The sequence below is a fragment of the Poeciliopsis prolifica genome, unplaced genomic scaffold (genome assembly GCF_027474105.1).
Source record: "Poeciliopsis prolifica strain line A6 unplaced genomic scaffold, Auburn_PproV2 SCAFFOLD048, whole genome shotgun sequence".
Classification (NCBI taxonomy): Eukaryota; Metazoa; Chordata; class Actinopteri; order Cyprinodontiformes; family Poeciliidae; genus Poeciliopsis; species Poeciliopsis prolifica.
In genome coordinates this window covers 3006-146171 of record NW_026562423.1, presented here as the reverse complement: position 1 = coordinate 146171, position 143166 = coordinate 3006, and the positions used below count along the sequence as shown (strand labels likewise).

At 41.0% G+C, this 143166-nt stretch overlaps 7 protein-coding genes across 11 annotated transcripts in view; 6 read left to right on the top strand and 1 right to left on the bottom strand.

Moving 5' to 3' along the window:
* raraa (retinoic acid receptor, alpha a) overlaps nt 1-47831 on the top strand; it is a 176827-nt gene extending 128996 nt beyond the window's left edge. For all 4 annotated transcript variants that reach the window (XM_055057572.1, XM_055057570.1, XM_055057571.1 and 1 more), the window contains 7 exons: nt 30161-30309; nt 34798-34939; nt 42523-42683; nt 42789-42965; nt 43083-43287; nt 43791-43949; nt 44823-47831. In XM_055057572.1, coding sequence (XP_054913547.1) covers nt 30161-30309; nt 34798-34939; nt 42523-42683; nt 42789-42965; nt 43083-43287; nt 43791-43949; nt 44823-45019 — 1190 coding nt within the window. In that variant the 3' untranslated portion in view covers nt 45020-47831. The remainder of the gene's footprint in view (nt 1-30160; nt 30310-34797; nt 34940-42522; nt 42684-42788; nt 42966-43082; nt 43288-43790; nt 43950-44822) is intronic.
* A 3850-nt stretch (nt 47832-51681) lies between these two features.
* Nucleotides 51682-60906, top strand: mki67 (marker of proliferation Ki-67). The gene is made up of 15 exons (XM_055057562.1): nt 51682-51850; nt 52279-52382; nt 53029-53110; nt 53203-53318; nt 53657-53723; nt 53833-53911; nt 54814-55416; nt 55523-55752; nt 55828-56713; nt 56832-56947; nt 57045-57222; nt 57303-57437; nt 57548-58407; nt 58531-59065; nt 59176-60906. Exons 2-15 carry the CDS (start codon nt 52294-52296, stop codon nt 60693-60695), a joined length of 5496 nt encoding a protein of 1831 aa, XP_054913537.1. The 5' UTR covers nt 51682-51850; nt 52279-52293; the 3' UTR covers nt 60696-60906.
* Nucleotides 60907-61505: 599 nt separating this feature from the next.
* On the top strand, nt 61506-70132 carry tut1 (terminal uridylyl transferase 1, U6 snRNA-specific). The gene is made up of 10 exons (XM_055057563.1): nt 61506-61698; nt 62605-62795; nt 62884-63090; nt 63958-64072; nt 64161-64288; nt 64378-64604; nt 64687-64796; nt 66926-67048; nt 67956-68048; nt 68822-70132. The coding sequence occupies exons 1-10, from the start codon at nt 61623-61625 to the stop codon at nt 69883-69885; spliced, it is 2334 nt and encodes a 777-aa protein (XP_054913538.1). The 5' UTR covers nt 61506-61622; the 3' UTR covers nt 69886-70132.
* An 8115-nt stretch (nt 70133-78247) lies between these two features.
* LOC129377549 (peptide Y-like) lies at nt 78248-80836 on the top strand. The gene is made up of 4 exons (XM_055057573.1): nt 78248-78334; nt 78529-78716; nt 80212-80292; nt 80543-80836. Exons 2-4 carry the CDS (start codon nt 78529-78531, stop codon nt 80565-80567), a joined length of 294 nt encoding a protein of 97 aa, XP_054913548.1. The 5' UTR covers nt 78248-78334; the 3' UTR covers nt 80568-80836.
* A 124-nt stretch (nt 80837-80960) lies between these two features.
* Nucleotides 80961-132417, top strand: mpp2b (MAGUK p55 scaffold protein 2b). 2 transcript variants are annotated; one of them, XM_055057676.1, is made up of 13 exons: nt 80961-81349; nt 95936-96026; nt 113274-113374; nt 120423-120575; nt 120683-120838; nt 122042-122269; nt 126163-126294; nt 126382-126484; nt 128666-128734; nt 128847-129008; nt 129437-129639; nt 130140-130268; nt 130922-132416. In XM_055057676.1, the coding sequence occupies exons 2-13, from the start codon at nt 95996-95998 to the stop codon at nt 131096-131098; spliced, it is 1644 nt and encodes a 547-aa protein (XP_054913651.1). In that variant the 5' UTR covers nt 80961-81349; nt 95936-95995; the 3' UTR covers nt 131099-132416. The 2 variants fall into 2 exon arrangements, with proteins under 2 accessions (XP_054913651.1, XP_054913650.1); XM_055057675.1 differs by lacking the exons at nt 80961-81349; nt 95936-96026 and adding an exon at nt 100392-100674 and having other exon boundaries at nt 130922-132417.
* Nucleotides 84089-85442, top strand: LOC129377493 (uncharacterized). The gene is made up of 3 exons (XM_055057482.1): nt 84089-84319; nt 84580-85116; nt 85300-85442. The coding sequence occupies exons 1-3, from the start codon at nt 84112-84114 to the stop codon at nt 85440-85442; spliced, it is 888 nt and encodes a 295-aa protein (XP_054913457.1). The 5' UTR covers nt 84089-84111.
* Nucleotides 132418-135753: 3336 nt separating the features above from the next.
* On the bottom strand, nt 135754-140371 carry LOC129377556 (abl interactor 1-like). Its single transcript, XM_055057591.1, has 5 exons — nt 140112-140371; nt 139868-140035; nt 138671-138850; nt 138515-138585; nt 135754-137681 (listed from the first exon to the last, which is right to left on the bottom strand). Exons 1-5 carry the CDS (start codon nt 140253-140255, stop codon nt 137309-137311), a joined length of 936 nt encoding a protein of 311 aa, XP_054913566.1. The 5' UTR covers nt 140256-140371; the 3' UTR covers nt 135754-137308.
* Nucleotides 140372-143166: the final 2795 nt, after the last annotated feature.

Sequence of the window (143166 nt, the reverse complement as noted above, 5' to 3'; positions counted from 1 at the left end):
GACCTGGATAATCTTAATCTGTGTGATTGTTGGCCCCGTTCTGTTTCCTTTTGGCCCTCGTTCATTTTATCATGTTAAATCTTACTCAGAATATTCCAGTTAGGTGGGGAAAAACACATTTTTACATTTTAATAATACTAGTGGTAATAATAGTTATCCAGATGCATTTATGTGTTATAGTCTCCCAAATATGAGGATTCCAGGCCTTCTGTCCAGCCTATAAATAGCATTTTAATATTTAATTGACTCAGATCAATTAAATATCTGATTTTTCTTTTGGCATTTTTACATGTCATTGCATGTTATTTTTTTTTTCTTGTCAGTCATGCAATATCCAGCAAGAAGCATGCATCTGCCCGGCTGATAGTCTCTCCCTTGCAATAAAACGAGCAGCAGCCCGTCCCATTATTTACTTCAAAGCAGCTGCACCACACAGAGCTTAATGGAGGAGAGTTCTGTTGTCTTTCACTGCTGTAGGAGAGTTAAAAAAAGAAAAAGAAAAAGAAAGAAGACAGGAATCTCCACAGGCTCTTAAGGGCCAATTTCCTCCCCATCTCCAGACTATAGGAACATGTGACAAAGAGGAAATGTAGACAGGAATTTCTGATGTTTGGCGGCAAGAACTAAAAGCACCCAAAATACATTTTTTGTTGTTGTTTGCGTTGAAGTCCATCTCCATCGTTTTCTGTCGCTTCTTGTTTTTCAAAGTCAGATGAGATTAGAGCACCCCCTCCCCCCCAGCCCCCTCCTGACCGGAGGAGACAAATCACTATCAAAGCACATATCCGACGCGAGCCCAGATAGTATTTATTGAGCCGATCCACTAAACGGCTCTAGCGGCGGCATTGATTCAAACCATGTGAGCTCGTCTGAGGGGAGACGATGGGGGATTTTGGCCCTGGAAGAGACCTCTGATCCCTCAATTCCTCATTGTTTTGCTCAAGTGAGGGATAGCAAGCGGGGCAGGAGGGGAGGGAGGGGGGGCGAGGCAGCATAGCGGCTCTTTGCCTTTACTGCGACGGTGCAATAAAGGATTTAATGCACATCTAGAGGACAGAGGTGGGGGGGCGGGGACACTAACATCATCTGTTAGTGTCATCACGGCTCGGACACCTATAGCTGGGCTGGAAACCACACAGACACAAGGGCGGATTGTTTTTCACTTTACTGTACCAGAGATAAAAACAAATCATAATTTGAAAAAAGAGAACATCCGAGGCTCAGTGGAGATGAATGTTTGGAGGTTGTAGTTTTTGTTTTTTTCTTTAATTCAGGCTTGAGCTTTGACCTCTTGTCCACATGCAGAGATTTTTGGTCATTTGTCAATGGTGTAAAGCCAATCTGTTTAAATGGAGTTTTATAAAAGTTTCCACAGATCAGTAGAGGCAAGAATGCATCTTTTTTATTGCATCCTGACTTTATGTCCATCAATCTTCAGGGAGTAGCTGAATGACCATGGAGCATGTCAAAGATGGCTCCAATTATCCGCGGCAGGATCTGTTTCCCAGCACTGCTTTCGCCACATTAACCTTCGTCTTCTGCTGTTTGCTGCTGATGTTGCCACTGCCTCCTCCTGCTGCTGCTACAGGCGTCTTTCACTCAAATCCCAGCATCACTGGGATTTAGGGGATTGCTTGTCTTCCAAAAGCAGAACATCAATATTCATTTTCTAATAATTGATTTCCTTATAGATTTGAGCTTTCATTTCTTAGCTCATTATTTTTATCCTTTCTTTTTTTTTAACTGTTTGCGAGTAAATACAAGTGCTGTGGTTAGAACATGTCAGCTGTTTTGTTTTCTTTCGACCTAGAATGACTTTAATAAATGCACCAGTTTTTTTTTTTGTTTTGTTTTCTTGCCAATTTTCTATTCATTAGCAAATTCCTTCATTTTGTAAAGGAAACTTGCAGTATTATCTCCATGTATGTATTTGTAATGTTTGCCAGATTTTTGTTCTTTAATTACATACGTAACTAAAGAAGCTATTTGGCCTTTGCGCCTGTACACTAAATTTATTGATGAATTTAGCAACAACAACAAAAAAAGAGACATTCTTAAGGATTTATTCCTTGATGCATCACTTAAAAAAAACATGATTTGCTTTCATTTTATTTCTCCTAGCAGATTGTACTCTCCTAATATTTTCCCACCGGTTGCCATTTGGTCCCCCTAATCCCATTGGTTCCTATTGTTTATGATCCTCTTGTCTTTTCAACCTTTCAGTGTTGGATCTATCTATTCATTAGGACTTTTACAGCAGCGCTCTGTGGCTCTAAGAATGCACATCCTCAGTGAGGTTATCCAGGCCTATCGTGGCCTTCAGGACCCACTGGGTATCTGGCCGTAAATCTGGAAGGTGCGGACGCTTCATTCTCAGTGCCATTAGTTCCTTAAACATGCTTTCTTTCCAGCTGTCACTTTTTTTTTAATCTGTCAGCACACATTTTAGCTAATTTCTATAATCTGGTTATTGTGGGAGCGCCAAATTTTTTATTTTTATTTTTTTGCATAACTTTTCTTAAAAGTGTCAGACCTTGCAGATTAAATGTGCTTGATTTTTCACCCTCTGCTTGTCAGAAGCCTAACATCAGTTGGAGGCTCATGCATGAAAGAATGTGCATGACCTTGTTCACATGACTGTCACACTCTAAAAAAAAATGAGAGGAGGGATGAAGCAAAAAGGGGGTATTGCATCAGGGGCTCAGCAGTCCATTGGGTTTTTGTTCGCTTTTTTTTTTTCTTCTCCTCCTCTCAGTCTGTCCGCTGGATGAAGAAAAACGATCACCAGGGATTTCCATAGAGAGAAGATGAAGCGGAGTGAGACGAGCTCTCTGCTAGTTTGTCTTGTGGAGAGTGGATGCAGGAGGGCTGGGTGGGGCGGGGAGGGGAGCGGGGGGCAGGAGGGATGTGAACGCTGTGCGTCTGAGAGGCAAAAGGGGACTGGCAGCTTAATCTGACTCATGTGGTATTTTAAGTGCGGAAGTCCTATTGCCTAGCAGGAGATGAGGCCCATGAAGAAACAGATGGCGCTTTATTGTTTCTCGGTGCGCTGATCTGGAGGGCACCATCCATTTGAAGTCTGTCCGTGAGCCAGGCTGTTTGGAGTAATTTGCACAGAAGAAAGTCCATGCAGCTTCTCTTCTCTCCTGGTTTCTCAGACGGTACGGCGTTACGGGATGCAGCTGAAGTGTCCCGAACAGTTTGTGCTGTCAGGCTGCATGAAAACATACTAAAAACACTTGTTGATGGGTTTGGACTATTTTTTTTTTGCATGTTGGTGATTTTGGAAAGAACTACAAAGATGACTTCTTTGCTCTGTTTCGGTATGCACTTGTATTTATTTGGCAGGAATGGGTCGAGAAGTGGGAAAACACACTGCACAGCATAAACACTTCTAATAATACAGTCAGTTCTGACTCCAGCTCAGACTGTGCCCACATGTTTCCAAAGGGCATTTAAATTATTCCAAATGGTGTATTTTTTCTTGAATTATGACAATAAATGTTCTTAAAATGCCAAAAATATGCATATTGTGATACTATACTGCTTTCGCCACATTCACCTTCGTCTTCTGCTGTTTGCACAGCATAAACACTTCTAATGTTTATTCAGAATTATTTTCTGAAATATTAAAAATAAACGCCCACAGAGTAATGCTAGTTGTGCTACTTGTGTGAACCAGATATTTCCTCTAAATTATGTCTTCGGATCAAATAACCTCCATGACCTTTTGCAGTGAATTATTAACATAAGAATTTTTCCTTACAGTGATGTTTTCTATCAGTGCAGAAAATAACTGAAATTTCAGGGTGCACCGATGAGAATCTTTTGGGCCAATATTGAAATCTGAAATTAATGTCACTGTTACGACTGATAAGCTATATTCAAATCAAATCATAGTTTCTTTGTATGACACATTTCAGGAACAAGGCAGCTCAAAGTGCTTCATATCATAAAAACATTGCATGAAAATAGTTTGGAGACTATTCATTTATTTCCCCCAAGTTCTTCCCTCCTTCTGACTCCAAATAGAAAGCTCCATTAAACTTTAGGTTGATAGTCTGACATTGTCTCAGTGTGTTCTCCTTCAGCCCAGCAATACGCTGAGATGACGTTCCTGTTGGGGGAGGGAAAATCAGACATTCCTCTTTGTTGGTGAAACCTTTCAGCCATCGGCGACATTGATTTAAAAGCCTCAGGCACAGGAAATGGTGGAAGGGATCAGTTTGTCCAAAGGAACGCATCGGCTTCAACCGTCAGGTCGACATCCATAACGCGTTCTGCCATCCAGGCACGTTGTCCATGGCAGAACAAAAAAAATGGTGGAAGGACTTCAAGTCCGCTCCTGCTGCCTGCCCTGGGAAAGGCTGGGGGGCATTTCACAACCTGCCATCACTCGCTCCAAAATCAGCACCTCGCCACCAACATACAAAGCTGCCACTGCCCTTTTTAATGCGATTTATCCTTTACCGAATTGAGATGCCCTCAGAGCAGGAGACTTGGCATGTTGCAAGGTTACCCAGGGCGACTGAGGTGCACGGATCTCTTCTGACTCCTTAAGCTCTCAGAAATTTTCAGGTGCGCTGAAAGGGGTGTGGCCCGAGCAGAACTTGCACAAGTGACGCCACAACGGACTCCTAATCACTGAGTGATGGCGTGTCCCATGTTGTGTTTGTTAGACAGTTGCTGCATTTGATTTTCCTTGGTCACTTTTTTTCCAACCCAACAGGCTCTCAGGTTTAGCAACAGGCCTTGTCTTGTTTGGAGAGAGAATTAGCTGGAGGCATCAGTCGGCGCTCTACTGTACACGGGCTTGATTTGTCACTAAATCCCCAAACAAGGCCTGGTGTTCTCTGCAAAGCTCGCTTTGATGAACAAAGGAGGGGCAGACGGAACGGATTCAGGCAGTGTCATTGATTCATGGAGGCTTAAAGAAGCCCAACTGATTGCAGACATTGTGACAATAGGGCCATAATCTCGCTATCAATAATTACATTCTCCCTGATGTCACAGGGATACACACATACACACACAGGCGTAATCACAGACACACGGATGAGAAGAAGATCAAAAAATGTTCAGGTGAACGAGGGGAGAGAGAGAGAGAGGGATCGCTATAAAATATTCATAGCTTCTTCATTTGAATCAATTCAGCTCTACAGGGGCAGTCAAGCATCAACTGTCAGAAATTGAGCTGGGCCTGTTGTAATCACTTCTTTACTTATTTCTACAGATGGCTTGTTCGCAATGGGCTCTGCATGGACAGTTCACACACACACACACACACACACACACGTGCACTCCCCAGCCCCGGTCTCCATGTTTTATCCCCCAGCCCACCCTGTAATTCATGTGCGGTATTGAACTATGGACATTCATCACCCCAGAACTCATCTGCAGGGCATTTTCATTCTCAAAGTGTCTCTCTTCTGTCTCGGACTTTATCTCCCCCTCCTCTCTCTCTCTCTGTTTCCACCTCTGCGGTGGCATCGTCTGCATGGCAGGCTAGAGACGGGCGCTCGGTGTCATGATTAATCTTTAAAGCTCGCCTGCCCTAATTTTCCCTCATATTTTACAAGAATCCCCCCCAACCCTTTACCTGCCATCACATCTGCTATATATAGAGTGATTACCTTGTGTGTTGTCTCATTGGTTGCAGGGAACCACCCTTTGCAGCTCTCAGGCCAGAGCTCACTTCATGAAATCTCACACTTCCCCTCTCCCTCTAGGGATCTGTGTTAACATCACATGGATGACAACTGTCCACATCTCAAGTAGTACACATACACACACACACACACACACACACACACACACACACACACACACACACACACACACACACACACACACACACACACACACACACAGCATTGTGGTGGAATGCTCTCCTATTTTGAGAGTGGGACAGCCATGAAAATAGGGTAGAGGTTAGGATGCTAAAAATACGAGAGCCTGGCAGTTTGGCGGCTGCAAAAATAGCGCCGTGTTGCTGCCGCGTCCGTCGATTCTGTTAATGGAGGCGCGACGGGAGCATACTCTGCTCGGGTTTGTGTTCAACGCATGAAACAGGCGCCAAGGAGACGTCTGAATCACTCAGACTTAGCCCTGTGTGTTCTTTGCACTAAGAGACGATGTGCCCCCCCACCCCCTGGCTATAGCCATGCTTTTAATAAGCTAGCGGTCCGACTCCGAAGATAGAAGGGAGTCTCAGAGCGTCAGATGATCTCATTGTGGTTTCAGAGCTCAGACATTTTTGTTGCTTCCCATAATACCTTTTGTGGAGATTTTCATGATTACACATACACCCTTAGTGTGTGTGGTAAGGAAAATGACTATTTTGTACAATGTCTCATGTAGACTTTTTTTAGATTTTCATGGTGAATATAACAGTTTTAGAGCAGGAGTCTATCAACACTATTAAAATGTCAAACAAAAGTGTATAATATTAACAATTTGTGTTTATTTCAAACATGGAAGCTACAATCATTCCTAAAATTGTTTAAATAAAATCTAGCATAATATTGTTGTTATATTACACTATGACTGAAAAAATTTATAAAATCATGTTTAATCAGTTAACCAAACTAAATTAGTAATCAAATTATTAACTTGAGTATACAGACTCTAAAACATTCTATTTGCTGAGAGAACAACCCAATCAGAGCAGTGATTAAAAACGGTAAAAAAAAAGGACATTATGCATTTAAGATGGGAAACTTTTGTCTGTAAATATGCTGTACCCAGAGCTCAATTGGCCCAGTTTTAGCTTCACCTGTATTGAAATGCCCAAGCGAATTCAGCAAAGCTATATTGTGCACTAATATTGACACCCCTCCTTAATATTTGGTTGCACAGCTTTTGGCAGCAATGGCAGCCTCCAAACGTTTCTTATATTCATCTATAAGCTTCTTGCACTTCTCTGGTGGGATTTCCTCCCACACTTCTTTTGCAATATGCTCAAGCTCTTGTACATTTGGAGGGCTCCTTTCTCCAATGGCAGATTTCAGCTCCACCCAAAGATTTTCAATTGGATTGAGATCAGGACTCATTGTTGGCCATTTTAAAACAGTCCATTATATCCCTTTCAGCCATGCCTGCTTGCTTTTGGAGCTGTGCTTTGGGTCGTTGTCTTGCTGGAGGACCCAGGATCTTCACCTCAAACCAAGTTTTCTTACTTGGCAAGACATTTCGCTCCAGAATTGCTTGATAATCTTCTGATTTCATGATGCCTGTGATACAGTCAAGGCCTCCAGTACCAAATGCCGCAAAACAGCCCCACAGCATTATGGATCCTCCACCATGCTTGACTGTTGGTATGGTGTACTTTTCTTTAAAGGCTTCATTGCGCCGTCTGTAAACATATTGTTTGTGCAAATTACCGAAAAGCTCCACTTTTGTTTCATCTGTCCATAAAATGTTGTCCCAGAAGGCTTGAGGTTTGTCCAGGTTCTTTTTTGTGAAGATCAAGTATACTTTTTTATGTCTTTTCTTTAGCAATGGGGTCTTCCTTGGCCTCTGTCCATAAAGCCCCACTTTGTTTAATGTGCAGCGTATGGTACTTGTTGAAAGTCTGGTGTGATTGACACCAGACTGCTCCAGATTGGTCTTTAGGTCTTTAGATGTTTGACGTGGTGTTTTTTTCCACCATTCGCACAAACCGTCGAAGATTTCTGTCATCAATTTTTTTTCTTCCCCCCACGTCCAGGGAGGTTCTTGACCGTTCCATGCCTGGAAAACTTCCTAATAACATTCTGCACTGTTGAAACAGGGACACCAAGGTCTTTGAATATGGCTTTATATCCTTCGGAGGTCTTGTGATTACAAATAATAGGATTTCTGGTGTCCTCAGACAGCTCCTTTGTCTTTACCATTGTCACATCTGAAGATGGACTAACAGGTGGCTTTTAAAGCACCAACATGATCATTCATTGGTTAATTCATGTCACATGTGTGGAGGTACTTCATCACAAGTGAGCTCTATTTGTGATTTGCAACAGGTGAGCCAAATTGAGTTTTCATACTGATTTGCAGCAAAGGGTGCCAATACCATTGACCTGGTAATCATTATGTTTTTATTTATTTCCCTTATAATGTTTATCTTTTGAAATGTTCTTATCATTTGCTGTTTTGCATCAAGCAAAAGCTATCAGCAGTTAAATGTTGTTTCACTTGATGAATTTCCTTCAGGAAATATTCTATTATAGATACTTAAACTTCATGGGTGCCAATAATGCTGAACAGGACTGTACTTGTCTTCATGTGGTCAAGTATTTGGATGTTTTTTATTTTTATTTTAGTACTGGTCCCCATTTGGGCCATGAAAATAGTCTGCTCAATATTCGATAAACTGGAAACGGAAAACTGGTTGAAGCAGGTACCAAACGTCCTGTGGTAGAAGGCAACAGAACCACAACCCCTTAGGCTCTCAGCCAGCAGAAAAATCTCATATCACTTCATCTCTTTTTCTGGCATGTCACTTTAAGATGATATACCATGATATAAGTAAACAGCCCTTGCCTGGTCTTGAGTAACATTGGATATCCATGGTGTGTGTCATTTCTTCCTCTTGTTTGGGCCCATCCCTCAGTGACTCAGTCTTCTCCCACCCGGTGACGGAGGAGCCATGACTGTCTGCACACACCGCTCTCCTCTGTTTCCCACAGTCCCCCTAACTCATTTCATATTCATTAAGTGTCTTGCTGCAGCCCAGTCTTTGACATTTGACTCTTAAAGACCCACCTGGGACCGGCATGAAATAAACTACTAACAGTTTCTGCGGAAGTGAGAAGGAAGAGCGTAGTGTTGGGTAGAGATGGATAAGACGGGATTATCCGTATAGTTTTTTGGAAGGAGTCTGACGGACTCCGGTTACAGAGCACTTGTTTCCTGTAACAGCGTTTGTGAGATGTTTGCGCGTCGTGGCAAATGAGAGATGCCTTGTAGTCGAGCTGCTCTGATCACAGCGAGAGAGAGGTGAGAAAATACCGAAACAACTGGATCCTGTTTCCTCATGAATGGAGCCACTGTATTTTAAGATGGATGCACTCTGATATCAAGCAGCCGGTAGTTTTAAATAGACGGTGTCTTTCACGGATCCTGGTAAATGAAGCTTGTATCACACCAGCTAGCAGTTCCAGTAAGGATTTTAGAAGCTCCTATTGTCAAAAAAAACCCACTTAGCTGCATGTTTGTTTGCCAGGAGCCATGGTGTTGAGTTCAACTGATGACCTAGTAGTCTCTGACATTCATACCCTGAGACAGTGCTCTGGAAAAGAAACCGAGATAAAGTCGTCAACATGACATGTCATGCTCTTTGAGTAAAACAAGACACAGAAACGTCTCTGTCTATTCCTTATTCCGACTCTTTTTCAAAAGGCCTGTCATCCCGGAGATTGAGAAATATGCAGGCATGCAACGCTGAGAGCTAAGATGTGGGAGTTCATGACACAGAATCCAGCAATGTTAGAATACCATGTTTCTTGTTAAAGTGATGTACTAGTCAGTATTATCGAGCCGCGAATGTGAAGAATGTGCTATAAACGTGACATTGCAGGCCCCTCAGTATGGGGTGTGTCCAAATTCAGGGGCTACATCCTTCGAAGGGCGATTACATCACACCTATGTGACAAAGCCTGTCCGAATTTGAAAGCTCCTCTAAATGTGTCCTCCTTTTGAGAGACAGGTCTGGTGTATCCTTCTATCTAGTACCCAGATTCACTGTGGGCAGAATGGAAGATTTTTGTTTTTGGAACAAAGCAGGAGAATAGAGTTGTAAATACAAGTATTTTAGTATGTGGTGGTACAAAAATTAAAAGCTTACAACATTTGTGTTGTATAGCTTTTGTAAAAAAAAAAGGTTTGATATTTATTTAGTCTTTCGGCTGCACTATTGAGTGGCAATCCTCATACAACATTTGATCATCTTCTCTTCCAGCTTGTCCCTTCAGGGATCGTCATAGTGAATCATGTGTCTCCATTCTGTCGTGTCCTCTGTGTCCTCTACCTTCACACCAGCTCATTGGGGGATAAAATATAATGCGTTGACTTTCTTTGTCGAACATTCTTCCCTCCCGTCCGTCTCTGCTTCAGTCGTAAAGCTGACTAATGGAAAATATGACAACTTTTTGAAGCAGAGCTGTCGAGTGGCGCAGCACGCCTCAGCCATCTCCTTGGCTTGTAGCTGTGATGTTCAGCAACTCTGCCGCAGCGGGACACCCGGCTTTGCCCTCGCGCCATACGTGGGAAAAACCTTTGCGGTGCAGCGCTGTGCCACTGTGGCGCTTCCACAGCGGAGCTGGATTATTGTGTCTGGGCTGTCAGCACCTCTCAGCTGAAAGAAAATGAGAGTGAAGTTAGGGGAGAGAAGCGGAGAGAAGCGGAGAGGGGGAAAGAAAGAGAGGGAGAGAAAAATCTTCTGGAGGGCTGGCATTTTCAAACAGTAATTTCTGTGGAGCCTTTCAGGGGATTTAATGTCATTTTTGGCCTCTGGATTTTTGCCCTTTTCCTCTTTTTGAACAAAAAAGCAGCTGAGAGAAAATATGAGGGGTAAAGAAGGAGCTAGAAGAAGGAATCTAACAGAGACATAGAGAACCTCTCAGCTGATATGATTAGTGCGGCTGATGGGAAGTTGGCCTTCATCCACCGGCTGCCAGCAGGCCGATGACAGTAAATGGACTCTGGTATATGATGGCCCATACAATCCTCATATTTTACACATTGTTGTTACGCCAGATTCTTTGTTCTCGCAACATTTTTAGAGGTTAAGTTACAAAGTTATCAATTAATGAGTTAATCTAAAGTCAATTGCTCTCATCGATCTAACAATTAATTGATAGGCGGCCATCTTCTTAGAAACATGCGATTCCTCTTATTTCAAGAGAGCTGATCGTCTTTCCATAAGAATAAGGGCTACATTTTTTTAATATGCCGATTTTAAAAACATTGTTATATTTAACAAAAAAAACGTTTTCTTTCAGCTGTGTTAAATTACTGATAGACTAAACAATGTGTGAATTTTCTTCTTAGCACATCAGTGATGTTTGGTTGAGAAGTTGACGCTGCTCTGCCATGTAACACGGCTGGCTGAGCGTTACTAATTTGATCATTTAAGCTCAGCTAGTGTTTGTTTCATTACAGTACCATATAAAATGCACCTTGTATCCATATTCTGGCTCCTTTTGGACTGTTCCACTTTCCTGTCCTGGGATGCCTCCGCCATGATTCTTTCTCTGTCAACTGGCTCCACTTAAGGATGACCAGCACTGAAAAGGTTTAAATGGATGTTATTAGTCAAATGAAACTAATTTTAATCTAATAAACCATTAATTGACAATTAATTGTAAGTTAATTAATTGTTTGTGAACTTAGTTGAAGTAGCAGAAGACAAAAGACTGAGAATGGCCCTTAAGCTTTGCTAAATTCAGCTTCCTTTGTGTCGAGCTTTCATGCCGATACAAAGAGTATTAAAGCGTTCCAAATATCTTTGTTCTGGCTACTGGCTCCAGCGGTAACCTTTCCTTTCCTGTGTGAGTTATGGTTTGGCCGGGACGCGGTAATAACAGGCATGCACCTGCAAACCCGTCGCCTGCAGCAGCAACCAGCTAGAACTTCCCTAGAGAGGGCTTTCCTGGCCAAAAACAAAACAAAAAGTCTGCAATGAGCACTCTGCCTTGCCCTTTACCACCTTGGTTTGTCCTCCCCACACTGCTCACCTCTAACGAGCCTCTGTAACCATATGCATCCTGAAGCTGAGGGAAGGAAGGAGAGAAGGAGAGAGAGAGAGAAAAGGAATCCAGGCTCTCATACGCGCATGCTAAAGCCTTTCATGTCTGTAATCCCCACCAGCGAGAGGAGCTGCATGGGAATCTTGGTCAGCTGACTTTAAAGAGAGAGGAAGGGAAGGAGGAGCTACTGCAGGGTTGAAACCTAAAGCCTCCCCTTCCGTTAAAGCCTGCTGGGATTCTCCGCGGGCTCGGCTCACCCGGCCTCACCTGGCTCCATCAGCGGTTTCCCCTGAGCTGGCCTACTTGGGACTGTTTGATCTCATTGTGGAAGATGCGAGCTCACCCTCCGCCTGGCAGGCAGAGAGAATTCCTTGATGCTGAGGGTTGAAGAGGTGGAGCGGACTTCAGTAGAGAGGCTTAATAACTGTATTAACATCGCCGGCTCCTCCGGGACGCACTCCTACTCCGAGATAGGTGGTGGGAGGGTAGTCTAGGCTCTTTTCTCTGTCTTTCTGCACATGCCCTGTTCAGCTAAGCTTGTTAATTTGGCGTGATTTACAAATCATGTTGGACTCGAATCTTATTTTTCCTTTCTCTTTTCATTATGTTTAAATATGCTACATCCATTTCAACTTGCACACTAAGTCATTCCTGAAGTAATCCACTTACTTTAACTTCATTTCCTCATTATATCCTGTTGTATTTGATCTAATTGCCAGTCTATGTTCCTGGCCTCTGTTAGGGAACAGTCTTAATATTCATGCTGTTAGACATGGTGCTTCGTTGATCTTTAATATGACGGATTCCTGTTTGTTTGGATTCTTGGACCACGCAGCCTCCACTCATTATTGACTTGGTGTGCATTCACACCAGCCTCTTTAGTCCACTTTGATCCAACTCTAGTTTGTTTGCCTAGAAAGTCTGGTTCGTTTGCGTAATCAAACTCTTATGCAGATCGAAAATGAGCAAACTCTGGTCCCCCTGCAAACCATAGGCCTCAGTTTAGTTGAAGAGAACAATAGTGCGGTTCGAATGCACATGTGAACGCCAAGCGGATTGGAGACCACTACAAAAGCAGAAAACGAACCATGTTACAAGACATTGTGGATAAATATAACCAAAAGAAAGGCGGGAGTCCAGAACTGATGGGAAAAATGACTTGTGATTTTTTTTAACCAAAGACAAGAGAAAACCTACAACCACAAAAATTTGATGCTACTCCATTTTTACTTAGATTTTGTGAAGAAGGCAGTAGCGCTCAGCATTGTCTTGTTCAGTGGTTCTTGGTGCATTGTGAAAGCGAACTGCGACCAGCTGAAAGTGGACAAGTGAAAACACCTTTAGTTTATCGTCGTGTCTTTTCTAAATGTCCTCCTGGCTACACTTTGCACAGAGTTTGTAATATTTAATTCAACTTTGAACTCAAGGTAATGAACTCTCTGCACACTTGTGTGGCACCTTGACACTTGAATTATACATGGGAAAGGGTTTAATAATTGACGACTCTCACTTAGCTTAATGGACAGAGCTAACTGTGAGCGCTGTGCCTTCCTATCGCTGTGGAACTAGGCTGCAAAAGAAAAACCCATACCCACAGGGCCGTAATTAGGCCCAGGACTCATGCCGAACAGTCAGCAGCCAGCCAGCTGGCCTGGGACTGAATGGACCCCAGAGGGACGGGAAGGCCGAAGAGAGGTGGAAGCTCACCTGGACGCATGGCTCTGGTGACTTCTACTCTCCGAGTTGTGCCCAGTGAAAAAACTGCTGAGGTTTTGTCACACTTAAAATGGTGTGAAAATCTTTTAATGTGTCCATGTTTTAGTTTTTACCTTGGTTCCACGAAGGAAAACTGTCACTGTGAGACCTAATGTAGAGTGAAGATCCAGTAAACTGCAGAAATCTTCATACCCGGTGGGAGGAAGAGAGCTTTTATTGAAAATCATAAGTCAATGTCCACCCTGAACATTGTGAAACATGATAGTGGCAGCATCATGCTATGGGGGGTTATCAGCTACAGGGTGGACTATTGACAGGAACATGGATGGAGCTAACGGGTCAGACACAGATAAAAAGCTGTTGGAGGCTGCAGAAGACTTGAGACTTAGCTGGACAACGTAGAGCATTTCCATGCGTTACAATGACCTAGTCCAAGTGCAGGCCGAAAATGAATTGAGATTTGATTTGAAGACATAAAAAATGTCTTTCAATATTTGTGAATAAACCCAATCTCTGGATGCACATAGGTGGTAGAGGCGTACCCCAAGAATCTTGCAGTTCTGCACTACTTTCTGTCTCTTTGTCCAAATGAGAGAAATACTTCTGCAGAACTCTGTATATTTGCTTAAATAACAACCCTGCCATTGTTTTCTCCTCACATGATAAGCACTACAGGACCATTTAAGTAATTCAACATTGCCTCTGAAGCACTTCAGTGAAAAATAACAAGGAACCAATTTAAAACAAAAACTCCTCCATTGAGCTAAATGAAACCTTCATTAATAGCAGATAGGGGAACACCTTGCAGCGCTGCAGTCCTAAAAATGAAACACACCACAGCATGCATGCTGCTTCCTCTCACCGGGTGACCTCACATGCATGTTCTTGGGCTGTGGGAATGGATGGTTTGGGCGTTCATGCTGCTGTAGAGATGACAGTGACGCCGCTCCATCACATCGCTCCACTGTGCAACAATCACAGCATGTTCAAACTCCTAATTCCTTCATTTTTCTGGGCTTTCAATGGACTCTGCCTCAGTCAGACCTGTTCAGAGACTGCTAGGCAGCCATATCACAGGAAGTAGTGTGTGTCTTTAGTGTGTGTGTGTGTGTGTGTGTGTGTGCGTGTGTGTGTGTGTGTGTGTGTGTGTGTGTGTGTGTGTGTGTGTGTGTGTGTGTGTGTGTGTGTGTGTGTGTGTGTGTGTGTGTGTGTCATGATCAAATGGCTCTCCCCAGGCTACAGTGAAAGGTCAGGGATCTATGCAGGAAATTAGTGTCTGCAGAGGCACAGACAGCACACACACACACACACACACACACACACACACACACACACACACACACACACACACACACACACTCACACGCACACACACAGAGAGAGAGGGTTAAAGCAGAGCTCATACCCGAGGAAGCCAAACATGTCCTTCATTAAATCCTGGTACCATCCCACTCCCCCTCCCTAACCCCAGATGGCCCCGCCTGCTCTCATCTGCCATTTGTCCTGATCACCAAACAAAATGAAAGTCCCCATCGACCAACACCTCCAGTTTTGTTCCTGTTTATTTAGTGTAAGCGCCGACACCAAAGACAAATGATTGTGCTCCTCTCCGCCCACCTTCTCGCCCCTCGCTCTGCCCACATCCCCCTGCTAAGGACCCCCACGACTCCTCACATCAGATATCTGAATAAAAAGCGTGCCATGGCTCATCATTAGGCAGCGTAAGGACAGCAAGGCTGGCCCAGCGGCTCTCGGGTGCTTCTAGCTGGCATTGGCTTTATAATGGCTTTGCTCAGTCGGGTGAGTCAGACTGCAGCTTTCAGCTCTCAACCTGATGTGGATCCTCACTGAGACTGGACAGCAGGGCAATCCACCTGCCTTGAGGCTCAGCACCGCGTTTAGTTTATGGAACTGGAGTAAAAACATATCCGATCAGAAATATCAGATCAGTATCAGGCAGTTGCCATTAGCGTAGCTCCTTGGTAACCATGGCCTTGTACAAAAACCTTCTGCAGAGCGAGATGTGCACTTACTCAAGACAGCACCGAGCTTTGTGTCAGTTTGTTTTATAGAAAATAAAGAACGAAGCTCTGGATTGTTTGGTAAAAGATCAGCCCTGATGTGTCCTCCTTAACCGACTGTAGTTCATTTATCTAGAAAGTCCAGTTTGTTTTGGGAGGTGTGAATGTGTAATCAAATTCTGATGTGAACTCCACCTGAAAACCTCGGTCTCAATCTGGTTGAAGTTAACTTTGTTGTGGTTTGTATACATATGAACGTCAAGGGCATTCTGGGTAACTGCTGACCGAAACAAACACGCGTGTGTATCGCTAAAAAGAGAACTTTTTTTGTTTGTTTGTTGTTTTTTTTTACCAAAGACAAGAGAAATCCTACACCGCTGGGATGGCATTTATGTTCACATTTTGTGAAGGAGGAAGTGGTGCTGGTGCAGTGTTTGGTGCAGTGCCGCCACAGGAGAGTGGGTGAGCAGGTTACTGACACAGAGCAGTGTGGAAGCCAACCACAGCGGCTGAAAATGTAATAAATGAAACAATTTTGGTCTCCAGTCTATGGGAGACTTCCATGTCAGAAGATGGGACATTATAGCAGCTTCTTCAAACCCAATAACCTGGCCTTGAAGCAGATGAAGCTGTCCACAAACAATAGTAATTGTAATACCGATGGAAATATAGTATAAATGTTGAGTTCATATATGAAGAATTTGCTTTTGTGTGTGTTTTGAACACATTTTTATGTTGTTGGACGTTGGAGTCTCTGTTCTTCCCTGGATCATGGAGATCTAAAACAGGATAATGTCAGGATACAGTTTTTCTACTGCGTTCTCAATCAAACCCCAAACATTTATGAAGGGTGTTATGTTTTTCTGTAATGCACCTCAACCAGCCGAGGCGTTAGAGCAGAAAAAGAACAACTAATACATCTCTGGCCTACGCTGACAAGCAACTAAAGGGCCAAACCCAAGCTTTTTTGGGTGACTGAGAGAAACGGTCCGATGACGAGGTCATTCGCTGAGCACACTTTCTCAGCCAGCCCGAGTCACGCACAGGCGTCTCCAGCGAGCTCAACCCTTCCCCCCACCCACCCACTTCCACTGTCACGCTCCCACTCTGAAGCCAAGGAGATCAAAACCCTCGTAATCTATCCCCCCCAAGATTGACTATTGTTATCCGCAGAGGAGGAGAGGGGAGATCGGAGGAGGAGAAAAAGGAGAACATGCGTTAAGAGGAGCGGTTTAACATGACAAAGCCGTTCTCGCTCAACCCTTTTTTTTTTTTTGCTTTTCTTTCTTCTCTCCGGGTCTTCATGAACCTTTCCCCCCCACCCCCTTGTTTTCTGCTCTTTTTTTTGTCCTCTTAATATCCGCCTCCTGCTGCCCCTTTGCAAATCCACTTCAGCCCTCTGATGCAAATAGCCCTTTGCCCTTCCATATTTATGATCCTGCTTCCTCAACTGTTGAATATGCGCTCAAGTACAGAGAGCCTTGAATACTGCCAGTCAGATTGGATTAGCGGGTGTCAATGGGTAGATAACCTCTCTGTTAGAGTGAGTGAAGAGCAAACACTCGAGCATAAGCATTCATGATGGTCCTCTGGCCTTCAAACGCTGAGAGGCACTGTGTGTGGCACTCAGCCCAATAAAGATGAATAGGCTCTTGTTAATGTGTATAGGTGTAATTTCAGGGCTGGCAGACTAGCTTGCGTATGAGTAGCATTTTCCAGGATTTTCTTCCCCAGCGATTGTTTTTGAATGCAGAGGCCAGAAATGTGTTCACAATCACTCCGCTAATTGAAATCATCTGTCTCAAATCTCGCAACAATAATGTTTTTGAATGACTTACTGTGCTCCGAGCAGGCTTTTCTGCTCCACCACCCACCTCTTTCTGATGACTTTGTCAGATGAATATTTTGGAGGCCTGTTGCTCTCTAAGACTGAATTATATGTTTCTGGTTATGTTGACATTTACTTCCATGAGAAGAAAATGAGCCCAGGCTGACTATAGTTAGACAAAAAAAAAAAAAGTTCCCTTAAGACTGCTAAGAAGCTTTTACATTACAAAGAAAGACTGGAAATATCCACAGATTGGTCTGTAACCTTCATCTCAGTTGCTTGCTGTGATCATTTTTTTCACTGTTTTGTATGGTATTGTATTTCCAAACAACCAAATTAGCATTTTTCTGTAAGCAAGAAAAAAGTGCAGAAGCTATTTTTGAGCCAGCTGTCTAGTGGTGGATATCAACTTTAGTGTCTTTAGCGTATTGTTTTTCTGCTTCTACCTTGTCCCCAGAATGTTTCCTTATACATAATTTAAAATGCACAAGTAACCAAGTGTTTTCAGCTGGGCAATTCTAGAGTGACTTTCTGTGGTACTTATAAATAAAAGTATCAAAATTAGATTTAGGATGTGGAGCTTAAAGTTCCCTCTTACATAGCCAGGGTTCATGCTAATAGCTTGTACTTTGCTCAGACTTCCCTTTGACTAGAAAAACTCACTCATTTTAATATGATAGCATCTTGTACCAGAGATATACCACACTTTGAAAATATCAGATGAGGATGTTTCTGTCTGACTGATGATGTAAACAATTGAAAATCATGATTCATTTAAGCAGAAAATCACACTTGGCTCTCGTGGCTCCTAATCATTCTCATCCCTGATCAGTTGCTGGAAACGCTCTGGAAGATCTGCTTCCATCTCGTCTGATGTTGTTAGTTTTTTTTTGTGTGTGTGTGTGGTGGAATGTGGAAACTGGAAGCAGGCAGAGCAGAGTGAATGATGCAGACATTTAGTTTTTTCCCTATGCTTCTCTTTCAAAACATTTCGGCATCGTTTCAGGCCTGCAGCGACTTGAGTGAAAAGGACCCGGTTTTTGGCGTCCCGGATCTAACAACTGCTTTTTGTCCTCTACGGACTTCCGATATGCATGAGCGCAAGTTTGTTTATCGTCTGAGAGGACAGAACCAAACAGTCAGCCACCTTAGCACAATCGAACAGCCGACGAGGAGAAACTCAGCAAAACATTGCAGCTTAATGTTTCACGATGATGTTTTCTTTCTCTCTTTTCATTTGTTTTTGTTGAAACTAAAACATTTTGAGATTGTTTCATATGTCTGTGTGCTGTTGTCACACTCTAAAGACGACCTTCAGAGACATCCCAGCTGTTGGGTTTCTCCAGGAAGGGCGTATTATTTAAGAAAGTTGGCAAAGGCAGATTGCACTCTGGTTGCACCGTCTCGGTTTCTTTCTCTCTCTTTTTTTTCATTAAGCAGTGAGGCAAACATTGTCCACTCTTTTTCTTTTTCCTTACTTAATCTGTGATTTTGAAACATTTTTCTCACATCTGAAGCTTGCCGGTGAACCCTGACCCTCCTGCCTCCACATTTCCCAACCTCTGATTGCTCATCCTGACGGTAAACAAGCGATTACTGCCGATAAATGTTGCGCCCGCTTGTGAATCCTCCATAATCATTAGAGGAATTCATCAACTCCAGCCTCAGGTTTGGATTCACACACGCTCGCCCTACTTGTTGTGGGTTGACAGCGTTACAGGCCCTTTTAAACACCCTTCCCTTCCTCCTCCCTCTGCTCTGTCTACACTCATCCTGGCACCCTTTGACCGATGAGGGCTGACTTTTGGCCTCTTTTGCCCACCGTCATGTCCCTCACCATCAACTCATGCCAGATATCTCCGGTCACCCCGGGGCATGTGCCAGCTTGCATAGCTCCACTGTCACTCAGCAGGCATTGACAGCTGCTGGGTTAGAGTTGCTCCCTGGTACTTTGCAGGGGGAGAGTTGATGCTGGAGGTCACCCGGTTCTCCCTCTCCCCCCACCAAGATATTTTCTTGATCCTCTTGATGCTGTTTTCTTTTCTTTTTCTTTCAGAAACAATAGATGTTGAAATGATTAAACTTTTCACATTTTGTAACCTTAAACATACCTTTTTTTATGGACAGATAACATAAACCTAATCTTTTCTTTCTTCACTAAATCTGTTGCAATAAGCAACCAATTAATCACATACAAAATTTAAATTAGCTGAATTTCCTTTATATGGTCAAGCTGTGTTTGAATTAGACTTTATAATCCATTTTATTTATGATTTCACATGGTTGTTTTTTGTTTCTTTACTTGTTGTGTTTAGTTGTTGTATTTTGTTTAGACATTTAATTAAAATATCTTCCAGTTGTGGTGTTAAGTGTATTTTTTACAAAATCAAAGTTCTAGTCTTTAAGAGGGTGAACTTGTAATGCGACCATTACTTGAAAGTGGTCACAAAACAGCAACATTATTGTTCATCACAATTATTCTTAGGACAATTTATCGTCCAGTACAATTTTAATGATCTATTATCACTCTAAATACAACTATCTATATGGTGAAACACGGCGGTGGCAGGATCATGCTGTGCTTTCCTTCAGTAGGGATGTGGAAGTTCAGTCGTGGAGGAGGATAAATACTTTTCTGTCATCTTACAAACATTTTAAATTCAGACACATCCGTCCAGTCTGATCTGAAGATATTTTGAAAAGTAGAAACAATAATAATACAAATGTGATGAGGTCATACTTCATAAAGGCCGGTAGCTCTGCTTGCAGTGAAAGGTGATCCTGGAAAGTTTTGATTTAATGAGCCGGATGCATATCTCTGCTGGAACTGTTTAGGTTTTTTTTTGTGAAATAAATACCCAAACGATGTCGGTAAATCTTGCGACGATATCAGTTGCAGTATATTCCTGTTTCATGCTTTCCTCTCTTTCTCATCGTCGCTTGCATCACTTTGCGACCTTTGGTCCTTTGGGCGAAGGTCCATTTTTGTCTGCTGCCTTGACACTCTGTCCAACTATTGTAATAAAATATCACAAAAGTTAATGACTCTCAGAATACATTCACCAAACAATTATTGCCCTCTAAGCTGTCTTTTGTGATATAAATAATGCGCGCATGGATATATTCATAATAGAATAGGGTTAGGGGTCAAATCCAAAAGGAACCTTTGCATTAGCGCGTTTCGCACAAACAACATCTGTAAACAGTGGCAGGGGGAAGGATTCTTGAATTCAAAATGTGGATTATTTTGTCTGTTATTCAATTAAAATGCGATCACTTCTAACTGTTATAATTAATCTTGTAGACGTCTTCCTTCGTTCCTCTGTGTAATGGCACGTTTTGTGGAGCAGGTGAAAGAGTTGAATAGTGTTTTTAGCTGTGGTCTGTTCTGTGGCTGTCCTCTGGTTTGTCAGGAGGCTCCTAATCACCTACAACAGTGGCGACATGTGGCAGCAGTCGCTATGGTTAACATGAAGTCTTTGCTCAAAGTCTGGTCACCTTTGCCATCTGCTCAATCACTCCCCGCCCCCCGGCCCCCTCACACCCCCCTCACACTCTAGTTTGTCCACACATGTTCTCTCCTCCGTCTCCATTTGCCGTCGAGCTGCTGATAGTGAAACCTGGTGTGCTGATGTGCTGGAGGCCTGGCGGAGCGGGGATTGTCCCGGGGAACACGGCGGCGCTGATGGAAACCAGACCTCCCCCTCTCCCGCTCACAGGACCACGCTGACGCACACGGAGCGCCCGGCACTGAGCATGCTCCAAACCCAGACGCCTCCGTTCGCCTCGCTGGCAGCTAACAAAAATAATCAATAAATCCACACGACATCCATGTACGCCGTTTTGCAAAAAGAAACAGAAAATGCATCGCTCTGATGCTGAAATGTCATAAATTTCTTATGTTAAGTACAATCTGGTTTTTCCCTGCGTCTGCTCCAACACAAACACCAGCGTTCCCTGGTGTGGGAGACAGAGATCATTAGAACAGGCAGGACTCCGCCTTTCCCTTCGGCCTCTGCTCAGGCCCTCGTTTATCACTCACATATGTGTTTTTCTAGCTGTAGCACTCTAGATGGGCTAGTTATCTGGCACCAATTTGGAGCACCATCCATCAAGATTTAGATACGGCGGCGAGCGGAGCCTTCAAACGCGGGCCGCAACGGCCGTAGCCGCAGCTGTCACTTCACATTTCTGTGCTGCTCACGAAATTTGAATATCAACAACGTTTGCAAAAGAAAACAAAAACAAAAAAAGCAAAACAACAGGCTGTCATTTCACCGAGACGTCAGCCGCGGCGTGCTCCTTGTCATTTCTGCCTCTCGGTGAAACAACACCGTATAAATATGGAAAATGCTCACCATAACTTGATTTTAGATGTTCTATATAGACGTGCCAGGTTTAAATTATTTCCACAACCGTCTGAGATTCTTCATTGATCTCTCTCTCGCCCCTCCTGTGACTCTGACATGTTGGGCTGCAGGATCGACGTGAAGCAGCTCAGATGGAGCGCTGTCAGGCACAGCGACACGAGCTGAGCCTCTGGCTGGAGGAGATGATGATGACGATGATGGTGATGATGATGGTGGTGATGACGAGCAGCATGCTGAAGGAGCGTGACACATCGACAGCGGTGGAAATATTCTTTAGATTTTTGTTGTTGTCTTGCAAAAGCATGACAGCTCCAGTCTCATGTTAAGTCGACTAACTTCAGCTGCAGCTGGCGACTATTTCAGTTATCCATCAATCCATCCATTATTGACACATTTTGCCGACTTTACATTCGAGCCTTTTTTCTGCAATATTAAATATACATTAAAAGATGTGTTCAAATGAATTTAATTCTGCTTTTAAATAAGAAAATGAACTTTTTATGACTCAAAATGCAACCACAGCATTCCTGTAGGGAAAGCTCGATGATTTGTAGCAAAGGAAGCATCTGCAGCGAAAAACTTCTTCTGCTTGGCTTCACATTTCATATCAATACAGTGCAGGGTTGATATGTTGATTATTTTTGGATCAACTGATTAATAATTGAATCAAATAAAGGTTCACATGAGATTATTTTACAGTATTTGAATGAGGTGAAGCTGTAATTGGGCAACTTGATGAGTTTTCAGTGGAGCATATTTACAAAAAATTCATATATTTTTGCAGAGTTTTGGCTTCATTATTCCTCTGAGTTTGTTGTTCTTTCAGCACCTGGTCTTTGTTTTGAGCCTGTGTACTCCGGTTAATGATTGATCTATTACTACATCAGCTGATGCAGGTTTTCTCTCTGAGCACCGTGTCGGTGGATGCATTAAGAATCAGCAGGAGAATGAAGTTGACCTTTTTTGCTGCTTTTGGTTGAGTTATCAGTAATTATCAGTTACTCTCAGATACTTCACTGCACACACATAATAAAACCAACGTTGTTCAAGGCGTTCACCGATACGGTGCATTTATTCTCTAGTTCTTGGGCACCTCGCTCCTTACTAACATCACCCTGGGCAACCGCCCAGACCAAGCAGAGAAGTCATCTCTCCACAGGTTGCGGTGGCGACTTGTGTGTCAAAGTTTGCTTCTTTCAGTGCCAGTAAGGTTTTCAGTCTGATTTCAAAGGAAGCACAGCGGTGTACGCAGTGATTTAAAAGGAAACTGTGTTTTCTGCAACATTTCAAGACGTGTGTGTGCAGTTCCTACAGGCCGCGACAGAGATAACAGGAAGGCTGAGCAGAATACAACAAAGTGGGTTTGTTTTATGCTTTGGCACTTGTTGGCTGCAACTTCTTCCCTCCCACACGCAGCTTCATGGCATTGCTGCTCCTAATGTGAAGACTTGATGCCCTCTCTCTGCAGGAAGGTTGGGACTGTAACAATATCAAATCTGTTCCTAAATGTTTCATTGTTGCAGATCTAAAAGAGGAGTGAGAACCGTCGGCATCTGTACGATGGAACTTTCTTGACTGCGATCAACTCATTGTGAAAACTTTTAATTCAACAATTAAATAGAACATAGAGGCTGTAAAAGAAACATGGTAGAAAAATAATGATTTTACACAAAAATAAAAGTTGTTTTGACACATTTAATGAACAGGAAGAACATGTAGAATATTCAGTATTTGACCTGCTGATCAACATTCGCATACAAGCGAGGAAAAGTTTCCACATTTAGCTCAGTGGCCGACTGGCTGATTCGTTCATCTCTGTTTCATCCCATGCTGGCATTGGAAGCATGCTTTGAGAATATGAAAGAATTGCTTTTGGCAAAGGAATCAGCGAGGATCCAGATAATAGAAGGATTTTGTGTCCTTAAGATGCTCAGTGGGAGGAGGCAGAAGATGTCACTGGAAGGCTTAGAGTGGAGCTGCAGGCCGGCCTGGATGAGAGCTGGTAGACTGGATTTGGTTTCAGTGAGGAGGCGTGAGGCTCAGTGTCTGCTCCCCTGGCCTGTGGTAACCTCCACTCCTTTCTCTGGTGTGTGTGTGTGTGTGTGTGTGTGTGTGTGTGTGTGTGTGTGTGTGTGTGTGTGTGTGTGTGTGTGTGTTTTCACTTGCGTTGCCGTCAGATTTCTCTTTCTATCCTGCCTAATAAGTGTTCACACTCTGTGTTTGAACACAAACACACACCCCAGTGGTGCTGCCCCTCTCACAGCCTGTCAGTGTGAGTGAGATCGCCTCACACCCGCCCTCGCCTCGTGTCGGGACGCCGTGTCGGTAATCAGTGCGAGGGCAGGGAACGAACTCCAGCCGGTTTTTCACCGTGACTTTCTGTTAGAGAATGGCAGGATTTCCCTAGAAGCGAGGAAATGGTCCCATTTCCCTTTTTAGGTTATTCAACATTGCTGACAAAGCATGCCACATCCACGTGCGTTTCACATATTCTGGCACACTTCCTATTTTCCTGCATGAAAACATTTGTACAAAGTCTGGACTGTTGCATTCACAGCCCTTTTTTTTGTCATGGTACATCCCCAAAGGTCAATGTTTTATTGGAATTTTATGTGATTTATGAACTTAGCTCTATCTATTTTCCATTTTCTCCATCACTACTTATCAAAAGCACCCTTGCAGGATGATGCTGCCACTACTATGTTTCTATCTAGACATGGATTGTGCTTTACATAAAGTCCAAAGTCATCTTTAGAGACATCATTTTCAGATTGGTATTTCTAAAAGAATATAAAATGTTTAATTGCATGTTTTATAATTAGGGCCGAGACTTTAACACATTACTGTTGATTTTGTATTTGCTTGTTTCTTGTAATGCTGACATGCAGGCGATACCCTCTAACTGTGGTTAGCTAACACTTCATTCAACATTCTCTTGTCATTTTTGTTTCAACAAAACGATGTGAGACACTGGAGAAGACTACTGTTGTGTTTAAGTTGTGATAAAGAGTTAGCCTAAGCTATTCGAGCCTAAAATAGCATCTCAATGCTAAACATGACATCCCCACAGCTAATGCCAGAGTCCAGAGTCCACATTTGTAAAGACAAATTTTTCCAAAAAAGGTCCATAAATAAATTTTTTAAAGTTATGCTTATTTTCTCGACATATGGTTTTCTATTAATTGCGATTAACTCAGTGAACATTTTAATGGAGTCCCACCACTATTATTATTATTATTATTATTTTCTTTCAAGTTGCAGTAGTTTCTCATGAGAAACACTGAGTGGTCTGGAATCATTTCTTCTGTCTGATATTCTGACCTGTATGGTTTTGCATGGTGCTCTCTCTCCCCAGACCTCTATGTTACCCATCCAGTTGCATCATTTCTGGAACTCTCTGCAGACGTTGGCTCTATTGTCTGATTTCTTGGCGTATGGATGAAAGCTCCTATGAGCTTAACACATGGTGTGTGTGTGTGTGCGCGTGTGTGTCCAGTTAACCTAATGGAACCCCGAGAACACAATGGACCACAACTGAGTAGGGATCAGCAAAGTGGAAGACCCTCACCCCCTCGTCCCTGCCGTCTTTATTTTCTCCTGCTCTTTTTGCCACAGTCCAGCCTGCCAGCCTGCTAATGTCGTTAGCTTCCCTCTAATGATGGTGAAATCTCATTAATATGCTTCACAGCCAGGCCCCAGTAACCAGTGGGGATGAAGGTAATCAAATCTCAAAGAACTAACCTAGAGCTGAACCCCGAGAACTGCTCGGCTGCGCCGGCCTGAGACAGTCCAGTGTCTGGAGGCTTGATAATAGCCAGTGGGCTCCAGCGTCTGTGTGGTTCTCTGCTTTTGAAGTGGTGATGTTAGCCAGGCCATCTCCTGTCAGGATTATGGCTCTGAGTAGTTCATCATCGGAACAGATTTCATTTCAGCCTGGTGGTGCTTATTTGTCCGTTTAAGTCTAGCCCGGCGCTAATTCCCGACGTGGCTTCAACCTGAGCGCGCTCACTGCTCTTTATGTACGCAGAGCGGCCTTAAACAGCAGCACTGGACAATGCTCTAACTTGAACCTAATTAAATCACTGACACTTCGGCTCTGGAGTGCGAGAGCTGCTCAGAACACGAGCTGTTAAGACATGTGGGTGCAGATGAATTCCACGCCATGGCGTCCAGCTCAGGGTACGGGTAAAATCACAAAAACCAAGCCCTGATGCTGAAAACAATTGGTGGTGGCATAAACTTATGCTGCTCTTCAACAGTTCTGCCATGTTTGTGATAGTTCTCATTATTTGTTATGTTTAAGTTCTTTTGTTTAAAGAGCTGAACTTGCATTTTTATGCCATTATCGATATTGGCACCTTCCTAAAATAATGGCTTGAGTCACTTTTTGCTAGGTGATTTCGGCAAAAAAAAAAAAAAAAAATCACTACCTCTTTTTTTGCAAAAAGATGATTGAGGTGGAAAAAACATTTTTGACAAAAAAATGAAAATTTTTTTAGGAAAGTGACAATATGTTACTTGAAAATGGCATCAAAACAACAATATAATCATTAATCGTAATAGTCACTGGGGGAATGTATCATCCACCAAAATGAGCTTTTATGACAGGCCAAATATTTTGAAGACTGTCTGAGACAAACTAGCCTCTGAATCATATTATATTTGATTGGCAGAGAAGCGGGAATAGATTGATTACTAACAATGTTCCTGGAAACCATCATGAAAGGAAGGCATACATTTAAAAAAAACTTCAGTTTGATTTTGTTTGTAGAAATTACTTGAGGAACCTTTAGTGCATTTCAATGTACTTAAATATAAAAGTTGGAGTCTTTAAAAAAAAAAGAAAACAAAAGTTAAGTTCAGTGAATGAATGAATTTGAAGGATTTTTGTGGGTTAGAGATAGCAGCTGCACCAGATGCAGTTCGATTCCCAGCACTGACCTTTACTGCATGTCTTCCTGCCTTCTCTCTGTCCCACAAATAAATACCACTGCAGGGTTTACTCTGTAGTGGGCACTAGTGCAGTCATCCAACAGCCCACTGTGTTTTTGTGTTGAAAAGTGTTAAAAGCCACAAACATTTTGATGTCCACAAACACATCATAATTCTGAAACAATAGCATGTGAGTCCAAAGGTCGAGTGAGTGGACAGCTCCCCCACTTTAATGAGTCAACACTAAGCCTAGCTTATCTGTCTTTACTCTCACTCTTACTGGTGCTTTGTAAAAACTATTTAAAATGAACAAACAATCCTCGGCCTGGTGGGGAGGAAAGGAAAGCCTGTCAGCCCGCCAGGCTTATAGTCCTGTGACTGGCACATTTTATTTCTAAAAAGAAATAAGTAATTTTTAGGCTTTTTTCATGCTTAATAAATATTGTACTGTCAGACGCACGCAGTCGGACGAGAGACGTGACATCATCTGATCAGTCTGGTTTCCAGTCTGTTCTTACTGGTTTCACCTGATTGTTGTTGTGCTGTTTATTCCCATCGCTGGGACCGGTTTGACAGCATGCCAGCCGGCCGGCACGCTTTAATCCCGCCTCTGCTTTGATTAATGGTTTATGGTTCACCTTCTACCAAGAGTCCTCAGCTCCATCATACGGCCATAAGAACCGTCACTCACAACCCACAGTGAGGCATTCTTACGGACACAGGAGAGATATTTTCCACCGTGTTTTTACTGAAGGGAATCTGCATTTCCAGAGGTGGACGAAAACTCCTCTGGTAAATCTGAGTGACTTATTTCAGTTTCTCTGCATCCGATTTCTTTTTTCACCCTGCAAACGGCACAATAGTCGGGCTTGTGCGCCGCTTGGTGCTGATGGGAGTTTGGGCCAGCGAGGGCAGCCGATGGCCTAAGTAGCCCTGTCCTCGCCGCTCAGCCTCTGTGTTTCTGTCCACAGGCCCGCCATTGTTTTTGCTCCATGCCTCGGCTTGACAGGCCTCCAGAAGCCAGCCATTGTATTTAATTACAGGTCGTCGGCCCCCTCACAGACTCTTGTCCTTGTGTCCTAGATTTCCATGGGTGCTCTCATTAAGAGAGTGTACATTCAGTATGGGTGAGTGTGTGTGAGAGAGAGAGAAAACTAATCACTTCCTTAATTGTCCTGTGAAAACTATACATCTGAGATTTTAGTGTACATTTCTCTGGCTCCTCAGGATATGTTCTGTTCTTCTTCTTCAGTATTCATGCCCATGAAGCACCTAAAAGCACCACGCCGTAATGAGCCCCCGTCAAGCATGGCGGGACAGCGAACAGAACTGAATGGATTTCTGATGATGAGAAAATATGCCACGTTATGTAAGCGCTGCCCTGTTTAAGCTTAATTTGCTTGACGTGAGCGTAGTGACTGCGTCGCCCAGCGGCATGGGCCACAGTGGCTCCCAATGACCCCTGCGTCAACGGCGAAGCTTCCCTCACTGCCCCTCCATCTCATGTCTGCTTCACTTAATACTCTGCTACTCTGCTTTGTTCTGGAGAGACCGCAGAAGTTTCTCGTTGTCTTTTTTTGTGCTTCCGGTAAAAAAAAAAAAGGATGTTTCACTGTGTGCTAACAGAAGGGCTCTTTCACTTACATCTTGGCCTTTTTGTTTGGCTCTTCTCCGCTTTCTGACTGGAGAAACTTTTATTGATTTTTCTCTTTACCTCCAGCTGCCATCTGCAACCTGTGGAAGGTGGTACAGAACGTCTGGATCTCTCAGTGTTTAAACCCAATACCCCAGTGAGACCCGCCGAGTGCAAAACTTCCTCCTTCATGAAATGTAACCACAATCTGAGTGGCGTCAGAATTTAGCAGTTCTGGGATTTTTCTTTTGTCTTTGGAAAAACATTACTAGCCATTTCTCCTGCTACCCGCACAAGACTCTTATGTTTATTTTGGTTGTTTTTACCCAAAATGCTCTGCGCTGTAGTCCATTTCCTGCTTTGGGAGCAGTCTCTGGTTCGCTTGGCATTCGCATTTGAACCGTACCAGAGTTCGCTTCAGTCGAACCCAGACGTAGGTTTGTAAACATAAAATGCTCATCAGACTTCAATCGCTCATTTTATGTGCGATTTTCTAATATAACCAATATAATATTTTTGGGATTTTCTTCTTTCTGTTTGTGATAGATTTTAGTTCTGCAATAAGACACAATGCCAACTATAGACCATTGCATCTGTAGTTGGCATCACTCATTGATGTTGAAATGAAATATGGAGCTTCCTGTAGTTGGGCTTAACTGTACTGACACCAGAAACCCACTTGGACCTGCTTGATGTGTTTCAGATAACAGACTGCGAACAGGCATCTTACTGTGACTGCAGCTCTAGCCATGGGGCACTTTGTCCTCTCCCTCTCCCTCTTTCTCGTCTCGCTAGTTTCCAGTAAAAACAACGTTTCTAATGCGTGAATATATTTTTGTATTTATAAGCTGTAATTCTTCCTTTGAATTTCTTCATCTGGAGCATGACAGATGAAGTCTACCTCTTTAAACTAATCGTTGCTGGCAGTGAGGGGAATAAAAGAAGTAAATCTTTAGAGCTCCCGTAGACAAAGCCAGCACAGACATGCTAGAGTTTCAAAAGCTTCATGAAAACAAATGTTATTGAAGCCCATTGGCAGAGCTGCACTATTTTAAAGTGCAGCTCAGATCTTAGCTGGTTCCACTCCTTGCCCGCTTTCGCCTGACCGGAGCGGGCTCGGCATCAGCACTCGCCAAAGCAGGATTATAGACTTATTTGGTCAAGGGTTGGCCGTCTGTTGTGTGAATGCAGATTTTATAATTGATTTAAGAGCAGTGTTTTGTAACACACTCTCTATTGAGGTCAAAGTCCAACTCTTATTACATGAAGACAGGTTTTGTCCTCCATAATCCCAGCGCCACATGTTGTTTGTTTGGTCGGTGTAACCTTGACAGCCACCAAGATGGTTTCTGTTGCACCTGCCGCGCAACAGAAACGTTGCAGCGCGCCCTGCTTGTTTTGAACGAGTCCGTTGCAGCCTGCGATCGATCCCGCGGTCAATCCAAGCACGCATGCTTTAGAGAAACGCTGAATTTTGAAAACGGAGGCAGTATTCCAGGTCTTGTATCAGACAAACCAGACTTTGAACCTCTCTGTCAGTGTGGCCGCCTCGTGCTGCTCTCATACACACAGATGCATAATATGACCCATGAGTGAGATTTCTGCAGTGATTCCAGCCGTTGCTGGTTTGATAAGAGACGTTTTCCCACTGAAAACACCTGATAAGAAGCTCATCTTTGACTTTAAAGCTCTTTTCCAATGCATGCCTACAAGTTAGCCTTTTTGTGATTTGTATTGGACATAGCTAAGCATATCTGTTTGCAGGAGGAGAGGGGGGAATTGCTTAAGATCTGTGTCTGGGTGTGCGCTCGTGAGATTGTGTTTATCCCCGCTCGTATCGATTAACGCCGAACGTCTGTCAGCGCCGGCCTGATAGTGTTTGCTAACCCCGCTCTCATTGCTCTCTCTTTTTTTCCCCCCTCTCCTCTCCGCAGCAATAGAGACCCAGAGCACCAGTTCAGAAGAGATAGTGCCAAGCCCGCCCTCGCCTCCCCCGCCACCCCGCGTCTACAAGCCCTGCTTTGTGTGCCAGGACAAGTCCTCAGGGTACCACTATGGTGTCAGCGCCTGTGAAGGCTGCAAGGTAAGACTTCCCCCGGCCTTCCTCTGAATCTGCCAAGCAAGCAGGATTTTCAGCAATCTCACACCCTTTGTGTGATTTGCACCACAAAAAAGCGGAGGCCCCCCACCCCCCACACCCCCACCTCTTTAGTATGTTCAGACCAGATTTTCACTTCTTTTTGAGATTTTTCAGTGTTGGATGCTAGAATCTGATTCGGAATCATAAGTTGGGAGTTTTTCTCAAATCTAACTTGCATTATCATCAGTGGGACTTCTACCATCACTCGTACATTATACAACAAGATCTCTCCTGTGATGGATGCTCCTTTTATCAAATGAAATGTCATCTGTGCAGGATTTCAGATTTTCGCCCGTTATCAATGCCGCACAGGTGTTGAAGAGGCCGCGTAACTCTCATCTGCTCCCTTATCAGCTGATAGTTGCTGTGTGTGCATACATGTTCTCCTGCTGGAGGTGAACACGCAGTATGTTTATTTAGCCGATTCCCTGGCGAAGCAGGCCGGTAGTTTGACATAGGATGAGACGGAGGTGTCCTTTTACTTTACATGTATTCACATAAAGAGGTGCACTGATCTGAGATGAGATTTTGAGCAGGCGAAACTGACTTAACTATGTTTCATTATTTTAAAATATCATCTGTAGCAGATCTATCTTTGTCCTGCATGGAAATATTGGGCAGAAAGTCTTAAAAACTGCAAAAGTGTTGTGAAGGTCTGGATGAATGGCTGGCATTTCTGTGGAAAATAGTTTCTGCAGGGTCTTGCAGGTAGAACATGTTTGCTTTATGGATTTTCATATCCAGTCCTAAATTCTTGTTAACTCCTGAAAAGCTTTTCCTCCCACAAATTATCCTGTTATCGTTTCTTCAGAGAAACAAAACCCAAACGTTTGTTAGTAACCACCATAGTGGTTACTAACAAATATTCAATCATATATTGAATATTTGGCTTGAGAATGCCAATCTTCACAAGTCAACTAAAATCCATCATCAAAGCTGCGTTTGAAGGTGATGAAGCCATGTAAACACCAGAGACGGGTACGAGAGCTGAGCAGCAGCAACGTCTCTGGATCTAATTTCACTGAACTTACCTGGACTTTTCTAAAAAGAGAATTCCGAAAAATTGTTGTGCTTTGATTACCGAAACAATGACTTCTGAGTTTCCAAAAGTGGGTCACTGGGTCACAAGGCTGTAGAAACTGAAAATGCTCAGATTTCCGTCACCAGCCAATTTCTCTTGAATACTGCAGAAGTCTTTGTAATGAGAAATGATAACCATAGCCCAGTTAACCAAAGAATGCTTTTTGCATTAAATAAAAATGTGTAACAATTTAAAAAGGAACTAAAAATCAGCCTGTTCTGTTGCTGAAACAGCACTAAAACCAAAGTTTTGATGCACTATTCCTTGTTCTGTACATTATTGAGTGCATCATTGATTTATTTTTCCAAACACTTTGTCCTGCAACATTTACTTCTCGCTGGAGTCATATGGCCTGCTTTGAATCTGTACAGACCTGAACAATGAGTCGTTCAGTTTGGGAGTTTATTGCAGAATTCTGCAAAAAACAAACAACTTTTTTCTCCTCTAATTATCACCAGGACAAATCTGGAATACTTTTTTTTTTTTTTACCTTAACGAAAAGGTTTCCAGGAATCAGACTGATTGAAATAACAGTTTATTAGGCTGTTCCTAAATCAGAGCTCCTCTCAGTGCATTTATGTTTATTCCTTACTCTGTTAGCAGTGCTCTGTGATCCAACTTTTCAGATTCAGTTTCTGGTTTAATAGATTTTTTTTTCTCACTTTTTTTTCTTTGAAAAAAGTTTACGAATGCCAAAATTTGTTTTCAAAATTGGCTTTTATTTCAGCCATTCCTTCTGTTAGTTGACCTGAATTCAGAAACCAAATCATTTGATACTGTAAATAAAACAAGATGGCGGCTCCAGGAGGACTGACATGACCTGAAGTATGGAACCCCAATGCACAACGAGTGCATTGGTGGAAAAAGTTTCTTAATTTCCCTAAAGTTAAATCTTCTTGTTACTGTATTGGTTTAAAAGTCTTAAAAAGCTGATTAAAAAAAAAAGGAAGCAGAACCAAGTCTGACCTGTAGTCTGTACACCAGTTGTTAGTGGTGACCTGTGTGTGTGGAGACGTAACTGAGGCTTTAGTGGGTCATTTCCACCACAAAGCCTCATCCAGCCTCCGCCGTGCGTTCACTCCATCTCTGCAGCACTAATTCGAGAAGTTTGGGGAGGATGGGGCGTATCTCTGACTTCAGAGGAGATGTCTTGGTATAGGATGTTCAATAATTCAACACTACAGGCAACCAGGAGAATGTATATAGTGTCTCATTTGAGACTGGGGTAAGTTGAGGGTTAGCAGCATCAGCTTCGCTGCAGCATGCCAAACTACAAAGGCATATCCTGGGGGCTGCAGCGAGCTGGGGAAACGAACAGGGGGGTTGGTGGTGTGTGTGTGCACGTGCGAGTGTGTGTGTGTAAGGGGGGGGTGCATGTTGAGCTCTGCTGCTTGGGAGACAGCTCTTTCATTTGTTGTTAAAGAAGTTCCACCGCCCGCACATACTTACCAGGAATGCACTTTTTTTCTTCTTTTGCCTGCAGATATTAACACTTAGCGTTAAATATGCATAGCCACCTCTTCATGTTTATGTTTCTATCTTGGAGGTACAGCAGTGCGGAGAAGTTTGCGGTATCCAGCGCCATCAGGCCCCTCCCCACTTTGATAGCTGCTCTGCAGCTCTAGTTTGCTGCGACTTTTTGGATGTAAGAAAAAAGAACGCCCTCTACGTCTGCGGTGGCTCGCGTCAGCTGCTCCGTATCAGGGTGGAGGGCCATGTCATGGGTTCAGGAAGGTACACTCTAAGTAGGAGGCTGGGTTAATCTGGGAGCAGTGAGAAAGTCACAACTCCTCCACTTCCCGCTTAACCACACAGAGGCACAGCACATACGTAACGTCTCCTAACGCCGATGAGACGAGAAACGCATGACGAACGGAACCACCAATGTGTTGCTGCCACCTCCCATCTTTTCCCCTGCACTTCTTGCAGCTCTCATCTCCTCCGATCTCTTCAGGGCGACTGACAGGCCCGCTGAGGGCTCTTGTTGGCGTTTGGATTAAGCGCTGATACAAAAAGAGGCTTAAAGGCCGCAGGAAGCAATGACTCCAAAACGGAGGAGGAGGTTCTCGTGTGAGTGGGGAGGGAGCTCCGCCCTATCAGAAGATGCTCCGAGGGGCCACCTGCGCCTCGTGTGGTCGGGAGGGAGCGGGTCAATCCCCTCGTGACATCCAGGTCAGGGTCAGGACTCTATCGGATCAAAGAGGAGACAGAGATGCGCACACAAAGACCAGCAGACTAATCCCGCCTCAAATAAAATGAAAACTACAAGCCTTGTTGTCCTTCGTCGTGTTATCTGCTCAGACTCACTCATCTGTAGTCCTGAGGAAACGCTGCTGCACAGCTGTTTCTGCTCTTTAACTAACCCAAAGAAACCCGTGTAATAACTCCCCGTAGAACATATTTGTTTGAAAATCGGACCCAGATATAGCATTCACTCTGAAATATGTTCGATAAGGAGCCGACTGATGGCACCGTCTTGCTCAGCGGCATGAGAAACGGGACACACAGTGCACGTTTCCTCTTTTTTTTTTAGCTGATCCGAGGCCCGGCTCACTTCCACTCTGCGGTGACGGCCTGGAGATGTGAGAGGAAAGCTGGTGATCTGAGCAGGGAGGACAAATTGCGGGCTTATATCTACCAGCCATCTGTCGGCTAGCACGACTAATCCAGCAGCATCGGATGGGGCTCCCATCCCCCACCCCCACCAACAAAACATCAATCCTGACACTGACCTGTATTGCATCCATCCACAGCCTCTGCTTCTTTTGCACCAGTTGTTGCCTGGTTTGCGTTAACCTTTTCTTTCTTTAGCAACACCAAATCAGAGATTACCAGTGAGTGTGTATTGAGGATGGCTCAGTTTACAATGGATGGCTTTTCAACTCATCTGTTTACTTGTTGCAGAAATCAGTGTTTAATGTTTGCTGAATGGCTTGAACCTCATATTAGTGATTATTCTGGCTAGTCTGAAGGATTTTAGGGTCAGACAGATAACGGAATGCTAATGCTAACACCACAATTTCACATAAAAGATTCACAGATCGGGCATTTCAAGACCAATTCCAGTTTCTTTAAGGCCTGACCTGCTGCTAACTGCCATAGCTCCATCTCTTTTAACTGCAGCTTTAAAGCTGTTTTCCATTTGGGTCGCGGGTTCAACTTCACATATTGCTAGGCGTTTTGTAGTCGTGAGGATGAATGTTTCATGGCGATCGCGGGGAAACGCTTTGAGACGGTTTGGCAGGATGTCAACCGTCATGTAGAGAAAATGGAATCGGAACAGTCAGAATTAGCATTTTTACCCAAATGCTGGTTTCATCCTGTTCTCCCTGTGTGTTTCTGTCCTGTAGGGATTCTTTCGGAGAAGCATCCAGAAGAACATGGTGTACACTTGTCACCGGGAGAAGAACTGCATCATTAACAAAGTCACCCGCAATCGCTGCCAGTACTGTCGGTTACAGAAGTGCCTGGAAGTTGGGATGTCTAAGGAGTGTAAGTATAAACTTGCAGTTTCCGCAAATCCTTTGCACCCAGGCCAGAGCGGCAGATCTCATCATGGCTGTTTTAATCCTGCAGTGTCACGGCAGCACAAAATGTTACTTGGCCTCAGCTCACAGTGTTGCGTAAGCAGTGTTTGCTGTTTGCACGCATCGGCTTTGACAGGGATTCAGGTGTGAATGCTGATGCTTCATTTACAGATTAGTATCTCACATGTGGATCAGTTTCCTGAGAATCTGATCAATGAGTGATGAGCAGGAGGAGAGATTCCATCAGGACAGAAAAGAGACGGAGATGTCATATTTAATTCACATGTACTTACTCTTCTTATCAGTGTTTATTATTCAATTTACAGAAATCCAAGTTTGTAACATTTTATTAATACACTGTTAGAAAACAATTTTTTTCTTCTAAAAACTTTTTGGGATGAAAAATATTAACAGAAATGAACTGATAATGTCACAAAAATGTCATCAATTTAGTCAGAAGATGAAATTTCTCTCAGTCAAATTAGAATAAAAACCTGACCTGATTTAGAAAAATGGACGTTATTTTTGGATTCAGAGAGAAAACATAATCCTAATGCGGTTGAAAAAATATAGACAACTTTCAGAAAGTATTTTTTTGTAACCCAGTGTCATCCATCCATCAATCCATCCATATACTTTAAACATGAGTTAGAAAAAAAACTGTAGACTGGTGTGAACTTCGAAGACCTAAAAAATGGAGGAGCCGTGGAACCGCTGTTGCTTTCTTGAGGATGATGGACTGGACTGTGTGTGGGGAAAAGGGCAGCCATGTTCACTGAGTGGCAGTGACAGTGTTTGCGTGTCCAGGCTCTGGCAGGCCCTGTGATGAATACGTTCTCACCTGCCGAGAGCCAAAGAGCAGGCGTCTGCTCCCATCATGGAGGACGTCGGTGAACACACACCGCCCACCGGGCAGCCAGAAACAGTCATTGACAGAGGTGTGACCACTAGGAGTTCGGAGGCCGGTGCGGTGTTCAACCTGGTCACGTGACTCACCCTCAGCCCCCATGCAGCGACGCACAGCCCAACCGCATTTGTTGTAGCAAATACAAGAATCAATAAAAGTCAAGTCCAGAAAGGCTCTTCCTGCTTCCTCCACCTGTTCAGACGCATGCAGCCAGTCGGTGCTGCTCTCTGCGCCTCACGTCTTTACACAACTATTTACCTCGTGGTTGGGCTGCAGGAAGCGCTCCCCGTGCAGCAGCACTGTGGCTTACAGTAAAACAAGTTATCCTCTGAGCTCCTTACCTTTGAATGGGGCCATTAATCATGCTTACAAGTATCACAGCAGCCTTCTCTACGCACAGCTGCACACTGCATTCAAGCAGTGCTGCGGAGTGGAGCTGGAGAGCCATCTAGTGACGAAAAAGTGGTACAGCAGAAAATAGTTTCCTTGAATGGACTCCTGGCTGGGGATTTAAATGTTTTCACTGCTGTGCTGAATTGATTTCTTTGTTGTTGTTTTTTATTATTCTGCAAGCGGTTTGTGGTCGTTTTGTGGACAGTGTGGGCAGATTGCTCATCCTCTGGTCAGAGAAAATGACATTGGTCAGTGAAAGTTTCCAAAAAAAAAAAAAAAAAAAACGGGAGGCTGGTGCTGAGGGAGAGGCAGGCCATCTGGGCCCACCGGGGACTCTGACATCGGCTCGCGCTCATCACAACACCCACTCCTGCATAATAACAACGCTCAGGCTGCAATTATGCATGCGCAAGGTGACAACCCAAGAACGAGTGAATGCGAAGGCATCACCAAGACCAAAACCAGTCTCCTCTGCGCAGGAAGTGGACCGGCGAAGGGCGTCTTGGTGACCTTGTGTCTGTTGGCAGACGGCTCCAGGCGACAGCGCCAGGCCTTCTGCCAGGTGGCAATGCCAAACAAGACAGAAGTGGGGGACAAGGAGGGGGTCCAGGGAGGCGCTCAGGGGCTTTAGAGAAAGTGCCTATAATCCTCCTGCCTGGTTGATATTAACATGACGGCATGTGGTAAAGGAAGAGAGCTAATTATGACCTGAAAGGAAGGTTGATCCGTCATAGTTTGCACCCAGCCATGAAAAGAGGGAGTGAGACGTCCACCCATGTTTAGACTGCTCAGGAAACATCAGCTCATTTATCTTTGATCTCAGCCCAGAATGCAGTCTCACACCTAGAGGAAAGTCATGTCTCCAGGGGTTTATTAGCTGAAAGGCTGACGTTGCTTTTATCTCAGCCTTTAGTGGAAAAAGTAGGTGGGAAGTCCTGCAGGGTTCATGTGCTATAAACTTAACGTTGCAGCGATTTCCCTCAGAAAAGCTTCTAAGGCCAGTGGAAAGGGACGCTAGGCTAGTCATCCAGCAGCCTTACGTGTTTTTGAGTTGAAAAAGATTGAAAGTTGACAGGAAATTTGAAAGTATGACTAAGTAATCATGTGCTATTGGAAGACATTAACACTAGCTTAACACCAACTACAGTCTCACAAAAAGGCAAACGCAGCAAAAAAATAACAAAATACAATTAATATAAATATAAGTTCTTTACACTTCAGTCGTTTCATCTAAATTAAAGTGTCCAAAATCTTTTAATCCTTTGTCACTTTTTTTGCTGAAGTTGTCAGCATGTAGAGCAGTAAAGACAGGAAGTGGTTATAAATAACACCTGACCTCAGTCTCCCTGTGTGTTCACACACTGACCATCGGTCGCTGCCATTGTGCTTCCCACCGTTTCATCAAAGAGACTCTTTACTATCACTAGAAACCTTCTAGTATAATGTAAATATCTGTATGACCCTCAGTCCTGTGAGCAGGCTGCATTATCAGGTGATGTAACACCAGCTGCTGGCATAAAGGAGGTTTTTACTATTATGAGTTTAAATTAAGGACGACATGTTGAGATAAACTCTATTTTAAACTGTTCCTTACTAAGTCAACAACATAACGGAGTTGCTATGTGATCATCCCAGAGGAGTGGCTTCAACTCAGCGACTCAATCCAGTCTGCTGGGTTTCCTTAAATGGACATTTAATGCCCTGTTTGATAACTAGCATCAGTTGGAATGTGTGCGAATGAATTGAGGTTACTTTTATTTTTGGTAAAGTGCCTCAAGACCACATTTGTTGCGGAATAAACTGAATTGAATTAGCATCTTCTGTTAGCGACTACCGTAATTAGCATCACTAAAACAACTCTCTGTGTGTATTATCTCATCATTTTAAAATGTTTAAAGTAGCTAACTTCCCTCAATAAGTGTCCACATTTAAGGGTGTTACCATGGAAACCTGGTAGTGAGGTGTACATACATTTGTTATTAGCATATCAGTATTGGGTCCGATAAATAAAACTAGGCCAACATTAACTACAGATATTTCTCTTTATCTTGTTGCCATGTGTTTGGAGCGGTCTCTGTCCCCCAGTTTCACCTCCTCTTGTTTGTCAAACTCCCAACATCACCCAGACGGCCACATTTTCCTTCAGGAAGGCTTTACACAGTGACAAAGTAATAAAAGTAAAAATAAGATGAAGCCCCGAATGATGGAGAACAACACCAAGTGAGGACATCAGCTGAGGAGGCCAGATGGGGGAGAGAGAGAGAAAACGGAGAGAGTGGAGGAGGAATATGAGAAGCTGAGGGTGTGTGTGTGTGTGTGTGTGTGTGTGTGTGTGTGTGTGTGTGTGTGTGTGTGTGTGTGTGTGTGTGTGTGTGTGTGTGTGTGTGTGTGTGGGGGTGTGTGTGTGTGTGTGGAGAGGGGGGTTCATCTCTGTGAGCTGCAGGAGCAGGGGGAGAAACATTGACATTTTTATCTTTCCATTGAATTTAATCTGTGTGATGGACGAGCTGCCAGCGCTTTAATTTTCCTCACACGAATTATCCCAGTCTGCCTACCTCTGTCTGTTTGTGCTGCACACACAGACACACACCTACACACACACACAGACACACACAATACACACCAGTGCTGAAATCCAGCTTGAGAATGACTGACTGACTGATGTGTCATCAATGTTTTCTATGACTCTCTTGCTCCTGTAAATCATAAATGGAATAAAGACGTAAATATAAACGATTTGGGATGAATGTTGCTCTATTAGCATCCATATTGTTTTAATATGTTTAGAAAAGATGCATTTATTGAAGCTGACAACACACACACACACACATGTGCGTACGTGTAACAGGAAACCAAGACTCATTCATTTGCATGATCCCCGAGCTCAGGCCTCCTCTACACCCCCAAGTTATTGCATGTGGCAATCCGCCATGACAGATCGCCAGTCGCGCCTAATAGTTCTTTAATGACTTCATTAAACTGTGTTGTGCGGCATATGATTGTGCTGCCAATTTGTCAGTGCGGGTAATGTCTGGGCACTGGGGATGCCCCACTTTTATTTGTGAATTAATTGGACATGGGCTCTGCCGCTGCCCTCCACTCCTCCCTCCCCAAACACAAGACTGATTCCCAATCAGGCCCACAAGCAGGGCTGGCCCAGATCTACTGAGCAGCTTAATACACATGTACACAAACCACCTCCAAAGCTGAGCGCTGTCAGACAGCCTGGACCCTCACTAAGACGTAATTATGTCATAAGCAGAAATGGAAACGGAGAATATTTTTTGCTGTTTTTAATGTGGGGAGGAAAGCAACTTCCTTCTAAGTGTCGATAAGCCCTGTGAAGGAACACATTAACATGATCACAGCAGGGTCGTCGTCTCACGTTGTGGCAAACGGTGCTTAGCGGCAACATAATGCAGGATCAGACTTCCAGCCCCCGCCTTCCTGCTTGCCTTAATGTTCTCCCAGGCAGGGAGGCCTGTCTGTGGGCTGATGAATGAGCTGCAGCTCAGAGCTGTGCGTTCCCCTCTTTGGCCCCAGTCCATGGCCAACCCGCTATCAGAGACAGAGACTTCCCAACAGGCCTGGCGCGACGACCCTTTTTGGTCAAGGTTCGGATCGAGACAAGGAAATTCTGATCTCGGGTCTGAAAGAGGAGACAATGCAGGTTTACCATGTTGAGATGGAGATAAGAGTTGATGAGAAGTGATTGGTTTGAGGTAAAAGAGTGTTTATAAGGTTTCTCCTGATCAGGTTCCCTTGGTCACAGATACTGATCAGAGTTACTTAGGAAAAGGTCTTTGTCAATACCAAGACTAAGTATATTTAAGGAATACTGTAGATGTTAGCTTCTGTTGCAGTGCTAAGACGCTTTTCACTGTGTGTTAGTCCACATTAAAGTATATTTGGTATTTGAACTATTAAAATGGGCCGTTAGAGGTGTTTTAGAAAGATCTCATGTATTTGCAGATTGTAGGGACTGGCGAACAGTGTGGCTCATGAATACCTGGGGGTTTATCCAAAAGGTCACAAGGCTTATTGACCAGGAAAGGACACAAAGCCTCAGTTCACATTTGCAAAGACAATTTTTGCAACAATCTTTGATAGCAAAGTTTTAATGCAGTTTGATGAACTGCTATGCTAATACTAGCCAGACTCTAGTTTTGTGTCATGACTATTTGTCTTTTGTGAAAATCTTGTGTAAAAGCTTAGTCTGCGTCGTAATGCCGCAGACTATCTCCATCGTTACAAAGGACAAAATGTTTGGGGGAAACTCCACAATCTTCAGGTCAATGGAATAGTCTACCAAACCATCAGTACAACCTTCCAAGAATTGCTTTTAAGAAAAGGTCATGAATCCTAAACATGAATTATATCGCACACTAATAACACATCAGGAGTTGAGTTGTGTCAGCAGCTCTGTTACCAGTCTTTTGTCGAGACATCCTTAACATCCACCATGTTTATTTCTGGAGAAGAAAATGACTGGGACAGTGAGAGCATGTTGTAAACCAAGAGAGAGAGGAGGAAGAGAAAAGGCTGGAGGCTTTCCCCCCGTTATGGGCGCTACAGCCGAGCCCTTTTAAAACCATTACAGGCAAGATATTTGTCATATTATGTTATTACATTAGCTGGGACCCCTAATGAAAGTTGTAGCAATTTGTCAGCCTTATGGATAGATCCATCCCCCTCTACTATTTATCAACTTGCACCCCTTCTCACCCAATCTACACATACACACACACACACACACACACACACACACACACACACACACACACACACACATACACACACACACACACACAGCCTAATCAGAGCCGGCGTGGATAGGCTGGGAGATATGGATCGGCCTTGTAATGGGATTCCAATGCTAAACACCCGCCCCGTGTTTTTTGCCATTTGGGGTGATCATGCTCTCAGCCAGATCGCCTAGAGGGAAACAACAGTGGATTATGTCGAGCTTTTTTTCCTCCTTCTTCTTATTCCCTCTCCTCACACCATTAGCGCAGCCGCTCCTGGATGCAGCTGTCTCACAACATTTGTCTTTCAGCCTCGGATAACAAAAGGAGCCGTTTCTGCCGCCCCGCCGCACACAATATCACATCTTTAGTTCCTGTCAGGAGATTTTAATCATGTCTGAATGGATTTAAAAATTAACATGAGTCAAGAATTCCCTTTGGATGAAAATTATTGTTTTTGGTTTTTTTGGTTATTTTGTTGTTTTTTTTACAATTGTAAAATTGTAAATTCAGTTATTTGAATTCCTTTTTGAAACAGGAACCCAGTTCCTCCATGATTATTATTATCATCATCATCATCATCATCGTCACAGTTCTGATTACAGACTTGTAACTTTGCAAAAGTTTTCCTGCACCATGGACTGTTTCCATTTTGTCAAAACCACAAACTTCACTTCAGTTTTATTGGGTCTGCATGTGATAAACAAACTAAAAGTAACACCTAATTGTGAAGTGAAATAATAAAAAAAGACATGGATTTCAAATTTGTTTATAAAATAAAATGAAGGCATAGATGGGAATAAAAACAAATAATTTTTTTATTATGATTGTCAGTATAACATCTCAGACAAAACAATTAATGAAAATGTTGTTTGACCTGTTCATCTTTCTGATTGGCTACCAGTCAAATTGATCAACTAGCTGTACTCAAGCAGAGTGGCTAGCTAAGGTAAAGGCAACATTTATGCTAAATAAATGCAGAAATCATAAACCCTTTCATGCAGAAATTATAAAAGATATTTTCTCCAAATACAAAGTTATTTTGAAAATACATCAGTAGTGTTGTCCTACAGGGGTTACTTAATGTCACTATATATTTGTGTACCTGTATGAGTCGTCTACAGTAGAAGGAGGGACTGATATTTCTGCCATATTGAATATAACAAAAATGTTCTTGCACTTGCAGTGACTAGCCAGTAGTCGATGATGTATTATATGATGCACTACTGTCCACTTGAGTGGTCTGTGGGCATTTATAACATAAAAATTCACAAGAAACATAAGAAAGTGGCTTTCAGACAGCTGTCCCCTGCAGTGACTGATGGCTATATGTTCAAAAACATTCCAATAGTCGATGCCTCCTTGGTTTGTAGCGTTGTCTGAAAGCAGGTCTCCGTCCAGAATCTGATGCTGCTTGGGGAAACGTTTGTGCTTGCAGCTGTAAACGTGTCCACCCATATGCGACTCATTATGTAACCTTTGTGTTTCCTTCGCTCTGAGCAGCGGTGAGGAACGACCGGAACAAGAAGAAGAAGGATGAGAAGAAGCAGGAATGCACAGAGAGCTACGTGCTGAGTCCCGACACGGAGCAGATGATCGACAGGGTTCGCAAGGCGCACCAGGATACTTTCCCCTCTCTCTGCCAGCTGGGCAAATACACTACGGTCAGTGAGTGGAAGCATAGCCATCTGTGTTATTTCAGCTTTTTGGGGTTTTTTTCTTTTTAATGTTGGATAAGCCACTATCTGACCTGCTACTGATCTTCACAGTCTAACAGCTCAGAAAGGCGAGTGTCTTTGGACATAGACCTGTGGGACAAGTTCAGCGAACTGTCCACCAAGTGCATCATAAAGACGGTGGAGTTCGCGAAGCAACTGCCGGGCTTCACGACGCTCACCATCGCCGACCAGATCACTCTGCTCAAAGCCGCCTGTCTGGATATTCTGGTACAAATATTTACTCATCTTTCCGTCTCGGTTCAGAATTTCACATCAGATTTTAGTTATTTAAATGACTTATCTCCTCAAAATGTTTGGTTTTTTTGTTTGTTCTCGGTTTTCCAGATACTGCGCATCTGTACACGTTACACACCAGAGCAAGACACCATGACCTTCTCAGACGGCCTCACGCTAAACCGAACCCAGATGCACAATGCCGGCTTCGGTCCCCTCACTGACCTGGTGTTTGCCTTCGCCAACCAGCTCCTGCCTCTGGAGATGGACGACGCAGAAACGGGGCTTCTTAGCGCCATCTGCCTGCTGTGTGGAGGTAAAATCCTATCAGAGCTAACATTAGATTTGATGCGTATTTCCTGCCCGTCAGCAAAATTTGCACTTTCTTCAAAAACATGATGTATGAAATTCTCTGCCTCCCTCTAGTGGAGTATCTAAGTATTACAGCTGGCAAGAATCTGAGATCAGTTTCTGTGTAAAAATGCAAAATCAATTCAAAAATCATTTGTAAAGTGGAAAATTGTGGCATAAAAATGCATAACATTGGTTAGAATTAAAATGAAGTTTCAGACCTCACTATAAATCCATAAATGTCTAATGCAACAACAATGGCAAAACTGTGGCTTTGATGTAAAAAATAAAAATCCAAAATCACATTTACTCTAGCTGCTGAAAAAATGCTCAAGTTTTAATGGATGTTGTTTTTTTCTCTAATTAGCAAAGAAACACAGCAACAGTCGATGATTACTATCTCATCTCTTGAGTTTACTGTATCCTTTTTTCCTTCATTTTCTTTTTCTTTCTTTTTCTGGTTTGCAGATCGGCAAGATTTAGAAGAAGCAGACAAAGTGGACATCCTGCAGGAGCCCCTGCTGGAGGCCCTGAAGATTTATGTACGGAAGAGGAGGCCCCACAAACCTCACATGTTCCCCAAGATGCTGATGAAGATTACTGATCTGAGGAGCATCAGTGCTAAAGGTTTGTTGTTCCTCACATGGAGAAACATCTCAACTTCACATCCGTCATATTTAACTTTCAACTGCTTTGGTTTGACTTGCAAATTAGGGCTGTCACTATTCGGATTTCTTTGATACAAATTCCAATCAGTTAAGAACAAGTTGCTCATCTAGAGATGATGTCAGATAATTCATTCAAACTAATGGCAGATAAACGACGTCATTTAAAACAATGCTAGATTTGTCATGTCAGCATATACATAAGTTGACGCTTAAAGATGTTGTAATTCAATCAGCTTACATCTTGCTTTTTTATGTAAAGCAATGCTAGAAGTGCTAAGCTAATGTTAGCATTAGCTTTGCGTTTGCTATGACTCAGCCGCTACCAAAACTTACAGAAAATATATTTGTCTTGCTTCATAAACATCGCTTTGCTTTGATAGAATTTAATGCTTAGTGTTTCAGCTGCTTTCTTGATCGTGAAGCGAGTCACATGACACACAGACTGAAGGCCTGTTGCTAAAGACAAAAGCTGAACAGAACTTCCATAGATCAGCAAATTAAAGTGTGGTCTTTAAAAATACCTTAAAAGTTAACTGAGGCTAATGGTAACTAGCTGCTAACAGAGCTAGCTAGTGTTTTGCGTCTGTCATGGATATTTATCACCAGGTGGCTGAATAAAGTTTGTACATTCCTGTGGAAATCCAGCTCTTAAATTCCATTCACATTAGCCTTAAAGAGTCTTAAAAAGTTCGACCTTTTCCAGGTTTCAGCGTGTTAAAGCCGCTACTGCAGATGTCTGGAATTGAGATTTTTGCTATTGATCGTAAAACAAAAAAAGAATGAATAAGTGGACAAAAGTTGATGTTGCTTTGTGCGTCCGTCCTGCCTGCAGGAGCGGAGCGTGTCATCACACTGAAGATGGAGATCCCTGGATCCATGCCGCCTCTCATCCAGGAGATGCTGGAGAACTCTGAGGGCCTGGAGAGCGGCGCTGTAGGCAGCAGGCCCAGCGGCGCCCCCCCAGGCAGCTGCAGCCCCAGCCTGTCCCCCAGCTCGGCCCAAAGCAGTCCAGCCACACAGTCACCATAGAGACGGCCCTCTCGTTTTCATCGTTTTCTTCTCTTCATGTCGTCTCCCAATAGAAAGGGGGACGGGGAGGAGGAAGGTGGGCTTCGATCCAAACTGCTGATCACAGGAGACTGGTGGAGACGCCTCCTTCTCTCCACCACACCCCCATCCTCCCACCATCCGACACAAGTCCACATCTCCTGATCTGCTTGCTGTCACTGCGGAACACTGTCCGGACAGGAGGGGGGAGGTGTGGGGGATCGAGATTGGGACGGACCGGACCGGACCGGGACGGGACGGGATGAGAGATGAACCCCGTAAACACCGACTCCTCCTTTTCCTCCACTTTCCTCAGAGTCACAGACGTTAACAAGTCCGGACGCATCGACCTGTACTGAATGAGTGAGAGCAGCACAACGGGATGAAGACATGGACATGGACATGGACAGAGACTGACTTGACAAACACCAGACACTTTCTTGTTGTTTCTCTGAGGCAGACTACAAAGTTGAAGACCCCACTCCTCAAAAGACTCTGGGTCTTTCCTTTGTTTTTTGTTTTTCTTTTTCTTTTGTGTTTCATTTTCAAACAAACAACAACAAAAAAAACAACAAAAAGATTTTGTACAAAAGATATATAAATATATATAGAAGAGTTAAGGAACTGTGGTGCTTGGCGCGTCCGGCAGCGAACGGCAGGCTGACACCAGGACGAGTTTACCGCGCTGAGATTAGAACTTGTTGTACTCCTTCACTGTTTGAATCTTTTTCATACCTATCAAAGAATAATGAGAGACGTTTCCGTTTCACGTTTGTATATTATTCTTAATAACAAGAAGATAAACAACAACAAGAAAAAAAAATACAAAAAAAAAAATGACATTGACATTTCTCTGGAGTCGTACACAAACACAGAAACGTGCACAAGAAAACCATGAATATCAGCTACTATTCCAGGTTGGATTTGTTTTCCTTTTAATCTAATCTTTTTTTTTTCTGTTCTGTTTTCTTCCCTAGAGAATGAAAAAAGAAAACTGATTGTATGAACTTGGTTGTATGATATTGTCACAGGTCCTTTCAAGAAATCAAATTAATGAAGAGTCATTATTAAGGTGTATTTTAAGTGGCTTTGAGTTTGTGTATATAAGCTGTATTCATTTCTTTAAAACTATGAAGAGTTTTAGGCCTCACATGATTTTTTTTTTAATTCCTCTTTTTGTGTTTTGTTCTAGTTTTTGTGATTCAAGAAAATACATTTTTGAGCACATTTTACCGAAGGAAGTTGTTTTTCATGCTTTGTGTCCCACTGGAGCGTGTTGGACGAGCCCTGCACCCGTCACTGTTCACACACTATTTAAACATCTCCGTTCTGCAGCCGTGTGTCGTCACGGCGTACAGAACGGTGACTAGGCACGGGCCGGTGTGATGTCATCGCCGTCTGATCCCAGAAACGCCACCATGTCAAAGTGTTTGCACAAAAACGTTTGTGTCAACAGGTCAAGAAAAATGTTATTTCTGGGCACATTAAGTCTGCTTTGTCAGGAATAAAAGTGCGTTTTTAATTCCATTTTTAAGAATTAATAACATTTATTTATTGGTTAATTTCATTTTGATTGAGTCTTCACATTTAATCAACCAAAATAACTAAGCAGAATATTAGGCTTTAAAAACTTATTATAAGCTGATGATCATTGTCTGCTCTAGAATTCAGCTCACAAGTGGGACTCAAAAATATTCATATCCCTGACAGTTTCCAAATTATTCTTATCCATGTTATTCAAGCAATTTTCAGACAGGAAGTGAGGCATTTGTCTGGAGATTATAAATATCTAAAAGCAGCGTCATTTTTTGTGTTTATTTCAATTCTGGCAACAACAAAAAAAGGTATGTTGAAAATTAGCTGTAACCTCAGTGATCAATTGAAAAATCTTCCCATTTAAGACCTGCTTGCCATCACCCTAATGTTTAGCTCCCAGTCAGCAGAAACATTTTGGTGATTTAAACAAACAAAAACATCACAAACTGCACAGGATGTGAATCATTATAGGTGTAACTCCAGTTTCAACAAGATGTTTCCCCATCGTGACGGTTGTTGCTTTTTGTGACTGGAAGTATTTCCAAATTTCACCTCATTTCTTTTACCCAGTAAAAAAAAAAAGTGGAACGGCTGTTTTCTCAGTTAGATGATTGGAGGAAGATGAAGTCCAACCTTTTCTACTGTCTCTCGTTATAAGAGAGACAGTAGAGGGCCTGGAATAGAAACAGTATCCAAAAAACAAAGTCTTACTGAGTATATTTGGTCTACTTTCTTGTGCAAATATCGGAATCAAATAAAGCAAGACAAGGACCTTGTGTTAAGTAAATAATTGATTCATTTTGATGAATTACTGCTTTCACTGGGAGATTAATTCACTTAAAACGCAGGGAAAATGTCCTGTTGTAAGTGAATTAATTTATCACTTTTTCATCAACATTAATGAATTATTTACTAAAAACAAGCTCCTATATTTTGCTGGAAAGTTGATTGTAATTTAGTTTGGTCTTATTTAAGATATTTGCGCTCTAAACTAGACCAAAAAAAAAAACTTGGTTAGACTTGGTGTTTTGACTGTGTGGGACACAAATAAATAAATACTACGTCGCCATTATTTTCTGTTAACGCGCTTCCTGTCTGGTGTCATCCGGTTCAACCCGTTCTCCATCCGGTGAAACTGAACTCCAGTAACCGGTTCTGTCTCGACGGGTCCAACAGAACCACACCCTGTTGGGCCTACATTGGTTCCAGTAACCGGTCCATGCCTGTAGTTAATAAATCAAACACTCCTGTCAGAGAACAGCTTCCGGTTTTTTTGTTTTTTAACATTGCAGCCGAAAAAAACGAACAAAAATGGCGAGTAAGCTGGCTCGGCTCGGCTCGGCCTCAGAGAGGGAGGGTGTATTATTACACTCCGTGTTAAACATGCAAGAGTTTAAATACTTGTATTGATGTGAGGGAGTGTGTGCGCTCTGTGTCGAACACCTGCCATGTTCTCGGTACTCTGAATGAGCGGGTTTGAGTTACCCAGACAGAAGTTCTCCCCAGAACCAATCAGCTTTCAGAACACATGTGCGTCAGATCCGGGCGCCCTGTGACTCACTTCACACTAACACGCCTTCACACCGTGAACCACGCCACATCCGGACCACAGTTACTGTACCGCACCGACGTCTCAGGAAGGAATCTTAATGTGTGCTCGGCCTGTTGCTTGTTTTTGTTCTGTGATGCGATCCCTAAAGTCTCCAATCACAAATGCTACTGAGCCCCCCATCCCCCTCCTCACACACACACACACACACACACACACACACACACACACACACACACACACACACCCGAACCCATTTTTGTTAAAACCTGGCCTGCCTGGACTCGTTGCAACATAGGAAGCCATGTGTGAATCATTTGTACCTTTCATTTGTATAAAAATGTTTTATATATATATATATATATATATATATATATATATATATATATATATATATATATATATATATATATATATAGATGCTTTCATCCTTTCAGGACTGTGTTCAGAACAGCGCACAAAGCCCCGCCCCCTTCCACAGAGAACAGACACACCGTCAGATTGAGAAGTATGGATGGATAAGTTGCAGTAAAAAGAAAAGGATTAAAAAAATAAAATAAAATCAACATTTAATAATGAAATGTCTCTGTCTGTCTGTCATTCTTTTGGTCAATTTCATAATAATCTGTTCTTCTGTAGCCACTGCAAAGTGAGTAATTATGTAAATATTGATTGCATCCGATTACAAAACTGAAATTCTGAAGATTATTAATAACACACAGAGATATGTTTGTCAGAGTTTGTTTATTTTTCTACCTATTTGTGGAAATTAGCTGATAGTTAATAGGCTCGAATAGAATTGTGTTTAAATTCCAGTCTACATTATCATTTGGTAGGGAGTTCATGTTTACATCAAGGTAAACGCATTCTGACTTTTCTCAACTTTGAGTCACCATTTTCAAGACATTCTCAAATATATTCTTAAAACTGGTACACAACTGAGGAAAACGCCATGAGAAGCTCCTGGAATCGACTCTGTTCCAGGAACTTCTCAAGTGTGTCGCCACAGCAAGTGTGTATCTGTAACATGGAATTCACAGACATTTCAACATTTCACAAAAGCAATATGAAAAGTGTCTTCAATAGAGAAATGCTATGTTATGGATCACATGATAAGACTTCTGACTTTTTCCAACAGTCACTGACAACCAACACAAGCAAAGATAGCAAAAAAAGAAACAAATATTGATTGCATCCGATTACAAAACTGAAATTCTGAAGATTATTAATAACACACAGAGATATGTTTGTCAGAGTTTGTTTATTTTTCTACCTATTTGTGGAAATTAGCTGATAGTTAATAGGCTCGAATAGAATTGTGTTTAAATTCCAGTCTACATTATCATTTGGTAGGGAGTTCATGTTTACATCAAAGTAAACGCATTCTGACTTTAATTAGTAAACGCAAGTGACGTTAATTAGTTGACATTTTAAACTGAATACAGAAACACATTATCTTACTGGTTTTATTCTAATTCCCTGCAACGGAGAAGGAGGTGTTTTTGGTTTAGTCATTGACTATGAATATATAACATATGCGCTTCCTTACTGTAGAAGATGTACGAACTTATGTTTTTATTTTGCCATGATTTTTTTAATTAATTTATTTATTTTTATCTCAGATCATTAAGGATCAGATGCTTACTCAGCATTGTACATCCTGATGTATTTGAGGTCAGTGAGCAACTGGGCTTTCTGGGAACATTGCAGTGCGATCACACTTATTGGCCAGCAGGTGGCAGTAGGTGGGTTTGACTCACTGCCAGCCATCATCAATCTCTGACCTGACATGCTTTACAGAACTCAACAATTTATTCTTCCTCCTCCTGCTCAAAGTATGGGATCAAGATGCACTAGTAGCTATTTCAAAAGCACTTATTACTCAAGCCATTTTAATATTTTGTTGGTTTTGTTGCCATCTGTGACTTGATCAGTGATTCAGTAGCCATGTAGAGGATAGGTGGAGGATGTGTATGACCCATCGCACCTCCAACTAAATATTTGCCATGTTTCCAAATGCCATAAATGCAGTTGTTTTTGACCAACTCACTCTTAATATAAATGATTGTGGCTGGAGATTATAGATTAACAGACTAACTTAAGCCACAATATTTTAACAAAAACAGGGCCTATAGATAAAGCACAAATTTGAATAAAATATACACAAAATAGATATTTTTAAATATGTGACTAAACTAACCTGGGCCATGTGAGCACAACAATGTATGTTTTCTTGGCATTTGCTGCATATTTGTATTTTAAACTTTGTAGTAGGTGGAGGGTGTCGTTAAAATCTCTTGTCCTGGACCAGAACTCGATACATTATAATAGTTTCAAACAATTAAAGAAATACTAAGATACAATATTATGACATTTAAGTATAAATAATTGTAAAAGTATCAATAAATTGAATTAAAAATAATTGTTAGATATTTTCCAACTCAATTGAAATTTGTCCCAAGTTTTTATCAACACTGTCGGACAAAAAACAAGAAAAGAAAAAAAAAAATCAGGCATTAATGGCGGTGACCTTCAGTTCTGTCGACTCTGTCAGATGGACTTTATGTTGTTTTTTTGTTTTAAATAATATCTCTTTTGTTTCTTGAGACGCATTTTTCTGTAAAAACGAGTACAAATGTCACTGATAGGGTCATTCGAACATCATTTTATATTTATTTTTATCAGATGGTGTTGACAAAGTTCTAGGTCAGGTCCATTAAAAATGTCATTTTCAAAAAAATGTTGCAACTGGGAGCCTGCACCTCAGCATCTTCACACTTCTGAAACATAATGTCATATTTGTATACATAAGATTGAGGAATAATAAATTTTTGGGGGGATGTAAACCCATTTTGTCCCACTTCTAAAGAATCACTGACAGATATGTTCTCTATCAGGTCTGTTTGTTCTGGTCCCAAATCATGTGATTGGCCAATTCACTACTTGCGCTCCCTTCACCTCTAAATGTGGTTGAGTTTGTTAAAATAACTTTGCTACTAAAACTTAATATGCAAAGCAGTTTATTTTGCTGGGTGTCTCTGTGTTGAGAACTATAGGAACAAATGATTGTTCATTCCACCCTCAACCCGGGACCATGTCAAGCAACACGTTTTTTTATAGGTGCGTAAAAAATGATTCTTGCGCCTTTTATGCATATATATATTTAATATACATTTTTGCATAAAAAGTATTAATACGTAAGAAGAACCTTTGTTTTCACTGTAGTAGTTAAGCCCCGCCCTCCTTGTAAATCCGATCTTCAGCCAATAAGAGTCCTTCGCGCGGAATTTCAAATACTTTTCAAATTCCGATTCTTTCCACGTCGTGAGATTGCTCCGCCAAATTTGTAAACAAAGTAGTCCCTTTAAGGAACCTGTTGTTAAAATTTGATTTTCAGGGTAAACTATAGCACACTGTGAAATCACATTAACACGGAAGAGAACGTTTGACGAGCAAATGTGAATTGGTTAACGCTGACACTTCCGTGGGTTTTCTGCGCGCGTGGAGCTGAGCGGAGGGATTTTCACAGCAACACTACGGAAGAGGACGGAGCGCCAGGGACTGCTGTCCGCTGTAGTTAAAGTTAAAGACTCGTCGGTCGGTCTGTCGGTTAGTCCTGTTTTTAGCCCAATTAGGATGGAAGTTTCAAATTAAAAGGTATTGCAGTCGTTCGCAGGTTCATGTTTACGGATAGACGAAAGACGAGGCACATTTGAACGGATCTACAGGTAAGAGGTGACCGGTAATGATTATTTAACGGCGTTTTGTTTCGTGTGTGAACCTCAATACGTTGCTGTTTAACGTCAGTAGGCGACGTTGTAGCGAGGTGATGAAACTACGAGCCCTAAAGGGGCACATTTCGTCTTGTAGCATAATTACCCTCTGAGGATATGTATGTTTATGCCTCTTTTTGACAGTTTAGGCCCCAAAGCTGAGTTTCTGCGTGGACGTTGCACGCGGGCCTCGGTGCGGGTTCTAACTCGAGCCTTTAGCCTTTAGCAGTGAAAGTCAAACTGCCTTCATTTGACTCTTTTGTTTTGCTTCGTGCTTCCAAGTTTCCCAACACAACAACGACACATTCCCAGCGCCGCGTCCAGCTCACAGTTGACTTCTCGTTACTCACGTCGGCTTTTCTGTCCGCCTTCACGTCCTCCAGGTAAACGCTGGTAAAATGCCGCTGCATGGCAAGATAGTGGTGATCAAGAGGAGCGGAGGAGACGGGACTGAGTTTCCTCTCACTGCATCGTGTCTGTTTGGAAGGTGAGCTCAAATAATTCATTACTTTTGGTGAAGAACTTCTAAAGCAGCAATAGAAATATGGAAGGTAAAGGAAGTGTGGATGAATGTTTGTCATGCTTCCTTCCACTTGTAGCATCCAGCTGTTTGTCTCCCATCCTCTAAATATGAATCAATATGTCATGTATAGTAATGTCTGAATATTTGTTTGTGAATCACATTGCAACCAGTCCTTTGTCCTTGGTCCGTTTCTGCTGCCGTGTGTCCATCTTAGCTTTCTTTTCATCATTTCATTTTGTGATTTTTGATAGAAGCCCACTTTTGAGGAAGAAAGGAACAAGTTCCGCTCCTGTTGTCAAGGGAGCGAATATATAACCAGCTGTGTCTAATAAAGTGAATCCTTTTTATTTTTATATTTTTTTTAATTACTTGTCAATTTTATGCACAAATGTACATATCTTTCAATTTGTTCTTTAATTACTTACACAGTTACACGTTTCTTTTAATTTAGTTTTTTCCTGGAAACAGTAAAAAAACTATATATATTTATTTATTTTTTTATTATTATTATTTTAAATGTGACCTTCAGAAGTATTTTTGCAGTCCGTTACATTCCACTGTAAACATATTGTCTGTGAAATGTTCCACTTGTTTCCCTCTCATCTTCCAGGAAGGCCGAATGCGACATTCGTATTCAGCTTCCTCAGGTTTCCAAGGAGCACTGCAGAATTGACTTGAATGAAAATAAAGAGGTGAATGCCTCTGCAAATATCGTCTGTTCTGTCTTTACGTGGCCATTCATGTTGGATGTGGTTTGAGCTAATTGTTCTTCGTCTCCCCCCAGATAATTTTGACCAATCTGAGCTCAGCCAATCCGACTCGTGTCAACGGCGAGGCTCTGACTCAGTCTGAGCGCTTGAAGCATGGTGATGTGATAACTATTGTCGATCGTTCTTTCAGGTAAGCAGGAAAGTGAAAATGTAAGGCTGAAAATATGAGATATAGTTTTTATGTCTGTCTCATTTTGTCAGGTTGCTTTCTGAGCATAACAGTGGTGATATTATAATGTGGACATGTCTGCAGTTAGTTTGCACAGAAATGAATTGATTTGTTACAAATTGATGCTCTGACACAAAACCTGGTGAAAATACAGAACTTGATGCAATCATGCTTCAATTTCCATCAGCCTGATGAGCGATTGTGTGATTTATATATATATGTATGTATGTATGTATGTATATATATATATATATATATATATATATATATATAATTTTTTTTTTCTGACAATATCTCAGGTTTGAGTATGCGCCTACACAAACACCGAAGAAGAGAACTTCTGGGGTCAAGTCTGAAACCCTTAAGGTGATTTTAGCGTTTTATATTCTATCAAAATTTCCTGGTAATTAACACATTTTTGAGCCTTCACTTCTGATAAAATAAATGTCATTTAGAGATATTTTAATGTGTTTAGGTTCTTCGAGATCAGCGAGTGGCTCACAGTGTTGTTGCCGCTGACGCAGGAGAAAAGGGAATCTCTGAAGTCTCGACAGGTAACACTGTTAACCTTCAGTCTCATGTTTGTGCTGCACGTTTGGTTGGTAGCAGATTAAAACTGAGCAATCTAAAATAAAAATCTAAACACGAGATGACAAGTATTACCAGGTTCTTTTCTCGGTTTGCATGGGATAATAGTCACTTAATAAAAGAAGATGGTTTATTGTTAAAATGTTTGTTCAGTATTTATTTCTCACTTGAATGGAAGTGGCTTTTGAAGATGGATATCTTAGCTTTTCTGTATTCTGCTGGGATTTTAACAGTAGGTGCTTTGGGCTTTTAGTTACTGACATAACTAACTGATAACTGGGTTAATTTTACAAACAGGATATTTTACAGCTTTTGGGGACTCTGTTGCCTTAAACAGCAACAAGATTGTATTTATTTTTTTAAAAACAGTAAAAGTATGCAATCAAAGTGTGAAAGAATTTATTCAGTGCAGAATTTATACTGTTTTTGAAACTGAGACCATTAAGTAAAGTTATTTTTAACACTTCTGGAACTTTTGTGTGAACCTACATGTTGTGATGAGGCTGCTACTCTTGAATTTCTATTACACTTCTTTTATTCTAGAAATATTGGTATTGCATTCTGTCTTAGATGTCTTTACATATTTCAAATGGTTTTTAAAATTGAAAGACATTTTAGTGGGTTTTGCCTCAGTTGCAAGGTACTTCATAACAATGGTGTGTTATTGTATATATTCCCTTTCTATAATGACAACAGAGCGTTATTGCAAATTAGGAACTGATTAAAACCCTATGTGGAATGCATCTGTGACGCGTTAATCTAACTATGACGTTGGATTGCTTTGTCCCACACAAGTAAGCCATTGATTTATAAAATAATGTTTGACAGTAGCTGAAGTGTAGAAATGCATTTTTGTTTGGTTTTTCAGACCCTCATCTCAAAGATGGAGCTAACTATAACAACATCCAGCGATCCTTGGAGAAAACCTTGGAATTGGAGTCCCAGGAAGATGAGAAGAACTCGCCATTTAGTGATCTGTATCAAATGATCAAAAAGTCGTTGGATGTCAAGACTCCTCGCAAGTCTTCCGCAAGTGTGGTTCAGACACCGTCCTCGAAGTTTTGCACTCCAAGACCGGGTTCGGTTGTCAAGAAGAGTGAAAAAGGGGTCGTTCTCACACCCAAGAAGGAAGAAGATCCCAAATTTAAAACCCCGCAGTCTGTCAAGAAACGGGGGGAGACCTTCCAGGTTCCTTCTGTTGAGGGCCCTGGTCCCGGAGTGGAAGAAGCTGGAAAGTCTGAAGGTACTTCACAGCGGAGAAGAATCTCAACCCCTCCGAAATTCACCGCCTCAGAGGTTATTGAGCAAATAACTGCTTCAGCATCTAAGTCGCCGGTCAGAAGGAGAAGCAAGGAAAGCACACCGGCTAAATCTGGCATGTCCATGGAGCAAGAAGGACAAGCTGGAAAATCTCCCAAATTGGAAAGTCCACCAAAGAAATCTCCTAAAAACTCAGGATCTGCTGAAAAAGGTTTTGTTTCTTCTTTTATTTGATTGGATTAGCTCATATAAAACAATTAGTTAAGTACCACAGTTTGCATTTAACTTCATGTAAAGATTTATGTTTTTTTTCTTAGCAAAAATGTCCAAAAAACGCAAAAGCGAGGAGCTTGGGAAAGACCTGCTGATACCAAACCTGAAAAGGAAACGAGTTTCCTTCGGAGGCCACCTCAGCCCAGAGTTATTTGACAAACGCCTGCCACCTGACTCTCCACTGCGCAAAGGGGCCAGTCCAAGGAGGAGCCTATCTCTCTATAAACCCAAACTGTCTCTTCTTAGAAGAGCATCTGTCATTGGGTTGCTGAAGGTTAGTGAAAAGTTTTCTTCCTGAAGCTGTTGTTTTAGGTCATAAACTTTTACTTAAATTTAATTTTTTTCCCAGGAGCAGAGGACATCGTCACCTAAGTTCAAAAAGAGTGCTTCTCCCAAGACTCCAACAGGGAAGGCATCACCAAAATCAAGGTCCATTTCCCCTGGTGAGAAGTCTCCCAGGTCCAAGTCGGCTTCACCTAAAGCCACCCCTGGGAACAAGTCTCCCAAGGCTGCAAGTCCAGCTCAGAAGACGCCTAAATCCAGGTCCACTTCTCCCAAGGCTTCAAGTCCAGCTCAGAAGACGCCTAAATCCAGGTCCACTTCTCCCAAGGCTGCAAGTCCAGCTCAGAAGACGCCTAAATCCAGGTCCACTTCTCCCAAGGCTGCAAGTCCAGCTCAGAAGACGCCTAAATCCAGGTCCACTTCTCCCAAGGCTGCAAGTCCAGCTCAGAAGACGCCTAAATCCAGGTCCACTTCTCCCAAGGCTGCAAGTCCAGCTCAGAAGACGCCTAAATCCAGGTCCACTTCTCCCAAGGCTGCAAGTCCAGCTCAGAAGACGCCTAAATCCAGGTCCACTTCTCCCAAGGCTGCAAGTCCAGCTCAGAAGACGCCTAAATCCAGGTCCACTTCTCCCAAGGCTGCAAGTCCAGCTCAGAAGACGCCTAAATCCAGGTCCACTTCTCCCAAGGCCTTGACCAGCATAACATCAGTGAAAACACCCTTTAATTCAGGCATCCTCACCTCGTCTGTCCAAGGTCGCTTCTCTGTGTCACGTATCAGGACCCCCTCTCCAACTACAGAAGTCACTCAACAGGCGCCTTTGCTTGCTGGTACCCCAAAGATTCCTCTCAGGAGGAAGAGTATGAAGAGTGCATCACAGAGGACTCCAGGTGTTGCCAAGAGTGCAGTGAAAGTCTTACAGAGACGAAGTGGCATTTCACGGGCATCAATGAAAGGTGTGTTATATGCTGAAGTATGAAAGTAACTTTTGCTTCCTTGTGAATACTATGGAAAGAGCTTTGAGCTACTCAAAGCTGACATTTGTTCATCATCTGTATTTCATTGACTCTCCAGCTCTAAGTTCCTGGGCAAATATTGTAAAATTTGGACAAACTAAGACTTCAGTTGTTGCTCCAACTGAAAAGAAGATCATTCAGAAACCCCTGAAGAAAGTTGTGTCCAAACCACAGGTTTGTTCTTTAGATTGATCTGTTCAAGCTGTTACAAAACACTAAAACCACAACTGCTGCTGAAGTGTGTTTTTTTTTCCCCCTTTCAACCTGTCAGACCCCTGCCAGGCAACTAAAAGGCTACACAAGCACTGGGCATGCAGATTCCCCTGCCACCATCCTTGTTGGGAGAGCTCACAAAAAAACCATTGTACATCCAACCGGAGCTGCACCCAAAGTGGTCATGAATCCTGCAATGTTCAAAAAGGAAATGAAAATGGATGAAGATTTAACAGGTAGCTGTATCTTTCTCTGGCCCCACAGATCACATGTTGTAGATTTCAGTTTTGCAACTGCCTGTATCTTTGAATTTCAGGACTCTCTGAGATGTTCAAAACTCCGGTAAATGAGAAGAGAAGGTGTTTGGTCAGTGAGAGCAGTGCCAAAAAGACGCCAATAGCAACTTCTTCTATGGTGGAACCGTCAGTGCTGAACACCCCGGAGGAGCCAGGTAATTTGGCTTTTCAGGTTATGCTATTGAAGCAGACTAAAATCATAATTATTTTTGCCAAAACAACTGTTCAGGGCTGAAGGTGTTCAAAAATGTAACTTGCCTTTCAGATGAAATGATGGTGTCTCCGCTGAGTGTAGCGTCTACAGTAAAGAGTCAAAGGTACAACAGTGAGGCAGTCCAGCGCCTTCTCAGTGGAGATGAAGAAGCAAATTTTGTCAGTGACACTCCTGCCTCGGAAGTTCGTTCAGAGTCTAAACGCTCAGATTCAAAGGCGGGCTCTGTCAAAACTCCCAAACAGAAGCCAGAATTACCCATCTGTCTAACTGGAGTCAAGAGGATCATGAAAACACCGAGACAGAAGGCTAAGCCCATTGAAGATTTGAGAGGAAAACTCCTGAAAACTCCAAAACAGAAACCTGTGCAACAGGAATGTCTCACTGGAATCAAGAGGATCATGAAGACACCAAGACAGAAAGCCGAACCTTTAGAGGACATCAGAGGAAATCTTTTGGTAACTCCTAAACAGAAAACCGAACAACCAGAGTGTCTCACTGGGATCAAACGCATCTTTGCAACTCCGAAGCAGAAGGTGGAACCTCTAGAAGACCTTCAGGGAAAACTCTTGAAGACTCCAAAAGCCAGACAGAGCACTGACGTCAGCTTGGATGGTGTTAAGGATCTTCTCCAGACACCAATCCACCAGTCCCAGATGAAGGCTCTTACCACTGTTGAGAAAGTGATGAAGACTCCCAAAGAGGAGACTGCTCCAGTTGTGGATGTGGTTGGTATGAAGAGGCTACCGAAAACTCCCAAACAGAGAGGTGAACCTGTAGAAGACAACTTTGGCATCAAAAGGCTGATGAAATCCCCGAGACTGAGAGGAAATCCTCCAGTAGAAGACTTTGAGGGACTTCAGGAGCTCATGGAAGAACCAGTGACCTACCTGACAGAGCAGCCACCAGATAAGGTGATAAGTGGAGCATGAGCAATTGTAATGAATTATGAAAAATCTTTATATTGAGTGTTTTCTCAAATGAATTTGTCTTGCTGCTCTGATTTAACAAGTATCTTTTGCCTTTCACATTTATAGCCATCAGATGCCATGGAAGCGCAACCTCAAAGTGTCAAAGAAAGCAATACAACCAGTGCTTCTCTTGACAGAAAATCTGTTCGGGGTAGGAGGGCAAAAGCTGTGGAACCCAAACAAGAGGAAACAAAAGTACTGCCGGAACCTTCTCAAAATGCCATGGTGTCTGCACCAGCTAAGGGAAGAAGAGAAAAGAAACCTGAGACCAAAGCACCACCTGCTGTTAGTCGCACCACAAGAGGCAAGAATGCAGAAGTCCCTGAAAGCAGAGATGTTGAAGAAAGTCTCCCAGAGTCTCCAAAGGTTGCTCTGAAAAGACGAAGACCTATCAAAAGAGTCCAAGATGAGGCAATAGAGCTAAAGCAGAATCCTGCTGCTGAAGAGGCCGCGGCCCCAGAACCTGAGATCGATTCAGTGCTAGCCAATGATGTGCATGAAGGTCCAGCACTTGTAGAGAAAGCAGTGCTGAAGCCCAAACGAGGAAGAAAACCCAAACAACCTGAAGAACTGGCACAGCAGGAGCAGAACCTTTCTAAAAGTGAGTAATTTTACAATGCATAATTTTGTATTTAATCACTTATGACATTAACTGTCTACACCTGTTTAGTTTAGGAATATTCATACCGTTAAACTATAATCTTATTTCAGATGCAGATAAAGACAAGAGTGTTAACTCACCAGATGTTAAGTGTGTGAAGCTACCTGAAGAAGAGAATGCAGATACGGAAGTTGCAGAAACTATCTTGACTCAGAAGAAATCCACGAGAGGCAAAAGAGCTAAACCTGTGGAGGCTAAAGAAGCTGAGGATATACAGGAGACCTCAAATAAGCCTGTTCTTCCTCCAGTCAGAGGAAGGAGAGGAAAAACCATGGAAGCAACAGCATCTCCTGTTAAACAGAACACAAGAACCAGAAATGCTAGGTCTCAAAACACCGTTGATCAGCCAGCTGTTGAAGCTGAGATTGATAGAGCATTGACCCCTCAAGTATCGGAGAAGTCCAATGAAAAGACAACTGACCCTGTAAGTTCAGTACAAGTGACAACCAAACCACTCAGAGGGAGAAAAGCTAAAGAAGCATCCACTGAACCCAAGAAAGATGAATGTCCTGCTGCAAATTCTGAAACTCCTCAACCCATTCCTTCTGTTGGTAAACCCAACAGAGGAAGAAAAGCTAAACCTGATGTTGAGGAGCCAACTGAGGTGGCAGAAGACACCTGTCTCCCTGTGGAGACCAAACCTCCAACAAGGGCTAAAAGAGGAAGAAGTGCTCTACGGAAAGAGGACAAACAGATTGAGGATCACAAGGTGAATTTGCAGGAGACCTCCGAACATCAGGAGCCACCAAAGAAGTCTCGGAGAACAAGAAAGTCTGACCAAGAGCCTATAAAAACCAAGGAAGACATGACGGTCCCAGAAAAGGAACCTAGTGCTGAACAAAGTTCTGTTGCTGTAAAGCCCAGAAGAGGAGGACGGAAAGCTAAAGCAGATGCTGTTATAGAAACCCCTGTGAAGTCCTCAGTACTAATGGCTGTCGCTACAGAGAAACCAAAACGAGGCAGAAAAGGAGAACAAATCCTTCAGGAGACTGTTCCTGCTAAGAATCCTGAACATGAAGAGATCTCTGTGCCATCTCCTCGGGTCCATAAATCTAATCAGGCAACACTGGTGAAAGGCAAGGTTTTACAAACCACTCCAGCTAAGAGAGGTCGCCGGGGTACAGCTCTTCCTCTGGGGGAACCCAAACAAGAACCTGCTCTAGAACCAGTCGTACCAGCAAAAAGAGGAAGACGGGATGCGGCAAAGCCCAAAGCAGACGATGAGGCCAGTGGTGAGGCAAATCCCACCGAAAGCTTGAAGGCTGATGCCCAAGACCCAAAGACGACCAAAAAGGCAGTCAAGTTCAAAAAGGACCTGGAAATCCATGAAATTCCAAAAGCTAAGCCGAAGAAGGCTGTTCGAGGCAGGAAGACAAAAGTTTCAGACCAGGCTGACGCTACCGGTAAAGACGGAGCAAAGGAGGCCAGCAGCACTGAAGAGAAGACTCTCTCAGGTGACGTCGTTCAGCTTCCCAAGAGAGGACGGCGAGGAGCGAAGGTTGCAGAGGTGGTGGCAGAAGATATAGGAGCACAGCAAAAAAACCGACGGGGGAGATCAGCAAAGAAATGACTGTTTTGTAAATACTTTACATCTTAATTACGGTTTCCCCAAATGTTTTTATAATTCCAAATTTTAGGTGTGAGGGCATTGTCAGTTTTATCGACTGAAAATAAAGCACTGCCAATTCTTCAGTAATCCATATTTTAACCTTTTCATATTTTGTTGTATGGTTCTACAAATGCTACTGTGGATGAGGATGTATTAAAATTTTTTTACTACAGTACAATTGTGCAATGGTCTTTTTTATTTACTGCTAACTGGTTCTCAAGGTGCATCAGAGAGGACAGATTTGAAAGCTTTTGTATAAAATGTCAATATAATTTAGGTCAAAACAATATTAGAAAATCATGGCATGTTAAATATCTCATAATATTTATTCTGATTAATCTTAACTGTGTTTCCAGAATTATTTTGTACCTTTATCATTAAGATCCAAACAGACTTAATCTGGCCACACATGGAAAATGTGAGCATAATGGCTTTATTAGTGTGCAGATTCTTAAATCCATGGAAAAAATACACATTTGTACCAAACAGCTTTGAGTTTGATTCTCCATAATAAATACATAATTTTAAACTATGCAACACTGATTTTTGTAAACATAATCCAGACTGCTTGATGAAGTCTCTGGTAGTAAACTTATAGTTATTAAACACTTACTGGTTGTAATAGTACAAATTTAAACCACAGGTTTGAATAGGTCCTACAGTTCATTGTTAAATGCTGTTACAACCAACCGACTTGAAATCACTTTAGTGGTAGGAACCTTGTCAGGAAAACATTGTGACACCCGAACAGATTTCACTGGCGGACTGAACACAAAACTCAGACCTGACCCTGGAGGGAGATTTGAGCGCGGCGCAGTAAGGGTAGCTGCCCTCAAACTGTCCGAGACTGAAGTGTTTTGGTCAATTTTTAGATAAATACTGGCCGCCATGTCTTCAGACAGCGATATACAAACGACAACCAGAGGATTCTGCTGTAAGCTGTGTAACGTCAACTTACCAAACTGTGAGTGACAAGCTAACCGGGGCGCGCGCCCGTTCGGTTGAAAAGTTCAGCTTCTGGTCTTAAGTGTTGTTTGAGCATTATTTTTAATTTAGTTGGAAATATGTGTGTTTATGTGAACAGGCAGTCTAGTGTTGTGGCAGCAGTTTAAAGATTATATTTAAATATCCACGAGTCGAAGCCACGATTTAAATGATCACGTTATGGTTAAAACGATCAACCCTGTTGTTGTGCTGCAGACAGTGCCGTTCACACACATCATTACACACAGGAGGTGAGACAAATTGTGCTGGATCCAAACATATTACTGGAAAGTTGGGTGGAAGGAGAAACTGTTGGAAAAAGGCGCACAAAAAATAGGGATAACCAAAACACTGAGAGGAAGTGTACCCAGGACAGAGGCTACAACTGTAACGTTTGTTGTTGCCTCTCTTGTTCTGATTTATTAGATGTGCATAATTGATTTGACACTAAAAAAATATGTGGAAAATAAATCCATTTGAAATATTTGTTTCATCTTGCTGGGCTGCAGCACGTTGAATAAAAGTGGTCCCTCCACTGTGCATGGAGGAGGAAGTCTGACCAACAAGTTCACTACATGTAACTGATTTTTAAAGTTTTATTATAAAGTAAAACATAAACATAATGACTATGTAGGAGTTGTAGTTCAACAAAATATCATCCAGAGCCTCCAGGCTTAAAACCCACCAATGTGTTTTAAGATAAACCAGAAAATGTAAGGATTTGTGAGAATTGCTTATCACGTTTGTTTCTTCATGTAACACTAATGAAATAAAAACGGGATTATACCGCAGTCCTGTAATTCACATTACACCACACACAGGTAATGCATTGTCTGGTCTGTCTAATAGTTCATTTTCTAATCTTTTTTTGAAAATAACTATCCAGTGCCGAGTGTGGAGCAGCATGTGAAGGGCCGGAAGCACCAGACGCTGAGCACCGTCCGCTCCACCAGGAAGAGCCACGAGGAGCACAGCGTTTTCGTCAGCGGCATCAAACCACAAATCTCCTCGACCGACCTGACCGAGTACTTTGAGCAGTTTGGTTCCGTCTCTGATGTCATCGTGGATAAGGACAAGGTCGGTTATCTTCGGCTGGTCGCGGTGTGCAGCTTTTTTTTTGTGACTTTATTAAAACTTCTTCAATGCTGAACTGTTCCTTTGCCAGGGGGTGTATGCCATCGTTCAGTTCAGTGAGACACAGAGCATCCGGGCGGCTCTGGCCTGCGTCGAGCACCAGCTCAAAGGCCTGAAGCTGCGGGTTAAACCTCGGGAAAAGAAGGAGTTCAAACTGATTCCCAAGAAGAAGAACGATCCTCACAGCCTCCAGCAGATCTTTGACCGGCTCAAGCCTGAGCTGTGTCAGCTTTCTTCGGTAAACCTCCACTTCATCCCAGACTCGTTTTGCTGGACCACTTGCTTCATATGATGTAGATGTCTTGCTTTTCTGTCACTGCTGGAAAATAGCATAATGCTGCCACACCATGTTTAATGTCACCACACAGGGCCTTTCTTTTTTGTAGTTAGTCAAGACGTTAAATCATCCCTGATTAATGCTCGCCCCAATAACACAGTCTTTATTGAAAGCTAATGCTAAACTGCTAACTTCAATTCAAATTACATCTGCTCTTGCAAGATCACAACCCTTTAGCACTAATTTAGTTTTGACATTATAATTTACATGTTCAATAATCCTGTCTGTGTTTTCAAAGCTAAGCTAAAAATGATCTCTGGCATTAGTGGAAGTTACCCACCAATAAATAATTATATGTTACAAGAAAAACAAAAAAACTGCAGTTTTTTTCATCCAGGAAAACATTGAGCTAATTCCCATTAGCTGTACAGTTTAGGAGGGAAATGTTTAGGATTCTACATGTTTGAGTTAAGCGATTGCTGTTGTCATTTTCTGTGTTATAATAAAGTGTTGAAATGCTTTTATGCGTACCAACCAGACTCCTTCCATTTTCAGATGATGGGCTGAACAGTGTTGGATTAGACTGCATTGTCTTTTAGCCTAATCCTGCATTAGCTTGTCTCTTCTGTCTGTCATTCCAAAGTAAAGTTGTGTTATAATGTGATGAAATGCAGAAAATCTCAAGGTAAATAAAATCTGCCAGTGTTCTAATGTTTATCTTCCTCCATTGGATTCTATTGAAAGTCTGGAAGCTCTTTTTTATCTAGTAAAAATGTGCATGTCGATTGTTACTGACGTAGCTTTGGTCTACCCTGTGCTTGGTCCCAGGTGGATGCCCAGATGAAGCTGCTGGTGGAGCGACTCCAGCTGGGAGAAAATGAAAAGAAGGCCAGAGGGTTGGTGGTCCAGCTCCTGCAGGAGGTCTTTGTTGAATTCTTTCCAGGTATCTGTCTCCTGCATGACCTTAGCATGAGAGATGTTCATTTTTCATGATGTTCAATGTCTATTTTCAACATTCCTGCGGGTTCCAGACAGTCAGACTTTGCTCTTTGGTTCATCCGTCAACACTTTCGGCATTCACTCGTGTGACTTGGACCTGTTCCTGGACCTGGAAAACACCAAGACGTTCCAAGCACGGGCTAAGACCTCCACAGAGCAGGTCTGGTGCTCTTACCCTCATCTCGACCTGTCCAGATGTCATTGTGGATGAGTTGAGGTGATTCTTTGCTCTCTTCCTCCTCCCTCCAGACAGGCGAAGGCGTGTCGGACGACGGCCGCTCGGAGGACTCCATCCTGTCCGACATCGATCTGTCCACGGCGTCTGCAGCCGAGGTCTTGGAGCTCGTGGCCACCATCCTGAAGCGCTGCGTCCCCAGCGTGCACAAAGTCCACGTGGTCAGCACCGCTCGCCTCCCCGTCGTCAAGTACCATCACCGCGAGCTCAACCTGCATGGAGACATCACGCTGAACAACAGGTTGGTGAGGAATATGGTTTGTTTTTTTTATTAATGCATGTTTCTGTATGTTTTGCTTTTTCCTCTGCTCTCTGTTGGTCAGACTTGGTGTGAGGAACACCCGCTTCTTGCAGCTGCTGTCGGGGCTGGAGGAGAGGCTGAGGCCTCTGGTGTTCACCATCCGGTACTGGGCCAAGCAGAAGCAGATCGCTGGTAGGATTCCAATTCAATTCCAAAACATTTTACTGACGTTTCATTTTGTAACTCTTATAAATTCCAAAGAATTACTGTAGACGGTGATGGCATCTTTAGATTTTCCATTTATAAATGTGAAATATTCAATGTTTATTTAGGTTGTTATTTCAGTCTCCGACCAGCAGGTGTCAGTAGAACCACACATTACTCCCTAACAATTCCTCTAAACTAATTTATCTTTCACTTTATTTCTTATGAATTTATTTTACCCTCTTTTTGTTTTTTCTTACTTAAGCCTCAGTAAAGAATAAAGAAATCAAAATTACAGCTCCTTTTGTGCTGGGTCAGTAAACTTAAATGAAGTCTTATTAAAGCCGTTCTTCACCTGAAGAGCACGTTAATTACCTTTCCTCTGTGCCAGCTCTCTTTGAACTGGAGGCTGGCGCCGCCTCCGCCGGCCCTTTCATCAGAGGAGTCAGGCGAGTGTGATGACACGTAAAGCTGCAGCTTTGACCCAAAATGGCCGTCTGAAAGCAATCGCTTTGATCAGCGCTGGCAATTTACAAAAAAACCAATAATCATAGGAAATTATCGTGTCACAATGAAGTTTTCCCAACATCAAAACCGATTGTTGAAATCCAGTTTTATTAGTTTGATTGGGCTATTTTTTAAAATTATTATTACTATTATCTTTATTTATTTATTTTCACATTCTGGATGCTGTTCCGGTCAGAAGTTTGAATAGATTCTTCATGGGCATGAAAATTATAGAAATATGAAAGTTTTACTTATTTTAAAGTGTGAAAAGTTAAAGCGACATCAGACTTAAATGTATGTAATTCACAATATTTTTGCTTAAGCAGTTTTTTTATACGTGACGGTCAGAAATATACATACAGCCTCAAACATAAAGTCTGAAGATGCAGCAGTGGACAGAGTTTCTACATTTTGGGTGATGGGCAATTGGTCAGTACTGACTTAATGAACAAAAAAATCTGTCAAAACAGGAATCAGCTGGTCTTGCTTTGTAAAGATCGGCCTGAAAACTGCAATCGGTGCAGCTCTTCTTTCTTTAGACGAGAAAAAAAGAATAAAACCATCCACTATCTTCCTGATAGTTACTTTCTTTTTTTAAGGGTGAAAAAAGAGTCAAAATACCCACAATCTGACATTTAGATACTTACTTTCTTTTATCAAGGGTGAAATAAAGAGTAAAAATACCCACTATCTGCCTTTCATAGTGTTACTTTTATCTTTAAGGGTAAAAAAAATAGTAAAAATACCCTCTATCCGCCTTTTAGATAGTTACTTTCTTTCTTTAAGGGTGAACAAACAGTAAAAATATCCACTATCTTTCCCATCATTTTTGTACTCTGCAATTTAGCTCAATATGAGCTGTTTTGTGTTCTGTCACAAAAAGTGGCGAAGGGGAGCGCTTCTTTTAGACAGTGTATCTAGACCGGTTCCAGGATGTGCTTAGACCAGTTCAAGGGTGTGTTTACACTGGTTCCATGGTGTGTTTAGAATCTGTTGGAATTCCAAGAATATTCTAGAAAAAACCAAGCCTTCAACCAGTCAACCCTATGAACATGCAGTGATCAGCGTCACTGTCCTCAGCGACATAATTAAGAATTATGTATTTCCGCTTCAATTTCTTTCTAAGCTTCATTGTGCTGCTTAGTGGAAGTGATATGAGAGAGAACAGTGTGAATAAATAGTGAGAGCTGATGAAGCTCAGCATCAGTTCAGAGATTTCAACCCATAAAGCAGCTGGCTGCTCGCCCCCACGGCTTTTATTGGTTTACGCACAACATGCTGGGTAAAAACGGCTGGATGTTGCTTATAGTGAGACGCTGCACTGAGTCATCTCATATTGCAGCAGGTTCAGTCAGATCCATGATGTTAAGAGGGGGAAAAAAACCAGCTGCTCTTATACTGTCCTCACTTCCACAGAACATAATATCCTGATGTTTAAAACAGTCTTGACTTAATTACTGCTCCATGTTGTTGTTTCATGAGATGGCCTTTATTTCTTTTAGTTAGATTTTTCCAGTTAACGATTCATCGATTACTATCGATTTGTTTCAGCTCTGATCTGATGGTATAAAGTGTCTGGTTGTTTCCTGATAGCAGTTTGTCACCTGCAGGTAACCCCAGCGGCGCCGGCCCGCTCCTCAACAACTATGCCCTGACTCTGCTGGTCGTCTTCTTCCTGCAGAACTGCCGGCCGCCGGTGCTGCCCACGGTGGACCAGCTCAGAGACATGGCCTGTAGGTGCTGCCTCGGTTCACTGACACCGGGTCTGCATGTGCAGAAAGCTCAGAGTGCTTTTCTTTTATTAAAGGGAGAAGAAACACTGATTACCATGAGAACATTAGTCTGTCATAAAACCACGTCGGCAGTTTCCTTTTGTCAAAATGAAAACATTAAAACACATGATTCATGAAAAACACAAGAGCAGACTCTCAACTGCACAATCATGTAAATCATTTGCTGCTGTGAAATTCATTCTGCTGATTAAGAGAAGAGAGGCTTGTTACCCAGGCGATACATGTTCTAAACCCAGAGCATCAGTCAGAGCTGAGGATAGACCTGGCGGCTGTGGAGGAGCTGCACAGAGCTGCAGCTCAGGTCCCCTGATTCAGCTGGGAGAATCAGGGGACGACACATTTCTTTCACTTCCGATATCGATACAGATATCTGAGAACCAGTATCGTCTGATCCGGTACAGAAGACCAGCGCTGAATTGATTTTAAACAGAGTCATAAATGTACTGAAGTAAAAATGTATTTGACAACTTTGCATCAGATCGGCACACAGAAAGACCCTTAAATATGTACTCATAAAAACCGTTTAAGAAACATTGAATCCAATGTTTCTTCTTGATCTTTATGAATTGATTTTAATGTAGGATATAAATCCATCTCTAAACTGTTCAATCTTTTGTGTTCAACTTCATGTTGAAGCCAGCAGTCATCAGATATTGTTTCCCACCATAAACACGTTTGTTCCTTCAGAAAGTTTTTTGGTCCACCGTCCAACCGCCGTCTCTAACTTGAGGTTTCCTCCAGATCTGAGCTGACTTCTGCCTCCAGCTTTGAAAGAAATTACTTTCTAATGTAAAAACAGCTAAAATATTAGGAACCTTGCTCTTGTTCATATCTGCGTGTTTTGCAGGTGAGGAGGAGGAGTGTGTGATCGATGGCTGGAACTGCACCTTCCCCAGTCAGCCCATTGCAGTGCAGCCCAGCCAGAACACTCAGGACCTGTGTAAGTCCTCATGAACCAAACACAATCCAGTTCCTTCTTCAGATAGTTACTGCTGCTTTTGTCTTCACATCAAGTCTTACAGGGAGTCAAGAGACAGTTGATTGTTTTTCCACTAATAAAATTGGGTGAAAAAAAAAAAACTACACCTGTAAATGGACACTTTTCAGATTTGTGGTCAGAGAACTAAAAGCCAGTAATAATTTTCCTTCCACTTCCCACTGATAGTTTAGTTTAGTGGCGAAGTTTGCCGGAACAATCCAAAATTATTGATACCAAGCTGGTATTAGTTTCAGATCAATATTAGAAGATCAATACTATGGTTTCAGATTCCATCTGGAAATGTGTTTTTTGTTATTTTTTGGTATCTTGGTTTCTAAATTTTTTTTCATTTTCTTTCGATTTGCTCTCAAATGATCGTTTTTTTTAGTGCTTTGTTAATTTGTTTGCATTTTTCAACAAATAATTTTAATAGGTTGTTAAATTATTTTGTAGACACATAAACTTTATACAAATTCTGGCCGAGGTTTGAACACAATAATTGAAAAGAAAAAATACCTAAAAGTCAGAAGTCAGTGAGACGTATTTGGATGAGTCAGTTGAGGTCAGGATGGAACAAAGTTCCCATTGGATATGGACGTTTTTTTTGTTTGTTTTTTTTACTTAATGTTATGATATATATTTTCTTCTCATTTATTTTTCCTCTGACATTTTACATGTTCAAAATAAATCAGGGTTTCATTTCCTCTCGTGACTCTGTGATGTTCTCCTCCCAGGTTCTCTGCTCGCCGGTTTCTTCTCCTTCTACACACAGTTTGATTTTCCCAGCATCGTCATTTCCCTCAGGCAGGGCAGCGCGCTTCCAATCACCGACTTCCTGTCGCAGGCGAAAGACGGCGACGCACCGCCGGAGGGGCCTCCCACCGAGCCTAAGCTGGGCCCTCTGAACCTGTTAGACCCCTTCGAGCTCTCGCACAACGTGGCCGGGAACGTGAACGAGCGCTCGCTGCGCAGCTTCCAGAAGGCGTGCCAGGAGGCCGACAGGTTCTGCCGCAGCCTGCGCTACCAGAACAAGAGCACCAAGGGCAAGTCGTGGGGCCTGGGCCGCCTGCTGGCCCCGCTAGGCGACGCCCAGCAGGCCCACCCGGAGCGGCTCATCATCACCATCCCCTTCAGGTCCGCCCCCCTCCCAGAGGGGCTCCGCGGGGAGCTGCACTCGGCAGGAGACGGTTTCAGGCTGCTGTGGTCCAGGAAGGTCTGCTCCGCCGTGGAGGTGGTTCTGAAGACCGTCCTCAGGTGTGAGCTGGAGGTTTCCACAGCAACCGGGGCGGAGGAGATGGAGACCACGCTTAACGACAGCACCCAGAGCGTGGAGTCTCAGAGCGACGGCAGCCCTCGGCGCGTCGGCGCCAAGAGGCCTCTGTCGTCCGGCAGCGACGACTCAGCGACGCCTCCTGGCAAAAAGCAGAGACTGGCAAGAACGACGAAGACCGACTTCCCTCCCTGGATCTGTGTCCAGAAACACGCCGTGTGGGTGGGCAGGCGGAAGGTGAGGCGGGAGCTGGTGAAAGGTCCAGACTGCAGACCTGAGGGCAGCTGCCTGGAGCTGGAGTCCCAGGTCACAGCTTTCATCGCCGACAAAGAGCCAGAGCTAAAGGAGCCCCTGGAGTTCAAGGTCTGCCCCCAGACAGTGGGCGGGACAGAAAACACCAGGCTGCTGCTGAATGTAGAGCCAGGAAGTGACAAGGCAGGGATTTTTCACGACTTCTTTCACTTCCTGGAAGTGTTTGTTCCCAAGATGGTGGAGACGGTGCTGGAGAGCGGAGCGGGCAGCGCTTAGCGCCTGACCCTCTTCACATCCGTCACCAATTACGACACAAAACACAAACTCTGGAGGGAGCAGGGAGGAGATCTGCTGGTCGTTTATATTCAACTGCTCATTTCTTACTGTATAAATGTCCAGTTACGCCGTTTGTCCTGTGAGTTGATCAGATGGTTGAGCCTCTTAAAGTTTGAGACTTGGTATTGTTCTTGATTTGATCTTATTTCTATGAATCCTTCCAAATTATGAAAATAAATAAATACAATTCTCATTCTGAAATTGTTGTGCTTTTTATTCATTCAAACATCATCTTGAAGCCAATGTTTGAACTTAGTGTCTAAATCCTGGTTGGCTGATTTGTTCTGGTTGCACTAAGACAGATGAGGGTAATCACTCAGGTAGGCAGTGTGTTTTATTGCAGCAGACCAGACTGGAGCTGAGTGATGCTCACAGCTCCCCTCTGCTTATTAACTCTATTCATCTCACTTTTTAAAGGGCCGTACGTCCAGCCAGCAGGTCGGAGCTGAAGGTGGGCCTGGAGGTTTGACAGCTGTGGCTGTTCTGTAAATGAAGCAGAAACTGCTGGATGGTTTAATTCCTGCACGTTTGTTGTACGTCTGGAGTAAAATTTAGAGCTAAAGTAGACAGTATAGGTGTCTTAAAGCTAGAAAAACCCAGAACATTTTTAAAAAATTAAACAAAAATATTTTTAAAAATGTTGAGTTTTTCTGTATGATATTGGAACCTTCCTAAAATTATGGTCCAATTTTTCCACCCAAAGCATCTTTTGGCAAAAATCTACTAAACTCTTCACTTTTTCTTCTGTTTAAATTTATGATGAGATTTTTCTTCATCTGTATTGAAGTAGATGTATGTTTGTAAAACTGCAATGGAGAAACGTTTTTTTCGTGTCACACTCAACCAACTGCCGGAAGTTACTACTAGCAAAAACGTCGAGAAAGACGGTAGGAAGTGGTGAGAGGATGAGTGTTTATTTGCTTTTTCTTTTCTTTTTTTTCACAGTGTCCATCCGCAGCTCTCAGTTCATTAAAGGTTCTGCGTCATTCCAATATGTTGAGTCCATAAAATGAGAACGGTCTCATCCAGCGGTTCATGTCTGTGAACGTGGAGGCCGGAGCCGGTTCATTTCGAGTCGTTCACTTTGTGTCCAGAGGGACTCGAGGTCTCCGCAGCTTTTTGGGAAACGTCTGATCACCGCCCGCCTCTCGTCCTCCGTCCATCACCGCAGCTGTGACTCACGACGACGCGGACCGTGACGTCACGCGCGCTCGTGGCGAGACGCGGCTCATTTCTGGTCCGGCCTGTCGTGACCAGAACCGACGACATCTCTCTCGCCGAGAACATGATGGCGCTTCAGAGGGAGATCGGTTGACTGACTGACTTCATAAATGTGTCTCATCCTGCGGTAGATGAGACAGACGCTCAGTCCTTGTTTCATGTTTCCAGAACCTCCTCTGGTTCTGGTCAGTGTTCTCCCATATGAATCCAAGCGCACACTTTCTTAGTCATCACGGTTTCAATGGCATTCATGGCTCATCTGCACTGACTCCACCGTCGACCTTCATTCCTGGACCTCAGTGAGATTCTGACCCACATTCTGTTCCAACCCGGTGGGTTTCAAACACTTGACCCTGTGGATTGAAGGATTGGAGGATGACCCGATGCCTCATGCTTCACAAATCTTATGAGAACCACATTATGTGGTCTAAGATGGACTGTATCATTCTGTTGATGGATTCTTTCCATAATCCATGAAATTACAGAAATTAATTTGCTTAATGGAAATGCACCACTTTCAAAAATATGCCATTTATGTCTTTTTTTATGCTATGATGAGATGATTTTTACATCCGTATCAAAATAGATGTATTTTTTGCAAAGCTGCAACAGAAACACTGTTTTGCGTCACACATACAGCCGGAAGTTACTACTGGCAAAAACGAGGAGAAAGATGTGAGGAAGTGGTAGGAGGATGGATGACTGTTTGTTTCTGCTTTAATATTGTTATTATTATTATTTTGTTGTTTGTTTGTGACTATGTGCAGCTGGCTACACCAGAGCTCTCACAGTTCATAAAAAGTTGTGTATCATAACAACGTAATGAATCCATAACTCTTCTGTAAAATGGCCGACTTCAGCTTATTGCGCCGACGCCTGAATAAGACGCCGATGTCTCCTCTGATTGGCTGATAAAATGTTGCCCTCCAGGGTCATGACATGTCATGTAGCTGTTTATATCATGGTTTTTAGTGACTTATCGTGTCTTATCCATTAAATCCGATTTCATTTCTTATTTGATGGAAACATACGGAGCCCCACATTTGAAAAAAATTTTTTTTTTCATATTAGCCACTTTTAGTCACTTAGAAATGAATAATTGCCGTACAGACTATTCCTTAAAAATAGCATATTTGACTCTGGATCTCAAAGTAGAACTTCAACAGAATCAGTTTAGTATGGCCAATACTGTTTTTATACATACTATATGTATAAAATACAAACAAACATCAGGAACCCCATTTAGAGGACATCTGAGCGATGCCACCCTGGACATATCTCCTTTCTGACCATCCTGCACTTTTTGGGATTCACATGAGGATCTGTGTGTTGCAAATCAGCAATCTTTTTTTTCTGTTTTTATTGCAAAAGCTTTTGTTTTGCTCCTCTTACATAACTAGATATCTTCCTTTAAAGCCAGCTCACAGATCAACACTCCACATTATGGTGGGCCACAATCAACCCCCCATTCTGCCTCCAGAACAATGCAAACAGACCTGGCCGCATGAAAAGCACTCTGTTCATATTAGTGGCTCCCCGCTTCTGCAGATAAGGCTGACTGAAAGTGCATAATCATTTCCCCCTTTCTGTCTGCGATGGCAGGAAGGAGTTGGACATTCTCCGGGGAGATTGCTCCCACTCCAGTACGGACGTCTGTGTGTGTGTGTGTGTGTGTGTGTGTGTGTGTGTGTGTGTGTGTGTGTGTGTGTGTGTGTGTGTGTGGGGGTGTTGTGTGTGTGTGTGTGTGCGGGGGTGTGTGTGTGTGTGTGTGTGTGTGTGTATGCTTAATTGTCCTATTTGGACTGAAGCAGCATGTGTGATCCAAATGAAAATGGAGGTGGGTTTTACCATCAACAGTAAGTAGATCTCCTTTGTGATTGTCCTCAGCTGAAGCTATAAATTGTCGGTTTCGTGCATAACACACATCCTGGACATGAGTGGCATCAGGGCTGCTGCTGGAGGGAGAAAAGTTGCTGAAAATCATTTGTAAATTTTTTGTAAATTTGTAAAATCAGTGGCTTCCCACTGGTTTCATTATCAAGGCCTTGATTGCAACTCAAACACAGGCTCCTGTCTGGGAGCCCGACTGGCTCTTCAGAAGTGCATTAGTTGGGGTTTATTGGACCGTGACAACTCAAACTGTCTGCCCTGTCCTTTATCTGCACACTGTTGGGTTTCACCGTTTACCTGCACACACTGCAGCCAGCGAATGAGTTTGTTTAGTGCGTGTTATTGTTTCTTGCCATTCAGGTTTTATGGGCTGTAGTGGAAATGGAGATAGGACGATTACTCCAGTAGCATTAACTAAATGTTCAGGACAAACAGATAGCAGTGGGTGATTACCAGGATGCACCTAAATGCTGCACTTCCACTTTTAGATAGCTATCTATAGATACTTTATCCATGATGGTTGATCTGTTTTTGTACACTCTTTATGTATTAAAGAGTGAATGAAAAAAACAAAAAATAGTATTGGTTAAAGTTATTGCTCAATAATTGCTCTGAATGGTGAGAATAACTAATGTGTAACACCAAGCTTCACTTGCAGCCTTTACAGCCCGGCCTGTTGGACTTTAATGGTCGTTTCTTTTGGGATTTATGCCTGAATCAAGGTGTGTTTTTGACAGGGGCTTAGGGACAGACAAAGACAAAACCTCTGTTTTTTACAGCTCTATAAACAACGTGTTAAAGGGGGTTGTCATGTTGTCCCCTGGGAGCTCAGCAGAACAGCACAACGCATGCTGAAACGCCCTGAGCAGTAAACTCTGAAACACCGAGGTTTCATTTCTACTTGACGTTGCTGCTGTCGGCTGAGCGGCTTCAAGAGGTTTTGGATCATTCAGTATCTTTGTTATAAAATCGATCTGTTAGAGAGACCTGGTGGCTTCATGGTTTGGATACTTGCTGCAAAGCTGCATCCTTTGACTGACTGGTGGCGTTCAAACATGAGAAAGCAAAGCAAAAAGTTACAGTTTTTGGATAATAAAATGCCCAGAAAAAAATGCTCAACCTTTTGAGAAGAACCTCTGACTTTTGGGCTAACAGTTAAATTTTTGTTTGCTTGCAGTCACTGCTGCACAGCAACTAAATTAACACTTTAGGCTACAGCTAGAAATGCTTAAAATATCACAATAATCCTGTTTGTCCTGCTGGTCTGAAATGTCCAAAATGTAAAAAAGTGGAATGAACTTCATATTTATGTACGAATAAGTGATTAACCAACAGGGAAGGCATTTATCAGTGATCAGTGTTTTGCTGCGTGAAGCAGCTACTTTATTTTGTTCTTCTTTTGGTAAAATAAATGCAGACGTATAGAAACGTTTATGGTTCCAGGTTTTGTTCCTGTCAGTTGCAGCTCTGTGGCCTGAACACAACGGAGATGATCCCTGGATCAGAGATAGTTTATGCTCCAGTTTATTGGATGAAGTCATTTTTCACTGGCTGATGCAAATATTTATTGGTCTTACTGGAATACAGTTTCTCTAACGTCCATGTTGAGTTTCTTTTTTTTTTCTCATCTTGTGAAGAAAATTGATAAAACTGCTTAATCCTAAAAATAAAAAAAAACACTATAAGTAATACAAAAAGATGACCCAACATGAAATCTACATTGTAGTAATTAGCTACAAATAAAGCCTCAGTTGGGGGTTGATTATGCATGACCTTTATATAATAAATGAAAATGGCTCCAATACATTTCATGCAGCGATAGTTTACACAAGTATCTCATTACTGCTTTTAATGTTGCATTAATCACCAGCATTATCGAATTGATTCACGTGTTTGCACACATGCTCAAAATGCACACGCAAACACACGCACACTCATACACACACTTAGAGAGGTTGTACTTGTTGGATAAGAGCTTTCAGGCGTCATAGACCGAACAGCAGACCGTGAAGAGCCCAGACAAACAGGACCTTCCGTCATAAACGTGTTCTGAGTGAGCAGCTCATACCTGAAGGGCTTCTTCTGTGAGCCGAGTCTCTTCCTCCGAAACCTTACAAGACAAAAAAAAAAAAAGTAAATAAAAATATTGAGTTATTTTCCTCCTTAGCTTCCTCCTCTAAAATGTTTTTATAGTGACCTTTAATCCAGTTTAGGACTCGCCAGGCCTGTCGCCTCAAAACACTTCAGAAGACAAAGCGGTCCAATGGGAACACACTTATACAGAATCCTATTCTGTCCACATTCAAATCAAATCAAGTCAGTCATTAAATAAGATTCAGTCCAATTCAGTCATATTTACTGGACAGTACAGAAGATTATGTAATGCAGACTGGTAAAGCATTCTCTAACCACCGCTTCATCATCACAGTCAATCATTTGGTCCTGTTGTTTGTCAGTAACAGCGTCTTAAATGACTTACCATAAAACTCTCTACACCTGTTTCTCTAACTGTGTGCGTGTGTGCGTGCGTGCGTGCGTGCGTGTGTGTGTGTGTGTGTGTGTCTCCAACAGAGTAGTATTATTGATCAGCCTCTCCGGCCTTTCAGTCGCTTCATCACCAGCTGAATAATACATGCCGCGCTGATGAGAGCAAAGCCACACCAGAAAACGAACAAACTCATCATTCCTGGAGGAGATTCATTTCCCACTAATTAATTGTCATTTGTTCAAAGCTTTGATTAAAAACAGTCGTCGCTGCTCTTTATCGGATTGATTCAACCTGTTCGGTTATAAATTTTAAAATATCAAAACAAAAAAACAAAAACATCTGTGGCTGAAAGTTCTTGCCTTGTTGCCTTTGGATATCCTGCCAGCATGAAGCTGTTGCTGCTGATAAAGGCAGTGCGGCTCACTACCTTGGGCAGCATGACCTGGGGGCGCCGGGTCCATTCTGTCAGTTTAGAACCAGATTCATTCGTCGGTCTACACCTGATTTATGGTTCTGGATTTTGCCTCAAACTAAAAGAATTTTAGCTGCATTTCAACATTTGTTAAAAATAAATAAATAAAGGCTTAGATTGGTCAAACCAGCATCATTTCACAGTAAGAACTGATGTTCTATGGGATATTTTTGAACCATTTTTTCGGTTAGTAAAAATAATCTATCTATCTATCTATCTATCTATCTATCTATCTATCTATCTATCTATCTATCTATCTATCTATCTATCTATCTATCTATCTATCTATCTATCTATCTATCTATCTATCTATCTATCTATCTATCTATCTATCTATCTATCTATCTATCTATCTATCTATCTATCTATCTATCTATCTATCTATCTATCTATCTATCTATCTATCTATCTATCTATCTATCTATCTATCTATCTATCTATCTATCTATCTATCTATCTATCTATCTATCTATCTATCTACATATAGATATACAGTATATCTCTCTCTCTATATATATATATATATATATATATATACAGATATATAGAGATATATCTATATATACATGTAAAATATGTATTTATTTTTGGGCCTGTTTAAATTGACATAAGCTTAAAAAGACAAATATCTTCACTGGTTCAATGTGAACAGAATTACTGTATATATAATAAACTATTCACAACTATTCTTTTACAACACATCATCCTGTATTAGCATAAAACAGCGATTCATTTTTTTCTGTCTCTACACTACATACTGTCATTTTCTTTGAGGCTCATTTGTCAGGTTAAAAGTACCTTTTGAAAATAACCAGGTATTAAGTATAGTTTTAATTAAACCCACATTTCTGTTTTCTAAAATGTTTTATATATATTTGTCTGATGTTATATTTTAATTTAAAATGTCATGTGCCTATGAGCCACAAGTGAAAAATTATCACAACTGACAGAAATAAAGGATAAAGGTTTTCAAACATCCAACTGTGTGAAATTGATTTATAAAAAAATGTTCATGTAATAATGAAAGTCTTGAAATAAATCCACTTTTTTATAATATTCTAATTTATTGAACTGGTCTTGATAAAATCCATCTGTTTGTGTAAAAAGTACAAAACTGAGGTTGAAAAAACAATTCTATTGGTTCTGATAAAGTCAGTGGGTCTGTCAGATAAGTGTGTGTGTGAGTGTGTGCATGTGTGCACACACTCACACACAGTTGTGTTTTTATGACTTGTGGGAACTTTACATTGACTTCCATTCATTTTCCATCCCTAACTCTAACCCTACATCTAGTCATCACGTCATAATCTCTAACCCAAAAACAACATTTCCCCTCATGGAGATCAAGAAAAGTCTCCAGAAGGACCAGAAGTCCCCACAACATGACAGGAAATGAAAACCTGGTTCCCACATGCGTGTGTGGGGACAGTTTTGCTTCCTATCTAGTTACATTAAACAGGCGCCAAATCACAAAATAATAATGATAATAATTCTGATTCGTGTCTCGTAAAAACAACACAGGTTCGATTCCCTTCCAGTCAGAAGTCGCAGTGACACTGGATCCAATATAAAAAGAATGATGCGCACATCGTTTTTCATATTCCATAACTCTGCTGAGTAAGAAGCATTACTGTAGATGAGCACGAAGCTTATTGCTGTGAGGTCATCTGCTCTTAACTTACATGAGAATTCAGCTTCCAGCGGGGAAATGCATTGATTTTAGTAAGATGCTTTTGCGCTGACCGTGGTGCTGAAACCTGTAATATTTCAACTTCTTTCCCCACAGCTGCAGAAAAAATATGAAAATACTGGAGCAAAATTAATTTGCCATGTTATTTTTAACAGCCTCACACTTCTCCACATTTCAATTCATTACACACACACACACACACACACACACACACACACACACACACACACACACACGCACGCACGCACGCACGCACGCACACACACACACACGCACGCACGCACGCACGCACACACACACACACACACGCACGCACGCACGCACGCACGCACACACAAATTAAGTCTTCAATTAAAGCCCTGGGTTTCTCAGTGATGCGTTTGGATCATAAATAAAGTGATGCATTCTCAGTCCGCATCTGTGACGTTCGAGTTTGCGCGTGAGCCGATAAGTTTCGTGCGGATAAACGAGGCGTTTCACGCGCCGCTCTTCCAGCAGAGGGGCGTGGCTAAGCTCCCACAGCGCGTCAGGTACCCGCTGCCCACGCTATATAGAGCCACGGACACGGAGAGGAGAGCAGGACCGGACAGGAGCACCGAGGTGACCGAACCACAGGACGAGTCCAACTGTAAGTTTTCACTCTGTTCACTGATGGTTCATTTGTGGAAAGTGTTCTTTTTGCGCGTTGTGTGCTCAACTTACGCCAGGTTAACTCTGGTTTAAACCCTTTATTTTAAAATTTGTTTTATTGATTTTGGTTGATGATATTAAAAAAAAGAAAAAAGTTGACCCTGGCAGCCTGACCCAAGCCTCGCTTCCCAGATGGCCAACATGCTGAGATCGTGGGTGATGTTCGCGGCTCTGGTCGTCTGCCTGCTGGTTTGCTGGAGCGGCTTCGCGGACGCCTACCCTCCCAAACCGGAGAGACCCGAGAGCAACGCCTCGCCGGAGGAGTGGGCCAAGTACCACACAGCTGTCAGGCACTACATCAACCTCATCACCAGGCAAAGGTCAGTGCAGATCAGGGCGCAGGGAGACTTTGTTCAGAAGGTTGTTTTTAATGGTTTTATTTCACAAAAATGAAGAAAAACCCCCCAAAATAATTTTCACACCAGTTAGATGGTTTATTCTTTCAAAAAAAGTACAGATGAGATTTGTTTTACTTTCAGTTCCTGTAATACGTGGCAAAGCCCTCCAAACATCACCAAGACTACAGAGCCTCTTCTGAACAAACAAACCAACAAATTATTTACAGCAACCTTTATAATCTTGAAATTAGGACTGAAAAATTCTACTGATTGATCTAGACGGGTAAACAACTGGTTGATAAGAAACATAACCTTTTTTCTTTTTTTTTTCAATGAGCCACTGTATTTTTCAAGCTGCTGTATTTTGAGATAAACCCGTCTGATCAGTCAGCATATCTGTTTTAATGTCAGGTGAATGCAAAAATAAAGTCTTTTTGACAAACAGAATGCAGTTTGGATAATTGTGAGGTTATGTTTTAGACAGGATAATCCATCAAACACCTGACCAGTTTAAAGGTGTAAGTTCATGATCAAACTAGCTGAGACTCCTTGGCTCTCAGCCACAACTAAAATCAGATCCTGCAAGTAATCAACTTTATGTGCTTTAACCGCATGTCCAGATAACCAATAGAAAACATGTTTAGGAACTGAAAAATAACTATCTTATTGCTGGCCGCAGGCTATGCTTCTCTGGACAAAGAGCCATATCACCCATAACACAATCTCAATTTTCTCTTGGGGAATAAATAACCTCATGTCCTGGGATTGCTCTGCCTCCATTATAAACCTCCATTAAGTGTTGGGCTTAGTTTCAGAAACAACTGAAACAAACTGGTGGTTATTTCTAAAGTCATGTCTTTCATCTAAATCATGAGGCGTGAAATACTGATGTTGGCCAAGCTGGATGCCTTCAGTGTGCCATCCTGGACACTTCCTTCTGCTTCATGCTGAGTGAAAAGACTGAGTAAAACCAGAGCATTTATTTAACTTCCTGGTTGTGTAATTGTTCTGTGATGGAAGCTGTGTATAGTCTTAGCATTAGCCCCTTTTCCTCTGTAATTAAACTGCCTGGATCTGCCAGTGCAGTCGCCTCACGCTGCAGGCAGACGCATGGTTTGCTCTTCAGCACGCAGTCAGAGAAAACCAGTCCACCTGCCAGCCGGTGAACTCGAAAACCCTTATTTCCTTCTCAGATAATTACACATCTCATTTGTGATTGGACTGCATGAGATTGCCAGGGCATGCACAAAGGCTTCTTGGGAGTTTACCCATCTTTGTTCACAGCTTGATGAGCAAAGTTCAGGGGAAGGGGAAAAAAAAAAAAAAACCAAAACGTTGAAATTCATAACAGCATTGATGGGGGTCATGCCTCCAGGCTTTGTAAAGCAAAGAGAAGGAGGACATTGGAGACTTTCCCACTGATGTTTGATTGCGGTCATTACAAGCAAGTGTTTGACTTTTTCTTTTTTCTCTCCAGGTATGGAAAGAGATCTTCCCCTGAGGAGGCGGTAGCCTGGCTGCTGCTGGGCGCAAATTCTGACCAAGACGGCGAGCCGCGGTGAGAAAACCTGGGGGATTCACCCAGAGAGCAGACACTGATGTTTAGAAATAATTACCATTTTCAAGCCTAAAGTCAGTTTAATCTGTCAAGGTAGAAATGCAGCATGTACAAAGGTAGTCTTATGCTATGTAGTGAGTATCATCAGATATTAAAATCATTCAGTAAAACAAAATAAAAAGGCAAGGTTGTGATTTTATACATATTAGGTATTTTTAAAGGGTTTGCACTTTTTTTTTTTGTCTTGCAGCTCCGACTATGCTGGCACATGGTGAATGAGCCCAGACTGAATCGAACCAGCTACCCAATTCCCCCAACCCACCAATCAAAACATTTCTCAAGAGAGCACCTGCACTGGCCACTGGACAGAGTCTCAATATTTAATTGTCTAATGTGCATGCAAATCAGCGTCTCTCTTTTTCTGTTTGTTTTCGGACAGTAACTGTATGTATCTGTTGATTCTCTAAAATTGTAAATAATTTGTATCTATAAAAGTCTCTTCACAATAAATATCTCTGAGTGGAATAAAAAAAAAGTTTGGCAAGCTGGCGCTCTTTTTTTAAAATATATATTCTTGGGAGGTGGATTTATGCGTGTAGTTACATTTTCTACCACTAGATGTCACCATAATCATTTGCCGCGCACATTTGCAAAGCATTTGCAAGTCCGTCTCTTCGGTTTGCGGCTCTTCTATGGGTTCTCGTCGACGCCAGCCGACGGACCTTTAACTTCGCTCAGGTCTACTAGAGCTAAACACGGGGTTTTGACATCACCGAGGCTTTCCGGGCTTCCCTTTAGAAACTGGACCGGTGCGCAGAAGCGGCCCCTTTGGTCAATGGAGCCGTTAGTAAGGGCACGCGCGCCGTTGTAGGCAAGGTAGATAGCTTGTGTGTGTGTGTGTGTGTGTGTTGTGAGGGGGACTGCTGCTGAAGTGACGGCACACAAGCTCCGCTGCGCCTCAGCAACTGACAGACGACCGCCAGTGAAGACTCTGGCCGTCCTGCTGCATCTCAAAGGCGGGAAGGAGTCTGGATACAGGTGCCCGGGGGGCAGGCAGGTGAGCGCGTCAGCACCGTCGCTCTTCTGCCATGGCTGAACGTCGTGTTTAGTTTGTGTCAGTGGGCATACGGCTCACAAACTAAGCCTTTCCCCTTTGTTGCTCGGCATGTGGTTCATTCACTTTGTTATTTGCCAATTCAACTATTGACGTCATTTGTTGGCTCTTCGAGGGTCCGCGTAGAGAAATCCCATTACCAGCCATCAGAATCATTTACTGTCCAATCTCAGGACTGCATCTCGAGGTTAGGAACGTTCCGCACGCGACAGGCTCGTGCGCCTTAATTTCTCCCAGTGGTACTTGTAATATGATGCTAACCGAGCTGCCTCCCCCCCTGTGTGTTTGCACCTGCGCAACAGTCGGCGGAATGAATGCAGACTGTTTCATTTCCATGTTGACAAAGAATGGATGAACGTCATGCACCTGTTCGAAGCCATTGCGCATGCCCACACATTCTGAGAAGGTTGCGGAGGTGTTCGAGCGCGCGGAGCTACAGACGGGCACGTGCTGCAGTGGTGGGAATGTAGTATGATGTATGTAGAGGAGTTATACGTGAAACTGTGCCGGTTTATTTCTATTGTAATGATGCGAATTAAAGATAGGTATGCGCTGATGCAAATTAATTTCTAGTTAATTTAACATTACCTTAAGTTTAGCTTGTATTTCCATCCAAAACAATACAAGCCATCAGAATTTTATGTTTGAAAGAAGGCAAAGCCATGGATGGATAGATTGAGAAGTTATCACAGTCATGGATGGGCATTAATATTATACTACTTTAGGTGATTTAAAGCCTTATTAGAAATGTAAGGTTTAAAAACTAAAATCAAGTGGGCAAGTTTGAATTTACTGGGGATATTCAATAGTACATACACTGTAAAAAATATCCGTAGATTTTACAGTTAAAGAAAGTAAAAAAACGAAAATTTAATACCGTAAATTGGAAATCAGTTTAATACTGTTTATTTAACAAGTAATTACCGTAAATAAGATAATTAAGAAAATATGTAAATTTTACAGTTTTTTTTTTATAAAATTTACGTTGCACTGCTGTAAAATAAAATCTGGTAATACTTTTAACAGTAAAATTCCGTAATTTTTCTAGTAGTACATACTGTAGTTTTTGCAATTTTCTTTCGTAAATAATACAGTTAGGAGCTGTTAAAAATGCATACTGTTGTGACAATTACAGAAACATACTGTAATTTTTCTAGCAAAGTATACTGTAGTTTTTGCATTCAATAATTATAAAGTATACAGTTCAAAACTGTTCAATATGCATACTGCTGTGGAAATTACAAAAATATACTATAATTTTTCTAGCAGTGTATTTTGTAATTTTTACATTTAAGTAATCTAAAGTATACAGTTCAAAACTGTCAATATGCATACTGTTGTGGAAATTAAAAAAAATGTAGTAGTGCTGTAACCTTTGCAATTAATTCTGATTAATACAGTTGGTAACTGGTAAATGGGCATGCTTTTGTGGCAATTACAGAAATACGCTGCAAGGATTTGAAGAGTCAATGCTGTAATTTTGGGGTTTTATGCTTATAAATTTACATATGCTCATGGGGATAACAGAAATATGCTGCACATTTCTTGCATACCTTCTCTTAAGAAATTATGCCTTTAACTGTGAAGAGTATTGGTTATGGGGAAAATATACAGACCCTTTCTAAAAATTGTAATAATCAAAATCTATTTAATAATTCCATTCAAAAAGTTTAACTTTTCATGGAGTCAGTCTTAGTTCATGGGCCAACAGGGCCCCCTGCACCTGGTCCGCGCGGACAGGCGCAGTGTTGCTCTGGCGGTACTTTGGAAGCGGTCGATTTGAACGGACCAATCAGCGCGCTGCATTTGAGGACCCGTCGCACTCGGTGATTGGCGTTTTTGTCCAACTTCCGCTCAGATTGTGCAGAGACTTCATCATCCAACCTTCTCCATCTGATCGGCTCTCTTTCCCAGGTAAGGAAATATTGCGGAAAATTTCAGAAAACAAATCGTTTGAATTGCTTTCGGTTGGTTGAAAAGACATTTCAGGGGAAACGAAGAAAAAAAAAAACGTTTTTGAAAGTTAGCCTCTCTACAAAGCTATTGCTAACATCGGTTTTGTATCGCCATTGCTGTAAGCTATCCATCGAAGTAATATATTTAAGATGTATTCATGCAACCTGTGTGCAGGACCAGTTAAATCTGTTAAAGCCTTTGTTCTCCATTGCAAACTGCATCGCAAACGAACCGAGGCGTAAGTTCAAGTGTGTTGCGGCCGGTTGCGAGCAGGTGTGTTCTGGTTATGCAGCATTAAAAGCACACTTCTATCGTCATCATAATAGCATGCCAACAGTTGCTCTAGACACAAGTGTAACGAAATTAAAATGCACAGTTCCACTTTGTAAATGGCAGTGTGAAGAGATAAAAATTTTGGTTGTTCACTTGAAGGAGCATATAGTAGAGGGGCGCCAAGTAACTTGCCCTGTGAAAGGGTGCACCTCTGTGTTTCGTGTAAAATCTTCCTTTACCTCTCACATCTCCAGGAAACATAAAAATTATTTTGAAAATGTGATTTGTCAAACAAGTAATGAAGATACTCAGAGTGCTTCAAGTGCTACCAAAAAAAGATTCCAGTGTGCATTATCATCTTACATAATAGATGGGAATTGGTTTGTACCATTAAAGCATAGTGTTTTGGCAGTGTAAAGGCTTGATATTAATGGTTCAGAGATCAACCTTTTTTAGTTTTCTGTATTTCAACAGATATGATGGATACACAAAAGGACATTCGTGATGCCATTCGAGCAGTGCTTCCTGGTCTTTCTCAGGAGGTTTTGGCTGCTTTAGAGGATGTGTTGGAAAAACTGGGCACTACAACCGCAGATGATTTCCAGTATATCACCGAAGAAGACTTATTGCCTGTGCTGAAGCCCATACAGGCCAGAAGACTGGTTGCTGCATGGGCCCAAAATAGTAAGTATTTTGAGATAAAGTCTTGTGTAACTTTTGCACATTGTAAAAGATGAAAAATTGTAACAGTAAAAAGTACATGTACTTGTATATATTTATGTATAACTTAATTTGATAGACCAGTTGATAAGATATTTCGAGATAATAGTAGTTTTGACACTTAAGCATATTGTGTATATCTTTTTTTGATAAATATTCTTTTTTTCTTTACCAAAAAAGTTTAGACTTAATGTTTTTCAATTTTATGCGTTGTACCTTTCCAGACTCAATGGCTTCAACTTCAGGCGGGGCATCCTCCTCTCCACAGTCCGTTCAATCCTCTCAACCTGCAGCCTCACTTTCACAACCATCATCTGCTGATACTTCATCGCCTTCCCTGAGCTGCTCCCCAGTTTTGCCAACCTGGGTTGACAGTTGTCAGATACCGTGGCAGAAGCTTCCAGAAGAGCTGATACAGACTTTGGAACGACATAAAAGGCCAAGTGCACGACTTCAAAGACAAATGGTGAGGATTATTGTCTCTGAAATGATGCTGATTTGCAAGAATCCTACCAAACGCGACACTACTGAAATAGCAGAAAGAATGGTGAGCAGGTATCCAAAGTCACTTAAGGATGTCATTGATGGTGACGTTATTGGACTTGGTTATCATTCCCTGGTAAAACAACTCCAGGCAAGAATTGAAAATGTCAAACGACAAGACACACCAAAGATAACTAAACGCAAAGCCAGTGTTCAATACACGTATGGCTGTGTCAACTGGGCGCCAAAGTTTTTGCCCCTTTCTGAGACAGTAGAGAGTCAGCTTAAGAAAAAAGAAGACATAAAAAAGATGTTCAAAGACAAAAAATATGCTGCAGAAGATGTGAAAGAACTTATCAAGTCCACCTATTACACGCAACGAAAGGACATCAATAAAGGTACAAGCATCCTGACGCTATGCCAAGAAAGGCCTTTTTTGTTCCATGAAAATGGCATGGCAGAACACTTCCAGCAACTTACTGGCATCAGTCTGATGGAAGCCTTCTTCACCAATCTGGACAAAAAGGGGGAGCGCATCCTCAACTTCCTGCAAACTGTTTTTGCTCAGAAAGAAAACAAGTTCTGGAGTCTCTCTTCAAGTTAGCAAGTGAAAAAGGTCAATCCAGTGGTTGTACAGAGATGATTCTTCTTCTACTTGCTTTTTTTGGTGAGAAGGAAGAGCAAATGTTCCACTCTGTTGAGAAGACCAGCCTTGTTGAAGAGGTTGAGATGGAGGATGTGCCAGCAACACCCTGCCTTATTGTGTGTGGTATGTATGAACCAAGTTGACAAAGTAGTTGAATGGTTCACACAGGGGCTTTTTGTGATATATATTTGTTCATGTTTTTTATTCAAAGGGTCCTCTTGCTTCACTGCGGACTGCTTCATGTTGAGTATTGATCAGAAGATTATCAATGACCACATCACTGCCTTCTCCTGTGCCATCTGCCTGATGTTTGGCAGTTACTACTGTTTTAATATACACTACCCAGTGGGACTGCGGTCAACACTGGAGTTCCTCCAGAGGTAATTCTTATACTTACACAGTGTCTATATTTACCAGCAAGATGAAGTTTTCACATTATAGATCAGAATGTTACTAGTTACTGAAATATAATAAATACAAAAGACAATTGAAATGGAGGGTAAAAAACTGCTAAATCTAAATATTCATGATAGAAATAATGCCAGTAGAAACTATGAAAATGTTTTATCATTTCTTTGCAGTGTTTAAATTGTATATTTTTTATGGCCATGGACACAGAAGAGTTCTTCAGTCTGTTTGTGAAGCAGAATAGGCACAAAAGCCTGTCACTGAATATTCCTCTGGCTCTGCCACTGAATCCAGCCACCACAAAGCTGGATCTCGTGATATCTTTCTGTTAAGTCATTTATAAACATAACATTAAATGCAATCAAATTTCTTTTCTTCAAGGTGTTTCTTTTCAATTAATCCGGAGAGAGGAACAAAAGTTGAGCATAGCAAGAGGAGGAAGATCTTTGCGGTCAACCCAAGAGTCCTCACACTCATCGCTGACCTTGCAGACCATGAGTGGACTTAGACCATACTTTGTGAGTCATGTGATATGATGTGTAATGTTGTTATGTTGCCGTATGTTGAAAACTGCATTTTATTGGTATTTAAGGTTTACACTGTAAGATTTCAAAATTTTCATCTTCATGTTAAATGTTGCAAATTTATGTTAGACATTTTTTTTCTATATGTAAATAGCAGATGACAATGAAACCGATTTTATGCTGCACCACTGTCAAGGCTTAATGAATATGTGGTGATTTACAAGTTACAAGTCAAAAAACCTGACAAACGTGAACAGTTCTATACCTATTTCAGAAAGGTTACAGTGGTGGCCAGCACATTTGTTAGAAAGTTCTTATTTCTGTGTATGTGCCAATTTCATATGGATTATTCATTTGAAACACTGCACCAGGATTGAAGTGATAATGTTGTGTCATATCTCTTCAAACTTTTGCACTAATGTAAGTGCTTGCTGCTTTTTGGAAGATGTGTTACAAGTTCTTTGTAATCAGTGTGCACAGGGTTGTGAGAAGTTATACAGTCCAAAAAGTTTTCATTAAATGGAAAAAATACAATAAAGTTTGGTTTTTGGATATTTTATATAAAATTTACTTATACTTTTCCATGTTTTTACCATTAGACTACACTGGTAACACATTATTTAGCTGATATAATCGATTTGATAATTTTGCAAAGTAAATTTGCCCTTTTTAATTTCGCAATTTGCACTGTAAAAAAAAAAGTTTCATTTTTACGGTAAAATACTGGCAGCTGTGGTTGCCAGAATTTAACCGTAAAAATTACACACTGTAAAAAAGAAAAACTGTAATTTTTACGGTAAAATACTGGCAGCTGTGGTTGCCAGAATTTAACCGTAAAAATTACACACTGTAAAAAAGAAAAACTGTAATTTTTACGGTAAAATACTGGCAGCTGTGGTTGCCAGAATTTAACCGTAAAAATTACAGTCAGCTAATTTTTACAATTGCTGATTCTACAGTAAAAAATTGTGTTTTATTTAACCTTTTACTGTAAAAATGACAGTTTTTACCATTAAAATTGATCAAGTTTTATCCTAAAATTTACATTAAATCAATATTACAAATACACTGAATTCCTGTATAATTACAGGGTTTTCTCTGTATTTTAAAAAGTATAATTTTTTTGAAATTACAGACAAAACCCTGTAATTATACAGGAATTCAGTGTATTTGTAATATTGTTTTAATGTAAATTTTAGGATAAAACTTGATAAATTTTAATGGTAAAAACTGTCATTTTTACAGTAAAAGGTTAAATAAAACACAATTTTTTACTGTAGAATCAGCAATTGTAAAAATTAGCTGACTGTAATTTTTACGGTTAAATTCTGGCAACCACAGCTGCCAGTATTTTACCGTAAAAATGACAGTTTTTTTTTTACAGTGTATATGATCAGAAATATAGATTCAGGCTGAAATATATAGATACATCACTAGTAATATCTGGATTATACAGTTCTGATGATACATTTCTGGGGAATAAAACAATATAGTTGTAACAGTGTAAACACATTGCAATATACATAAAAGCAAAAAAAAACCCACAAAAAAACTGTGACAAATTAAAATGTAGGGTAAGTTAATGAGTAAGAACAAAAACAAATCCTGAAAACCCGAACTTCTCAAATAATATTTCTGATTCTAAAATATTATGAAGTATTTTGAAGGATTGATTGATTTTATTCTATGAACCACTGACAACATGTCTCTGAAATTCCAAGCAAAAATGTTATTTTTGGCAGGAACTGAGAAATGATCAAAATAACGAAAAAGGTGCAGTTCTTTCAGACCTCAAATAATGCAGAGAAAATAAGTTCATATTCATTTAGAAACAACAATACTAATGTTCAGAAATCAATATTTGGTGGAGTAATAACGTGGTTCAGTGCAATGGGCTCTTGTTTTGTTCCAGAGCTGTATACGTTACTTAATGTAAGCCTTGGTGTCATAAGTTTTCTAATTTTATTTCATAATTTTATTTATCTGTTTCTTTCCCAGTTTAGTTCCTAAAATATCAGAATTCACACATAATCTCATCAGACATATTTTTGTCTATTTCATTACATTATTTTAATATATTAAATCAGATGTTCTTTATAATAATTATAATAATTGTTATTATTTATAATTATTTTTCTTTATTTTCTAAAAACATTCTAATCAGTTATTCAGTACTTAAGTAAACTTTTTACCACATAATTTTTCTTTTACACATACTTGAGTAACTTCTTGGATGAATATTTATTTTTACTTGAGTGAAAATATAATATAAAATGCTACTCTTGTGTGAATGTAATATTTTAGATACTCTACCAATCACTGCATAAACTGTCCCTTTACAAGTTGCTAAGATACCGCACACTTTTGCAGGTATTATGGTGCATCTGACACAAATCAGACCTTAAATTGTTTTCCTTTGAAGCATAATGCACACATTTTCAGTTCCTTTCTACTCCTAATTTCACCCTGCTTTCTCCATCACAAAATAATGTTTGATGTGTGTTTGGGATAATTATCCTTTTGGAACACAAATCCGTCCGCGCTTTAACAAGCTGGATGTTATCTGAGGTAAAGTTGATTCAGAATTTCAACGCAATGGCCACAAAAAAAAAGTCCCTGACATGCAGCAGCCTCTTCTTTTTGTGTGTTAGTTTCATTTATTCTAGAGACAGAATATCAACCAGAGTTCAGAAAAAAAAAAATCACATAAAAGTTTGATTTGCATTTCCTGAGAGAAATAAGTCGTTGGACCCCTGGTCTTACTCACCTAATTTAGCACACAGATTACAATCAAGTTACAAATCTCAGGACTGAACTCCACTCATTTCATCCCACAGTCGAATAAATTAACACTGCCTCTAGTTTGTAACTGGGTTTATTATTGAATAGTGGATAGTTTGCTTTTTGTCACTTCCAAGTTTGATTGGAAAAAATAGAGGATTATACTGTCCTGCCAGATAAAACCGACTTTCCCCAGATATTTTTATTAAAAACGTGATATTGATTGGCTTCTGCAAAATTATAGTAAAAAAAAAAAAAACTCTCCAGGATGTAAAATCAAATAAAAACCCCTTATTTGATTTTTTTGATGTATTTTTAAAAAAATGTTGAATCTTAGTCACAGAGGCCTCATTTTAGAGCTATTCACCGAGATGAAAGAAACCTTCACCCTATTAGGTTGTTCCCTTTAGTAATCCAGGGATTTGCTGTATATTTTGGAGCCTTTGACAGCTCTAGGGGTTGGAGTTAAGATCATCATGACTGGATGTATCTGGACAGAAACATTTCAGGTCCCGGCAGTTCCTTAAAAATTTAAGAGCTCTGCTTCTTCTAGTCTTTGAAAATATATCCTTCAGTAAAAGAAAAAAAAAGATCTACTTCACATCTTTCCTTCCCACCAGAGCATTAAATTGAATAATTTCATATGAAAATGTCAGAGTGACAAAGTCACACATTCAGAAAGATTGACAGAGCAGACCATATACAACAAATGAGTAGATTTTTATTAAACACAAGCAGTTATTTTCTGGCAAAGATCTGGTATTGAAGTGCTGCAGGTACCTCACCATGTTGACCAAGTTAAATTTTCAGTCAGAATTTCTGGTAGATGTGTTTCTACTGATTGTAAAAGCTGAGTTATAACAAGATCAGTACTTTGTGTTGTGTGTTACATTTTCCATTGTTTTAATAATTCTGCTTTGAGTCTCCAGTTACATCAACCACCTTTTTTGGACAGGTTACATTTGTACCATTGTTGAATTCAGTCCAAATGGACCAGAAGCAGAAGTTCAATCAAAAAGTAACATGATCAGTTGTTTTATTATTTTCATTCATTATCATGCTTCTGCATGATAATGCGCAATGCTTGAAGTACAGCAGCTTTACTCCTCCTTCATGCTGCTGCATGATAATGAATGTGTATCAGGAAACCTTTCAGGAGACTGAAGTCCACCTAAAACAGACCCAGAGACACCCATGCTTTGTTGATGCTTGTTTCCCTTTAAAGCCACAATTATGTTGAGCTTTTCTTCTCTGAGCTTTTCAGATCCTTTTACTTGTTCTTAGCGAAACAGCTCAAGTTCAGCCAGATTACAGGAAGAGCGTCTGTGAACAACAGCTTTCAAGTCTCGCCACAGATTCCTAAATGGATCCTGGATGTTGACTGGGACCATTTTAATATAAAGAAATGCTTTCTTCTATTGCAGCTCTGACTGTCTGCTGATGTTGGTTTCCCAGCTTGAAGCTGAAACTCATCCAGTTTGATGTCAGTTGTAGCCTCTATCTGTATTTAGCTCCCATCAACTTCATATAAACACAACTATGTCAGTGTTTAGTGATTTGACTTGATTCAGAAACAACTTTTAATTCAGAAATGATTTTTGATTCAGAAGCCAATTTTTGGTTGAGAAATTATCTTTAAATTATTTGACTGATGAGGAGAAAACAGTGTAAACAAATAATGCATTTATTTAAAACTACTCTATGAGGTTGCTTACTGTATCAAACTGTTTTTATTTAAATATAAATAGGTTTGTGCATAATTTACCAGTGTCAGGTTAGCTTAGCAGCCTGGCTTTTGCTTAAATCACAAAGTATTTTTCCAAAATATAATTTTACAAAAAATTTAGCAGATTTTTGAGCTTTTTGAATTGAGTTCAAAATTTCCAAAAATAGGAATTACGATTCTCTATAGAAGCATTTTTTTCTGCACCCTTACCAGACACCACTGAAAAAAAAACAGGAGGAAGACTACAGCGCAGGGCATTCTGGGTAAATACAACCTAAACCAACACTCATGTCCAGCGCTAAAAGGGAAATACTTGCCAAAGACACAGAGAAGTCCTTCAGCCAATACAAACTGACGCTACTCAGTTTCTGGTTACATTTGTGAAGAATAAAGTTGAAGTTAAGAATAACATACTGTAGAATAAAGACTACATTTTACATAACGCGTGTATAATGATGTTTTTAAGCTGTTGTTAGGCAGTTTTTACGTTATAACAAAAGTAGTTTTTGTTTGCTCCTCATGTATCTCAAAGCTTAGCCAGTAGTCCATCATTTACAGTTATATTTTCAAGTCACAGTACTGTTAGCTTAGTTTAAATTCACCAGCTACTCACTTTCCATTCTGTTGATGGATGGAGCACACAGCAGCACACTTTGTGCATTCATTTGCATGCATAAAGCACCTTTTATTTTGAAATCACTGAACCGTGGAGCAATCATCCTTTCAATTATTTATTCTCTCCGTGTGCAGTGTCCCGTTTGGGGTCGTAGGGTCGGGTGGTCGGTCAGAGGCTGTCGCATACGTCTTCAGGGAGAGATAGGTTGCATCCAGGAACGACTGTCTATCCATCAGAGTCAGAACGCAGACAAAGGAGAAAAATAAGACGCAAAGAAAGAAACCTTTATTTTCTTCGTCAGTTTAGTATATTTTTGAAGAGGGAGTATCATTATAACATAATGTAAAGCTAAAAAACATTGATTTTATATGACATCGCCCGTTTAGGTTTTGTGACTAACTGAACGATTGAAGGGATGTAAATATTTTTCAGTGGAGTTCAGTGAAAAGTATTCTTTTGTGTTTTTTTAAATTCAAATTACTTTTAGATTTACGTGTTGAATATTTAATCATTTTAAAATGTTCTTATTGAGCAACTGAGTAGGATTGAAATGGACTGAAATGTTGACCTCTGACCCATACCTACAAACAATTTCACAAATATTCAGATTGAAAGCAGCACCATGTTATTAGAACCAGTTTTAGCTCACAACTTATTATTATTTTACGCATTTTCCCTTGTTGCCATGGCAATGCGCCGGGGAAGGGGAGGGTGGGGCGGAGACGCTGATCTCCTCCGTGGTTGTCTTGGATACGACGGTTTTTCCATGTAAAGAAATGAGACGAGATGAACCTGTGGGAGCGCGGCGCTATTTTTAGGCTCGACGCCAGCATGCATGTGTGGATTAGGGCCCGTTTGGTTGCTATCGCACGTGCGCTCCTGTGTGTAATGCAGAGCAAGGATGGCTGAAGGCGTTTTTTCTTTTCTTTTTTTTTTACGCCTGGCATACAAACACCTGAGCCTTGGCCTGTGTGTCGTGGCCCCAGGACAAAGATGAGGAAGAAGGCTTTATTTGGACTTTGTTTGTCTCACATGTCTGCCTTCTCTACCTTCAGGGACCTTGCAGAATAACAAGCACAATGAAGCAATTCAGCAGACTTTATACTGACAATATCAAGCTTTCTGTTGAGACTGGTTATTGGTTATGTAATATTTGGATGATGCCAGGTGTCCTAAAAATGGCTGCAGATATAATATTAGATCTGTGAGCGTCCACATGACAGAAAGCCGGCATACAAAGCCGTCCTTTTGTTTTGACAGAGCGTGTAGAGATGATAGCAGGTCTGTGACTGTGACGCTATTGAGCAGATCTCTTCCCTGCCATATGTGAAAGCTTTTGTGTGTGGAGGAAAACCAATTCAAGAGCAAGGACGGTTCAGATTCCCAGGAGACATAACGGTCAACACCAAATCTGAGCACAATACAATGGATTATGCTGAGTTTTAGGAACACAAATAGCATTTTCTTTAAGAAATTAGTGCAAATTGTTAAGATAATTCCACCATCTTCAACTCGTGTCTGATTCTTCCAAGACTGACATGAAAGAGGAGCGAAGCTGTTAGAAATCCTGACCCCACAACCTTTTCCCAACCCCCTGATGTGTCAGAGCAGCCCCACAGGATGGCCGAGTACTGCTGCAGTAGCTCTGATTATTTTTAATAAGCTCTGTCGTTTCGCATTGCAAACACAGGATGGCCTGGATCAGCCCCGGAGGACCGCTGTGTGCTGTGAAGGACAGCTTGGTTAAAAGTCCAGCCATGCAACATCGGAGACAGGCAGATATCACTTGGATGATCATTTTTTTAGATACATGTATGATATTATAAGTGGTTGGACACTAGCAAGCAAAATAAAAGTGGCATTGATATATGCGACTTTACCAAATATTTGGTAAAGTCGTTGTTTTATTCTCTCACTAATTTTTGCAAACACATATCCAAACATCTTAGAGGCAAAGAACAGGAGTCCAGTCACCTGAAGGTTTTTAGTTGCAGTCAAGGACGTGTTGTGCAATGAACAGCAAATCTTCAAACTATCAACTGTAGATTCATAACAAATCAAACTAGAGCACAGAACAAGATCTATAATTGTTCCTGGTACCAGAAAATTAGTACATTTTATCTGTGCAGAGAAGATGTAATGCTGACCAAATATTTTCCGCCTTTCACCGTTTCTTTAAATAGTGATGGAAAAATCTGTAGGCCATCCGTCATTTTGAAAGATTGCAGTTCATACTCTTGACCACTTGGATGCAGACATTTTCAACTTTATGCACAGAGTACATCCAAGTTAATCAATCAGTTAAAAAAAAAAAAAAAAACTTCCATCGTCTTGCGACCTGACAGGCGTGGAAAAGTTCTGGACAGGAGGCTTTGGAGCACATCTAGTGCAGATGAACCTCTGCTGTGGGTCTGCCTCTGCTGAAGTGAAGGTTTTGTGGGATCAGAAAACGCTTCAGAGTCTTTGGAGAAATGTTCCCTGATTTTAGAACTTTGGCTGAAGAGGTGCTTCAACATCAAGCCCATGAGACATTTGGTTACGCGCTCTGGTGAACCATTTATAATTTAAGTACAATTGTTTAATTCCTTTTTTGATAAGTAATTATTGGGGCCAAAGTATGTGTTTTTTGTCATTAGTTGTGTTTCCATTGACCATAAAATTGTACAACATGACATATTGAAAATAAATGTGCTTAATAGAAACACACCAATTTTGAAAAAACCTTTTTAATAAAAGGTTTTGGCAGTAGGATGAGGGATTCTTGTAGCTTTAACAAACTGCTTTGTTTTGCAAAACTGCAAAGAAAGAATTTTGTCACATCAAGTAATCAGCATCACGAGTCACATGATAAACAACCAGTGTTGGCACTGAAAACCATGAAGGAGAAAATGACCAAAAGCAGTTGGAGCATCATGACGCAGTGTATTTTTATGTTTTTAAATGATTTATTTATTGATATGTGAACAAATGCAATCATGTGCGATTTTTAATTAAATTTCTTTAATGTATGAAATGAAAACACAGCAATTCCAAGATTGTTACTTACATAAAAATGGCCTTTGGGAAATAGTACTAATTGTGGTAATTCTTTCTAATCCAACACATGAAGTATTTATCCTTATTTAATGTCAGACAATAAAAAGAAAACCATTGGCCTTTTTTAAACTGTGAATATCAACACATGGTTTTATCTGCAGTGTTTAGTTATCCATATCGTAAACGAACAGTTGTCCAAGTTCCCCATGTTTGTTGTTTTCTTCTTCTCTGTGACGTCTCCACCACTGAAGATGATTTGCTTGTGTCTATGAACAGAGCAGTGACCCTGTGGTGACTGCTCTGTGTTGACCACATCATCATTGGTTTTATGGGGTAACTAAAGTCATGGCAACTGGGATGCAGTATCCTTGGAGACAGTGGTATCTCCCCCATCAGTCGCTCTCTTTTCTTCCTCCATATTGTACTCTCCTCTTAATTTTTTCTTAAACAACCAGTGCCTTCCTCCATACAGCCAGTCTGATATTCATCGAAATTGTTTTGAACAAGCGAACAAACCGTCTGCTGTTAGATGTGGGAATACTTCCATGTTTTAGATTCTGGAGTTGAAGGCATGTTGTGAAGCTACTTCCTCATCTACTTTCATTTGAGTAAATATGTGGAGGCAGCAGGATTCTGTGACTTTTGAATCAGGCAGTCATATGTGGTGCAACAATGAATAATTATTAGCGGTAGAACTCGATTAGATTTTTTTTAGCTAACTGCAGGCCCAGTAATTAATGAAATGCAGTCAGTTGACAAAAGAGCAATTTAAAAAAAACACACACATTTTGCTGCTAAAGTCTAGAATAGATATATGAGCTCAACAACAAAAATATTTGTTCTTAGTCTGTTATTTAGGTTATTCAACCACCAGATTGGTGCAAAGTGCTATTATGTATATTTAGTTTTCAAGTGTTTATTTATCTCCACCCAAAGCTCTGCCTTTCATTTCACCTGAGTTTTAAAGCGCTCTCCATTGACACATACTGAATCTTTCACTATCTTGTCGGTGAAGATTCTCATTTCATCTTGCAGCCTGATGGTAAATGGAGCAATTAGAGCTAACAGACATCCTTGTCGAGCTAATGTTAGCCAGCCTTCCCACTCATTCACCCGCTTGCTAGACCTTTCCAACTGTTGTCTAATTGTATTCCCAGCGGATGTGACGGCTAAAACCAGACGCCTCCAGAGCAACTGGCTACTCTATTCATAGGCCATAATAAAGCTCCCTGTCATGTGCCAGAGTTATTTCAGATAACACTGGAAATAGTGAGATTGCTGTTTGTTTTCTTTCATCCTTCTGTATCATTGGATTTCTAATAGTGACTGACAATAACCATTTTTTCTTTTTTTATTGCAGTTGATCTAAGAAGTTGGATAAAGGAAGGATAAAGGATAAAGCAAAGAGCCAGACTTCAACATGCCTGTGGCAACATCCAGTTCGGACTCCGGTAACTATCTTGTTCACTCAGTAGCTATTGTGACTGTGTGTGTGTGTGTGCGTGCGAGTGCATGTGTGAAGGAGATACGAAGAGATCTTGAACGGTTTGCGGTTAATCCCTCCTCTCAGGACGTATATCTAATCTTCTGACTTCTAATGACTTAATGAGCTGACTAATAGAGCACTGAAACCCCAACTCAGATCAGTCATGCCTTGAAGGATTTGCTGTCTTATAGGTTGAAGCTCTCAACTCTGATTCAGGGCAAAAGGACTCAAAGCTGCAGTATGTGACGTTTGCATAAGTATGCTACTATTGTGGTCTGCAAAAATGCACCTCTCCCAGTCAAAAACAACCAATCAGAGCCAAGAGGTGGGACTTAGCTCTGTCAGTAAACCTCCTATATATTGTCCAATGTGGTAATGGTGGAAACAACTGTTTATCCACCATCATTGGTGGCTATGCTAACTAGCATTAGCATTCGTGTCGCGTGAGTGATTGACAGCACTAAGACCCTCCTTGTGGCTCTGATTGGTTGTTTCTGACTGAGTAAACTATTTTTGCAGTTAGTACTATTAGCACTGGGAGAAGGCAGAGTACATCGATTTTTAAAACATTTTTTAGATCATTCACACACTTATTGCATTTCTGGCAGTGCTGTTTCATTATATACATGAATAATAGATACATTTGTCAACCAACTGATTTATCAACCAGTTGATTTCTGGATGCCAATTTCCTTTATTTTGGGGGATTTTATTAATAAAATAATAATTTCTACATACATTATCAAATATATTTTATTGTAAAAACAAATTGCTTCGTTGTGAAATTGTGTGTTTTTGATATTATAATGACATAGAAATTATTAGTAAAAGAATAATCAGCTCCACTGAGAGCTCCAGTAAGCCCCTTAGTAGCCCACTAAGCCCACTAAGCCCCTTAGTAGCCCAGGGCTACTAAGGGGCTTAGTTTGCTTTGCCTTGGGCCCTGTCAACATCAGTCCAATTTTTCACATTTGAGCTTACCTAACAATAACTTTTCTGTAGTTCGGAAAATTAACCTGTAACAAAAATAGCTCGCTTTATAAGTTACAATGAAGAAAAGATGTGCAAGAATCTGAAGTTATATTTAATTTAATAATAAAGAGGCAGACTCACAAATACGCCAATGAAGAAATGTCAGTACTCCAGCTTTTCGTTTATGTGTTCATCTTCAGTCAATTTAAAAGATGAACTCTCGTCTTGCCCAGACATTTATAGTTTTTGTGTTCATGTTAGCCACTGGATTTGACTCCTTTATTCGTCACACACAGAAACAGCTACCAGCCGCCACGATGAGCTCTGCCACCCATTTGTTGTTGTTTTAAATAAAAGTTACACACTGCAGCTTTAAGACTTTCCATCACAACATAATCAACAGTTTGCTTCTGGACGTCCGGGACATTAGCGCTATATGTATTTATTTTTTTATTTTTTTTATAGAACAATCTGCTTCAGAGAGCCTTACAAGATTTTACTTGGAGATATTTAATTCCAGAAGTCATCCACTGGAGAGACAGAGTGCCAAGGAAGGAGTTTTACTGCGATTAAAGCTCTGTGTGGAGTAAACTGTGCAGTGCTCATACTGCATGACTGGCATTTTCAGTAACACACTGTAAATTATTTCTCCATTTCCGTCTATGTCAAGTTGCAAGTCAGACATATAGTGACTCCAGCAGGTTTAGAAGAACATGTTCATCTAAGCGGTTCCGTCCTTTGAAAAGGGAACTTCACGTTCGCTCTGCAGTTGTTTTGATGCACTTCTGGAGTGTCACAAAATGCATTTTCATTAAGTGTAGCATTCATATTATTATTATTTTTATTTCTTTTTTTTTCTTTTTACCAATATCTTGTATTGAGCCCTCTTCAGCACATCACATAGAAGTAGTTATAATCTGGATTCTGTTTCTCAATTTGAGCTTCATATTGTAGTAATTATTCAACAGAAGACTTGTGTCTGCTTCCTGAGTTAAATCCAGGTGGAGATTTAGTTTTTGGCCAGTCAACATATAATCTGAACTGGGCAGAATTGCTACTTTTATGGAACTGATAGTGACTCACTAATTAAGTTTGTTTAATTTTTCTGAAATAACTTTGAACTGATGAGAGATTCTGGTGCTTTTTTTTATTTTAAAAATGCAATTTTAAATAAAGCCTTCAAAGTTCTAGTATTTATTCACAAACTTAAAATTGAAATGTATAAAAAAACAGTGCGGTTACCATGTCGATTTGTATGATCTTATGTGTATAAAGGTCACATTTAAAGCCTTGCTTTATTTAAACAAAAATCTTCTGTCAGCCCTGGAGCAATCAGCTAAAGAAAAATCCTAATAACTGCAGCCCAATCAAGTCTGTTCAGCTGCTCCTGCCTGCAGCTCAGAACCTTTAAAAGAACCCAATCAGCATTCACTGAAGTAAATGCAGCTATTTCATGATTTCAGCAGTCCAATCTCTGTGGAGCCACAGCTTACCTTTTCTTCTGTTAACACATCTACCAGCCACTGACAGGGTTACTATGCTGTATAGTAACACTTCAAATCAATGGAGATCTCTGCCAGTGCATAGAAATTACTTCTTTTTAACCTGACTGCTGTCAGCAACCACCATTTTAAACAATCTGAGCCTATTTTGTAATGAATTCACATCAGCCTTGTTTGGTCCACTTCAATCAAAATCCAGTCCGTTTGACCGAAAAGTCCGGTTTGTTTAGGATGGTGTGAATGTGCAGTCAGACCAAAAACTTGAACTCTAATCCACCTGAACCAAATCGGCCTTGTTTCGGTTGAAGTGAACTCTGGTAGTATGAATACTTATGTGAACACCAAGTGGACCTGAAACTGTTCCAAAAGCAGGAAGTGGACTATAGCACAGGGCATTCTGGGTAAATACAACCAAAGAAAATCCCAGAGTTGTGTACCCACCAGCAGGAAATATTGCTCATGATCTTTTATCAAAGACAAACAAGGAATCCTAGAGCTGCTCAAATCTTCCATTTTGTGAAGAAGGAAGTTGCAGTCAGTTTCTTCTTTAGAGGTTTTCGTGTCTTTTCCTTCAGTCTATTTGGATTTATGGTCAAAACCAGGAGTGGTGGGATTGTGGTGTGATGCTTATTTTATAAGTTTAGAATTGTAATATTCAGCCAATTTTTATGTCCAATTTTACTACTGGTTTCTGTCGGGCAGAATTATGATGCACTTCTAACGTCAATGAAGCAAAAGTTGGATGAAATGTGACATGATTGTTCAGATTTCAGGCGGTTTGAAAACAATCTGGTACATGTCTGATGTAGAAATGGCACAAGATATTTTTTTGGGAAGTGGAAAGGTTGCAATTGGGTCATTCAGACTGCCTTGAAAAAGTTGAATATGTGTCGCATTTGCCTGGCGTGTGAATGTAGCTACAGACAGACAGAGAATCGGACATGAACGGTTACACAGTATGCTAATTGCTGCTGGCTAGTCTAAAGGAGCTGAGTGGGGGAGTTGCAGAATAGTGCTGCTCTGTAAGGTGGAAGTTCTGAAGCTTGGAAATGGCAGCTCTGAGGAGGAGCTTTGGTCCCATCAGGCACAGCTAAATAGTTGCCATGGAAGATTAAAGGATTTCTCGAAAGAGTCAAGGAACACGCCAGGTATGTCTTTGGTGAGAGAATAACATTATAGCAAGATGTACAGCTCAAAAAAGTAGGTTTTACATGTTTCTGCTGCTTTAAAAATATAATGAGTAGTTCATGTGGGACCTAAATTTTTGCAAAGCAATTTTTTAAAACATTTTATAAGGGCACGTTAGTTCTTTCAGCTCAGAATCCAAAACATTAATAAATAGCTATGAATGATTTAGTGTCCCACTGCTGGCTAACTGGGATGGCTGGTTTGGGATTACTGTTGTTTCCTCAGTTGAACTGGAAACATTATCTATGGAGATGGACGCCTGGGGATCTTTGTTCAGGCCTGGAAGCCATTTTGCTCCTGGTGTCTGACATGGATAGATGAATCCGGAATCTCCATATATCCTGTTTACTTCAGCCCAAATTGCAGTAAAAAACAAAAGCCAGATACGGTAGATTTTCTTTATATTGGTTTCATGTGATACAGGTCTGAGTGACTAAAATGCAGAACCTTAGCTGATGCACAGTCCACACCTCCTTCCTCCTCATCCCAATCCTCTGCGGTTCTTTTTCCTTGTTGACCCCTGCAGAGAAAACTGGACAGAAAATGGTCCTGCCTCCCTCCCTTCCTCTTCCTCTAGAAGGCACCACGCTTCCTTCTCTCTGCTCCTCCTCCTCTCTCTTTACTCTCCCATCCCTGTGCCGTCCCTTTTCATTCATGCAGAAGAGGAGCCTCTCAGCCCAGGCACAGCTTCTACACATTCATGTTGAGAGCAGGTAGGGGAGGATGTAGTGAGCGTGAGGATCTGTTCTGGACGGAAGAGGCGAGAATCTGTGACAGAAAGACACAGAAGGGGAAGATCTTACCCGAGTATTGGGCGTGTTGCTGGGAGTGTGTGCCCCGTGAGAGAGGAGTCGCTCAGCATGGCTGGCAGCCCGTTTGGGAGGCTCTCTCTGGGGGAGGACGACTCAGCCAACTCCTTGGAAGGAATAGAAGTGAAGCTGTGCGGGGAAGGTAAGAACCAGGCTTGTACCTGCAGGCTGGCTCAGAGATCTTTGGATGGCTCACCACAGAGTCGAGAGCAAGAATGCTACACAGAGGAGTAGATCATAGCAAAAATGATGAGTGGATTCAGGGAGCTGCTTGCTGGTGGAGCTGCTGGTGTTGGGTGGCCAATTGTTTTAAATTTGCCTAGCACCTGCTCTGATGCAGTGCTGGGATGAAGATGAGCGTAGACAGGTTGGAACCGGTGGTGGTGTGTGTACAGCATACTGTAAAAAGAAGAAACCCTCTACCTTCCTGAGGCGTCATAGGACTGGAATCAGAATCAGAGCTGGGGAAGGTATGAAAGTCTTACTGTGCCATAAACTTGAGAAAAAAATGCATTAAAATGTAAAAACTGTGGAACATGATACATCTTTGAACTGAATTATTCAAACTGCAGCCAATACAAATGTGAATTACAAAACATGAATTACTGCAGCTACAATGGTGCTATCTATAACAGATATTTATGTATAAATTAACTTTTTTGAGCTTTACATCATGTTACTATGTCATTCCCTCCGCATTGATTCTTTCATGTATGTTGGAGAAATACCTACATGCAATACCTGAATGGTTACCTCCTGTGGCAACCATTCAGATGTGCAAAATTCCTAGTCTTCAAGGAAAAAGCTGCAATTTCCAAGCCTCCAAGTTCCCGCCTCACAGAACAGCCCTCCCTCTGCAGACTAGCCAGCATCCATTAGCAAGCATCTCGTTGATCTGTGCATCTGCTGAGCTCATTATAGAAGCTATTTACCAGCATTTCACTGATGCTGGTAAATCAGTGTTAACCCTTCAAACATTGTTGAAGGGTTGACAGAAGAGCCATAACGCAATGACTTCCTGAAGGTGGAGTTTCAGAAAGAGAAACTCCACCTCTTTTTGAAACGTTTGTTTTTGAAGATGACCTCTTCAAAAGCAGAGGTCATCTGCCTCTGCTTTTGAAGAGGCAGACGACCAATTTTAAATTAAGTCATGTTTGATATACAAAGAATTTTTATAACAACTGAAGTTTATGAAGTTACTTAAAAAGACACTATTTCGCTGGGAAACACATAATACTGCCCCTTTAATGGAAGCCAAAGTGGGCGTGGCCAAACATCTCTACAGTGCCCCCTACATTGAGACAGGCCAAATCATCCTTTCTACAGATTTGCAATTTGCTACATAGAATTCTCCCAAATGAAGAAAAAACATCTCTTGGTTGTTTGTTCTAAAATGTACAAACAACCAGGAAGACGGACATTTAAGATCAAAAGGTCATTTTTTGCAAGTTTTCACATGTACTCACCGTGAGCTTTAACAAACTCCTCCTATGGACATCGAGTCATTGGCTTCATTTGTGGTCATTACTCAGGAAAAGGGACGAGGGATTAGAGTGATCAAAAGTTTTTGTGCATGTCTGCAGGCCATAAACTTTTCTCTCTTCACCTACATGCCAAAACATTTAAAACTGTAGAACTGCACCAAATGCATCAAACACAGAATGAGTCATTCATGTTGGATTTACGACAACACTAAGGGCCAGGGGTCGCCACATGGACGGAGCTTGCAGCTATTTTTAAAACTGGATTTTGATACATAGACTTGAACTTGCAGCAACATGTTGGGAAGGGTGAAATCCTGAAAGATTCTATGATTCATACGTTTGACTGCACTGACTGCACTTCCTCTGATATCAAAAGAATTTTAAGAAATAGGAACAGCTTCGAAACTAAATGTAGAAAAATGTTTTTAAAACTCAGTGACCTTCACATAGTTTAAAGTCTGTTGAGCGCAGAACCAAAAAAAGTGATAGTGTGTTTCTGATGTGAATGCAGACCTGCCTCAATCTAAACCAACTACAGCAACTATGCAGTTATGATTATGATATCACAGCTTAGCATTAAGATTGATACTCCTACATGTTTCTTTGTCTGTGCCTTGCAAGAGACCATTTATGAAGGCCTGAACATTTCTCTCAGCATTTCTAAACGTGGGTTACTTGGACTGCATCTGAAAACAAATTTTTGTGTGTGTGTGTAAATAGAGAGAAACTACGCTATTTTCACTTCAGGTTACCATGTCAAGACAATTTTGTCTTTTCTCTAAAGAGGACACTAATCATTTCTGGGTTTTTATCTACAAATGAGATTCAATTGAAATTCAAAAATACTATTTTAATCCCAAAGGTAAATTAAATGTTTTTATATAGAATATGTCAAGATTACATTTGAGCTCTAAATCCAAAATACTCATAAATATGCGAAAGATTTTCTGTCCCACTGGTGGCTGACTGGAATGGCTGGTTCGGGAGTGCTGCAGTTTCATCAGTTGAACTGGAAGAGTTATGGAGGGAGAAGGACGCCGATGGACGCCGATAGAGGATATTATTCATGCCTAATTATCTAGTGGAAGATCAATAACTGTGTTTCCATTAGCCATAAAATCACAAAAATTAATTTGCTTAATGGAAACAGCGATTTTGAAAAATCCTGTTTCTTGCTAAAATGTGTTTCGGCGTGGTTTTTCAGTTGTATCAAAATAGATGTATTTCGCAGTGTGAACACTTTTTTATCACAGTGATCAAAAGTTGGATTTTACTACTGTTGGAAATGACATAAAGATGACTAGAAGGAGTAGGAGGATGTAACTGTTTACATCCGTCTGCCTCAACTTTTAAAGAGCTATGATGTGAACAGATGATCATAATTTAATTTCTTATTTAATGGAAACACCGCAATTGTGAAATCGATTTTTTGACATTAGCAGAATATCGAAGATTTGCCCACATTTGAAATGGAAACATAGCTAGTAAGATGAGAAACATGGAGAACAAAACAAACAACGTGGCAGATCCTGTTAGAGATAATTCTGTTTGTTGAACTGAATAATAATGTCTGGCTAATGTTTGCTTTTCCACCATGGGAACCTCCATACTTTCATAAATAATTAATGGATTTCATCAATAATAAATAATATTGCATTTCTTGCAACAGTATTTCTTTTAAATGCCGTTGTTTTGGCGCCGTTTCTGTCGATTCATGCACGCAAATACTTCAGGACACCAGCTGAGAGGATTAGAAACAAAAACAACTAGTTTATGGTGTCATGTTAAATGAGACAAGACTACAAGCTTCATCACATCACTTGCCAAGCCCACTGTGTGACACATAATGTGTGGCATTGCAACGTATCCTCTGCTCTCTAATGTAGCCTGACAGGACGGCGGTGACAGCCATGATGAATCACATTATCTGTCAAAGCAGTCTGTCTACCAGTTCAGGGTGAGTGCATGCGTGTGCGTGTATGTGTGTGTGCTCCTGTTGGTTGGAGACGGTGTAGAGCAGACCTTTGCTGCATTGCACATTCACGGTGAGTAAGGACGGGGATCATTCAAATGCACAAGCGTTCGTATCAGAGAAGCCTGAAAGTGTCAAACTCCCAAACTTCACATCCTGCTCTGCCTTTCTGCTCCCAAAAGCCTCACGCTGCAAGAGAAATCCTTTGAAGGCGAGTGAAGCAGCGTCCAAGCAGAAGATGATGGATCATTGAGTGCACTGTGTTGGTAGGATTAGACTGTCTAAAAAATCATTTGGGTCTCATCAGAAAAGGACAATTCAATTTGATTCTAGCTCAGGGTGTTCGATAAGGCTATTCAATGATCTCAACTTAATCTTTCATTCACAGCTGGTTGGAAAATGTATGTAGAGTCATATAGGGACGCACAGATTCACTTTTTTCACTTTTTTCAGTTCCCATACTGAAAAGTGATATCAGTTTTAGTATTGGCAGATACCGATCCGATACAGAAAAACGGTGCCAAATTGGCATTTTTTAAACATAGACATACATGTACTGAATTACAAATTTATTTGACAACTCTGAACCAGTGCAGCATACTTAAATACATAAACATCTTTACATGTTTGGTCAAACGTGTTAAAACTTTAATTTGTTCAGTCATACAATTAGGAATAGAACAGCCAATGGAAAATAAATAATGATAAAAATGGACTAAAACAATAGGTTGACTACCTTGGTCAAACATGTAAAAATAAACTGCATCCAACCTTCTTTCAAATGGTTCAGAAAGTGCAATTAATGATTCTAATCATAATGTAAACTAAATAATGAAGCATGACGTTTCTCAAGGCACAAAGGACAAAGCATAGAGTTAGACTGAATAGACCTGCTTTATGGACACAATGTCATAAATACCTGATCAAGAACTGTTTTCACTATTGGAACCAATACAGATATTAATATACCTGTGTTTCTATAGTCAAAGTCAAAATGGCTGCCTCATTCCAGCCACTTCAGAGGATAAACTTTATGCTGCCACACAAAAGAGGTGTGATTAGACTGCCAAATGTCAACATCTGAGCCAAGTCACGTCTCCAGAGGTGACTTTAATAGAAATGCAAGTCTTGCCAGATACAAAAAAGCTTAAGTTGGCTCCGGGACTAAATGTGAAAGGCTTTTTGCTTCTGGCAATGCATGGATAATTAATGTGTAAAATATCACAAATTCAACTTTACCTCAAACCTGAGGGTTTTGGTTTATCAAATTAATAAGATTATTGGATCAGTTTGGCCAACTGTTCATATCTAATTCTTCCACAAATGCATGATGTTTCTCATGCGTTTGTGGAAAACAAATGCATGAGAAACACAGGATATTATATTAGACGTTAAACAATGAAGAAAATTTGATCAAATTTCTTATCAGGGAAAATGAATATCAGACTATAATAATAGTAGCAGTGTCTCTTTCAGTAAGTTGTTTCAACTTGTATGTTATATTAATGATTAAAAAACAGATTAAAGTCTGATGTAAAAAAATGTATGATTAAAAAAATGAATCAATTAAATTGTAATATTTTTGCATTTTTACTGACAGAGAGGTGTAAAGCATATCTGTATGCCATATTTCCACTACTTTTCTGCTCACCCAGCCGATCCAAGCAGAGGGGAAAACACTTTGTGTTCTCCTTGGAAAGCAAATTGGTTTGAGTTGCTCTTTGGATGCAAACAGACTTTAATGTCAAAAGGCAGCAATGAACCCTCCTTTATTTACATGCCACAGTCGTCTTGACCTATGAAAATCTTTCCACTAGGAAGAGGAATGTGTGTATGGTGATATATTCTGCAGATTTAGAAGGTCAAAAATCACCAAACCATGAAAAAAAGGAATTTTAATGGTTATAAATGAGTTGTGCCTTGGAGCCTTTTGGCATTTTGCATTGTGCAACTTGAGCTTGGACCAAACCTTAGAACTGAAGTTCAGGCATAAACCGAAATGTCACTTTTTCCTACTGACTTGTTATTCAAGACTCAGTGAAAGGAAGTCAAGATCACATTGTTGGCAGCGTGGATGTGGATTTATGTTATAATCCAAAACAATGAAGAGCATAATTGTGAATTGGAAGAAAAAGGAGAAGTTTACTATTCTGTTTGTTCTACAAATAAAGATCTGGAAATTAGAACATGCATTACAATACATATTATGTTGAAACAGCAGAATGTTTCTACCAGCTTTGCAGATCTTGCCAATTCTTCCTTCCAGTTTAGCACAACCTCAGTCAGACTGGACAAAGAGTATCTGTGAAAATCAAAGTTCAAGTGTAACCATAAATTCTCAGTTGATTTACTTTGACTGGACCAGTTGACCGCTGACACTCTTTCTGCTAATTCAGGGGTTATTGTCCTGCTGGAAGGTGAATCTCCTCCACAGTCTGAAATAGTTTGCACCTCTTGCTGCAGCTCCATCCCCACAAGCGGCATGATCTGTTCAAGGTGATGTGTACAGTGTTAGCTTTGGCATTTTGCATTTAGGGCAAAAGTTTCACATCTGATCTCATATTACTAGAACATCTAGTGTGGCTACACAATAGATGGTGTGTAGCCACAGTTGGGGTCGATGAGAGGTGTTAGTTTTTCTACCAGCTTAATTTAAAGAAGAGTTTTCTATGTCTCCTTCATGGCTTCTCAGTGGAACACTGGTAAAAACATTGTTAAAGGGTTAATAGAGGAGCAATGTTGTGTTAACTGAATGAAGGTGGAGTCTCAGAAAGAGCAGGAGCTTATTAAAGAGACAGAGACACAATTTCAAGGCGTTAAATTACAAAGTAAGACCTCTTTATATATATATATATATATATATATATATATATAGACTTAGAAATATAAGCATATATTTCTAATACCTGAAGTTAACATAGTTACTTCATTATGCTATAAAGTAGCACTATCTGGCTGGAAAATACATAATACTGCTGCTTAAAAACATATAACTTTCCCACCACTTTTGAATTCTCTCATAAAATCCCAGTGAAATACATCGCTGGTTGTCATGCAATAAAAATCAACATGGATACGTTTTCAGTACACCTTAACGCTGCATCTGTCTAAAAATAAATGCAGGTAATTGAATGAATGTTGGAGTTTTCAAAAAGCTTTGGTTGGCCTTGTTCACGCTGAGCAGATGAGCTTAAAAGTCAAGCCTGTACAAGTAGCTCTCAAACACACAGACCGGACCAGTGAAGCACCGTGTGCTGCACACTACACAAGCCCACACACACACTTCAAACAGCAGCCTCCTAACTCATCTGGACGAGCTGCAAGAAGATTTGACATTACTCACACACAACAGAACAGGATCCATTTCATTGCATGCATTCTGAGTCCTCTGCGCCTGAGAAACGTTGTCCCCTGAATTCATAATGAAGGCAGGTTACGCTCTGCAGATACATCAAGTCGAGAAAAAACCTTTTCCTCTGGAATAAAAAGTCATCATATTCCACAGTCAGAACTTAATAAGTCTGGAACACGCCACAGCGGAACAGACTGTAGCCCCCATTACCTGTATCACCAGACTGAGCCGGGCCTGTCATTTGTATCAGTATGCAGTCTGAACACTTTGAAGATTTCATCTTTTGCTCCTTAAGGGAGTTATAGCAATTATAATTTGCTGTAGAGCTGAGGACCGCAGCAGTGAGTTTGAAGAGTTTAATAATGCATTGAAGAGGTGTCTGTTTTCAGGCACTTTTTTTCCCCCCGAAGGATAAACTCAATATACTCAACTGACAGTTTAATAGCATGTCAGTGAGCTAAGAGTGCAGTAACATCAGCAGGGAGTATTTTAGGGGGGAAAAACAACTTCAGTAATGTGTTTTCACTGCCTGACATTTTTAACTAGAGTATTTTATCCAGTTGTGGATGAGAAAATAAACATCTCATTGATAAATTCTCATTTATACATAGTCAAATCTGAAACCGTGTTGTTGTTTTTTCTCCCATTTATTGATCAGTTATAAATTCTGGGTACTAAATGTCTCTCCTGTCTTTTAAGACTTAAGACGCTTGTTTTGGGGGCACTTCACATGGAAAGGAAGCTTGTTTTAAACTCCTTCAGAAATCATCATGATCCTAAAAATCTAGTTTCTGCCTCCAACATTGAGGAAAGCTTTTGTTTTCTGGCTAAAAATAATTCTATAATTCACACCTGTATTTTGATCAGAAATTTGAACTGTCCCAAAAACCATACAATGTTGTTTTATCTCCCCCAAAGGTTAAGTTTGCATACTTTTAAATTCGATGAGTTTTGAAGTTACTGTCAGGCCTTTCACCTGACCCTGAAGATTTTTCCCACTGTGATTTGAGTAAAGGGAGATTGCAAAATATTAGATAATGAATGATTCATGACTGAATCTCTTACTAGAAAATAATAAATATTTTGAAGGTCCTTTTTTTTTTGTTGTGGCTCAAAACATCTTTGGATCCTGCTGGAAAACCTTCCATTTCTCAGAATGTTGTGAGCACAATGTTTAGAACTCTAGATCAGGAGTTTTCAAATCCAGGCCTCGATTATTTTCCCCCGCATGAACAGGGGAAAGATAAATACTCTTAGTTTGAGTCATTTTTATGAATAAGAAAGTTGCTTTCACAACTTGATGTCCTGCAACTTTGACATTTGTCTCTGCTTCAGCACACCTGAACCAATTAAAGATGTCATAAGCACAATTGTGCTAATTAGCAGGGTTGCGTCCCAGTTGAGAGGATTTGACAGGCCCTGTTGGCTTTGGTTTTTGTCTGCTTAATTTTAAAACTTTGTTGCGATAAACTGGCAAATACATAGTTAAGTGAAGGAAATGTTCTTCAGGTGTTGGAAGGCTGACTTTTTAACTGTCTTTTTAGCAACTCTGAAAGTTCAGCCCTGAGTCAATGTCTACAGCCATTGATTAGTTTGATCACTAGATTATAGCTGTAACAACTAGGTGTGTTTCCATTACAGATGTGTACAAACCTTTACCAGTATTCCACATAATTCTGCAATTGCTGTGTTTCCATTAACAAAGAAACTCAGTTTAAATCATATGTGAATAAGTTTGTTCAAGGAAGAAGTCATTAAAAAACTTGCTGTGCCATCATCCTCCTTCCACTGCCATTTTCGTCTTTGTTTGCGGCAGTGGCAAGATTGGGTTGTTGGTCATGTGACTCACGTGATGTGAAAAAAATGGTTCCACTGCAGTTTTGCTAAATAAACTAATTTTGAAAACCACCTTGCCCTAGTGCCAAAACCATTGTATTAAAAAACAAGTTTTTTGGAAATGGGTGATTATCCATTAAGCAAATTTATGTTCAAACTCTCAATCTGTGGAGTTACACAGTCAACAGAAACACATCTGTTGACTGTATAGTGAAGTTGCGTGCTGACCTGATCGTTCCTCTTTGAGCCCAACGATAATTTGTTCAGTTTTTTTTTTGAGTAAGAAGTTAATACTCCTTTTTTGATCAAAGTTCGGCAAATTTTAGACATCACTTCTAAAAAATGAACAAACTCTCCTTTTTTAGAGGATCTCTTTGCACTTTAAACCAACTTCTTTATTAGAAGTTCAGTAGAGCAGGATGTTGCGGTGGACCAATGATGGGGAGAGGAGAGGGCCAGCTGCAGGCAGCACTCTGCTGTGTCTAACAGCCCCCTGAGGATCGGACATGGAGAAACAACAACAACACAGATACTTCTCCCACATCCTCATCCCTTCCCCCCATGTCCCCGCCCCCTGGCTCCTCTGAGCATCTTCTCTCTGTTTATCTAACCGCTGCTCCTTAGCAACCTTCGCTAAGTGTCGGCTGAGAGGTTTGTGTTCCTTTCTGTGATCTAACTACAAACGCTAACAGGCCAGGTTGTTCCACCTCCGTCACTTTGAGTTTAATTGTAACCCTCCCTTTGGGATGAAGAGGCACTCAGGCGAGCCTTTCACCGACTGAAGTAGCTTCATTTGGGTTTCCTGTTGTTAGGCCTTGCTAAAGAGGTTCTTGTTCTTGTGATCTTTATTTGAAATGCCATATTGAAAAGATTTGAGTTTTTCACAAATAACCTACGACTGACATCTTGTTTTAATGTCTTAAAACTCATGGTAAGATCTCCTTAAACATTCACGTTTTTGCAGAACCCCTGACACTCATGTAGGTACATTCTGCTCTGACACCTGGGTCGCCTTTGTGTGCGCTTAATTCCCCCACCTGCTGAACAAAACTCCTCATATAGTATCAAATTTCTGCGAGCAGTATAAGCAATTTAGATCCAGCCAAGTGAAAAATTACTTTCTGCTCACCTGTAAAGGCAAAATGGATGAAAAAAAAAAACCCGAGTATGTTGTTAAGAAAAGCGGCCTTGAGGGGCTGATAAGGCGCATGAGCAGGGGAAAGATAAATACCGTGAGTTTGACTCATGCAGCTCAGTCTTTTTATGAATAAGAGAGTTGCTTTCACAACTTGATACAAGATGAAGTCTTTGCATTAAAAAGAAAGGTTCTGTAAAAGAACAAAAAGTTTAAATTTGATACTTACACCTTTAGTGAAGTTTTAACCTGCATGGTTATGCTTCCTTTGATGCACAGTGTGTTTAATTCAAGAAGCTCTTAATACCCTGCTATAGATCAGGCTTTATTCTTAATAACGCTAATAAACAGTGAATGGACTCCAGTCATACTCGGCTGTAGGATGGGTTTTACTCCCTCCTCTTTGACTAAACAAGTTCATGTCTGGCTCCAGATTTGATAAATTAGTTTGACATTGATGTGTAATACCCATCTGCCCTTAATGCAGTGCTTCTCAATTATTTTCCGTTACGCCCCCCCTAGCAAGAAGAAAACTATTCGCGCCCCCCACTCCCCACCGTGACTATCCATCTCTGCATAACATTTTTTCCTTATTAACATTTTTTTCGCTGAAAAAACTCTAGCGGCTTATCGGCGTGATTGGGATGTAACGTATTTAAGTGACGCGCTAATTTATTTGGCTTCATGCTGTCCGCTGCGAGCATTTTTAGACACAGCAAACACACCGGTCTTTCCTCTTCTCCAACTGTAGTCACAGTGAAGCCAAGCGCTAAATACGCTTCGTCGTATTTCCTCTTAGCTTTCGGTTGACTTTCTGTTGTCTCATTATCTTTGTCTCTCTCCGCTTTTCTTTTCATCCCTGTGAAAAACTTTTTCATGTTGGGGGTTGTTGAATAACGGACGCCATAGACAGAACGCAGTCGGAGCTTTTTGTTGACTTAACACTGCTAACCAAGGCAAACCTGTTGTCTTGTAAGTCATAAAATGTTGCACTGTCGCAAACGTGACAGAAGTAACAATGAGAGCGCCACTGCCGCCTACTGTGCGCAATTACACTTTATACTAGTTCGGCCAAAAAAAAGCCTGTTCCCCAGGATCACACGCCCCCCCAGGTATCGCACCGCGCCCCCCAAAGGGGGCCCGCCCCACTATTTGAGAAGCACTGCCTTAACGGCTCTGTTTTTTCTTGGCAGTTGTTGAGGTCCCTGCTCAGTCTAGCTTTCATGTTCGTTGACTTGGTTACACTTATTGGTAAAATGAAACCGTCGTTGTGCTCCTTCGAGATGTCGCCTCCCTCCGTCTTGTCTGGGAGTCTCACTAAGTCCTTCATTGTTGTCAATCATTAACAGCTCACTGAGGCAATGTCCCTTTCCATCCTTTTATAAACAGGCTGACGCAAATCCACTACTAAGGGAGTCCAATTGTGATTCCGGTTTCAGTGATAATTATTGGTTGATGTCAAAACTGCTGTTTCTTAGTAAGTTATTATAAAATGCTGTAAAAACTCAGTTCAGATCTTTACTAAGCTACAGATCTGAATCATTTTCACTCTAACTTTCAGAAACTGAAAATCAGTAAATTAGCTCTTCTGAAGGTTTACATTTATCTTTTAAAGTCTTGTGAGGCAGGGAACAGTTTAAGAAAAATGATACCTGGTCTCAGTGCAGCCCCTGATTCCTGTGACTTCTATGTTACTGAATAGTCTGAGGGTTTTGGCTGGTATCTCTGGAAGACTTTTAAAAAATTTTCTGTAAACAAGTTCACCTGTGAGATTACTGCTCTAACTTGTGGGGTTCCACAGGGATGCATTCTGGTCCTATTATTTTTGGCTGTAACATGCTCCCTTTAGCTGGCATTCTGACATTTTTTATTACAATTCTTATCAGTTTTATGCAAATGATACTCCACTATAATGTCTTTTAATCCTACTCCACTGTTTACCTTAGTGATTGATGCTTATATGCTCTTCAGCCCTCTAATTTTTAAAATGTTTTCTGCCTACATCCTACGGCTCTTCAAGTAGATAAGAGCCATGAATTTCATTGTTCCACCTCTTTCTGCCTGTTTCTGTCACAAACATTAAGAACTGCTGCTGTATTTTTAACGCTGACAACAAAGAATCTGTTCTCTGTTATGGAAATTCTTTTAGACAAATGGCCCCTATTAATAAAAACACCCACATGTCCTACTGTCAGGTCTGCTTTGATTAATTCCCCAGCAGTGGGTGATGTCAGGTACTTTAATGAGTCATATTCTAAGTCTGGAGAGCGGACCAACTCTCACTGACCCTCATCAAGTTGTTGACATCATCTTGTTTGTGCCCATTGATTGGTTGTCCCTCTGAGTAATGAGTTCAGTTTGATTTCGCATCTTTGAGGGAGAGGTGCATGAATGCATGTCTTTAAGTCAGCCTCATCGCAGAGGCAGTAAAAGGATGTCACAATTAAATAGCAGACACATATGAGATATTACCATGTTGTCTTATCCAACTTCCTGAAATGTACGGTGGGGATTAAGAGACGTCTGGAAACTGACAAATGTCAAAATGTTTGTTCTGTCAGCAACCTTAGCAGCTGTGTTGCTATAATGGTGTTCGCGTGTGCGTGCGTGCATGTGTGTGTGTTTGTGTCTGGATGTAAGAACATGTGCGTAGGAAGTTGGGAGTTGTGGGAGAAAGATACTGTCTCGTCTGACAGACTTATGAGCAGAATGACTGACAGGGATAAAATTGCTTGGGAAAGGAAGTGAGGCAGTTCCCATCCTGCCTCCTTGTCCTTCATTCTCACCCCATCCATCGTTCAGGCTGTACACGTCCCACTACTGGAAATCTTCTCTCTCTTTCTCTTTACTTTTCCTATTCTCTCTTTCAGGCAAGCTTGTCCCTCCATTTTTCACACCTGACTGTCAGCTAAAGCTGTTAAATGAAATAGTTTTTATTGTCTCATTTTTCTTTGCTTTATAGCCATGCATCAGGCTCTGGATACATTGAGCGACAGCACCAGTTCAACGACGGCTAATGACCTGGATCTCATTTTCTTGAAAGGCATCATGGAGAGCCCGGTGGTAAGTAACCCCCTGGACTTTATTGGTACACATACATTGATGAATCAGTCATTGGATTCCCTGCATCTCCTGTTCTTGGACAATAATTCACACCCTTTGCATTCTGCTTGTTTTTGTTAAAATTAGAGTTGGAGCTAGATAACTGAGATCATTTCATGGTCTGATATGAATCAAACACATTTTAATTTAAATGCATTTTCAATTAACACATTTTTCCTGCTAAACTTTTGAATAAGTAGATCAACAGCAAATATTTGTGTTACTTTCCATCTGTTATTTAGATTATTTAGCCATCAGGTTAGTTCAAAATGTCCACTCAGCTTTCCAATGTGTCAGTACCTCCACATCACTGAGAATGATGGGTCTGTCATTCTGGACAGTGGACGCTGACATTAGTGTTGGGGACGTCTGTGCTATTTTATAGCTTCAGTGAAACCTGCATAAACTGTACACACAAAAAAGGCTTTTCCAGTATCCAATCAGATAGTTTGTTGACGCAAAGGTTCAGCCTCAGTTGACCAAGAGAACAGCTTTGTTGTCCATCATTGTTGTTAGTATATCTTTATGTCATATTCAAAGAGATGAATTTAACAAATGTGCTGGGTAAAGCCCGGTTGACTGCAGATTATAGACCCTCCACTGAAATACCGTGAAGCAAAGCCCATCGCAACAATATCAGAGAAGTATGCATGCACATCATCAGGCATATCCAAACCTTTATTGGCATATGCAAGGAAAATGGCCTCTATGAGCCAGTGAGAGAGACTCTGCTTAGATCAGGTTTTCCCCTATAGTAGGTTCACAAAGCACTTGAACAGCTGGAGAAGAAAGAGCTTCAAAAGAGAGTGGTGATGTTGAATGAAAGGCTTCTATATAACGCATAGGAGTGCATGCTGCATTAGGGCGTAATGTTGCCTTTGAGGCCAAACTGGGTACAGAACCTGTGAACAGTCAGCGCCTGGTTACCTCCTGTGTGTCTTGCAGAACACAGGCCCAGAAGAAACACAGTCTTATAAGAAATATAGTTATATTAACAGACTTCAGAGGCTCAAAAGGCGTCACACTGCGGCTGCAGAACCATAATCGGAAGCGCTCTTCTGCACGAAGGCTTAAACACCTGCCATGAACTGCACTACAATATGAAATGAGAGACTGCCCTTTCTGTGCTTACAGATGGATGATTTGTAATAAATCAAATAGGAAAAGAGTAATATTTCTGCTCTTGACACAAAGCTTCAAAAATGGGAAGCCCAGGCATGACTTGTCCATCCGTCCATTTTCTTACACCCTTATCCCGTGTCACCAGTTTCTCTTTCCCTGCTGAAGAAACATATTTCTAAATTATGAAGCTGCCTCTGTGTTTCACTGTGGGGGGTGATGTGCTTAAGGGGTTGCCCAGTTAAAGTTTTCCATTTCACAACAAAGTTGCAGACAAGAACTATGATCCACCCACTGACCTGTCTGCTGTGTTCTTTTGGTCTGCTCAATCCTATTTGCTCTCCAAACTTCTCCAACAAATCTTGAGCAACATCCCAGAATAAAGCTGAATAAAAAAAGTGCATGACACTTTTAAGTCTGTAACTTCCAAAAACAAAAAAAGACAAGAAAACAGTGTCTGTCAGTTTGCCACATAAAATCCCGATAAAACACTTGAAGTTACTTTATTTTAAAACATGTGAAAAGGTCTCTGCTGAGGTGAAACATTGCACATCCAAATTTGAAATTCAAATGTGATCTTGCTGTAACTCATCAATTACAATCACATTTCCATTTCCCAGTCCTGGCTTCATTTTGTTGTCATAGTCTTAAATTTATGTCTGCTCTTTTATTTCCATCTGGTGTAAGGGTTGATTGGAATGGAAAGTAAGTAACCTTATCCAGGTTTTCTGCTCGAAATCTTTCATGTAGGAAGATTTTATTAACCCCAAAGACCAAAATTTAAAGCATCTGCTGTTAATTAAAATTAATCCTCTCCAGATTTTTCTAAATTTATCTACTTGCCAAAAGACACAGCTCCCTGAAATAACTTTTAACCACAAAGCTGGATATTAATTTGGCTTCAGCATTGTGGTTTGAGATCTCTGGTGAAAAACCGCCAGGCATCTGTTGTTCACTCAATGATCTATAGTGTCTAATCTTAAAAGTTGAGTCTGGATAGTATGTAATTTTCTACTGGTAGATTTGTAGGCGCACCGATAATTTGAATGAATGTGGGTCGGTATGATTTTGAAACAAGACGTCAAGGCATTTTTGGATCTTTTCTCTGCAGATGGAAATGTCTTTTTTTTTTAAGCAAATCTAAACATGTTGAAGAATTTGACTTTGGAAGCTCAAACTTTGCATAGATGAAGAAACCAGGATGTCAACAGAATATGCATATGTGCTCTGTCTCGTTTTCTCTGATCTTTCTTGCAGATACTGTGTAATTTTGGCAAACAGCATGAATTTAACAGGCATGATGAGGAAAACTGCTAAATTATAACAAGATAATGCACACATCTGGCTCAGGTGAAATCTGAGCTGTGTAGACTTTTTTGTGTGGAGTTTGCGTGTTCTCTCCTTGCATCCATGGTTTTTCTCCTGGTAATTCAGTTTCCTCCCACAGTCTGAAAACAAGCAGGTTGGTTAATTAGTGAATCTAAACCCGCTGTCGGAGTGTGTGTTGTTGTGTTTGTCTGTGTGAACTGGAAAATTGATTCCAGGGATGTGATGGTTTTCCTTTCTTTTGCTTTTTGCATTAGCAAAATTACTCATTACTCATTAGGATACTTTAGTGTCTGAAGCTATTTGCTAAAAATTAATGAACAGGGGAGTTCAAGCACACATACAACTCCAATTAAATATATCAATCAATATATATATATACTTGCATAAACACACACAGAGTTCTGCTGCCTAATCTCCACCAGAACTCCTGTGAGCTTTCACACCTGCTCCAAATCTGATCTGTTTAAAGTAGACCAAGCAGCTCTGCTATTATGGCATATTTAGAGAATTAAAAAAAATCGAAAAACAAATATGATGTTATGAGGAAAACTGTTGTAAATATTCAGCTGTGTTCTTTATTTAGTTTGCTTATTGGCTAAGCGGACATAAGCTGCAGTGTGTTGTTCATACTTTATGCAGAATGTCTATTATCCGACTTTATAAATTGCTTCTTTTGCTTGTTTTGTATCAAACTCCGCATATTTGTGGGAGAAACGCCCACTTTTGGAAAGAAAGAAACCGTGTTTTGTTGTTACCTACACTTGTCCATAGTGGTGGCACATTCAGTGCAGACATGGGCAAGACTAAGATTCTAATGATAAAATGTTGTGTAAACAGTCCATGGGTCCGTGGTAAATTGGAACTGATAGAAAAATTTAATGTATATACTGAATGAAGTTTGCATTGCTTTATCAGAAAAGCTACAACTATTTCTACTGTTAGAGAAATATATAGAGTACAGTTACCATTATATCCATTAAGGAAGGAACAAAATTAAATCAGGGCTGTCATGATTTGTAAAATTTTAGGCCAAAGTGTTGGAGTACAATAAATCATTGCTATCCCTGCCCATAGTCCCACCCCTTGACTCTGATAGGTGAGTTTGACAGATAAAATTATTTACTGGTGAAAAACAGGAATGAAAACCATGAAATCAAATTAAATAAATATGATCACATTTGATTACTTATCTGCTATGAGATGTGTGCATCTTAATGATTTAAAGACATATATAATAAATTGTCTGTTAAATAAATTATTTAAACATTTAAACATTAGCTCTCCATAAGCTGTTACATGGAACTGTTTATTTAGATTTCAATACAAAATAAAAAATATAAAATGAACATTTAAATTTCATTTTTGTATTAGTTTTTACATAAAACCGGTATCAACTAGTTCTCCATGTTACATAGAGGAGCAGTGGCGTCTCAGGCTATAACTTTTTGAAGTTAAAGGAGAAGAGCTTCGTGGAGGAAGACAGTGTTGTCAGAGCTTCTTCCCACTACACCTTGTGTTTTTTTCCCCTTCGCTTGTCAAAGTCTTTCTCTATCATGTTTTGCCAAAAGCACAATCTTTCATGCCCTCTTAAAAATATGGACTCTTGACCAGGACAGCCAGAAGAGGAAGAATCACAGCATTGAGTTCTGCCAACATAACGAAGTTAACGTATTCCAAAAGCTATTTTTAACATTCTTTGTTCACCCTACAGTCATTAGTAACAGTATGCACATTTATCCTTCCTAGACTGCACCAACTTTCCCTTACATACAGGTTTGCGGCCCCGAAGCATTGCTCTGTGGACTAATTCTCAGATTTACATGGAGCCAAGAGTATAAACCTTTGCAGCATCATTCAGCTGTCCAAAAGCAGCTCTGATCAGAGCATGGTCTCTCTGGAGGGATTTCCAGGCAGCGCAGCATCAAGTGCTCTTCTAGTATTCCCAAAAACAAAGCCTTTTTTGCTTTCTTGCATTTTCACCACTCTCCCCCCTCAAGACTTCCTGTCTCCTTTAGATTTTCTCTTTCGCAGTTTAGATCATCCCCCCTGTAGAAATCTGCTCATATTCTGTTGTCGTGTAAAAGCGCAACGGTGTTGTTCGTCCGTATGTTTGGCTGTGTGCTCGATGTATTGATGAGCCCGACTCATAAAAGATTCATCTGCTGATGCAGCCTTACTGAAGGATGTGAAAAGACTTTCGAAGAATAATATTTCCCTTGACCCCCTGTGACAGATCCATGAACATTTTCACAAGCTAGGTTGAAGCAACGAGAGGCAAACAAGGCGCCGTCACACGGATGACGTGTCATAACGTTGGTGCAGGAGCGGCAAGGATGCAGCATAATGGGGTTAGCCATAGGTGCTTGCAGATCAGTTTTTCATCTAGAAAAACTGATCTGTTTGTCCTTTTGCTTAGCATATTGACATTGTACAGTGTCCAGGCAACAAAGAGAACAGGGAACAACATTTATGAGGTAATATGTAATGAAGTTAAAACTAACTTATGTCTTATGTTGTTGTTCATGCATTAATAAGTTTTATAGCTAATTAAACTTTGGAACAAATACTCAGAAAAATTCCACTTTACAATTAGCTTTGCATCATGTTATAATGTTATTCCCTCCTCAAACCATACCTGGAGTGCTGCCTTGATTCTTCAATGCATGTTTGAGAAATCCTTTAATCTCCCATGGCAACCATTCAGCTGCTGCTCCTCCTCTGAGCTCCTTCAGACTAGCCAGCAAAAATTAGCAAACACCAGGTGGAACTGTGCATCTGCTGAGCTCTTTATGTGATCTACTCAGTTCAACGCTGGTAGGAACGTTGTCAAAGGCTCAGTAGAGGAGCCAAGTTGTCATGACTTCCTGAAGGTGGAGTTTCAGAAAGAGCAGGAGTTTTTAAGGGGCAAGTGCCCAATTTCATGGCATTAAATGACAATGTTACATTTTTGGTATGTGTGCTTTGCAAAAGCCAATCATTAATGTGTCAAATAACATTGTGCCCAGATTTTCTAGCTTTCCAAGCAAAATTTTATTTAAAATTTTTTAGATATCTGCTGGAAAAAAGACCCCCAATAGACGGCTTTTCCTCAAAAACCTGAGCTGCGAATAAGTGGCAGTCCATGGTATGAAGCTACTGCTGCTAATATAATGGGAAATGGAACTTAATTTGAGATTCTAAGCTGACTGAAGGAAGAAGTAATCTTTCAACAACAAAAACATGAACATACAATGTGGATTTTCAACAATTATTTGAGTTTACTGTCCTATTCGACAAATAGGAGCAATTTGAATGTGTGTGTGATTGAATTGAAATTATTATATTTTTTGTAAAGTGCCTCCAAATGTAATTCGTTGTGAATTGGTGCAATATAAACTTAACTGATTTGGACAGTTGAAACAATAAAAGAAAACAAGGGTGAATGTGAGATTAGCTCATTAACTGGTCAGTAGTCAGGCAGGGGCTTGTCAACCAATCAGGAGCAGACTCATCTGAGCTCCACAAACACACACACACAATCAGAAAACCTGAAAAGTGTTTCTGATATTTCTGTAATTATTACGCAGATCTCTGCAGAACGGAACATTGCATGTTTCCATGAATAATTTGGCATGGAGGCATGTGGAAGAGTCAGCATACTTGTGGGTATTTCTTCCTTCCCATCTCTCTGCAGAGCTTCTTCCCCTTCCCCCCCTGGAAATAAACATGGTCTCTGCCAGAACCGCAGTCAGTCCCTCTGGACCAATCCTCCGTGGAACTGCCTGACAACCGGGATTCTCAAGCACACAGCTTTACATGCAGCTGCCAATAGGGAATTCCCTAAATGTCATTCTGGGCACTTATTAGCTACCTGGCATGCACTCTGAGATGCAGATGTTGAAAAGAAAGAGGGAAAATGAAAACTACGGATTGAAAATGTTAAAGCAGACCATTGTATTTATTGTGACAGGTTATCAGGACTAAATAAGACCGTTCAACATGCTGACCCCTTGGAGATTAAGTACAGATTATTGTTTTTTTGCGCTTCGCCCCCTGGAATAATTGGGTTCAAATTGAGTTTAAATAATATCTGGATTTTCCTTTCATTTTGCATACTATGGTTTGTACAACTTACAGTTTTAGTGTAGTGTATGCTAACAGAGAAAAGCTAAATGGTTATTAAGGCTGAGAGAACCAATTTTAGGACTACAGTGGGCACTTATCAATGAATTCTGTTTTTACCTACAGTTTCCCCCCATTTGTATGTTTTTTTGGGTTAAAATAAAAGCTGTTATCTAAATTTTATTTTTAAAAAGTTTTTATACATATTTACTATAACTGTCAGCATGTTGTGACAGTTTATAGGACAGATATTCTGCGAAAAGATCGGGTTACACAAAGAAAAGGGAAAACATTTATTTATTTTTTTTTTTTGTGAAAATTGTTGGAAACCATGTATCATTTTCATTCCGCCTCATAATTGTGCACTACTTGTTGGAAAAACGTACAACTTCATTTAGATGGAGAGATGAGGTTTTGGTTGGAGGCAAAGTGATAAACATGAGTGTTTTCTGTAACCAAGGCTCACGAGCGTTTTGAGGAACCCAAACTGGAAGCTGTGAGTGAGAACAACGTGGAGCTGGTCCAGGATATCCTCAAAGAGCTCGGTCCGCTCGCACGCAGGAGCCAGGCGGCTGAAGAGCTTGTCCGCATCCTCAAGGAGCCTCACTTCCAGGTCTGGACAAGTTTGCTTTGAGCTTTTAGTATTTTCTAAACACACTTTGACTAGTTTATCTCAGCAGCATGTCACTCTGTTGTGAATGTTTATGGTTCCGTCCGCAGTCCCTCCTGGAGACCCATGATTCTGTGGCATCCAAAAACTATGAGACGCCCCCGCCCAGCCCCTGCTCCTTCATGGACGCGGCCCTCAACAACCAGCCCGTTCCACCAGACGCAGTTCGGATGGTCGGGATCAGGAAGGTGTCTGGAGAACACTTGGTAGGAACACACAAATGCAGTGACATGATATACAGAAAATCCTGATGAAGCTCATGCACTCAGTCTAATGAGATATGCTAATAAGATACTTAAATGGAGAACAAATGCAGATTTAGACTGGCAGCGCAGGAGGGAGGGGTGGGATTTACTGGCATGGAGCTGACTTGACAAAAACAAGTACATAAACTTTGCCAGCAGCTGAATAGCTGCTGGCAAAGTTGAATAGCTAAAATACTGTTTAACCCTTCCACTTGTCTTTTGCTACAGCTTTTTTGGATCATAAACACATTTACTTTCAGACAAAGATAATCAGAGTAAACCCAAAATGCAATTTTTTTTAAAAGAGCAGTATTATGTCCCTTTAACAAACTACAGAAACATTTTAATTATGCATCTTCCAGGCATATAGTTGTGTTTTATAGCATAATAAAGTAATCACACTACCTTCAGTTATAAAAATGTGATATATACCAAATACATACAACTTAAAAAAATGTCTAATTTAGCACTTTGAAATTGGGCCTTTGTCTCTTTAAGAAGTTTCTGCTCTTTCTGAAACTCCGCCTCCAGGAAGTCATCACAACATCAGTCCTCCATTAACCCTTTAACAACATTTCTACCAGTGTTACATTGGGAACTAATAATAAATATTTGATTTGTGAACAACTTTTAAAAAATCAATTAAAACCACAATAAATGACTCCAAATCAAACTAAAATACATAGCAATGTAAATGTAAAATACAACAGAAATTTAGATATTAAAAATCTTATTATAAGTAAGTAAGTTTTAACGAATGATTTAAAAGAAGACAACAATATTGAGCTCAGCTGATGTGCAGTTCCAGCAGGTGTTTGTTAATTGCTGCTGGCTAGTCTGAAGGATTGTTGGAGTCTGTGAAGCAGAAGCTCAGAAACTGCAGCTCAGAGGAGGAGCTGTGTCTCGAAGGCGGAGCTGGGTCCAACCAGATGTTTACAACTGAATGGTTGCCGCTGGAGATTAAAGCATTTCTCAAACATGCATAAAAAATTCCACGGCAACCCTCCAGTTTTGTTTTTAATGAGGGAATAACATGATGCATGCATGATGTAAAGCTATATGTAAAGATGTAAAGCTGTAAAAGTCGATTTTTGCATAATACTGCCTCTTCAAGCTTTACTGCTATTACAAAGGTTGAGGTTGCCACGGGTCGTTCCCTCACAGGGAGTTACCTTCCGAGTGGAGAACGGTGAACTGGTGATTGCCAGGATTCTTCACGGTGGCATGATTGACCAGCAAGGCCTGTTGCATGTGGGCGACATCATCAAGGAGGTCAACGGCAAGGAGGTGGGCAACGACCCCAAGGTGCTCCAGGAGATGCTGAAGGAGGCGAGCGGCAGCGTGGTGCTGAAGATCCTGCCCAGCTACCAGGAGCCACACACACCCAGACAGGTCAGGCCCTTTCAGAGAGGAACACTCTGACTAATAGAGTTTAGAAATGTTCTCATTTGCTTAAAAGGATGCTGACATTTCCATCAGTAAGCGGCGTCTGCTCCAGCCCTTCCTGGCACCCGCTGCGATGTCTGGAACCTTCTATGCTGAGTTGAGAAAGTACAATAAATGTTAATGTACTTTAGTTTTTTGTGGGTTTTTTTTCTTTAATCTCCTTTTATTATTTCAAGAAACACCTAGAAATAATTTGTTGCATTCACCCTCTAGTTGTGAAACTGGTCTAACTGTGACCCCGTATTAACAAAGTGATCATACATGCTGATGTTTTACAAAGAGAATTGACAGATGAGGTCAATACAAGGAGCACTGAGGTCATTTTAATTGACTGACTGCACAGTGGGACAGTTGTCAGGTTGTTGTTTCAGAGGAAGAAGGTCTTGAATCTAAGTCTCTGCCTTTCTGTGTAGAATCTGAATGTTCTCCAGGTAATCCATGGATTTTTACTGAGTAATCTGATTTCACTTACCGGTAGATAAATAGTCTGACTTGGCCTTGGATGTGAGTGTCTGCCTGTGTGTTGAACTACTGACACTTTTGGGGTCCACCAGACATTTTACCCATTGACTGTTGACACAACAGGCCCAGGTTCCCTGTAATCAAAAGTATGTGTAGAAAATAGGCAGATGGCAGAACATTACTTTCTAAATGATACTGCATAAACTATTCCTCAGCATAATTTATTTAGCAATTGTACAAAGAAAAAAGTTATGTAAAGTGTGTTTTCTAACCCTGATTAACATAATCGTCAGAAAAGGTTAAATTGACAAAAATTTTATTTCAATCAGCTTGCGTCTTACTGACGTCCCAACTGCCGCAGATACCCGTAACAGCTTGTGAAGGTTCTTCAAAGATTGAACGCCCAGGAGTAGAGTGGTGAAGAATCCCACCAGACTGTCAGTTCCAGAAATTGCACACACACAAAAAAAGACAGAAAAGGACAGAGTAGAAGACACTATAAAACAAAGTAGCACTGACAGTGGGCAACATTGCTATTAATATTAATTCTATTAATTCTACATTTGAAAATGATCAGGTAGAAAATTAGAAATCACATTACAGAAAGCTGTAAAGGCTCACAAAAACAAAAAATTAACTTAATGTGCGTTTAAAGTCTTATTCCCACCAGCACCTCTGATAATTTCAGCTCTGATTTTTTTTCCTGCTACAACCTTTAGGCCAGAGTTTCTAGAAGTCATGCAGCTCTTGGAGCTGCTGCCTACCCGTAGGAAGGACATAGATCATAGAAACGAAACGAACCAGAGCTGGGGGGGCCGTTAAAGAACCTGTTAAAAATGGAGGCCACCACTCGGCCCGGCAGGAAGCTATAAACCTGTCAGCAGGAAGTGATCCAGCAATCCTCTGGAATACTGTGCTCACTGCTTTCTGACGCTCCGCAGCACATTTCCACCGTAGGTCACAGTGCTAACCTTCTGTTCACTCGTGATCTGTGAGCCTTCATGTAGGCCTTTCAGTCAGAGAACCTGGAGTCTCTGGATGTGTGTGTGTGTGAGAGAGAGAGCTGCTGGGGGTTTTATGTTCTTGCATCAGTTCAGTGAAAAGACAAAAAAAAAAGCGTCAAGTGCAGGGGGAGGAGATGGTTACCATGGATACTGATTTTGTCTCCTTTTATTTCTCCATCTCTCCTTCTGTTTTTTCTTCTTATTTCAATTCAGTTTCATTTTGGTTCATTTTTACAGAAAAGCAGTGCAAATCTGGAACAAACTTCCATAAAACTGCAAAACAGCCAGAACCCTGAGTTCCTTTAAATCAAGGCTGAAAACCCACCTGGATAGAGCTGCTTTCATTAGTAATAACTTGAATATTGACCAACATATTTGATGTATATTGATGGCATTTGGCAAAATGTAATGGTTCATTGCTTGTTTTGTAATTGTTGACTGCAAAACATTTTGAACTGCCTTGTTGCTGAAACGAATTAAATAATCGGTCTGAAAATATCCAGTCAAGATCTAATTCATTTTATGCTGATATGATCAGTTTCAAATCCAGTTCCATGCAGTCCAACTGAGTTAAGATGGAAAATAAAAAAAACATTTTGGTTCATCATTTAATTCCAAGTAGTAAAAAGGTATCTTTATGAGAGAGAGCAGCTGAATCCATCAAGCTGATGATTTTGCAGCAATCCCTTCCCCTAAGCATGTTGTTCTCCATCTTTGACAAAATGTTTCATGCAAGGAAATATCTGGTGGTCAGCATGAAAGATGCTTGAAGCACTGATGTAGAAATATAGCGTAGTTGCAAAACAAAACTGAGCAAATAGTACATCATGACAGCTGCTGCAACATGTCGGCTTGCTTTCCTCATTTGCAATGCCTTCAGTTATTCTTTCTTAACCCATCATTGTCTCCCTCTTTTCACCGTCAGACTCCAATGATAAACACATTATTAGCAGCTGAATCTTGCCGTCCATTTATCAATGGACTGACATGTTCGCTGGATCTTTCTGACCTGACTTGATGCTGCAGCTACAAGTCCTGCAGCCTGGCATTGCGTTACTGTTATATAAGGCTGTCAGAGTGTGAAGTGAAAACTTTGGCACAGATTGGTCTTCCAAATGGACAGTGACCCAAAGTGGATACAAAAAGGTCTAAGGACAACAAAGGCAATGTTTTGCTATGGCCATCACAAATGCTAGAGAGAAGTTGTGGGCAGATCTGAAAAGGTGTGTGCTTGCGAGACGATCCAAATACCTGACAGAGTTCTGCCAGTTCAGTTGACTATATGACTGTATGTCTCCTTCTTATTTTAAGACAATAATAAATTAGTTTCTGACATGTTTTTTTATGTTGTTGCTTTCAGCAAATAGAAATATAAACTTCTAAAATGAGAAGTTTGATCCTGTGGGTAAATTTTTTATTCTCCAAATGCTAGAAGGAACCACTGCCTTACTGTGAGATTTTCTGTTTGAAAGAAAATCAAGGAAGAAAAACAGAGTTAATATTATCAGTAGCTCTGTCACTGACCTCATCCAGGAAAGAAAGGCTTCTTGTTACTCCTCTCGAGTTTAATAAAGGCTTACTGCAGTTCTTGGCTTTAGCAGCCATTTACTTTGGACATGTCTTTATAAAGTCCCCCCAAAAATGTCATCAGAACTAAAAAAAAAAAAAGATAACACAAACCTAAATTAGTTCACCAAAGATAGATGACTTACATATATAAAAGACACAAATAGAACAAACATAAAACATATCTTGTTAGCCGCATTGACTCAGGAGGAATAAAGATGACAAACTTTTCACAACCAGCTTCTTCAGGCAGAATGCTCCATGTGCACCAGCTAATGTTTCCCCAGGGCAACAATATGGCTTGTGGAACGAAATATAAGTTCCTCCTCACGTTTGAATCCACCCGTAACCAAACAAATGAACACCAACACTGATTCACTGAAAGCTACCAGACATACTTAACTTATCGTTTCATGTTAAATAACATGTATCTACTGCCACCTTGAATCAAACAGCAAGACAATGAACCAGGTGTACTCTTGTTGCCTTGACGGCAGCTAATGGCTGTAACAGATCTATTAATGACTTCATGTAAGAACGAAACAGCTGAACACATGAATGTGGGGATGAAGTACTTTCTATGCAACAAAAGACTAGATTGTAACAGTCTCTTCATGTCTCTCCATCACAAAGAGGCTTTGTCTTGTTTCGTCAACCTGAGAAGGGGAGTAGGCTGTTTGACTGATGCTCACCCACAGCTTACATAACCGTAATACTCCTCAGCTTTATTCTAATATCAACCACGGCCCATCCATTTCTCAGCCTATCACGTTAGTTTTAACAACATTCTCCCCTGTCCCACTCCAGGCCTTTGTGAAGTGCCACTTCGATTACGACCCCACTCACGACAACCTGATTCCCTGCAAGGAGGCAGGCCTCAGCTTCACCAGTGGTGACATTCTGCAGATCTTTAACCAGGAAGACCTGAACTGGTGGCAGGTGAGTCCAGCTTTCAGACACACATCTTTGCTCCACTTTTTTCTCTTTTCGCCTGTTAAGCTCAAGCTGTTTGTGATTCCCTCCCAGGCGTGCCACATAGAGGGAGGCAGCGCGGGCCTCATTCCTAGCCAGCTTCTGGAGGAGAAGAGGAAAGCGTTTGTGAAGAGGGACATGGAGCTCGCCACCACAGGTAGTCCCTCTCATTTACCCACATTCCTCATCAGACATCTGTTCCTCTCTCTATTGTACATGTACAACCGCAAAAAAGGTCATAAAGATGAGTGTTGGGGCAATATTATGCTTTCCAGGCACATAGTGCGGTTTCATAGCAGAATCAAGAAGCTATGTTAATTTGACTTGTTAAAAAATGCTGAATGTCTCAATGTATTGGGCCTCTCTAAAAATTCCTGCTCTTTGTGAAACTCTGCCTTCAGGAAGTCATCACAACATGGCTCCTCTATTAACCCTTTAACAATGTTTTACCAGTGTTACATTGAATAGCTCTTATAATGAACTCAGCAGAACCAGTTCCACCAGGTGTTTGCTAATTGCTGCTGGCTAGTCTGAGGGGTTAGGTCTACTTTGTGAGTTGGAAGGATGAAAACGAGAGCTTTGTTCCAGTAATGGTTGCCACAGCAGATTAAAGAATTTCTCAAACATGCCTCAAGGAATCAAGGCAATGCTCCAGGTTTGTTTTTTGATGAAGGAGTAACATTATAACATGATGAAAAGCTCAAAAAAGTTGATTTTACATGGCTCTGCTGCTTTAAGCAGCAGGGTCTGACATTCACAAACCATCCTCACCAAGACGGAGCATTGATTCAGGAAAGGCAATATGAGCTCCGTAAACAAAACACCGATCGATGCAGATCTCTGTACACATGAAACATGCAGGTGGAGGGAGAGTTTGTCTTATGTGCTTAGATCCGCAGTAGAAAAGGTCTTGAGCGACGAACAAAGCAGGCGCTGAGTCATAGCAGGCCCTGCGTCCTTCACCTAGACGTACTGTCCTCTGAGCCAGAGGACACATCTGTCTGCCAGCACACACTCCTCTTGTTGTTCTGAGAGCACAGTCAGAATTTCAATGTTGGAGCAGAGAACCTGTGGCGTCGCATGGTCATTAATTTGCTGGTTCAGCTGTTGAAAAGCAGAATTAAAGCCAGATTTAACACCGAGCTCGTGTTTCCTTGACCAGATAGTCTGCTACACTGAGCAGAAGGTTAACAGCTTGCCAAGTCACAGGTGCTTCCTGGCACCAGGCAGAACGCACCGTCTGGTCAGTGCTGGTGCACAGCGCCATCTAGTGGTGCTGTCTGCTTAATCGTGAACAGATTCTCTTTTTATTATGCAAAAAGAGAGATGTTAAGATTAGCAGAAAACAAAACAGAGATTCAACAAATCCATTGATCTTTAACTTAAAATTAATTAAATTTCATGCTTTGGTGGATTATTATATTTTGTAAGTTATATTTTAACTAGCACATTTGCAAAGAAGATTGACTAAAAGAAAAAAGGCATTTATAGTTTAAGAGGAAAAAAGTCAAAACTAAACAAATAGATATTTGTTTAGATATTTTATAGAAAGTACCTCTGGTACAACCTGAAGGAAACAAAGAGAGTGAATACATTTTTACTTTTTAGAACATTTTTTTTGTTATTATTTTATTTCCCCTCACATTTTTGCATTTTTGAAACTTTTTTCAAAAGTTTCCATCCATGGCGATGGACACTGTTCTGTAACCATCCCTATGGAGATGTGACGTACTCTGCAGGTGCGAAAGCGCAGAACATACGGCTGTACCCACGAACCAGCAAAAAACAGCAATAACAGTGATGGAGAGCATTGTGCTGTGTGGTGCTACTTAACCTGCTAATATTAACATAGTTTCTGATGAGGAATAAATATGTTCCACATCATATATGTCCAGTTCATTCATGGGAAACATAAATGAAGTGGACATTCAGACACACTACTGAGGTTGAGGCTAATTAAGTGGAAGCTAGTGGTCAAAGCTGCACGCTCGTTCAATGACGGCGCCATCTAGTGCTTGCCATGACAGCTACATCTGAGTCAGGGTGTTTTAGCGGTGCTGTCTAAACATTTTCCCAGTCAACAACCGAAAAATATTGATCGTTTCCAGGCATCTGACCAATACAAAAAAAAAAACTTTTTGAAAACAGATATGTGGGCTTAATGAAAATTATGTGTGATATCTGCTTAAAGGTTGTTCATTTCAAAAGGTACTTTTAATCTGACAAACAAGTCCCATCTGAATGCTTATTCTAACTTATTGAATATGACTCAGTACCATGGATTTAGCTTACAGATGACTGCAGCTTTAGTTTATTTTATGTTTTCTCTCTGTTTCAGGTCCCCTGTGTGCAGGAATGGGCGGTAAGAAGAAAAAAAAGATGATGTATTTAACCACCAAGAATGCAGGTAAATGGATCTCGACATTTTGTTTCAGATGTGTATGAAATGATTTCTTACAGTTTGTCGTCGTTTATTCTTTGTTCTCTTTCTTATTTTTTTGTGTGTTTTTTGTTTTCAGAATTTGATCGACATGAACTGCGGATCTATGAAGAGGTTGCCAAAGTCCCTCCCTTCAGGAGGAAGACGCTGGTTCTGATTGGAGCTCAGGGAGTCGGGCGTCGCAGTCTGAAGAACAAGCTGCTGGTGTCGGACCCTCAGCGCTACGGGACCACCATACCCTGTGAGTGACTGGAGCAGGCAGTCTTTGTTCACACTATCCGTTTCACATGTTCCCATTTTGTCAGTTTCTGGAGATTGTTGACCATTCTTCTGTGAAAAATAGCTGAAGATTGAACAGAGAGCAATAGAATGCATGGATGTGCCATTACTGAACAGAAACAAAACTTTCTACGTGAAGAGGAACAATCTAGAGTCAATGCACAGCTTAAGTTACTACAACTAGAAAGTAGAGATCAGGTCTGGAATCTGGGTGTAGTGATGAACTCAGACCTGAACTTTCATAGCCACATAAAGACAGTTACAAAGTCAGCCTTGTATCACCTGAAGAGAAACTTGTCCATCCATTTATCTTTAGACGCATCAATCACTGATCAGACAGCTGATTGACAGACAGCTGTCTCTGTGTTTGAATGCATCTCCTTCGCTCAGTCACCTCCAGGAAGCCGAAGGTGGACGAGCGAGACGGTCAGATGTACGGTTTCATGTCGCGCAGCGAGATGGAGTGCGACATCAAAAGTGGCCGTTTCCTAGAGCATGGCGAGTACGACGGCAACCTGTACGGCACAAAGATAAACTCCATACACGAGGTGATAGAAACGGGAAAGATCTGCATCCTGGACGTCAACCCACAGGTGCAGTTTGTTCCTCTGTTTTTATTCCTGTCGATACTCACACACATACCAAACACGGCTAAGATTGACCTGAAATAAATAATTACAATCAGATGGAAAAAGACAGCTGATGTTATTAACGGTAGAGTAAGAGTCTGATGTTTGGAACTAGGGCTGCACCAACTGCAGTTTTCAGGTCGTTCACTAATCTTTAGAAAGCCTGATCTGATACTAATTGCTTTTTTATTTTTTGTTACTGACACTGCAACATGTCATGGCCAAAATCTCCAATTAGAGGTCTTGAAAGTTGCTAAATGTAGTAACAAAGTTGCTAAGTTTTGACTATCATTAATCAACTCTATTGTGATCTTTGGAAGTAGCTCTGCTGATCACCCAAAATTTATGAAACCAGGGCAGATCGAACAGCTGGTCAATCGATCTGTGAACCCCATACTTTTGGAGCTGTTTGAGTTTCTGTTCTCTGTTGGTTTAAATCTATGATCACTGTTTTTCCTCCGAAGGCCCTGAAAGTGCTGCGGACGTCTGAATTCCTGCCCTACGTTGTGTTCATTGAAGCCCCGGACTTTGAAGTCCTCAAAGCGATGAACAGGTCAGCCATTGAATCAGGAGTCGTCACAAAGCAGATGACGGTGAGTGTTTGGATTGTAAGATTTATTCCTCAATTGATCCAATATGCTTAATGATTATTTTTCCTCTTAAAAAAGTTACTTAATTTAATTCATTAATTTTATTCTATGAAAAAAAAACTTTTTGATCCTTTTTCAAAAATGTTTTGCACTTCACAGTATCAGTCATAACTATAAAGTGCCATTTAAAAGGGTGTCAAAAAATAAATATCATCAGGGTTCAGCTGAGCCTTCAGCGCGTCACTTATCATCATCTAATCAGAACTGCACTGAAAAAACTGAACAGTTGATTCAACTTAAAGAAAACACTGACATTGGTGACAAGTAATTAAATAAAGTTCTTCCCATTTAGTTTATTACATTGTCAAGTTGAGCAAACTTGACAATATAAGTATAACTTAGACCAGTGTTTCTCAAGGAACACTGGTCTAAGGAAAATCAATGACACTCCTGGATTGGATACCTTGGAAATTGCCAGCCAATAGCATATCAAGTATCTCAGCTCACCTTACTCTGAAAAAAGCATGAAAACATACATTTTTGGCAAATGACTTGGAGTTGTATTGCACAAAGTGACATGATAGATGAATCCAAGTGAATGTGAATCTAGTACAAGTCTAAAAACGCTGTTGTCCTCTCTAATGTGCCGGTCCCAGGACTCTGAACTAAAGAGGACAGTGGACGAGAGCGAGCGCATAAAGAGGGCCTATGGACATTACTTTGATCTTTGCATCGTCAACGACGGTTTGGAGGTGGCCTTCCGCAGCCTCCGGGTGGCGCTGGAGAAGCTCTCCATGGAGCATCAGTGGGTGCCGGTCAGCTGGGTGTTCTGAGCATCGCCTGCAAAGAGTCGGAGGACGCTTCCTCCGATGGAGCCACACAGGCGACCAGCCTCACATAGAAGCATTTTTTGTACAAACTAAGTGTTCCTCTGTCGAGCCTAATGTCAAGTTGTGATTAATTTATCAAAACTGGTTGTTGAGGAAGCTTTAGAGACGACGGCGAGTTGTAGTGTGACCGTTTAAATGTGGATGATAAACAGTTTGAGGGACAGTTTTAGCCTTCACAAATCTTAAATACTTTATGTAGTGTAAATGTTTACATTGGTTCTGTAGGAAGGTTTGAAGAAAGATACCAAATGTCACATTTGAGTTAAAAACTTAATATTTTTGCCATTTGATCACATGGTACGATTGTACGTGTTCAGAAATGTGCTAAAATAAATGGCAATAGTTACTGAAATAAACATGCAATACACTGACTGACACACCAGAACGGAAACACACACATTCCTGCTATGAGAAGCAGTGGAGGATATTCATGTTGAGACATTTTTCATTCATTTTCTTTTCTTTTTAAATGTTGATTTCTGTGTGTTCGTCCTGACAGTTAGAGGGTACAGCAGATGTTTGAGTTTAATCCGTAGCACCAGTAACAATCAAACCGTAACACCTTCAGTATCCTAGACCTGTTGTGTGCGTTGTCAAACCAAGGGAAAACATTCAACCTTAGCGTTTACTTCTTGGACTCTTGATGGAAGGTAGTATTTTTTTTTTTTTTTTGTTTTTGTTACTTTTACGTAAAACCGGTTACCAGTGGCTTCAAATTCATGTTTACTTTTGCCTTAATATGGTTCAAAAGCCAAGGAAACTATTTTTTTCATTGTGGAACTTTTTGTTTCAATCAGTGCACATGTTCCTTTGGAAAAAAACACATAACTCTATCAGCTTATTTATTGTTCATTTAATCTTTCTTTAAGCCTGTAAGTACTGTATTGTAATAAAGAGTGTATAGAATATCAAAGAAACACCTGGTACTCTGATGATTCGGCTGGTGTGCAATACTCTTTATTCTGATCTTCATATCAAAAGTTTATTAAAAATGCAGTTGGTTAAAAAATATTGCACTCTTTTTGTTAAGTAATTTTGATATGCATATACGCAAACGTGTTCATATTTTTTTCTTTTTTTTTAATATACTTTTCATCTCACTTGAATCTAAAACTTTGGTTTATTTGGAGTTTTATACAGCGCTCCGACACAAATGATGCGGAATGAAAATGATAAATGGTTTTTAAACTAAAACAAATAAAATTAAATCTGAAAAGTGTAGCACGCTTTTGTATTGAGCCATAAGTCAAAATACTTTGACTTATTCCTGTGGGTTCTATTTTGGGTATCAGAGTAAAGGGAGTTGAATCTTTTTTTTTTTTTTTTTCAGTAGTAGAATATTTTGAAAACCAGTTAAATGCATTTTCTTGTAATATTTCAAATAAAATCGGATTGTTCAGCTAAAGGATGCTCTCCGTGAGCGGTGCTGGTTGTGGGGTGAGGCAGGTGTGGTCAGCTGTCCACGTCCCAGGGGAGTCATCCAATGAGAAGCAAGGGGCGGGGCTATTGGATACACGCTGTATGGCGGCAGGGCCAGTTTGGGGTCAACCTGCATGAGAGAAACGTAAAGGGTCACTTTGAGTATTTTGTGTTATTTGTTTAAATCAACCATGGTTGCTAGGCAACGGAGGGCTAAGTGTGCTTCCCCAGACTAACATCAATGTGTTACAAGAGGAAGCAGAAATTAAAGCCACCACTTCCACTGAGCTACAGCCGCTCACCGTTAGGGGGCGCTGTTGCTAAATTACACAGTCACAACTCAGAAATAATCTGGGTTATAAAACAAAAGAGGTTTGTTTTTCAGTCATATTTTCACCATGTTGTTCATTCAATTATGAAATAAAATATTGAAATAGGAAGCTAAATATTTATTTTGCAAAGTAAACATTTTGCTCCAAAATATGTTGTTTAGCCACCTAAATATTTACTTTGAGGCTAAATGTTTAGTTTTCAAAGTAAATATTTAATTTACAAACAGAATATTTAGCTCCAATATATTTAGTTACCACAATAAATAGTTTGAAACTGAATTATTTATAGGTGAATGAAAGACATGGTGAAAATATGAACCCCACATTTTTTCTCTTATGACTGAATTATTGCTGTTACTTTGTGACTTGGTAAAAATGGCCACATAGAAGCTTCCTTCAGGTTTAAGGCTAGTTTCACTTTGTCTTTGGCAAAAACTATTTCAATGTACTACATTATTCAGATTTATATGTGTTGAGTTTTTTGGTTCTCAGACACTAGTGCACATTGGGAGGAAAGTTGATTTTGGGCTCATTTGATGTTACAGTTGACATTGGAGGCAACTTATCCGTCCTCACCAGCGAGTATGGAGGCGGATGTCCCATGGTGTAGCGTGGAGTTTGTCGCTCGAACTCTGTGTCCACTTCCTGGTCCTCTGGCCTGCATATCGCTTGGACGTGCATCGTTACCATGGCGTTGCGCTGTTCTCTTCTCTTCTTCAAGTGATGATAGAAGCAGAGGAGGACGCCTGCAATGGAGATCACTGCCACCGGCAATCTGGGAACAAAGAGTTTATTTCCACACAGTAACTTTGGAGCTCAGACGGACTCAGTCTTCAATTCATTGTTAACTCACATTATTCGAAACATCCTTCAGTCACAGCTGGACTTAAGTCGACCTGCCGGCCTCACTGAGAGACGAAGCGCATCGTTTCACCAACCTGCTGGTCAAAACGAGAGCTTTTTCTGCTTCTGCACTAAATCAATAGGAAACAACCGAACAGATTGATGCAATTTGTAGCCAAATTATGAACTAATGTCCTTTATATCCCAACTGATTCTGACACAACCCTGTCAAATGATTATGACCTAAAGTGACCCGGGAACATTTCCCTCACAGAAACGTTCAGATGCGAAGCGATGATAGAAGGATTTAGACCTGCAGCATCTGAGATCCAACATTTCTAACATTCATACTGAAATCTGTTGTTTTTTTAAACCTGAGGCGACAAGTGAAGCTCCGTCTCAGATCTATTATCCCATCAAATATGTGATAATTAGTTTTAGACACTGATCTTACCTTGTTTGAAGTTATCCAGAAGTTATCCAGAGCCCGAGCTGCTGTCAAATGATAATGTGTCACATGAAGGAGGCAGAGTGAGCAACGTTTACAGCATCGCTGTCATGCCACAGAGGGGCGTGTTCACTCTTTGTCACACTTATTGTACAGAGCTATGTTCAAACCCCTGGCACTTTTACACATTTTGTCACAACCACATAATTCAACATGTTTTTGGGGATCTTGTGTGCAGTGCAGAAATTATTTTATATAAGCGATATAAAATAATTTTTAGATAAGTCAAAAAAGCGTGATTTCCATTTGCATTTAGATTGATGTCAGGTTACTTTCTTTGCTCCTTTGGGCTAGCTCTGCATATTTAGTGTATACAAAAAATCATTAAAATGACATGAAAACACCTGCAAACATGACCTAGAACAAAATCCCACTAATTTTTTGTTTGATAAGGAGTAGCAGAAGCGAACACTTATTTAAACCTGACATTTAATGCACCTACATACTCAATAATTATCAGAAATTTGTAATTGAAAGGCATGTTATTCAATTTACTGAGCTAAACCTACTAATAAATTCTGTTACATAAAACAAAATGATTACAAACTGACTCTTAACGGGACGAGAACATTTACTGACTGTAATGAAGAGGCCTTCATTACTGAATTAATTTATTCAATGTATTGTATAGCACTGTAAAAACATTTGCACTTTCTCACTATGCACTTTATTTAGCACTGCACTTTTAAAGTAGATCTATAAATTAATAACATTTTGCACTCAGGAAGTTTTAATTGTATTTATTGAGTATTTTAGGTATTGTGTGTAGCCTTTGTTCTGGGCTCTGCACAGCTGCTCCTCATTGGCCAGTGGAGGTGGTTAACTGTGAAGAAAGAATAATTGGTACTCAGAGCAATGAGCTATTGGTAGATAAAACTAAGTAAATGGTGTGCATAATTTATTAGGTATGGAATGTGCTAATATAGTGACTCACCTGTCTTTTTCTGTGTCCTCTCAGGATGTTTGGAAAATATTGTCCTAAGGGGCTGGACAATGATGTAGGTCCTGGGAGAGACCATTGAGAAGAATGGGAGAGGGGTGTATTGTTTTATGGTGTTTTAATAAGGGTAAGGATAAAACATAAAAAATATTTATAAAAAGGAAGTTGATGTGTTCATAGTAAAATGTATTTTATTCAATTAAGTGGAACAGGGTAAGATGGGATTACCTTATGAATTTTCAGATTGTTTTATCTGTCACAGCTGGGACTATTTAAGATTGTAATTTTCACCTGTGAGACAGATATTGAGACATTGAGATTTGTGAGACCAAGAGTGTGACTTATTGTTTGTGATGCTGGGAGGAATAAACCTGCTGTTCCACCTAAACTCCGCTTCATATCATCTGTTTGCACTGTAAAATCCAGCCGAGAAAGGCCAACCTGTTACACTGACCCATAATAACAATAGTAATAATGACTTGTGTTGTGAAAAACCAATGAACCAAATTCACACATTTCACTTTTTTAAAATTTTAAAAATTTTTTTATTATTGGTTAAAAGTTTTTAAAACATAAAGATGGACGAAATATATATATTTTTTCCACTTTACAAAACAAAGTCAGTTCTTTGCATTGTCACATAAAATCTATATAAAAATTTAAACATGGAAGTTTGTTCTGGGATAAACAAAACTGTCAACACATCTGGACATTTTAAAACACATAAAAACACATGTTGATTCCTATTTAGAGGAATCATCAAGAAGAGAGAACTTTAACTACGCTCTACTCAGATCAGTGTAATACTGGTGTGAAGGCTCTAAAAAGATAAGCTGAACTTGAGATAATTTATGCATATTTTTTAAACTTTTTCATCACCAAAACAAAGCAATTTCTTTCATTTTTTTGGATTATGGAGAGTGAAGCGTGAGCAATAAGCTCCAAACAGGAATCCTAACATGAGGGAGAATTGATTCCCTGCTGGGAAAATACTTCAACTCTTTGAGGTAAACAGAAGAAGAAAATGTGACTGAGTGTCGCTGACCTGCAATCAAAGTACAGAGCTAAATGAAATTGAGAAGCAAAATTAAAATATAAAAACTTTCTCTTTTGCAGAAACGCTTCACTAAATCTGGGTGAATTGAAGTCATTTTATCAGGAAGAGTCGGCAGGCTGTTCAGTTTGTCGTCATGCAAATGGAGACAAACCTGGAGTGACGGACCGACTCACTCAGCTGATTTCTGTCTGCAAAAACTGTTTAAAAACATATTCACTGTCATTCAGTTTGCACATAGCACTGCACATGGATTTTTGTGGTAGTAACACAGCAAAATATCCTCAAAAAACTGAACAAAAGTATTGTTCTAAAAAATCATTCTAAAAAAAACTCCTCAAATCTGAAACTTTAAAAAAAAAACTAATTTTTTCTCGGGCAGCTGAATTCAATTCATTTTCTCTCAGATTAAATTGATTTAACTTAAAACCAACATACTTTAAAAGTTCCCCTTCATATTTATCTGCATCTAGATCTTTATTTGTACAGTTCAGTGTAACTGACGCCACCAGGTACAGTAAATGCACTTAATTATAGAGGTTTTAAATATGACTTGCAGCAGACAGTTCACACCCTCAGTGGCCTGTTTAAAGACGCAGAGCACACTGAGGTCAAAGCTGCCAGTGTTAGAGACTTAGAATCACGTTGACCAGACAGGAAAGTGACCGCTGCCGGGGTTGAGCCGCAGACCGCTGCAGTTTGAAGCAACCCTCATTATGATGAGGCACGGACGTTATGGGGAAGAGGAAAAAGTGATGGGAGAGCTGATGACAGGAAGCCAGGAATTCCTGTTTCAGCTTGTTTTGAAGGAATGCGGTGGAGGCCCTGCTGGGACACGCTGGGACGATCCGCGCCGCTCACCTTCTGTACTCACAGAATGCTGAAGGAGGAATTTTCTAAACCAGAAAATGTCACTTCGGGCTAGCACTTTGGCATTAATCACAGATGAAACAGCTCAGGGTTCAAACACACACCTACACACACACACACACAGAAAGATGCTTTCTTTTGGTTCTGCTTCAAAGTTAGCAGAACCCTGAGTGACACAATCTACCATCTAGAAGAGAGGTGGTGGGGGAGGGGGGGGTGGTGGTGGTACACTACTGGCTGGAGGAAGAGGAGGAGGAGGAGGTGGAGGAGGAAGAGGAGGAGGAGGAGGAGGAGGAGGAGGTAGACCGGTGTTGCTGCCAGCAGGAGGTGGAGGGGGTGGCAGGAAGCTGTTGTCTGACAGGCCAATGGCCGGTGGAGGAGGGGGTTGGGGGAGATTGAAGGGAGATGGAAAGGAGGGTGGAGGAGGGAGGCCAAAGTCCATCGAGGAAGGAGGAGAAGGCAGGTTTGTGGCAGAAGCAGGTGGAGGAGGGGGAGGCAGGCTGTTAACTGTGGGCTTGGTGGGAACAGAGGGCAGAGGTACGGCGATGCCGTGGGCCGACCTGTCGAGGCAAAACAACAGGACAGCAGTCAGGACTTCTACATCAGGTTCAGTTAAATCAGATCTCCATATCACATCAATACAGTAACAAAAGAGACTGAAACTCTGTCGGGATCCATAGCTTAGGTGGAAGAGTCCCTCAACAGAACATATTTTAGTCAAGCATTCCTCTAATCTGGCTTTTACCTTGATCCAAAATCATTTCTAGGTATGTCAATTTCATTCAAAAGTCATCTAGTTAGTAGACAAGGTCGACGAACCTAATTCATTCTCAGTATATGCATAACTGTTCTGTGATGACCTCAGAGGTTCAGAGAACATTAGTGATCACACAGAATCCACACGACCGAGGAACACGGCAGACAGATCAGAAAGAAACGGCCAAGGTAGGAGTTTTCTACAAGCCATGTAGGGAACACAGCAAGAAGGCACCACTGTCAGATAAAAGTGATTTTGGACGTTATGAGTAACATTTAAAATGATTTGTGTGATGACAGTCTGATCACACCATCACAATGGTGAACAGGCTGGTGTGTCTGAGACCAAGACCAAGACCAAGACGATGGCTGTACCTTTCAAGACCAAGACTAGACCCTCCAAGAGAAGACAAAGCCAGGGACCTCAAAGACCAAGAATGGGCAAAGATTTATGTTTCTAGATGGGCAAACCTAGTAGAGACGCACCTCTGTCAAATCGTCTATAAAATTAATGTTGACAATCTCTGTCATTTTCGTTTGCCTTCACAACCTTGCACTGCCTATCAGATAAAAGTTCAATGAAAAGCTTTGAAGTTTGTCTCTGTACTGCGGAGAGATGAGATTTATGTCTACATACACCAAGTGTTCTTCAGCTTTCTCCGTCTTCTCCATGGTCTGTGTGTTCTTGCTGGGCTCCTGCCCTTTGACCTGCAGGTTGGGAGTATGGTAGAAGGTCAATGACAAACAAACTACGAAAAAGATAATATATTTTTCAAACTGAAGCGTACTTCACCTGGAAATAGTGTCCAACGGTGTCCAAGATGGCGTATGATATCGGAGTTCTCATGTAACCCATCTCCTGCTCAATGCCTGATGGGGGTGGGGCCATGGGTTTGGATCGGGTCTTGTCTTTGGGTTTGGTTAAGACACCAATCTCCCTCCTTGCCACATTCTCAAAGTGGATCGCAGCAGCCTGGATCAGAACACAGTCGACTAAACTACTAATAGCCACAACCTGCCATGACTAAATGAGGGAGTCTGACCCGGTACAAGACAAGATAAAAATACATTTTACCTTCATTTTCATGTTTCATTTAAAAGAAACATGTACAACATGACTGAGTTACGTTCACTTACAACAGAAAAGAAACAATTAGTCCTACTGCAACAGGAAAAGTTTATTATCACACTGACATCATTTTTTCATTCCTATTTTAATTTGATGCACAGATCTAAGCAAAAATATAAAATGAGCAGCTGCAGTTGGTAAGTTTTATTTGATCTGTGTATGGAATATTATTTTCTATAGAGAGAGAGAGCAAAATTAATGTTGCACATTGATTAAATTACATTGTCATTGTGAAGTTCAGTTATTTCAGTAATTGAATAAAAACCTAGCCTCATTTAAATAGATCCATTAAACACTAAATAGCAATTATGATTATGAAAACCTAACATTTTCTTTTGTAGAAAAATAGAATACTAAAAAAAACAATGCAACATAAATTTTTGACAAAACGTATTGCAGCCTATGCATGAGATCTTATCCATCAGTCACAGACACTTTTATGTAATATTTTCTACCTTCTTCTACTCTATATATCAGTTTTATAACCACTGAAGGTAACAGCTACTTGATTGTACAATAAAATGGCACAATGTGGCTTTGAACTACATAATACTGACCCTTTAAAACCAGTACTATGGTATGCTCTCCTCCGTGTCACGCTGCACTGATGCAGTAATTCAAGCAAAAAAGAACCACAATCAACTATACAGTATACAGTTCAGTACACAGACATAGACCTGCATGTATTGAAATGTTGAGACTAAAGTCTCAGTTTAAAATAAAATTCATGTCATAATTTTCTTGAGGATTTTCCCATCTGCAGCTGTCTGCAGTGGGTAGGTAGGGTTTCAGAGAGTGCGGGAGTGGGGGTTTCTGGGGGTGCTGTGGGTTCTGGGGGTGCTGCGGGTGCTCCTGTCTCACCAGTGACAGCAGGTTGACGGAAGACTCCATATCTTTGATCTGCATGGCCTGGGAGTCCAGCAGCCTGAGCACCAAGCTGGCCACGCTGTTGATCTGGTAGGTGACACTGGCTAAAGCCTGGGTGGTCAGAGCCTTAGTCTCCTCCACAGCTTTGGTCGGGTCATCCGCCTGTGGCAACATTATCACACACATCAAACCACCCCTGATTAGAAGCTGTTCGGCACTCAGAGAGGTCTTCACTCACCTGGAGGTAGTTGTTCTCGCAGTACTCTGCCACTCGGAGAAGGTTGCTCTGGTTGTCAACCAGATTTCTCCTGGCTGCTGGCGCCTCCTGTAATATCTGACTTATAACCTCTGAGTAGCTCTTTGGTGCTGTCATTTCTCCCATGGCTGTTGCTTTAAAAAAATGTAAAAAAGTCTATTATATGGGAAGCCGATAGACGTCGTTTGGTGAGGATGAAAAAGTTATTTTTTTGTTTTGTTCCCGGTCCACGCAGGGAGGCGTCTGTGTCTGGAGAACGCGGAAAATGCCTGAGGGGAGATTAGAGAGCAGCTGGTCTGAGGGAAGAGCCGCTCCACAGGAAAACACGCAGCATCACACCTGTCTCCTTTAACTGATACACCTGCATTCTTTCTGTTTTGCACCATGCCAATTCAGGCAACCAAACTACTTTTATTATTTCCGACGCATCTCGAAGCAACGCGAAACTCCAGCGGCGATATTCAAACTGTCCACCAGAGGTCAGTGTTGCCAAAGGAATTGACTTCTACAACCCGGAACTCCGAGTGACGTGGAAAACTTACAGATTTTCACAGATTTGTGAGAATCTGTCAATTCGTTCAGTCTTTTTGTTTTGCCCTGTTGCTGAAAATGTGCTGTATAAATAAAATTACCTTCACCTTTTTTCTTTGTAAATGTGAAACTTTTGTTTTTGTGTTGACAATATAACTCTTTCCTCTTTGCTAATCCTGACATTAAGCCCCAGTGATGTTTACAGTTTTGAAGGAAAATGTTTTGTAACAGTCATTGAGGTTTCTAAGGTTGAGGTTTGTAAGGAAAGAAACAGAAGGATTTCACCTGGTTGTTGCAGTTTTAGAATCTTTAATATATATATGTATATATGTATATATTTTTAGCCAGAAAGGACTTTTTTTATCTTTGGTGAGAACCTTATTGCCTTCATGAATCAGGGCCTAAACATGAAAACTTTACTTCAGGAAAAAGCTCAATGAATGTCCCTCTTTCTCTGTTTTTGTTTCTGACACTGATCATTTGGTCTTAGCGGGGCGTTCAGGGCCTATGTCAAGGTCAGACAGGAGGGAATCCGGGGTGTTCCATTGGAGCGCAAGACCACACACAGGGTAGAAAGCTTGCAGGGTCAAACTGACTGCAACAGCAAATGGGTTTTGATTGCTGAACTGTTTAGTTAAAACAAGATGACTAAACAACAGCAAAGAAATTATAGACATTCCCAAACTAACAGAAACTACACATTTCTGACTGATCAGGTATTGGTAATATTCTTCCAGCTATAAAAACTTTGAGGTAATTAAAGAATTTACTGCACATTGCTCTTTATTTTTGTATTTTTATGTTTCCTCTTCAATGAAAAGCAAACATGAAACCTTTTTTTCTAGAGATGTCAAGGTCTCCAAGCAAATTTACTTCTGCTCTGAGTTCTAACAGGACAGTTTCAGTGAGAAGCACTAATGGTACGACACACATCTCAAAACGAAGCGAGTGGAGTTGACTCATTTCAAGAGTGCCTTGCAAATGTTCCGTGCCTTTGGATGAGTTGGAAAGACGCCTCCGTCCACTGAGACATTTGACCAACTTTATCAATTCTCAGTGTTAGTTGTGGGTTTGGAAGGCATTGGTTGACTTGCAGTGATTGGCCAGTAGGTGGCAATGTAGGAAATAGCCCAATGAAACCCAACGACAAACGCTGCGCACCACAAATGAACACTTTGTGATCCACTAGACCAGAGAGAACACAAGGGATGACAGTAACCATACTTATCCTGGTGCTGTTGGGTTCATTTGAGCTTCGTTAAGTAAAATCTCCTGATCTTCCTGCTCTCTGTTCTGCTCACTGCACTTTTTGTTCTCTCTCAGGAATAAGAGAAAGATGCACAAGCTAATGATAATAACCACAGTTTGTTTATCCAGCAACATGTGACCAGATAGACTATCAGTGGTCTCATGCACACTAAAGATAAGTGGTAATTAAACCCACGTCTGATGTGCACATTTGCTCAGCACTCTGTTGTTTTATGGTCTTGTTTAGACAGCTGGATCGTCCGAGCATGAAACCAGCAGCAGAGCTCAGAAATGAGAACGGTCATTCACTTCTAATTGAAACTTACCTCACAGGACGGTTTGGAGGCAACATCATGATAAGGAAGTAAATACTCCATAAGCCCAGAGGTCATTCAAACTGGTCTATGGTCAGACTTTATTAAAATGACACCTGAATGAGACAATGTTTTCCTCTGGTATGATTGACTGTTATTTTATGTTCTGAACATTCATTGGTTGTTCACAAACAGCAGAACCTATGGATGACTTTTGCTGCCCCATCACAGTGTGGGGTTGACCGTCTGCTGCATCAAACCTTCAGTGATTAAATACATCAAGTTTTTGAAAGTCCAAATGGTAGAAATGGTTCCTGATGGCGTGCTTGACAGAAAACAGGTGGAAGAGAGAGGAAATAAAGCTAAAGACCATACGGAGCTGACGCAACATATGACAAGTAAAAACCCAGGAAACGGCACAAACTTCCTCTAAGAGTAGAAGCCTTTTTCTGCTTCCTGTGGCCTGATATCTTCAGCCCACAGATACAACTCATTTCAAGAGTGCCTTGTAACTGTCCTGTTAGAACTCTTTTGCAACAAGAGACTTTGGAGTTAAAACAAACATTGACCATCAAAATGCAATGCAGAACCTACAACAGAGACACCAAAAACATCAGCCGCACCTCCAAAGAAAAAGTTGTGAGGTGTCAAACCTAAAATTTCAACCAATTAGCTATTTGAGATCATGTGCTACCAGTACAGAACTTAACTAACTTAACTTGACTTGGTGTGAAGGCATCTTGCATGGTCAGCAAGGTAAAGCTTTTCAAATACATTTTTAGTGGCAAAAAGGGAAACAAAGAAAAATAACACAAAGATAAGATCAAGAACAACACCAGACAGATGGACGTTCTGCAGGAAGTACCAGGAAGGAAGTGAGGAAACTGGTGAAAAGTTCTTTTCTCTTACAAATCTTCCCCCTGGTTGCTTGGGGCCTCCGAATA

Bases quoted from the DNA above. Each gene is read 5' to 3' on its own strand.
- LOC129377493 (XM_055057482.1), top strand. From the start codon at position 84,112: ATGATGGATACACAAAAGGACATTCGTGATGCCATTCGAGCAGTGCTT. The intron at 84,320-84,579 runs GTAAGTATTTTG...GTACCTTTCCAG, and splicing joins TGCTGCATGGGCCCAAAATA to ACTCAATGGCTTCAACTTCA. The intron at 85,117-85,299 runs GTCAGCTTAAGA...ATGGCATGGCAG, and splicing joins CCTTTCTGAGACAGTAGAGA to AACACTTCCAGCAACTTACT.
- LOC129377549 (XM_055057573.1), top strand. From the start codon at position 78,529: ATGGCCAACATGCTGAGATCGTGGGTGATGTTCGCGGCTCTGGTCGTC. The intron at 78,717-80,211 runs GTCAGTGCAGAT...TTTTCTCTCCAG, and splicing joins AACCTCATCACCAGGCAAAG to GTATGGAAAGAGATCTTCCC. The intron at 80,293-80,542 runs GTGAGAAAACCT...TTTGTCTTGCAG, and splicing joins GACCAAGACGGCGAGCCGCG to CTCCGACTATGCTGGCACAT.
- mpp2b (XM_055057675.1), top strand. From the start codon at position 100,584: ATGGCTGGCAGCCCGTTTGGGAGGCTCTCTCTGGGGGAGGACGACTCA. The intron at 126,485-128,665 runs GTAGTCCCTCTC...TCTCTGTTTCAG, and splicing joins CATGGAGCTCGCCACCACAG to GTCCCCTGTGTGCAGGAATG. The intron at 129,009-129,436 runs GTGAGTGACTGG...TCCTTCGCTCAG, and splicing joins CTACGGGACCACCATACCCT to TCACCTCCAGGAAGCCGAAG.
- mki67 (XM_055057562.1), top strand. From the start codon at position 52,294: ATGCCGCTGCATGGCAAGATAGTGGTGATCAAGAGGAGCGGAGGAGAC. The intron at 53,111-53,202 runs GTGAATGCCTCT...GTCTCCCCCCAG, and splicing joins ACTTGAATGAAAATAAAGAG to ATAATTTTGACCAATCTGAG. The intron at 58,408-58,530 runs GTGATAAGTGGA...TCACATTTATAG, and splicing joins CAGAGCAGCCACCAGATAAG to CCATCAGATGCCATGGAAGC.
- tut1 (XM_055057563.1), top strand. From the start codon at position 61,623: ATGTCTTCAGACAGCGATATACAAACGACAACCAGAGGATTCTGCTGT. The intron at 62,796-62,883 runs GTCGGTTATCTT...TTCCTTTGCCAG, and splicing joins TCATCGTGGATAAGGACAAG to GGGGTGTATGCCATCGTTCA. The intron at 64,073-64,160 runs GTATCTGTCTCC...TGCGGGTTCCAG, and splicing joins CTTTGTTGAATTCTTTCCAG to ACAGTCAGACTTTGCTCTTT.
- LOC129377556 (XM_055057591.1), bottom strand. From the start codon at position 140,255: ATGGGAGAAATGACAGCACCAAAGAGCTACTCAGAGGTTATAAGTCAG. The intron at 140,036-140,111 runs GTGAGTGAAGAC...ATGTTGCCACAG, and splicing joins GCGAGAACAACTACCTCCAG to GCGGATGACCCGACCAAAGC. The intron at 137,682-138,514 runs GTATGTAGACAT...TTGCCTCGACAG, and splicing joins AAAGCTGAAGAACACTTGGT to GTCGGCCCACGGCATCGCCG.